General features: G+C 36.9%; 1 protein-coding gene across 1 annotated transcript; it reads right to left on the reverse strand.

Moving 5' to 3' along the window:
* Nucleotides 1-61,327: 61,327 nt before the first annotated feature.
* Nucleotides 61,328-120,748, reverse strand: LOC131431211 (uncharacterized). Its single transcript, XM_058596791.1, has 6 exons — nucleotides 120,488-120,748; nucleotides 72,751-73,018; nucleotides 62,210-63,272; nucleotides 62,101-62,152; nucleotides 61,652-61,837; nucleotides 61,328-61,466 (listed from the first exon to the last, which is right to left on the reverse strand). Exons 1-6 carry the CDS (start codon nucleotides 120,569-120,571, stop codon nucleotides 61,386-61,388), a joined length of 1,734 nt encoding a protein of 577 aa, XP_058452774.1. The 5' UTR covers nucleotides 120,572-120,748; the 3' UTR covers nucleotides 61,328-61,385.
* Nucleotides 120,749-121,896: the final 1,148 nt, after the last annotated feature.

The raw sequence follows: 121,896 nt of genomic DNA on the forward strand, positions 1-121,896 counted from the left end.
CCGATTCAATGTTTTCTTCAGTAACAGATGTTGTAGGACGGCCAGGGATCTCATCATGATCCAAGCTTGTACGACCACCTTTGAAGCGTTTATACCACTCGTATGCCTGTGTTTTTCCTAGACACGATCCACCAAAGGCCTTTTCTAACTTTTTCAACGTTTCGGAACACTTAAATCCATTTGCAACACAAAATTTGATGCACGCACGTTGTTCTAAATTTTCATCCATTATAAAAATCGCCACACGAAAATTTTTCAACTTCTTTGTATAGACGCCAAACAAAAACTAATCATACGATATGCGTCAAAATTTGACAGAATGTGTATAAAAGTGTTGCCAACGTTGAGAGAATAAAAGTTTACCGATTGGACAAGCGCAGGAATTTTAAACTACCATATATCTGAGTATAAGTTTTTGAAGAACTACATAGATGTATACAACAAGTTTTGCACTCAGCGCACACACATCTCTCGCTTATGAACCGAATAAACAGCACATAGTTCATTAATTAATTAATTAATTTTCATTAATTTTTTTAATGGAAACGCAATCAATTCATCAACCTGTTTTTGAGTAGAAGTAGAAGTAACATAACATAAATGAGAAGTGGAAGCCATCAAACACAAGCTCAATTTCACCATACTATTTGTTGTAATTTCAGTTACAAACATCAGTAAGTCACGTGCTCTGAATATCATATCTGTTTTATATACTGATATGATGTACATATCACAAACTAGATATGTTTAGTGAGCTGAGTTGTAATTCCATATGAAAAAGATCTGGTTTGAATATTATACAGTTCATTGATGCATAGTTGGAATCAACTAAGTGAAGTATTGTCATTGTACCAAAAAATGTTGGTCTGCGACAAAAAATGAACAATTTCACTTAAACAACATGCACAAATTTGTCTTCCCCATATTAGACAATTAAAAATACTTATGATTTTTAACCATGCATAGTTAGTGCCTGTTTTGCGAGCGCACAAAACGTGTTGTAAGCCCACTGCGCTCAACCACTGAAAATATTCCGTATTCCTAGGTGTCGGATTTGCACGATACGCTTTGTGCGATGATTCTTTCAATTCGTTGGGTTGAAATTTTGGTCGCCTTATTTTGGTACTGGATTTCCCAAAACACCAAACAACTTTTTATAAAACTTCAGTTTTGAGTTATTTGTGGTGATCACATACTAATGAAAATTTCAACACAAGTTGCTCAATATATTTCCGCTGGTATTCACGATTACGTTCTACCCATTCTTGTTCTGAGTGAATTTCGAAAAGGCGCCCACAGTAAAGTAAGACGCAAAAAAAAATTCAAGGTTCGATAGGAAACTCAATTCGAAAATCTCTTTCTTATACTCTAAAGGCATTTTTGTTCAGTAGCCATTTGCCTGCATGAGGATACAGTAAACAATGTCAGTGAAAATCGCCATGTAGTAAGATTTTTTCGAGTGAAAGGATCTTTGATGGGTAAAGAGTTATGTCTAGTCTTTAGGCCTACTGTAATGAATGAAAGAAAAATTAAACAATGGACAAAAACGGACGAACTAGTGCTCATGACAAGAATTCGGAGTGGCCCAGAACGCAAACCGAAGAATTTGTTTTCCTGATAGACAAGAAACTGCAAACTGATCGTCAAATGACGATCAGTGCCCAGGTTATCAAATTTCTTCACCTTGGGCGCACAAATCTCCACATAACCGTCACGGAAAACTTAAATTGTCACAGAGAGGCTAAGAAAAACGAAAAAATGAGGATGATTATGAGCAAAATTGAAATATATTTGTCGAAAAGTAAATGTGCTAAAAAAACCCCGTTTCATACGATTGTAATTTTGTTGAAGCCAAATTGCCCCTTTTCGAATATGTCTCATGTAATAAAGAGTATTAGTTTATAAATGTTGAACAGCAGTAATTCTAAATACTGTATTCAAACGCGAAGAGTAGAGCTGCATTTCCACTGTAATCATACGAAGCGCGCTTCAAATTATAAGATGCGAAAATTCCACCATCAGAGCTTAAATTTTGTGAGTGAAGTTATTTTCGCAAATTGTCAAAACAAACTTCTAATTTGAATAAGTTTCCCGTTCTGTAACTAAATCAAAATAAATTTTTTATAAGTATAACATTTAACATCAAATAAAAATGAAAAGAATTTTCGAAAGAAAGTTTTTACAAATTAAACAGTTAAAAATGAAAGAAAGCTAAAGCCCACTCAAATTTAGGTTAATCCAATGAAAGCTTATGGACCACATCTATTTTTACTAAATCAAACGATCACCCGGTCGAAGGTTAATATTCACTTCCTTTTTAATATTTATAACCACGCGTCTCCATCATTCGCTTCCATTTCAAACCCAAACTCGCAATTTAGCTTCAGCAGTGCACTGGAAAACGGATAAAGGCACATGGAAGTTTCGTTATGTAATCGACTCGCAGAAAGGAAAAGAAACCCCTTCAAACAATATGAAACTAACGAAGAAAAATGTATAATGAAAAAGACTATGCTTACCTTTCAGTTCTCGAGATTCCGATGCCAGAGGCTCTCACTATCGACTGCTCGCAACTGTAGATTGGTTCGACAGGTATGCGATTCAACACGCTCTTCTTCGCTGCTGTGTAGATTTTAATTTATCAAAGTTTCAGTTTGAGTTTGTGTTTTGTTCACTGGATTGCAGAATTTCTTGCTAGCGGTCGATAAGCCGATTTAATTATCTCAGATCTTTTTTTTATATAACTTCAAAGTTTATTTCCGGTATTCATGCTCTCGAAATAGTTAAGCTATCTCAACCCATCAGTCCCATTTATATCAGTTTATATCAGATAGCAAAATCTTCGAAGAACGGCAAAAACTAAAAAGTGCTTCTTAGGAACTTAAGCTCACCGACAAAAAAAAATAAAACCATGTTTACAATTTGAAAACTGAGAATCCTACGGCAACACAAATAATTCCATCGTACAACATTGCCCCGCACCGAGAGAACCGAAGCCGAACTGTTCAACTTTCGGAAATTATTCCGGAGATTATGCTAATTTCCTCCCACCGGACCGGACCTCGCACTGTTCGCAGGGTTCGAATCGAAAATAAACAAAAACCTAACCTAACCTCAAAAGTCCCCAAGCCGAGGGTTAATGCCATTGTCTGCAGCTGTCCGTTCACCGCAGCCCCGCACCGGCCACCGTCGGGTCACCTGTCGCTTTCCACTCAACACACAACACATCACGCAATGCGTAACCGTAACTGTGATGCGTCACTAATCACCGCTCATGGTCACTGTGAAAATTGAAATGTTGTCTGTCCGCACTGTCACCACCCGCTGCAACTGCATTGAACTTGACGAAAACTTTGAGTGCACCAACAGCAAGTACAGACATCCCTTGCGAACGACGTCACACGGACGACTTGCTAAGGATATATTTTTTCCGGGGTTTTTATACCGGGAGGCCATATTCCGATCCTTTTTCATCAGCCGGGATGAAAGCGGTGCATCTTGTTCGCGAGGTGCACCGCTCAGGTCGCGTGATCGCTCTGCCCTACACTCCCTCCCCCCATGTTTTTTCCACGACCCTGCGGGGGCGGATGACCGGAAGAAGACCGGAGAAAAAGGACGGGAGGTTCTGTTAGCCCAGTGCATTGCTTCAGGTTAACTTCCCCTCGATTCCGATGACGAACCGAGCCAGTCGTCGTCGTCTTCCCCTAAGGACGAAAACTTGCGATGAGTGCAAAGAGAAAATGACTCCCCCGAACGAAGAGCGGAGAGATTTTTCCTATCAGGATGCTGCGGCATCGGTGGGGAAGTTGATTTTGCTCTCCCCAAACAAGATGCTATGTTGCGAAAAAATAGTCGCATTATAAATCGGTTGACTGTTTCACTCTGGTGGTGTTTTCAGTACTTTATTTCATTCGTATTTGCTGAGGTTGCCAGTTTTTTTTTAGGGAAAAAATTTCATTTAGACTTTAAACAGATAAAGTTATTACATTACAATGGGCTGACAAATGCAATTTTCGAAGTAATTTACAGAGACTTGTATTATGCAGAAAAACAACACATCACCTTTGTTCCAATTTGAAAAAAAAAACTTACGTGAAATTAAATTTCTGGAAATTATATCTCCACAAAGTTCATCTTATAATGACTCCCTTCTGAAAACGCGGGTGGGTAAAATAAGAGACATAGCTGGAATGACAAGAATCGAACAGGTTTTAGTTTATAATCACTTTCACCACTTCGTTTGTTATAACTTCAAACGGCGCTAATACAACTAAATAATGTAAAATAATAGAAATAATTCTGTAAAACAATGTTGACTCTGGAAACAACATTCGCCAGACGAATTAAAAAAGTTGTTCGACAGCTTAACAACGAAAGGGCACTGGAATGAAAGGGATGCCGGCCGAACATCTTCAAGTCTCGATTTATTCGCGTGTCGCCTTCGGTTCATCAGCATTTAAACCAATTCAAATTGAACCGCCACTTCCGCCTAAAAGTTCAATTTGAACCGCTAACCGTAGCTGAAATATTCTCCTAATTAACGTATATTCTTTTGTCAAAATCTGTTGAGAAACATCGACACACGAGCTCTTCAAAAAAACATTCACAACATCACCCCCTTCTACTCTACTAATCGCAACCGACAGCAAATGATGGAATTGAATCAAGCTTTGCTCTAAAAACGCCCAGCATGTTCTGCAAGACATGAGAAAATGGCATTTTGCAGCACGACAAGGTGTCATTTTTTAACTCAAATGAGAACTTTTAACTCACGCGCCAAACTCCCCAAACGCGCTACGTTCCGACTATCATTCGATCTCTTCGATACCTCAAGCACTCGATGAGCTGCAATTCACTAGTTATGAAGATGTGAAGAAATGGCTCCACAACTGGACCGCTTCAAAAGAGTTCTTTCGACGTGGTATTCGTGAGTAATAAATCTGAATCGAGTATCTTGAACTCATTTTTTACAATCATCATATATTTCCATTAAAAAAATCTCACATTTTTAACTAGCACACCTTTCACCCTGTAAGTCGGATTCGGTGAAAATCGAATAGTAGGCCATGAGACTATAAGACTTGTCAAATAAATTGAAATACTTTGCTGTTTAACACTGTTGAGTGCATTTACTTGACATGCGAATGTGCTGTTGAACCGTATTACTGGTCTTAGATAACTGAATCTGGACCCGTAATATTGTGAGTCCTGGTAAAGGTCCGGTTTCAGTTCCTGGACTGATATAATGGCAAGTCCCGATCCTGGTCCAGTTGCAGGTTTTTAATCAGGAACTGGATCTTCCAGGTACAGACTCTGAATCGGTAAAATGATACGCCCAAGGTTCCAGGTTTTAGCTCCTGAATTCCGGAACGGAAGCTCAGGTTCAGAGTTCAGTTTCCTGATTTCAGACACAGACTTCAGGTTTAGAATCCAGTACCAAGATTCAGACCCGGAATCTAATTCCAGAACTCTGTTTCATAATTCAAGTCAAACTGATTCTAACTCCAGCTTGAGAAATCTGAACCAGATCGCTGCAACTGGGTTTGAATTTTGGTCTAAATCCAAAATTTAGTTCAAGAATTCAAGTTCAGACTTCAGTTCCATAATTCTGCTCTTTGATTTTAGAAATGGATTCCAAGTCTGATTTCTAGAATTGAATTCTTGATCTTAGGTTTAGAAAAAGGTTTATAAAAAAAAAACTCTTTGGGTTCAAACCCCAGTGCGGGCTTAAAAATTTGCATATGGAGATTCGGTACCCGACTAATCAGATGAGCTCGGGTCGGCTACGGGGTGGAGATTTTAAACTTTTAACGAGTCAGGCTAGTTCGCGACGAAATTTGGACAGATTAAATATGAAATAAAACCAATTCACTGTTAGTTCAATCCAAGATACATTTTTTAGTCATTTAATTGTGCATCATTATGTCGTTTTCGCTTGATGCCAAACCTAACCCAATTTCCACCCTAACTGTTGAAGCTAGTTTGGAACCTAATTTTCAAATTGTTGAACTGAAAATCGGGTCAGTTTCGAATCTGCCTGGTATAGGTTTGCTCAAACCCCCGTTGCTAAGTGCGAAACCAACACAGTTTCATGAAAAGTGTTTGTATGATGAAACTACCCTGGTTTTCTCAAGCGAAATCGACATTGGTCATCTTAAAACCAATTACAGTTACTTCATTAGGCTGCATAAAGAAACTCCGAACTTTTTGATTGACTCCTGCTATTAGAGTCTGTGAAGACTTCTCTGCAAACTGCAATTTAGCTACCTCTGACCACGATTTTCGAAATTTTTCTATAGTCGTTGCTTGTTGTTTATATGGAGAGAGCTCTCTCTTCACGAGAGCCCAATACCGCTCCATAGAACGCGACTCCGAGCAGTTTGGTGGATTCACCTCTTTCGGTACAACATGGACTCCATTTACTTTATACGATTCCAAAATATTCGCTAAATATGATTTCCAAAAACGTAGTGGCAGGATGCCAAATCTTACCAGAATATCAAGAGAGCGTCATGGCTGCGCAGGAATGGTAAAAATCGCTTCTTTGACTGTTCTTCACGGTGTATTTACTTGTTTACTGTTCCGGTAGTGATGAAGCTTGCTCGACCCAAGATACAAATTGACTGCCAAACCAAATATTTTTTTGGAAACTTGAACCAAATACAAAAAATAATACCCCTAGGTCCCATACTAACGAATAATTTATTTTTGGTTCACCAAATCAACTAGTTGGGCTAGTCCATTCCTTTATTTTGTATTGACAGCACAGAAATTTTCTGGCAACGCTATGACATCAAAGTAGGCCCGTAGTTGTTATTTGTCCGATTTTTTTATTGAAAATATGTTGAAAATAATAACAAATACTAGTTCTGATGCTGTGTTAGATTTGAAAAAAAAAATCATCTACCACATTAAATCACTGTTGCTCGATAAGCAAATACGAGAAGGTAAAAATAAAGCTTTTGCAGAAATTCATACACTCTCTTGGTTTTGGGAATTTGTATTAATGTGTTAGTTTCTTTTTTATTATTTCAAATAGAAACTGTCGTTTTGAATATCAAGTACAAATTCTGGACAGATTACTGCACGAAGCTTCTAAGAATGGACTAGTTTTATCGGCATGACTAGAAAAATGTTATGCGAAGTTAAGCCTAGAAATGGAAACATTGGAAAGTCTGTGATTCCAAGAAGAAGAAAGTGAGATAGCAACTAACGTTAGTTCAATTTTGATAATTACTACGAACTTTTAAAAGAAGCGTTCATCTTCAAGTGAAAGAAAAGAGCGATTGAATCTAATGTTTCAATAAGTCATCCAATTGCATCGTAGAAAAAAATAAATATTCGAAACATTCCGCGGTAGTTCTGTTACATGTTTCTCAATATTGAAATTAAGAATCTTGATAAAATTTAATTTCTTATAGAGCTCCAGCTTAAATATTCTCCGACGAAATTGTTCAGATCCACTCTACATTACCTTCGTTTAGTAGTCCGACAAACCTCTTCTGGAAATGGAATTCCTCGGCCTGTGCACTATTAAACGACATCGATGGTACAATCCATTGGAGCTAGTGCTAAATATACCTAGCGGGGACCGATATAAAATATCAACTAAGAATTTGGTAAATTTGTACTCGTCAATGAAACTTTGGAATATTTCGCATTGTATCCGCTTCGGTCTTGGCCCTGCTTTCCTTTTATGTCTGAAGCGGTACTTGCGATTATAACTTTAAAGTTCCTAAATCAATGTAGATATGTTTGGTCTACTAACTACTATCCAATCTAATCTACTCTGATTGTTTCTATCCTTGTCGATGTTACGTTACGTTTCCTTTTGCCCCATTGCATTGCTTTCCACTATACCGCAGAAACCTGTTAATATCACAAGCTAATAGATTATCAAGAATAAAGGTGTAATAATAAGATTGATATTAAAAATAATTACAATAATAATAACAATAATAATAATAATAAAAGTGACTGTAAAAATAGTATTGCACTCACCTTTTTCTTCCAGCATCACACACCTTACCAAAAGTTAGGTTATAACATAAAATACTCATCTTTCAACACTATCCTGGGACATTCTTGGGGTCTTCTTCCTCACATCTTCTTGGCCTTGAATCTTCGATGACAATCCTTTACTTGAATAGTCTCATTTAATTTAGTTTTTTTTATCATGAAAATAAAATAAAATAAAATCAGATGTGAGTGATTTCGTTAAATTATATAATGTAAGGGTGCGCATTTAACACTAGATTGCCCAGGAAAGTCACACTATGTACACAATGGATGGATTGCTTAAAATTCTGTGATCTTTATTTAACTCTTAATTTAACGCTATAAACACTAAGGCACTCTACACTAGCTTTTAATTATTCTGTCAGTGACTTTCTTTCTTTCAATCATTTTGACTGCTTTTGCGCAATTTAGGTCTAAATTAAGTTTTGGGCCTTCTAGTGTTGAGCACGCATCCAGGAAACAAAAACTACTACATGTATTTTGTGAAGAAATACTAGGTGTGATTGTATGAAATGGTCCACGTGAACCGTTCTCTTCCAAAAACACACATCTCACACTCTTAGTTAGAAGGTGACATCAGTGTCCAAGTTGGAGAAATCTAAGTACATTCAAACCTTTCCCGATTTGAGAGTGTATTTACACCTGATCAATCAGTTTCGCCGTCATTGCAATTTGTAAACATTACCGATACCGAACCGGATCGGAAAGGTTTGAAATTTTTTAAACGGTTCACAAGATATCAATTTACTCCTATTCCTGATAACACTAGTCCTCCTTTTTGAATTAAATTCACCAAGTTCAGGACGAATATGATATATTAACATTAATCCCAACTGGATCAAGATAATTCAAATTGGTGACCAATTCCAGGCATAAGAATGCTCGAAACCACCTAATGACCTATTGTCAATTTCAAGCACTATTAGTCCTGTCCACTCCGTGATCGATCCAGACTACATAATAATTTTCATTTTTTTTTCACATTTATAAGCGAACGATCGATCTCGGTATGGTCCGACTTTGTCAATACGCGAAGTGTAAATTGACTCCCACCCCCATCCACCAAGCGGGGGTACGCGCCCTCTAGCTCATCAACCAAAGCCCAGGGATTGAAGTCATCTACTAGCTTCCCGACACAAAATAAATCATGGTTCATTAGTTATATTTGGAATTGTGTAAGAAAAATTTAAATTTAATAAAATTTACTAACCTAATGCATCAATCCAAGCTGCAATACGCATTCAAACTTATCACACTTTTTCATTATAATAAACAGTAAATATGGTGAACTGATTTTTATACTTCAGCGTTGCTAGTTTTTTGGAAAATTCGTTATAGTACATTGTCACTCTGACAGTATACCTCGACAGTGTACCACATATTGTAAAACGTGTCCCCGAAAATTTGTCGAAGCATTCCGTATTATAATTTGTATTTACTTGAACTTCTTCTTTTCTTTCTGAAATGCTCCTCTACGCTATTTCGTTGTATGGCAGTATGAAAAGACATTCCGAGAAGCTACTTAAAGTCTTCTAGCACGTAAATTTCATCGTCCATTATCACGCAGGAAAACTTCGTCAAATATTCGTGATATAACTTGCGAGCCCGGGTTTTAACCGTCACATTCTGTTTATCACGAAAATTGGAATATGCACGAAAATTGGAAGCATGTTTATTTTTCTAGTCACAAAACGTGCCGAAAGATCTAACCTTTTCAGCAACATTTACTTCAGGTTCGCGTCCTTCTGGTGACTGTTCCTGAGATCCGTTTTTGATCCGCTTCCAGCTTTCCTGTATCGAAAGATATGAGACTTTTATGGACAGAACTTACACAAAAACCAAGTTTTTTCACACACAATTGCTTTTAGCACCTGCTCTCTTTCGACGCCATCTTCGATCGTAACGCTTGCAGTATCATCAAACATTGATTTTACACAATCAGTCTGCGGAATATTTCACGAGTTGAAGAAGTATTTCCAGAGATATTCGTATCTGGTTCGGATCGGATATGGGCTACGGGTTTGAACATTTTTAGGTTTTATAGAGAACGAGTCTGGTTCGGGTTCAAGAATTTGCAAACCCGATCACCATGTTTCATCACTAACATATGTGAGTTCTTAATATATCTAGGCTGATTCTATGGCAAAGTTGTTCTTCGGATTCTAAAAACACGATCATCTATGTATATTTATATTTATATACTAGATTTTTTTGTAATCCTTAGAATTTTTTGTGGTTGTTGAAAGTCAAAACTACGATTTTTCATGGCTATAAAACCTCCCAAAAGTAACAAAAAACGAAAAGAAAAACATTAGGGTCTGGTATTTTACATGTAGAAAGTGTGTGCAAAATTTGAAAAGAAAAATGGTGAAGTATTTTTCAAATGACACGACTTTGCTATCGATAAAAACGCGTTTAAAGATTAGTGTCTATATAATTGAAAGAAACAGTTAGTTTTTCAGGGAGCGCGTAGGGTCTACCACTTTCGAGAAATAATGTTTTCAATACAAAACAGATAACCCACGATGATTTTATATTAAATGACCCAATATATCCGTGGGATAAAAACTATGAACCACCCTGTACTGCATTCTAATCCTTGACAAATGCCACACCGCCTCGTGTTTCGCTCACGGCTTTGAATAGCGGCTTTTCTCTCCCGTCTCTCGGAACGCACAATATGCCATGCTGTTTGCAATAAATGGTTCATCCAGCAAAGGACACCATCCCATGCACCGGCTTCCAACAACGGCATGCGATTGCGCGCGTCTTACTGCCATACAGCGAATCCAACGAGTGGCTTCAATAAATGCATGCTTCCTTCGCTTGCTGTCGTAGCCCCGTAGCAGGTTGGTTCGAACCGTGAAGGGGAATCCATCAGTGTTTATTTTGAGCATAAATAGCGTACAAATGCAGTAAGCATTTCCCACTTGCTGCCGTGTTATCGACGGGAGAAGCAATGAGCTTTGTTTATTTTTAAGCATGGCCAATGTTTGTTTAGTTTTAGCTTCCATGCATTTCTGCTTATAGAAAATTTTGGATTTTGACTTAATATCAACCTTTCACACTACTATACACTAAAATAGAAAACGAATCAGAATTTTTTAGAAAACCAAGACTTAAGGCCTATAGACTTAGTAAACGATTGCAGTAAATTTATAGTCTAATATGCAGTCACTCAGTTCAGCAAAACGTATTGATTGTGGTAAGAATACTAAAAGCAGAAGTATTTTCAATCATACTAATCAATCATGCTAAATAGACTTGAGCTCAACGAGATGGAAGATAAAAGATGACATATTTCCTGCGCCCGAACAGGTTCCATTAAAGATCTTCATCATGCAATCCACGAAGACGTGAGCAAGTCAAACACAGAATTGGATTGCAGTCAATACCTTTACGATATTGAAAAAAAACAACTCCGTCGAAAGAAAATCGAAAATATCCTTCTTCCCAAAAGCGTTCCGGCACTCCTCTCGTGGGATAATCCAAGACCTCTTAGTGGGATTAAGTGATAAAGTAAACCCAAAACTCATCAAATTAAACCATAAATTTATTGGTTGGATGAATCGCCACCGGGAGAAGGTGTGATCTAGCTGGGAAAAGAATTCGATTTTCTTTCCATTTCGTGTTCCGCGTGGCTTTCGATGCCCAGCGGGTCGGATTCAATCGAGAACAAGTCGACCCGAAAGCTAATGCTGACCAAATAAGTGCTATCCTTTCTGGTTGGAAACAACCATCACACACACACACGACTTCCGCTAGCTTCGGTTGCAGCTGCCTATTGCCGAAGGTGATAATCATAATCCAGTTGAAATATGATTCCTAGCTCTTTGGCGAGGAACGTTCGATCCCTAGCACCGACGCTAGGTGAGCACATCTCGGTAATGGTAAAAGCTTGCCTTCTCAAGCACCACTCTTCGGCTTCGGCATCGCCACTCACGCAGCGGGAGAATAATTTCCCAAAGACCTTGCACCGACTAAAATCGACAAGCTATATCCGACGGGGAATGGGGAATAGAGCTTATATGTTTCGACCTCGTTCCGTTCGCAAGACCGGTTCCACATGGTTCTCCCGTATCGCAATTCGACATCAACACTGTGAACCGCCGGAAACAAACCCGATCCCATGGAGTAGATGGGACCGAAGCAACCGGACTTGGAGCAGAACGGGGCGAATGAAACAGTTAGTGTGAAATGGTATTATGTTCACACAATTTAGCTCGTAAAGTAGCTCTCTCTATAATCAACTGGATAGTGTGGTCGACACCAAAACCAGATGGAACGGGGTAAGCGGCGTTTGTAAGAACTTCCTTCCGGTCCGAGGATGAGTGCGTGTGTGTGAGTGTGTCTGTGCGAGATTGTATGCGAGTGAGAGCTAGCCAAAGTAAAGATACCGAATGAATCGGTGGTTGCGAGAATGTTTTCTCCAAATGACCGAAGGGTTAATGATACTAATTGATCTGTCATTCTACGTCCGTAATTTTTAGCAAATGTTGCTAATACTCATGATGGTTCTCATCGTAGAGATTCAAACTGTTTGTGTGCTGTGTTTTTAATATATACACCGGGTTTCTTATCTAACATTGGATTGTAATCGAAGAAGAATTATTTAGCTCATATCAGCAATGCCATAAAAAAAAATTATATATGATCTCTCAGAATATCGTAATATTTGGAAGAATCGTTCTCCATCGACAAATATTAGACCCGTATTTTTTATTGTGTCATTATGGTGACCATTTCCTTGTTAGGGTGGATAAAAAAGTCGATTATTTTCGATTTTCTCAAAAAAATATATAAACTTTCCTAGTTTCCATGTTTTTTTTTTTGATTTTCTTAAAAAATTGATGCTGTTGATTAGTTTAAAACTTTTGAACCACTCGATCGATTCCGCTAATTTGTGGATGTTTTTGGATATGTTAGGTAAAAATGTTTCAGCTATCAGAAAAAAAGGCGGGTGGGTAATGTCAGAGACATAACTGGATGTCGTGAATACGAAAACCACTGACATGCACCTTAACACTTCCGAATATCAATTAGTTTATCAATTGTATGAATTATGCAAGCATTCCCCTTTTCCACATTTTTCGCAAAAACAAAGAAGGGTTCACATGATCTAGATTACTGTTAATTTTGCACAGCGAAAAGTGCAAAAATCAAATCAAACAGTTCTAGATTTGCACTAAACTGAGGATATTTCCCTTCGATTTGCGAGCAAGAAATTCTGATAGTTCTTTAGAAAACTTTTAGAGCCATTAGAACGGCTGATTTTGTGTAATGCTCTCCACCGTTGCTTTTTCACCAATGCAAATGACTGGCAGCTGTGACGTAATCGCTCTTGTCGGAGGCGAAACTAGCTTTGCAAACGACACACAATACATCTGCCCGCAGTGGCGATAGAATCCAAACTGATCCAATTTTTGTTGTGAGGCTTGTTTTTACCTGATTTCGTTTGTAGCTTTTTCACTAATGGGCGGTCCTAACAACTATAAAAAAAGTCGCATACAGAATTTTAATGTCGATTATTTCATTTCGGATTTGCATAATTTATTGAAAGAAACTGTCAATATTCGGATTCGTTTTTAGCATTCAGAAGGGTCGAATTGCTTAATTCTCTACGACATTAAACTCTGGAACATTTTTCGCAAAAACAAAGAAGGCTTCACTTGATCTCGATTACTGTGAATTTCACACAGCGAAAAGTGCACAAATCTAACCAAACTGTTCTAGATTTGCACTAAACTGAGGATATTTCCTTTCGATTTGCAAACAACAAATCCTAATAGTTCCTTAGAAAACTTTTAGAGCCATTAGAACGGCTGATTTTGTGTAATGCTCGCCACCGTTGCTTTTTACCAATGCAAATTGGAGATGGGAAACTTATCGATATTTATCGATAATATCGATATAAGCGTGAAATCGACTATATCGATAATTTACAGCGTAGAAAAAAATATCGATATTCGATATTGCTTCCATGGCTGCATTTGGAATTATAATTTCATGTTTTTATTTCGCTTGCGTAGTTTATACTGAATGAGAGATTACTCCGAAATAAGTAAACCTAAACCCTACTGATCCTCTATAGGGTGTAAGGTACTTTAGGTTCTACTTAATTTCACAGAATAGTCATTGTTGAAAAACACAAAAGTAGTTTATTACGCTATCGCTAGATAAATCTTAGTTTATTTAGAAAAATGTATTGAATAAACTGCTATTTCTTTGTCGAATTTCCGATCAACGACAGTGGTAAAAAATGGGTTTGCGTTGTGCAGTAAGCAGAGTGCAACAAAAAAGCAACCAGCAATTTTAGTCGGAGTATAAGATAATGGTACAGTGAGTAATCCGAGAGCGTCTACAAGAAAAATCCTTCGCATTTTCGAGATATCTTGTTCCCTAAATATTTTTGAACCTTCTTAAAACGGGAGGAAATTGCAACGATTTAATTTTAAGGAGTCTCAAACTGATTTTGGGTCGAAACCTACCTACTAAAGCGCATCTCCCCAATTTTGGGTAACGAGCGATGACCTCAAAATTTAGGAAAATGTAAGTTTAGTACAAGTGTTATGCCATAACAAACCACACTACCCATTTTTGCCTATGAACAACTCAAAGTTTGAGTAGATAACGACCTTATTTTAGGTAGCTTATAAATGAGCTCGACAATGAGTGATTTCTCCTCAAAAAATAAATAGAAACGATTTTCAGTGTAGAGAAAGGCATTATCACAGCACTAGTTAAATTAAGAAGAGGAGTTTTTGCCTTTCTCATATATGAAGGCTATGCAATCACTTTGAAAATCGGCTCTTCACATACCATTCAACTGACAAAATTGTCGATAATATCGATATCGGACTGCGCAGTATCGATATTAACGATAACCGATTATTGTCGATATTTTTCATCTCTAATGCAAATGACTGGCAGCTGTGACGTAATCGCTCTTGTCGGAGGCGAAACTAGTTTTGCAAACGACACACAATACATCTGCTCGCAGTGGCGATAGAATCCAAACTGATTCAATTTTTGTTAAGAGTTTTCTTTTTACGTGATTTCGTTTGTAGCTTTTTCACTAATGGGCGGTCCTAACGGCTATGAAAATAGCCGCATACAGAATTTTAATGTCGATTATTTCATTTCGGATTTGCATAATTTATTAAAAGAAACTATCCGGATGCTGTACGGGATTCATTCCTACCTTTCAGAAAGACCAAATTGTGGAACTCACTACGATATTAAACATTGTTCGGAACATTTTCTCGAACGATTTGTTGTACATTAGCAGATATTTTGTTTGCTTCCTCAGAACGCGTTCTGATTGGCAGGTGTTGACATGGGTCAAATGAGACAGGTTTTTCAATAGTGTACTATTGAAACACTTCAATGCTTTTCCTTTACACGCTTAAGTTGAAAAATTTCGATTCTATTGGTAGTTAGATTATATGAATCCTTTCACAGATCACTGAGCTATGAGCTTTAAAAATACGAGAAAGGCAAACGCGCCTTTTGAATTATCCTCTTTGATACTCGATAAAACCAAACATTTCAGAAAAGTTTAATTTTGAATTATTTGAGATTATGTCACACAACTGAATATTTTATCATAAAATTGTGATCATATTTCCGATGGCATGTTGCAAAAATTATGTTAATTCGTTAGAAACAATAAGAGATATTTACGATAAAAAACTTATCACTCTCTCAGAGGGTAGGCACCTCATATTAAAGTAAGTTGTATTCACGACAAAAAATATAAAATAACGTAGTGCCCAATTTTCGCAAACCGTGAAAACCATTGAAAAGTTATACAATTGACTTTTTCGAACACAAAACTTCCACTTGACAATATTCGCATATTTTTCCTAAAAGCTATAGACATTTATTAACAACATGTTATGATTTGAAAAATAAATTTATTTCTTGGACAAAATCGAAAATAATCAATTTTTTAATTCACCCTAACAAGGAAATGGTCACCCTAATGACAAAACCAAAAAAACACGGCTCTAATATTTTTCGATGGAGAACGATTCTTCCAAATATTACGATATTCTGAGATATCGTAAATCAGTTTCTCATGGAATGGCTGATATTCTACTTCGTATCTATTTCTGTATTCAAATTAGAAATTGAGTCATTTAACATCTGGACTCAACAAACTGATTTATTTCGAGACCGTTGCATACCATGTTTTCACAAAAGAGTCGAAAAGTGACAGATCCTACAAAAGTGTTGTTCTAATCATTTTCGAAAAATCAGTAGTCAAATCTATATATATATATATAAATGCAGAGATCATTCTTTGTAATCGCATCACGTAAGAACGTATGAACGGATTGAGATGATTTTTTTTTTGTTTGATCAGTTTTTACCCCCACCGGGTTCGTACATCAAAAAAATTAGGAAAACTTACCGGAAAAGTGGGAAAAACCAATAAAGTTATTTTGTATGGACAATGGAATTTTCCACTGAAAAAGTCGTCAATGATTGCTAGATCATCGATAGGTGTTTGGCGCATAACGAGTTGCATAAGTGTTTGGCCGTCGAAGAAAGGAATACTCGATCGTTGAAAGAATCATTTGGCGCGCAACGAGTTGTTTTGTATGAATTCTTGTGGTTCGTCATTTCGAGCCACGTGCTTAATTGGGTATCAACACTATTGATTGCCATATGATTCAATGATGGAACGCATATGAGTGTTCTAGCTATACCGTAAACATGATCAAAAGTTCTGATACTGTTTACCAGAAGATGCATTGTGTGCAATGTAATCAGTTAGATGATTATTGTTGGCCATCGTAGGCGTGAGTTGAACAAATCACCTTATAAATAGAACGATTTTTGTACGAATCAATGATAAGATACTGCTGTTTAAATAATGAGATCAATCATAGAGGTTTGCTTTGAATTTAGCATGCTGAAGTTCGTTCGCGTCGGGTTAATTCTGGTGGATTTAAAACCATTAGTTGTGAGATTTTATGCATTGACTCGAACGATAAGCTGCATACTGGTACAATCACTCCTCATCTTCACTCCTCTATAACAGAAGAACTGCACATTATTTTCATATAAAACTTTCTGGTATAGATTCTCAGTGCCGAACTCCACCATTCATTAATTGTAGGTGGGGTACTAAACAAAATTATGTGGTGTTGACTAATGAGATGACTATTGATAAAACTATTAAACAAATGCAGTGTTCATGTAAAAGTTAATGGATATAATATTTAAAAGAATGGTAACTTGAGCTTTCGAATGTCCAAGAATTACTCATTTTATCATTCGTTTTTTTAACAATATCAAACTAACCATAGTACTCAAGGAGGAGTAAGGATTTGAAAATAAAGTGCGGAAAATTCGACGTAACAAGGTTAATTTAAGTAAGAAGAAGATTTCTCGCATCTAAACTTTTACCGTCTACCAGAGGAGTCGAACTTAGCGATGCGAAACATCCGAGTCTCTGATATGTTAAAAGTTTACTAAATAATTACTGACTAATCAGAAATCAGAAATTTAAAGTAAAAAGAAAATTTTATCGCTGAATAGGAAATTGAAAATTGTTCCTGTGATTGTCACGCTACGAACATTCATCAAACACGATTAAATAATATCACCAGACTAGCGAGAAGTGACGAAAAACAAGTCGCGAGGGCAGCTTTTGTAAATTTGTTCTAATCAATTTAAAGTAGTCATCTCAGTTATTTTTGCTTCACTTTTTATTCCACATGTCGAAACCATAGTCTGAGAGAGATCAACAATCGCTATTCGATGCACTGACTCAAAAGATGATTCGCGGTGCATTCGCTTTATTTTTGCGTAACAAAAGCTTTTAACATATTCACAATTTTTTTTATGAATTCATCGCAGCCAAGTAATCAGAAAAATAATGGAAAGATACATCAACAACATAACGTTTGACAATTCTACTGGCCGAAAACATATATTTAAAAAAAAACGGGCGAGACGAAGTTCGACGGGTCAGCTAGTTTTCAAATAAAAATACCGGAAAAGTTCATAAATTTTACGTTTTTTCGATTCATAACTGCATTAGCAGATTATGTTGAACGTACCGAAAGATCGAAACAATTAGACGTTATATTGACCGCAGGCAGTCATTTAAGGGTTTTACCAGTTTGTGTGAAATGCAAAGCAAAATCTTGACATATATTCCTTTTGAGGAATTGTACCATTCTGTTTCAACTGACTTTGCATCTTTCGCGTACTGAATCATTACATGGCTAGCTAGTACTACGATCCTATTGACACTAAGACTCCTCCTTGGCCGGGGCTTGAGCATACGACAACTAAAAGACCAGCGCCCTATGCATTGAACCACCAACCCGGGACTTGTGCAAAGTGCACATGACTTCTTTCGCATCGATGCATCAGTCAGGAAAGACAATGCACTTCGGTGCAAATTACAAGTTCAACGTAATCTGCTAACACACCGATAAATTGAAGACGAAACGTAAAAAATAAGAATTAGTCATGTGCGCTGTACACAAACTGGTAACTCACGAGATATCAAAACCACTGTGTAAATGAAAAAGTTCCTAGTCGAAACTGAAAAAAATCGATTGAAATCAAATAACAAAATGCATCATTTTTTATTTCAATTAAATTTTTTCCAAAATAAATCAGGGGTGGAAATAAGAAAATTTTTTGATTCACGGTGAATAAAAATAGTCAATATTACCTTCTCATATCACGTGTTTATTGTAGATATTTCAATGATAAATTTTGGTTTTACTTAGAATTTAAAAATGTCTTCCTTGTTATCAGTATCAATTTCTAATTCGGAATCCACATTTCAACAAAGTTATGCTCGTTTAAATGCTATTATGTGTTCATTAAACAGGTTTAAAGTTCAAATGACTGTCACATACGGTTCCGCTAATAGAATGGGATAAGTGATGTAAACGTCAAAACTGATTACCGCTCAATTTTCTCGGATATAGATTATCCTATATCAATAATTTTAGGCTCGTTAGATGAGTTCATTTCGTCCGTCGCATCGAAATTCCATACTTCGTTATGCATTTGAAATTTATTCACCAATACCGTCGTGGTGGAGTAATATAATCAATATAAGCAGCTAATAATATTGACATACATGCTGTAATTATTATAATAATTATAATAATAAGAAAACGTGCTTAATCCACCTAGCAGTGAGATGATACCTTTTTTTATCAAACCGCATGTGTTTTTGCATGAATATTTTTCGGTGGTTTAGTTCTCATTTCATTATTTTAATGACCGTCGTTCTAAGCGGCAATTTGAGATTTTAATCATTTAATTTTGCTCTGTAATGGCGAAACTGCAAATCGGATCGAATTTGAATCTAAAAGTGTGACAATCGGTTTACGGCAAAATAAGTTTACGATTATTTAAGGTACTTCCAGAGACGGTATTCAGGAACTAGTATAACCCAAACCGATTTGTATGGTCATATGACAAATAAATTACAATAGTTTTGAGTCCAACTTTAAAACTTTTCGGGATTGTCATCTTCTATATCCGTTTGAATTTAAAAAATTAATCATTCTGTAATTGTGGAGCAGGGAAAAGTCCAGTGTAGCTAGTTTAGTTAAAACTTTCTCTCCAACAGGCATAAAACTTCCTCATCTTTTGCAGCAACAGATTAGAATGAACCAAATAATACATAATACATAATAACTTAAAACTAAAACTTAGAAATTATACAATGTTGAGAGACAGATAACTGAGAAACAGCTTTTTAGAGCATTACGAGAATGCTGAAGGTCAAATACATTGGAGCAATTATTAAAGGTTTGTAATAACCGTACTTAGTTCTAGATGAAAGTATTCTAAGAAATGGTTGGAAACGAAGAGTACGGCGATGACTATCTAAGTGTAACAATTGTAGAAGATCTGAACAGTCTATACGAAATCAGTGATAAAAATGACCTTACAGACGTCACGTCGAACAGAGAGCAAATCTAGGTTAATCAGCTTGCAACGATCTTCGTAGCTCGGAAGGTCTACGAAAGACGACGAAGTTCAAAACGGACGAATTTGCGTTGGATTGATTCAAGGCGTTGAATGTCTCGAAGGTAAAAATGATGCATACTCTAGAGTTGAGCGTATCAAGCTACAGTTAATAATTTTGTCTTTGTCGATTTGACTTTTTTGAGAAAACGATTGAGCTTTGAGAAACGATTCGATACTGGAACGAGAATTCGAAAATCGGTGTAGTCGAAGTCAGATAAATTCACCTGAGGAGCTGTATAGTATATATTTGTTTCAAAATTTTTGAAAATCAGTGTATACATCTTTGAAAAATCGTAGTGCGAATTAAATCCGAATCGAAAACTGAATACCACTAAAACTGAACTATCCAAATCTGCAAGCCCGATAAACCTGATTAATTTATGTGAAAAATCATTTTTAAATTAATCACCTACCCTAATCCGGAAAATCTGACTGAAAGGCAAGATGTGTGATAGGATTCTAAAACTTTTCCTTTGAATCTTAGATGATTCTTAGATTTCCATATCATCCTGTAGTTCCGGAACCAGAAGTCGGATCCAAACATAATCCAGGAACCCTTGTTTGGGAGCATACGACTTTTCATATGAATCTGAGTTTGTAGAAAACAGTTGAGTCATTTCCGAGAAAATTGAGTGAAATTATTTGTCACACATGCATTTGCTGATCTCGACGAACTGATTCGAATGGTATATGGGTGTTATGTTCTTCCAGCATTTATTGCTGTAAGTAGTTTAAATCAATATAATTATGGAATTGATTTCAACTCAAAAATGCAGCCATCATATGGTTTACATATGTCAAATTCGAACGATTATGTTGCCAAAAACGAACCGTGCTAAAATCGGTCCGAGGCAAAATGTCATGAAAAAGGATGCTAAACACAGTCGTTTTGGTACTTAGAAACAATTGTATGTAACAGTATAAAAAAATCGTGTTTCACGTAGCTCCCAAGCATTGCTTTGTCATACAGCGCTCAAAACTCCTACTGCTGGAATAGGGTCGGTTACACAAAAATGTCGATATCTCCGTTAAAAATGGACGGATTTTAGCAATCTATGGCTTGTTGGATAGCTATTTTCGAGCGAAATTTAAGTCTAAAAACATATCCTGTTTTCAAGGTCAATTGTTACAGTCATTGTCAAAAAACTAAAAATTTTGACATAAAACTTCGTATAACTCAAAAAGTAAGCATCCGATCTCAAAACCATTCAATAGCGTTCTGGGTGACGGGGTGACCTTTCATTTGCGACTAGTTTGATCAAAATCGGTCCAGCCATCTCTGAGATCTCGACCTCTTAGTTGACAACACACATACAGACACTCACACATACACACACGGACATTTGCTCAGTTCGTCGAGCTAAATCGATTGGTATATGACATTCGGCCCTCCGGGCCTCGGAAAATTTTTCTAAAGTTTGAGCGAATTCTATACCTATTTTTTATATATATAAAAAAAGGTAAAAACACGTCCAATCACAAAGCGTGCTATGCAGATGATTAATATTACCCTATTTAGCTGGAATATCATACACAAAAGTAACAGGAATGCAGGATTTTGCTACGCCAGTTCAAACGCACCATTCAAACGCTGCGCCAAATGCTGCGCTGCTGTTAATTCTATAAATCAAATTCATTTCAAATAGCGTTTTATTGGGTTTAATATAAATAGTACACGAACATCATCCTCAGCATCAACCAGCTTAAGTAAAACAAAGTCTTTTGTCGCTATAATCACTATTTGGTGTGGTATATTTTTCTACTAAATTTGCATTGCGAATTGCTTTTGCGCAGTGAAGGAGTTAAACTGTTAAACTAACATTATCAATGTGATTACAATCCAAATTGATTATTTACATTAAACCTTCATCTAGCAGGTGTGTTCATTTTATTACAAGTGTGATCTAGTGTTCATTTTATTACAAATTAAACAATAGGTTGCAAAATCGAACACGGGTTTTATCAAACGAGAACATATGTTGAAACGTCATAAACCGTGCCGTAGCGAAACCGGTATTTTTCCCCTACTCTGGTAATAAGGACTGTTAAAGGAGCATTCCTGAAAGTTACAAATTGATCATTTTTCCCAATTTGAGCACCCTCATTGACAAAAATTATTGATGTACATGCTCCTTTAATATTTCTTTTCACCCGTCACTAAACTTCCCAAAAATACAAAATTGGCACTTCTTCTACGATTTTAAAATTCTCCTTGATACGCGTTACCCTTCGTTAAAAATTTCTGTAGGATTACTGTTGTCACTAATTTTCATACTCATCGGGATCAACGATATTAGACGTAAATCAATCGGCACTCATGTCTGATCTTGTTCATATATGATTTTTTCTTCCACAATGCTCATAGCTGATCGAATCGTCTAGTGATTTGATCTTACCGGAATCTGTGCTAATAGTAGCTCAAAATCACTACTGATTTTGTGTGACGGAAGATCAGTATTGATTTTGATCGAAATGATTCGAAGATCACTGATCAACTGTTCTTAAAAGGATTAAATCAGTAGTGATCTTTATTAGGAAAGATTACAGGCAATCATCTTCGCTAATGATAATGGTTTGATGATTTTTTGATTTTAATTTTTCAGCCCTGATTCAAGAGTATTTTCGAAGTTAACAGTTTCACTGCCTGTAAAGTTCAAGAATTCAACTTCCAGAGTTACAGGGTATAGTGGTTTAAACATTTTTTTCGCCATCACGAGCTACGATGCAAAAACGGGAAAGTTCTTCTAAATTTGGCTCTAAACTGTTTCAAATTATAAAGGATTTTCTTAAATACACAAAAAATTTGAGAAAATTGATGAAATTTTTATTAGAATCGGTAGAACGAATAATATAATTCTAGGCTGCCAATTGACGGACCCAAAACGTGAGATAAACTGTTCACTGAAGGCGGCTCTCAATTTGAGAATTGTTTCGCGTGCCGTGTGGGATTTGGCACCGTCCTGTTTAAACCACATGTCAGGCATTTTTCCAGTTTGGACAAAAAAATCGTCAATCTTCACACGGTATCGCTAGCAACAAGAATCGAATTTGACTGTATTGGTTCCTGATTCCCGGATGTACCGGAAACAGTGGTTAAAAACACAAAAAAAATTTTTGATGACACCGGATCGCGACAATTCATGCATTCTTTAAAACATTTTACTTCAAAAAAAAATTACAGAAACTTCAACAATCTCGATGTTTCGTGAATTTTTAAGACATCTGGTAATTTAAAAAACAATGCTTCTCAAATTTTCCACACCGAAGTCAGATACGATTTCCTACCGGAGCAGTTCAAATTTCACCCGGAGCATCGAACTGTTCATTAACCTGTTCGAGCTTCCAACATGATGTAATCACGAAAAAATACTAGATTGGCACAAATCATACATCGCTTTAATTTAGAACAACAATATGGACAATAGGAAAAAAATCAACCAAAACTCATCACATTCCCCAAAAACATTACTTATTGAATATGCCTTTGAAAAGACAAGTCGTATTACTCGAAAAACAAAACACTAAAAACATGACTTTTGCATCCCTTCCGTAAATGTTGCAGTCATATCTTTTTTTTTCTACGTAGAAAAAAACAGTCTTTTTACGAATCGCTTCAATCATGAATTTGTTTTCGACCAAATCCATAGGCTAGTCGTCTGAGCTAGTCGGAGGGAAACGGAGCATGTTTTATTGAGTTTTTTTCCTCTGTAGCAGCAACATAAAATACATGCTCCATCGTTTATGAGGGCGACTTGATATTACGAACATGCAAAGGCTTGTCATAATGCAAGGATCAAAACATGTTTTTGTCAGCGTTTTACATGAGAACTCTAGCTCCGGAACATGTGGAGAGCATAGAATCATGGTTCAATAGTGGGCGCACGAAGCTTGACTAGCAGCACATTAGCAAGCGAAACAGATAACGATAAAGTTTACATACAAAGCGATTCCGGCAGGTGGTTTCACTTTAAATTCCGTCTACTACGACAGTTCCTTCCTCCTTCCGATGAAATCACAACGAAGTAGTGGGCGGCTCCCCACAATGCAGCATCACTATTTCTGTGTTTCAATTGAAATTCCATATTGGAATGAACCTTTCAGATAATGCACATCGGATCTGGCCGTTGACACCTAACTAATGCACCGGATATGTTGATTTCACTAATCTGTTACAAGAAATATGTAAGTCAAACAAAATGATTTAATTTTCGAATGAAATCCGTCACTGGAATATTACACTATCTGGATCAAAAGCAAGGTTCCTCACTTGACAAAACCTGTCCGCTCAAGTCCGCTGGTAGGCATTTGTTCGCAAAGCACGGGAAAATCACCTGTAATGTATCTACTAGGCATATGAAAAACAAATAGACCTTCGTCGACAAACGTCCCTTTCGTTTCATTACAAACGTGAATGGAGATGAGTCTCACGTACCGAACGAGAATCCCGCATGATAATGTAACTGCCAAAATGTTTCCGGGAACTGATATTTCCGATACGGGGTACGGGTGGTTATCGTAGCTGCCTGAACATGTGTTCTTTGCGTAGAACTATAATGGAGTACGATGTGAACACCCGGTAGAGGATGGAATTCGTAAAATATTTTGACTTTAGTCAGTGTTATTTTTTATAGACTAACTCTGGTTTGAATTTCAGTTATCAAATCGCAATTTTTATGAAAAAAAAAACGAATTAAAACAACAAACTGTAACACTAATTCAAAGTTAATGCATCCGAAAAATCTTTATTCATACACGGAACCACCCGCGATCCCATTTCAACCAGAATATTAGTTGATTTTCTGAATTCGATTGGTTAAAATTTGGTACAACTAATCGATTGTTGTTTTAACTAAACTGTCATTTTTGTTTTTCGATCAGCAGAAACGATGGTTGAAACAACTAATGTAACTGTTTGAAATAAAATGCTGTCAATTAGTGAGGACACATACCTTTCAATTCAACAAATATTTTAGTTGAAATAACTGGTGTTGTTATTGAAACAAAATTCTGTTAGTTGAAAAATAAATCGATTTTATTTGTTTTAGACATTGCAAATAGTTGAATCAACTCGAACAATGTTATTGATTTGCGAAAATAATCAAAATATACTTACTGATACACGTCATGATCTATTCGAAATAAGTTCGGTATGTTGAGATTCATGAAATAAATATCGTTGTTAAAATATAAACTGTATTTTATATTGACATGTAATATCATTTGGGCTGGGAAAACCACCGATCACTGCTGATTTCAAGTGATCTTAACCAAGGAATAAATTATCATTACGAAATCAGAACTGATCCGATCTCTAAGTGATTTTGATTTATGTATGATCATGATCATGTCAAGTCGAGATCAGTAAAGATCTAAATTCTAAAAAAATACTTCTGATTCGATCGGAAATGAAACGTTTTTAATCAGCAAAAGTACCCGGAGGAGCGAGTAAATTATCGAAATTATTAAATTTACCTAAAATGAGTATTGAAAGATGATGCCTTCAAACGGTTGAACTAAAGTTATGCACTGATAATTTTAGTAAATTTATATGAGCTTGGGTGCATCAACCGCTGGGAATTGGAATTTTGCGACGGCAATTCAAACGCGCCATTCAATCGCAGCGCGTTCTGTGTGTTTGAAACCCTTCGCTCCTGTTACTTCATAAATTAAATTCATGTCCAAAAGCGTTTTATTGCTAATGCATGAACATCATCATCGGTATCAAACAGCTGTAAGTAAAACAGTCTGCTGGAAGTAAATCAATGATCGAGTTTGAAGCATAAAACTTTTGCGCATACCTGAAAGATTATGAGATGATCATTCATTAACATTTTCTAATTTGTCACCAAATCTTTTTCATCTTAAACAAGGTTAACTTTATCACAACACCGCTGTTAGATAAACACTTGTTATCATAAATTTCTCAAATCGAATGAACACAATTTCACCAAACGCTTTAACCATCGATGTTATTTCCATTTACATTTTGAAGCGACGCGAACAGATTTCAACTTAAAAAGTTGTTGATTTTGCATTGCGATTATTGTTTTGCTTTCAACTGTCTTCGGCATTTGACAGCATTCAAAACAACATTTTTTTCAACTACTTGAATATATACAAATCAAAAACCATATTGGTTGAATCAAATAGAAATTAGTTAAATCAACTATAGCAAAAATCAAAAACTGCAATATCGCAATTTTATGATCGAAGGGTTCTCCGTGTACGTAAAATTAATTTATTTTTCTGGCAAAACTACCATAGCACAGTGGTTCGAAACGGAAAATTGGCGCGACAAAAATATTTTCGCAATCAAATATTTTTTTTTTGTTGTTGGTATCTTCACAAAAGTTTGTATTCAACTGGCGTATCTTTTGATGTAAAAGATTGTTAGGGTGGTCCATATTTTTATTTAAATCTGGATTCTAACTATCTTAATTGAATTTAAAAAATTATTGCACTTCACAGCAGAGTTGTAGTCGAATTTTATTTTGAGAAACTTTGCTAAAAAAGCCATCTTCCTACCTCTTCATTGGATTGAGTTACATCAATTTCTTGGAGTAAAAGTAAGGTGGCTTTCAAAAAATCAACTTTTTTGTACTAACTTTTTTGTGAAAAGTTTTACGAGGACAAATTAAATCTTTTTTTTTTTAATTTTTTCGCTGGCTGCAAAAAAAGCCCATGATTTAAAACCCATTATTGAAATTTTCGCACCGTGAATAGTCAAAATGTAACAGTAGTAGTGGACAGTTAGAAATGGCGGATGGGCAATGCAAAAGACATGACTAGACTGCCGTCGATATGATTAGTACGCTTATTCGAGTTAAATAGTTCTACGATTCCGGTAAATTCATGCTTACCTAATAGTCAGTAGAATGGGTATCGTTCGATTATAAGGATATAATATGAAAAGAATATGAGCTGAAAATACTACTAGACATATCTAAGTGAGTATTCATTGCATAGACATATCTAGTATTCATTGCCTAGGTCACTCAATAAATAGGGGAGACCGGGGATGTGCAATTGAAACAGGTGGATGCATTTTCACCAACGGAAATTTGTGAGACTAGAAGAGAAATGACATATTTGACAGTACACGGAACGACCGAAATTAGCTCTGCGCCTAATTCGTATTACTGTTTTCGAATTAGTTGATTTTAACAACAAAATTTCCAAAATAACTATAAAATTAGTTAAAATTTAGAATTTACTGTGCTGAAAAAAACTCTTATTTTTAGAGAAAGTGTTTAGTTGGCGAATATTCTGGACACAAACCAGCAATATTTCAATCCAACACGAAATTCTCATTGACAACTAATTTCGTTATTAAAATCAGAAACTTTGATTCTATTTATCTATCACCGTCATTACTGAAGGACAGCAGTGTCAAAGCAAAACAATCCATTAAAAAGCTAAAAGGGACAGTCTTGTTGAAACTGCTCGCAAATTATTTAGATGTTTTTCGCATGTGTTACGATATATCCATATATAATTTTCTAAACCGATATGTAAAAATGACGTAAACTGTTAGTGGAAAGTGTATTTATTCAGAATTTGTGCGCATTTAAAGCGATTTTTTTTTTTTTTTTCAAATAAAATTTTTATTAGGCTCATTTGCTTTAGCTTAACGTGGCCGATTGTCTTGTTGTTAGGGAGAGAGAAAGGGATGCCGTATTACGGGGCGGCATACTCCCCAGTTAGTAAGGGGACATAGGGAGGGTGGGACCTACACAGTATTGAATTGAAATTTGAATACATCATTGGTTTGTGGCATACATCTTTTAGACACATTTTGCGTTCGATGAATCTTCATGTTTTTCAGCTTGTAGCAATGAAGAGATTATTCTGGATTGGGATGCTTCGTTGGTGTGTTCTGACGTTGATGTGACGTTTTTGGGTAGCTTCCAGCAACTCAGTCAGTTCAAGGCAGGTGCATGCTCCGAAGCATCGTTTACACAGGCCATACTTCCAGCAACGTAAAGAAGAGTGCGGTAGAGCTGTAGACGAGAAAGAGATAGGGAGAGCACTAAATTTGAGCATTGATAGTTTTCAAGAAGTTATAGATGAGAGTCATATAAGGAAGATTTCGAGTTGCCAAGACGTCGCGGACTGGTACGAAGGGTGGTATACCTCGGGCCCGAAGGGAACCTATGAGTTGGGACCTGGCATCACAATACTCGACACATGTCCAAACAACATGTTCGATGTCATGATAACCCTCACCGCAAACGCAGACACCACTCTCAGCGAGCCCCACACGACGGAGATGCGCGCTGAACATATAATGATTAGACATGAGCCTTGACATTACACGAATAAAGTCTCGGCTCACGTCCAACCCCCGGAACCAAGCTTTCGTCGATACCTGTGGGATTATTGAGTGTAACCATCGTCCCAGAGTTCCACTATTCCATGTATTCTGCCAGCTAGCTAGAGTTTTCTGACGACAGCAACTGAAAAATTCATTGAAGCAGATTGGTCTTTCATAGATATCACCTTCTAGTGCGCCCACCTTGGCTAACGAGTCCGCCCTCTCATTGCCCCGTATGGAACAATGTGAGGGGACCCAAACCAAGGTAATCTGGTATGATTTTGCAGATAAAGCACTCAATTGTTCCCGTATTTTCCCCAGGAAATACGGTGAGTGCTTTCCAGGCTTCACTGAACGGAGAGCCTCAATGGAACTGAGACTGTCCGATACAATGAAGTAGTGATCTGTGGGCAGAGTGTCAATGATCTCAAGGGTATACTGAATTGCAGCTAGTTCTGCGACGTAAACTGAAGCTGGATCACTGAGTTTATAGGAAGCGGTGAAATTTACATTGAATATACCGAAGCCAGTGGACCCGTCTAGATATGATCCGTCAGTGTAAAACATTTTATTACAGTCGACTTCTTTAAATTTATTATTAAAAATTTTTGGGATCTCTTGAGGGCGTACAGGATCCGGGATTCCACGAATTTCTTCTTTCATGGATGTGTCGAAGAACACAGTAGAATTAGAAGTATCCACAAAATGAACACGATTGGGAACAAACGAAGAAGGATTTATATTCTGAGCCATGTAGTCAAAATACAAGGACATAAAACGGGTTTGTGAATTAAGCTCGACGAGCTTTTCAAAGTTTTCTATCACCATCGGATTCAAAATGTCGCATCGGATTAGCAGTCGATATGAGAGATCCCAGAACCTGTTTTTCAACGGTAAGACGCCCGCCAGCACTTCAAGACTCATCGTATGGGTTGATTGCATGCAACCCAAGGCAATACGTAAACAACGATACTGAATTCTTTCCAGTTTAATGAAATGAATATTCGTAGCGGAGCGGAAACAGAAACATCCATATTCCATTACTGACAATATCGTCGTTTTGTACAACCTGATCAGGTCTCCTGGGTGAGAGCCCCACCAAGTTCCGGTTATTGTACGAAGGAAATTGATTCTCTGTAGGCATTTTCGTTTCAAATACCTAATGTGACATCCCCAGGTACCTTTGGAATCGAACCAGACCCCGAGATATTTAAATGTGAAAACCTGAGCTATGGTTTCACCCCCTAGTTGAAGCTGTAATTGCGCAGGTTCTCGCTTCCTTGAAAATACAACCAGCTCAGTTTTCTCCGTAGAGAACTCGATACCCATTTGAAAAGCCCATGTCGACAAGTTGTCGAGGGTATCTTGCAATGGTCCTTGGAGATCGGCAGCTTTGGGTCCTATAATAGACACAACACTGTCGTCGGCAAGTTGTCTTAGCGTGCAAGATGTGTTGATACATTCATCAATGTTATTTACGTAAAAGTTGTATAAAAGGGGGCTTAAGCATGAGCCCTGAGGAAGACCCATGTAACTGAATCGCTTTGTCGTCAAATCACCATGCTCAAAATGCATGTGTTTCTCGGACAATAGATTATATAAAAAGTTGTTCAAAACTGGTGAAAGACCATGCTGATGCAACTTCTCAGATAGAACGTTAATGGAAACTGAATCGAATGCCCCCTTGATGTCGAGGAAAACTGATGCCATTTGTTCTTTACGAGCAAATGCCATTTGAATTTCTGTTGAGAGCAACGCTAGACAATCGTTCGTTCCTTTGCCCCTGCGGAACCCAAATTGTGTACCTGAAAGCAATCCATTTGTTTCGACCCAATTGTCTAGACGGAAGAGAATCATTTTCTCCAACAATTTCCGAATACAGGACAGCATAGCAATCGGCCGATACGAATTGTGATCGGAGGCTGGTTTTCCAGGTTTTTGAATAGTAATAACTCTCACTTCTCTCCATTCGTGTGGGACAATATTACCCTCGAGGAACTTGTTGAATAAATTCAACAAGCGCCTTTTGGCAGAGTCGGGCAGATTTTTCAACAAGTTGAATTTAATTCTGTCTAACCCCGGGGCTCTATTGTTACACGACAAGAGCGCAAGTGAGAACTCTACCATCGAAAACGGTGTTTCGTTTGTATTCAATGTCGCGACGCGGGATATCTTCTGTTCCGGAACAGAATCAGGACATACTTTCTTAGCGAAATCAAATATCCAGCGGTTAGAATATTCCTCGCTTTCGTTCGCGTGATTTCGATTGCGCATGCGACGGGCCGTATTCCAAAGAGTGCTCATTGCTGTTTCTCTCGTTAATCCGTCAACAAACCTTCGCCAGTAACCGCGTTTCTTAGCTTTAATCAGACTTTTCATTTGAAATTCTAACGCCGCGTATTTCCGATAATTATCTGGAGTTCCGTTCCTTCTAAACGAGATGAAGGCTGAAGCTTTTTTCGTTTTCAGCTCTGAGCACTCTTTGTCCCACCATGGGTTGGGAGAACGCATACTAGTTTGCGCGCTAGGTACTCGTTTCGTCTGAGCTTGAATTGCGGTGTCAAGAATCAAGCCAGCCAAAAATGTATACTCTTCCTCCGGAGGAAGCTCCTGTGATGTTTCCAGTTTCTCAGACATCGAGCTCGCGTAACGTTTCCAATCAATGTTTCGTGTGAAATCGTACGAAACATTGATTGTTTCCGATGGTCTTCCACGGTTGGTGATAGAAACTATGATCGGCAAGTGATCGCTACCGTGAGGATCACAGATTACCTTCCACTTGCAATCTAACTGTAGCGAAGTCGAGCAAAGGGATAAATCCAGCGCACTTGGTTGTGCTGGTGGTCTAGGGTTCCGTGTCATTTCTCCCGTGTTTAGAATTGTCAAATTGAAGTTGTCACACAGATCTTGAATTAACGAAGAACGATTATCATCATATAAGCAGCCCCATCCTGTACCATGCGAGTTAAAGTCCCCTAAAACCAGCCGCGGTGAAGGAAGAAGTTCTATGATGTCTGCAAGCCGACGATGCCCTATCGAGACTCTGGGAGGAATGTAGATAGAAGCTATACATAGATCTTTGCCTTTAATATTAATTTGGCAAGCAACAACTTCAATTCCCGGTGTCGAGGGGAGGTTAATACGATAAAATGAATAGCACTTTTTAATCCCTAAAAGTACCCCTCCATAAGAGTCTTCTCGGTCCAGGCGGATTATGTTAAAATTATGGAAGTCGAGGTTGATGTTAGAAGTAAGCCAAGTTTCACTCAAGGAGAATACATCGCAATTATGAGTATGTATTAAGTGTTTGAAAGAATCAAGTTTTGGGATGATACTTCTGCAATTCCACTGAAGCACAATGATCATATCTTCGATTCTCAGTGGTAAATTATCCATCAAAAGATACGATCGCTGCAAGGAGGGGCCATTGTTCAGTCAACTGTTTTAAAAATGTCCTTACTGTTGGCAGTAGAGCAGTTAGGAAGCTTTTCAGAGGATCAGTACTATTGAAGGCTGTTAATATCCAGTCCACGATATCAGAAAATTTCAATAATCCAGCGTTTGTTGGATTTTCTGGTTGTGCTTTGGGGTCATTCGGGGTTTTTGATGCCCCAGGAAGTGCTGGGTACTCCTTATCATCCCTAAGTTTTTTGAACCCAGGAGGTGTTTGCTTCGGTTTTGAGTCAGCACTTTTTGTTTCCGTTTGGTTCTTTTGTGACGAAGAGGACAGTCTGAGGCCTTTACGAGGAAGCTTGGGAGAAGCCAGATTTTGTCTTTTCCTGCTTCCTTCAACCTGTGTGTAGGAAGGTCCTTCGCCTGGGTCGTCAGAGGTATCCTCTTCAACTGGCAAGATTGCAAACGGGTTCTCAGGGGTCGATGGAGTGGTTCTTTTTAAGATTTCCGCATAAGAACGTTTGGAACGTTCTTTCACGGATCGCTTCAATTTCTCCGCACGCTGTATGTACGTAGGGCACACCGAAAGATCATGAGGATTCTCCCCGCAGTAGCAACACTTTTCCACTGCTCTTCTGCAGAGATCGTCCTCATGGGCCTCTCCGCATTTGCCGCATCGCAGTTTGTTGCAACAATAGGTTGCCGTATGACCTAGCTGTTTGCAGCTTGTACAATGCATTACCCGCGGTACATACAGCCGAACAGGTAGACGAACTCCACTCACTACCAAATAATTTGGAAGTGCAGATCCGGCAAAAGTCACGCGAAATGAGTCCGATTGGTAAAATTTACCATCTATCGATTTGGAGTGCAATTGCTTGCACTCCAAAATTTTCACTGGTTGAAGGTCGGGGTTTTTGAAACGGCCTACCCCGTCCTTCATCAGATCTTCGATTGTCAGACTTTCGTCACGGACCACACCGTCGATCTCCACCACATGAGACGGGACGTACACGCGGTACTCCTTCGTGAACAACTCGCTGGTAGCAATCCCGTTTGCTTGCTTCAGGTCGGACACAACAACGCGTAACTTGTTTGGCGAAACCTTATCTATTGTTTTTATTGCCGAGTAATGTTTTTCCAGGTCCCGAGCAATATTTAAAACTCTGAGAGACTTTAATTTGGGCCGGAAGTATACCACCCACGGACCCCCCGAGCCATCGTCTTGGTAAACTTTTTGGCGAGCAGGCAATATCTTAAAGGGAGATGGAGGCATCGGAGAGGGAAATGGCATCGGAGAGGGAGATGGTATCGGAGGGGGAGATGGTATCGGAGGGGGAGATGGTATAGGAGGGGTAGATGGCATCTCGGAAGCAAACTCAGCCTCTAAATGTTCTTCGTTCATTCGTTCAGCTTCGCCCTCCTCCGAGACACCCCCACTGTCATCAATATTCATATTTAAAGTGCGGGAGTAAAGAAGTCTCCCGCACTTGAAATGAAAAAGAAAGAAATAAAATGAAAAGAAAATATATGAATAGTAAAAGTTGAAAGAAAAAGTTTGAGAAAATACTTAACAGTATGTCACGGTAAGCTGTTAGGTGAGTTGCTCCTTCACTCCTTCGTTGTGCTTCAGCGTGACCTTGACTCAGGATTTGGCTGCTGCGATGCGGGTAGCAAACAATAGAAATAACTGCTGCCCGAGGATAGCACAATAGCGTCTACTGTCGATACCGATACAAAACCGGTGCACAGACAGAACTCACTTGCGGGGATGCTACTTTTTATCACTTTTATTTAATGCCTATACTACAGCCTCTGCTGTGATAGGCACCTTCGTCTTACCGATGTCGATTGTTAAAAAACGCGTGTGCTCACTTCGAACATTCGGTTACGAATGATTTAAAGCGATTGTGCGTGATAATGTTTTTACGCGAAACAGTGAAGTGAGTTTCGAATGTTGCACTCTAATTGTACACGTCAAATGATGTTTTTTTGTATCTTCTCATTCCGGGCTACGCCGTCCGGTGTACTATTTGTATTCGGTTTTTGTTTTCCGAGTGCTCAAAGTTTTCAGTGAGAGAGTCTATTTCGCGAAGTCGAATGAAGAAAACAGCGATTTAGAAGTAAAATTTTCAAAAAGAAGTTTATGTTTCGCTTATGTCTTTTTCTCCAATACAATATCGTATTTATACCTGTAAATATAGAAAAGATAACCGCGACTGAAATTTTTTGCGGTAGTAGTGTGCCATCTAGTGGCTAGTAGTCATTACGGTGTTAACGAGCGCCATTTAGCTGCTAATTGCAGAAACCAATTCAACCATTTATGTTGGTTGAAAACAACGTTTTATTTCTCTAATTCAACTAAAAAATTAGTTGAATTGATATGAAGCGTGCCTTAGCTAAGAAATGACAGCAGGTTTAATTGGTGAATTCAACTAAAAAAATAGCCATTTCAACAAATATTTTATTATTATTAAGAAAATTAGAATTAAAAAATCTAAATTAGCAAAAGTAAGATTTTTTTAGTTGTCTCAAAAAATAACTAACTAAAATCAGAAAATCAACTAATTTTTTCGCTAATTTCGGTCTTTCCGTGTACTAACAGGTTTTTCGGAGAGCAAAAGTTACTTTTGCTGTGTGCAGAAAATTTGTAATCTAATCTTCATTTTTCTACTTTGCATCTATAATAAAACTTATTTTAACAAAGAAATGTGTATCTTATCAAAAATTAGTTGCTGATTTGTGAATATTAGTACGTATTCATATTTGGGAGGCCACTTAGGTATGGAAATACGCTCGGGTTTGAGTGATGTCTGATTTTTCGTTTTAATCGATTATTAGGTATTCGATTAATTAAAGAGGAGTCGATTAGTGTAATCGATTACTATTAGGCATTAATCGATTAATGCAATTAATCGATCAAATTATTCTAAACAGAATCAGAGCTGCCAAATGAAAATCTGTGTTGAATATCAAATCTTTACCATTAGTGTATCATGCAGTAAGAAAAATATGAGAAAATGTGGTTGAAATGTCTAGAAAATTCAATAATATTTATGATCAAACGAATGGAAAAATGTATGAACATTGTAACCGTGGGCAGAATGGATCAAAAATCATTATTTAAATTGAAATTCGTATTTCCTTGAATTATGATAGATGAAACTGCAACTCTCATCATAGCAACGTTTAGACTTAGGCTGCAGACAGAGTGAGCGCGAGAAGCTGAGCCGGGCTTGGTGCTGTCCAAAGCAGGAAACGTACTTACAGCAAAACAGCTACCCACGAGGTACCAAACCCCCCGGAAATTCTAATTTCCGATTCCGATGATGAATTATAAGAAAAAAAGCTTTTGATTCTCGTTTGTATTTGATTAGCAAAAACTAAGCATATATATAAAAATTACATATATATGAACAAGAAAAAATAATTGGCCCTCTACACCCGGATAATGGTCCGCTTAACACCGAGATTTTCAAAATTTCCGATGTAACACTTTGAATGGCTTCATGACAAGCACAAGAACAGGATGCAATATGCATTAAAATATTTGTATGCAATTTTGTAGTTGAAAAGTCTCTCTTTAGGTAAAACGTACATAATTAGAACTTAATTATTTTTTAGCACTGGACAATGTTTGTATTCGTTAGGCTAATGTTTTTGAATTGTAACTATGTAAACAAATATGTAAAATGTTAAAAAAGATGATGGGTTTTTACGCGCATTTGATGAATTTCAAATGGGCTTTTCCCACTCCACCAAAAACTCCATTGAGATCAATCCAGGTCAGATGGAAAGAAATAGATAAATAAATAAATAATCATTAAGCAAGAAAGATCTTGACACCACCCAAGCTTCTGGAAGTCTACGTATACTTTTCATTTTTTTACTAAACATGTGCGACATTTTAAAATCTGTTTAAATAGAATGACTACGTCTCCAGTTATTCATAGCTCACAATGATTTTAAAAGTTTACCTGAGAAAATTCATCAATGCGGTTCAGTGAAATTTGATCCATATATCCATCCATTTCATATATTAATTTTTAAAGATACTAAAGTGTCAATGAAACACACAAAAAAAATCTCAATCGTCTTGACCGGATGAATGGTTGGGAAGAAAATGTTCTTTCTTATCGAATGGTTTAAATTAGTAACGAGTATTTTGTCGTTGATTTCTACTTCCGCAAATTTAATCATTTATCTATTTCGAATATGTCGTTCGTTGGGAAACTCTAAGCAGATGATGACTTCACGTCATAACAACAATAAATAAAAACTTTTCTGTCTGGGTTAGTTAAATTTGTAAGTTATATTCCTTCTATTTTTAATTCGGCATACAAAAGAGCAAACTAAAAAAAAACATCACGACTAAAGACAATTATTTCTATTGCTCCTCAACTCCTCTACCTGAAAATAAGCAGATATTTCTAAATAGTAAGTAACAGATCGGCTGAAAAGTTCGTATCGTTTCTATGAGAGGGCGCCACTACTATTAAATCGATACCAATTTCAGTTAGTACCAACCTTCAAAAGATACGTGTATAAATTTGACAGCTGTCTGATTATTAGTTTGTGAGATATTGCATTTTGAGTGAAGCTACTTTTGTTATTGTGAAAAAAATGGAAAAAAAGGAATTTCGTGTGTTGATGAAACACTACTTTTTAATGAAAAAAAGTGCCGCCGATACCAAAAAATGGCTTGATGAGTGTTATCCAGACTCTGCACCGGGCGAAGCAACAATTCGTAAGTGGTTTGCAAAATTTCGTACTGGTCATATGAGCACCGAAGACAATGAACGCAGTGGACGTCCAAAAGAGGCTGTTACCGATGAAAATGTGAAAAATATCCACAAAATGATTTTCAATGACCGTAAAGTGAAGTTGATCGAGATAGCTGACACCCTAAAGATATCAAAGGAACGTGTTGGACATATTATTCACGAATATTTGGATATGAGAAAGCTTTGTGCAAAATGGGTGCCGCGTGAGCTCACAATCGATCAAAAACAACAACGAATTGATGATTCTGAGCAGTGTTTGGAGCTGTTATATCGAAATAAAACCGATTTTTTTCGTCGATATATAACAATGGATGAAACATGGCTCCATCACTTCACTCCGGAGTCCAATCGACAGTCAGCTGAGTGGACTGCACGCGATGAACCAAACCCAAAGACTCAACAATCGGCTGGTAAGGTTATGGCGTCTGTATTTTGGGATTCGCATGGTATAATTTTCATCGACTACCTTGAAAAGGGAAAAACCATCAACAGTGACTATTATATAGCGTTATTAGAGCGTTTGAAGGACGAAATTTAAAAAACGGCCTCATTTTAAGAAGAAAAAAGTTTTGTTTCATCAAGACAATGCACCGTGTCACAAGTCGATGAAAACCATGCTGAAATTGAACGAATTGGGCTTCGAATTGCTCCCTCATCCACAATTTTCTCCAGATTTGGTCCCCAGTGACTTTTTCCTGTTCTCAGACCTCAAGAGAATGCTCGCTGGTAAAAAATTTAGAAGCAATGAAGAGGTAATCGCTGAAACTGAGGCCTATTTAGAGGCAAAGGACAAATCGTACTACAAAAATGGTATCGAAAAGTTGGAAGATCGCTATAATCGCTGTATCGCCTCTGATGGCAATTATGCCTCTGATGGCAATTATGTTGAATAATAAAAACGAATTTTGGCAAAAAATGTGTGTTTCTATTAAACGATACGAGCTTTTCAGCCGAACTGTTAGATAGTTTTTTATTTCACTTATCTTTTCAAGAAATTTAGGAATCTTTATGCATCATCCAATTTAAACGTTTTGCAACTCCACGTGGCGACGTGGTGCTTTGCCAAACTGACAAGATATATTATGTCGTTTTCGTTTTTAAATTGCACTACACTGGTGTAGCGAAAGCTGCACTGAAACCGTTCGTTTTTACCAATTGCACTACACCAGTGCTACACTTTTTCTGCACCGATACCACTGGTGTAGCACTCATCAAAAGTTTGGTGTAGCTCTGTGCAATGGAATCGTTTATTGTAGTCAATGGTTACTGTTTATGTTTTCGTCATTTTTGTTCGTTTATTCATGCCTCAGTGTAGCACTGCACCGGTGTAGTGCAAATTAAAAACGAAATCGCCATTAGATGACAGATCTGTTGATGTATAGAACAAGGCAAATGCACGGAAGTCTGCTTAGATTGATTTTGATTAGGAACCAGCACTGAACATTGTTTGAATTGATTTGTATTTGTTTAATAGCCGACGAAATTACATCAATATCCCAAATGTATGCCATTATGTCTTTGTACATACTTGCGATACGGATTTCAATATTTAAAGGGGGGGGGGGTATCTGAATGATGACAAAAATCGTCATTTTTGTGATTTTTTTTCAGGATTATTGTTCAACAAAATAAATTCAAATGTTTTACATGACACAAAGCATCAATCGAACAACATTTTGTAATTTCTTCGTGGAAAAATATTGAGAAATAAGTCAGTGAAGAGGTATTTTTGAGGACACTTCTTGAAAAACATGATTTGCGGTGTCCACTGTATCTCAGCGCATACTAATCAGAAGTGAACAAATCAAAGTAGCATAGTTAGAGAAGAAGTTTTTCTAGACCCTAAAGTTTCTCTTTGTTTTATTTTTAATTTATTGAATTTTAGGTGGTTGCTCAAAGTGAAAATACGATTTTTCACGAAAAAATCCGCTGTTAAAAACTCCCCAAAGTAACAAGCAAAGAAAAGGAAAACGTTGGGGTCTGGTTTTTTATATGTGGAAAGTGTGTGCAAATTTTGAACAAAATTGGTGCAGTAGTTTTTGAATGACGATGGACACGGACTTTTAAAACCTACTTTCGAGAAAAACGCGTTTTAAGTTTTTTGTCGTTAAAATCAATGGAAACAATTTACTGCTCAAGGGAGCCCGTAGGATCTAACATTTTCAAAGAAAATCACATTTTTTCTATTACAATTTGTTATAATGAAACATTTCAAGAATGTTTTGTCTAGTTTTTAAATCAATCGAAGCAGAAATATTATTCCTATGTGCCGAGCTCTTACTCCTTCGCAGTATGAGATAAGCAAAAGTAAAGGCTCATAACTTCCAGAGTTTTGTTCCGATAGACTTGAAGATTTCACAGAATATTCTTAAAATGATTTACTATAAAAATACAAATACAAAGAAAATAATAAATGATTTCTCAAAAGTGTTAGACCCTACCCAGCTCTTACTCTTCTTTTCGCCAAGCTTGTGTTCAAGTTTTGTATGCACGCAGTTATTTTTATAGCGTTAACTTTCTCTAATATTCTGCGATTTCGGTTGAAGCGATGAAATTTATCTCATTAGTAATCGAGTTCATCTTATATATAATTAGAAATTAATATTGAGCACTCGAAATTTACCCTGAGGTAGTTGCAAATTTCTCAGGCGAAAACAACATGGAATTTCATCTGGACTCGCATGACACAAGATCAGAGCACACCAATTAAAGCTTCAAATCGTTTTATGGCACTTTTTGTCTTGCTGTCTAGCGACAACCTACCTCTAGCATGCTACACGTAAGACTGAAACGTTAGCTATAATTTCGCTATTGATATATCGCTTACCCGGGTAGGTGTACATAGCAAACAAAGGTCAAAATAATAACAAATTTTACCATCATATCTTGGCTTGATGTTTCTGTGTTGTCATAGCGATACTTGATATTTTTGTGATATTTCATCAAGGGATCAAGACATTGTACAATATCTGTTCAACATCGAAATTAAATATCATATCTTATTTCGTTATTGATGAACTATTTTAATTTCATTAAGTAAATTGATCCAGTAGTTTTATCTTCAAATAAAATACCATTGAATAAACTGCATCAGAATCAGATAAGAGAAATACTTAAGATATTACTCTATTCTAAATGCTAGAATATAAAATAATTGACAAATTCCTCTTCTATAAATATTGTGTTCTTGGTTTAATATTACAATGACAGAATTTTTTATTTTGTTGTTATTTTCTCATGCAGGCTTTGTTATAGTTTTTGATATTTTAACTCTTATTTCAAACTAAATAATGTTAATTTCTACCATTGAGATGTTGCCGATTTAATTCGGCTTTTCAATATGCTGAGCTCCAGAATCTGTTCTAAGTGTGTATAACATGGATTTAATCTGAGTTTGACTGACCCTCTCAACTTACCGAAAAACCTGTTCACTATTCGAAGCAGCAATCTCGTTAAATTTATAACATTTTGCGCTCACTCCCAACAATAGCTTCATCACTATACTAATTTTAATTAATTATAAGTATTCATATATTCAATATAATTAAAAAAAACATAGATAGTAAGCAACTTTCATCCTAATCAAAAATCCATCAAATAATACCAATTAATCAACTCTTACTTTCATGGACAACGAAACCAATAAAGATATCGATATCGACAGAAAAATATGAATTTTTTTCTCTAACTATTTAAGTGAAGCACACCTAATTCATAAAACGCAATTCAATAGATCACAACGTCTTTAGGGAAATGTGTGACTTTTAGGTAGCACAGAACACCCGCATTGGAATTTGAAAGTCAAACAATATGCACGTAACTGTTCAAAATCCGAAAACGTGACAAACCGTGGCCTAACTTCCTCCTGAGACTGAATACCATTTAGCGAAATTGAAACCACTCTATCTCGACCATTTAAATTTTCTACCCAACCACATCATTTTTTTTTTCGAACAACTTCAACTACCGTCGTACGTATCGATACGACCTGTTTACATTATCGAAAAATATTTCCCGTCCGTCAGGGGCGCACGTGAGCTGAATATCGGTTTTCTAGCCACTTTGCCCAATATCGAGCCATCTCGCGAATGGAAGCAAAATATACAAATCGTTTACAAGCGTATCGAGCTTACTAACAGCACTCTCCAGACTCTGGGATCTAACATCCTGGACCCGGATCCCATACGTCAGCCTGCGAAGCTACAGCAGCATGTGGAGATTTACGATGAATATTAATGAAATAATCACCCACATTATCGGTGCCGCGAATCGCGACGGTAAAAGCACCCGAACTGCACGATTCTCCTGCCATTACTGTACATCATTTGACTTTTTTTTCTCCACTACCACCGACGGGTAACCGTCGGATCCAGCCGATCATACCCGCTGACAAAAGAAATTTCCAACAAACTCCGACGGTAGCGTAACCACAGTCGAGAGTATCAACGCCTTCCGGAAAACATGTTTTCCACGTTTATCCACTACAAATCACCAGGGTTTTGGTGCAAAATCAACGCGTGCCACTCAAAAGTATGCCGGAAACTGTGGCTGTGCAAATCGGATGCAACCGGGAAAGGGACCAAAATTGATTTCTGATGTAAAGGATTTGCATTTTAATATACAGCCATGGAAGTGGTTTTCTGAACGGGAAAAATACTTTAAAAACGCAATTCTATCATTTAAAAAATACGCGCTTTAGAGTGACAATCAAATTTCTACTTCTAAGTACCTGAATTCCACACATTCGACTGACGAGTGATTTAAGGTCATTAATGATCATACTGTTTTAAAAGCATTTTTAAAGGAAATCTGTTAATAGATTTAGTATCGTTTTATAGAGTAGTTTCTTTGGTTGAGCGTCTTAGTCAAATGCATTACACGGCACGCTCACAGATCACAAATTGCAATTATTGTTTCTTGCACTGACTGTTTCAACTAAAAATTTATGATTTAACAGGTATAACGTTCCCCGAAAGGATGCTGAACGATTTGCAGGTGCCAGTATGCTGTTTTAATAAAACCTCCAACCTGCGAATCGATGTATGAACAGAAATGAATCCGACACCTCATAAGGAATGCCAAACAATCTGCTATAACTTTTAAGATCAATATCAAGTGTTTATTAATTTCAGGAAGAACGATGAACCCCTCTGGCTTTAGCTCCACGGATAAAAATATTTTGTATATTTACATCTATTTTCATGCACATATTTAGAGCAGCCAATTAAACATAAAATTACTTCACAATTCTGTACGTTTCAATACAATTTAATTACAAAACTAGGCGTTAATTGAAAGATACAATTCTATTCATTTAAAATTCAATGCAATTCAATTTATTTTTGCATCATATCACAAACATAACAAATTGTGCATGAGAAAATAGCAACCAAATACGAAATTCTGTCATTGTACTCTGACAAGAATCCTGCAATAATGCTTGTAAAAATTCAGTAGATAGTTTCCTATTTATTAGAGAATTAGTATCATCAATAAAATGCATTACACTAGGAACTTCCAAATCACAAATTGCAATTATTATTTCTTGCACTGACTGGTTCAACTAAAAATGTATGATTCAACTTTTATATCAGTCGTTTTTCGCTTAACAGACTTATATAGACAAATATCAGTTCTGCAATGGCTGAGAGGAAACATGTATTGAAGAAGCCAAATGAATAAGGAACTCATGGAAAGGTGATTTTTTGGAAAACAGATTTGTTCAGAGGCGAGACTCGAACCTGCGTTTTTATACAATTATTGTTTGGATTGAACGCTCCGGATATCCATTGAGCTTTCCAATTTCGAAAATAAAGTTTTTCTCTTTTATTGAAGCATCTCTCTTAAGGGGTAAGGTCAGCATTCTGTGAATCATATGGTGGAAAGCTGCCATTTTGTGTTGGTGGGAATGATTAGAAGTATTTGGTATGACCCGATCTGTGTTGGTTGGCTTCCTGTATATCTCGAAATTTAAGGTTTTTGCCTCTCTGACAATGAGGATATCTAAGAAAGGTAAACTGTTATCTTTTTCCTCCTCACAGGTGAATTTAATGTTTTTATGTAAGCTATTAATCATTTGTAAGAAAGTTGATAAATCATTGCGTTTGATGATACAGAATATATCATCAACGTATCTTCACCAGCGATTAGGTAATAATCCCAGGTTTTTCAAAAGTTCTTCAAGATTTGCCATAAACAATTCGCATAAAAACGGGGAGAGCGGATTACCCATTGGTGCCCCTTGTAACTGTTTATAAAATCCGCCTCTGAATTTGAAGTAACAGTAAACAGCCAACCAACACAGATCGGATCATACCAAATAACAGATCGGCTGAAAAGTTCGTATAGTTTCTATGAGAGGGCACCACTAGAACTAAATCCATACCATTTTCAGTTAGTACCAACCTTCAAAAGATACGTGTAAAAATTTGACAGCTGTCTGATTATTAGTTTGTGAGATATTGCATTTTGAGTGAAGCTACTTTTGTTATTGTGAAAAAAATGGAAAAAAAGGAATTTCGTGTGTTGATGAAACACTACTTTTTGATGAAAAAAGTGCCACCGATACCAAAAAATGGCTTGATGAGCGTTATCCAGACTCTGCACCGGGCGAAGCAACAATTCGTAAGTTGTTTGCAAAATTTCGTACTGGTCATATGAGCACCGAAGACAATGAACGCAGTGGACGTCCAAAAGAGGCTGTTACCGATGAAAACGTAAAAAAAAATCCACAAAATGATTTTCCATGACCATAAAGTGAAGTTGATCGAGATAGCTGACACCCTAAAGATATCAAAGGAACGTGTTGGACATATTATTCACGAATATTTGGATATGAGAAAGCTTTGTGAAAAATGGGTGCCGCGTGAGCTCACAATCGATCAAAAACAACAACGAATTGATGATTCTGAGCAGTGTTTGGAGCTGTTATATCGAAATAAAACCGAATTTTTTCGTCGATATATAACAATGGACGAAACATAGCTCCATCACTTCACTCCGGAGTCCAATCGACAGTCAGCTGAGTGGACTGCACGCGATGAACCGAACCCAAAGCGTGGAAAGACTCAACAATCGGCCGGTAAGGTTATGGCGTCTGTATTTTGGGATTCGTATGGTATAATTTTCATCGACTACTTTGAAAAGGGAAAAACCATTAACAGTGACTATTATATAGCGTTATTAGAGCGTTTGAAGGACGAAATTTCAAAAAACGGCCTCATTTGAAGAAGAAAAAAGTTTTGTTTCATCAAGACAATGCACCGTGTCACAAGTCGATGAAAACCATGCTGAAATTGAACGAATTGGGTTTCGAATTGCTCCCTCATCCACCGTATTCTCCAGATTTGGCCCTCAGTGACTTTTTCCTGTTCTCAGACCTCAAGAGAATGCTCGCTGGTTAGAAGCAATGAAGAGGTAATCGCTGAAACTGAGGCCTATTTTGAGGCAAAGGACAAATCGTACTACAAAAATGGTATCGAAAAGTTGGAAGATCGCTATAATCGCTGTATCGCCTCTGATGGCAATTATGTTGAATAATAAAAACGAATTTTGGCAAAAAAATGTGTGTTTCTATTAAACGATACGAACTTTTCAGCCGAACTGTTACTTCTGATCATTCCCACCAACACAAAATGGCAGCATGAACTGTCAATTGAAAAATTTACAAGGTTCCACAAAAGATCCTACGTATAATTTGGAAAAAAATGAGGGGTATACAAAATCTCGTGTTCTCATTGTTCTCATTGTTCTCACTACCAACGACATAAAAATTATAAGACAAATTTCCAACCCATGGAAATTAGACACAGCCGAAAGTTTAGAAATCTTCAAAAATAACTCCATTTCTTTATTAAATCGTGACCAAGGAAATGAGCCCTCCTGGCTCTTCAAGTTATTACCGACACATAAGATACAAATAGATTTAGAAAATACTTAATCTCTTAATCTCCCACTTCTTCAGTTAGTTACCCTCCGCTGACAATCAAACTACCATCCTACCCGTTTGTTACTACCTGTTTCTTCCCGTTTTTACCCGTTGACAATAAGACATTTCGAATAAAAGAAGCAGCATTACAGCATTCTTTCAAACAAACTTATAAAACCGATACACTGAAGAAGGATGTAAATAACATTCCGAAATACGCGTATCTGTATTGTAACGTTTGTTATGCTTCATAAAAGTATAGTGACTTTGTGAAAGTGTAATAACGTGACAGTGAAATAGTGGAATTAAATGGTACATAAATAGTGCAACAATTGAACTATGCGAAGTTTTACAGAAAATCTCAGAAAAACATTGCACACCCAAATCTTCGTTTACGAACACTTTTTTACGTTACCTCTTTTTACGTAACTCTTTTTACGAAATAAAAACCAAATAACGTAATCTTCTATTACGAACCAAATCATAAATAACGTAAATTTTTTTCACGAACCTATGTTACTTCGGTTAGGTTTTGGCATACAATGAAAACGATTCCCGGCTCATATATTCCATGGTAACTACTACAATATGGGTAGTTTTCGGAACGGGTTTAAAGAGTAAATTCTTGGAAATCCAAGATGGCGATTTCCGGTTTCTTGATGTTTCTTATGTCGTTTTTCATTGATTCCACTCGCTGGGTGCCAGTGTTTTGCCCTGACAGCCGATCAATGAAACGGTTTTGTAAAGTTTGGTTTGCACGCATGCTGCTCGGAAAAGAAATCGGGTGCAAAATAGTTGCCCGCGAATTGCCCCGAAAGTGCGTTTTTTTCGTGCGGTGCAAATCAATGAAACACAATGCACCTGTTCTCAATGAAAAACGATATTAAAAACCCATAAAGACTGTTCCAGAAAGTATGGACGCAACCAAAAAACCGCTGCTATTTCGCAATGGTTCAGAATCGGTCAATTTTTATTACTGCGTCCTGTTGTTTACACTCTTCTCTAACCACTTGTGCAGTTGTTTATTCGTTTTCATTAGTTTGTTTCGAAATGCGTGGAATTTCAGCAGAACAACGTCGAAAAATTGTGTACAAATGGTGCACAGAACACGGACTGTCACTGAGAAAGATAGCAAAAATGGAAGGAGTAAGTGAAAAAGCGTGCGAAATGCAATCAGGAAGTTCGGTGAGGATAACACCTTTGAGGATAAACCGAAAACGGGTCGAAAAAAAGGTCCTGCTAACCCTCAGTTGGATAAACGTATACTGAAGGCGTTCGAGCAAAAGAAGGAGGTTTCAGTTCGGGATGTGGCCAAAAAAGTGGACACTTCGAAGTCAAATGTTCTTCGTGCTAAAGAACGTTTGAATCTTCGAACCTATAAGAAGCAGAAACAACCAAAACGTAGTCCGAAACAAGAAGCATCGATCAGGTCGAGGATTCGAAAGCTGTACAATACGATTCTTGCTGGAAATTTGTACTGCATAATCATGGACGACGAAACCTACGTGAAACTCGATTACAAATCCTTGCCGGGACCACAATATTATACGGTGCGAGAAGGGCAAGTGTTAAACCAGTCCGAGACATCGATTGAAATCGAAAAATTTGGTAAGAAAACTATGGTCTGGTAAGCAATTTGTAGTTGCGGTAAGATTTCGAAACCCTTCATCACCATTGCTTCCAGAAACAGCGAAATGTACATCAAGGAATGTTTACAAAAACGACTTCTACCCATGATTCGAAGCCACAAGGATCCTGTTGTCTTCTGGCCAGATCTTGCTTCTTGGCACTACTCGAAATCAACGATAGAATGGTACACTACCAAAAATGTCACTTTCATCCCAAAAGACATGAATCCACCAAAATGCCCACAACTTCGACCAATTGAGGAATTTTTGGCATCAACGAAGGTACATCTTAGGAAACATGTCTCGGCAACCGAAACCATTCAACAGTTCGAAAAAGATTGGAAAAAAGTGTCAAAACTTGTCGCCAAGAAGTCTGAACGGAATTTAATGAGGAAGGTTCGCAAGAAGGTGCGCCAGCTAGTCTACAATGGCTAAATAGCAAATGTTGAGAATAATATTCTGTTGTTGTAGTCTAATATTATCAGTATATCGAATAAAATTTGAATATCTAACACTTGTGAATTATTTACAACGAAATCAAAGTGCATCCATACTTTCTGGGACAGTCTTTACCTTTATCGAACGGGGTTTTTTTGTACAGATGCCGGAAAAACGATGTTTGGTGTCGTTTCGAATTCCAAGTTAACATCCTTCGGTTTATAGATATGTCTTAAAAACCCTTAAAAAATGGAATTTTCGGGAAATATTCGAACAGAAACGATGTTTGAACTCGTTTCAAGATTCAAACTTTCGGTATAGTGTTTTAAAGGAATACCAAGTTCAAGGAACACGGTAATAACTTTCAAGGAACACTAATAAACTGAAGTCATCAAAAAACCCAAGTTCAAGGAACACGGTAATAACTTTCAAGGAACATTTATAAACTGAAGTCATCAAAAAACCCAAAACATTGTTTTTCGACACGTGTTTTTCAATTTTTTTTTTGTTATAAGGGTTTTTAACGAATATCAAGTATCCGGAAGTCGCCATCTTGGATTTTGAATCGACCTTAAACATCACTTTCGTGCACTTACTCTTCACATCCGTTCTGGAAATAGCCACATGATGGGGGTTTCCAAATTCATTATACAAAACTTTTTTGCGAAACAAATTGAAAATAACGTAAACTTTTTTTACAAACTACCTCGTTTCACGAACCCCCGTTTAGTTCGTAAATGAAGGTTTCGGTGTACTTGTTCTCATTTGTTCCGCGTGGTAGATCATGTGAGTCATCAATAAGTCAACCTATAGTATATAACCTATCGGGTATAGCGTGATGAGTTAGTCGATGCCTTTCACGAAGTCCACCTGGGTTCGATCCCCAATCCCGCACATAGGGTCAAAAAGCTTTTCTGGCCCGAAGAGATGATTAAGGATAAAACCTCTATAATTGAAACAAAAAAATTAAAGACACTACTAACTCGTACCAATTCTGAAAGCGAAGTAATAAATGTTGCGAAATCCACTTGATTATCGATTGTCGGAAGTGTACAATAATCATATACGAGGTCTGTTCAAAAAGTACCCGGAATTCTCATTTTTCTAAAAACATATTTATTTATTCGTCTACATCTATATGGTCCCCTTCAAAGTAATCCCCCCTAGATATAGTACAGTTATGCCAGCGTTTTTTCCAGTCTTCGAAACACCCCTGATAGACACTTTTTGTAATGCTCTGTAGCACTCTCAGCGATTCTGCCTTTATCTCTTCAATCGATGCAAAACGCTGTCCTTTTATGAGTCTCTTCAACTTTGGGAACAGGAAAAAATCACACGGAGCGATATCTGGTGGTTGACGTCGTTTAACAGCTCCTGAGCGATGGTAATGCGTTTGTTTTTTTGATCAAAATTCAGCAGTTTTGGAACGAATTTTGCTGCCACTCGTTTCAACATTAAAAAATATGATGGCATGAGCCAACTGATATGCCAACTTCATCAGCAACTTCTCTAATAGTGATTCGGCGATCATCCATAATCATTTTTTCCACTTTTCCCACATTTTCATCGATTATTGACGTGCTGGGTCGACCGGAGCGTTCGTCGTCTTCAACGTCTTCGCGGCCATCTTGGAAACGCTTATACCACTCGTAAACACTTGTTTTTTTCATAGCAGACTCACCGTAGGCTCTCTGTAACATTTCGCACACTTGGTTACACTTTATTTCATTTTTCACGCAAAATTTAATACAAATTCTTTGACTCTTCAATTCTTCCATTGTTCAAACTAACAAAAATCGCCGAGCTCAAAAAAACACGTCTACACCAGCCGCTACAAGACAGAATGAATACAGCTGAAAATTTCATCATACATTAGGGACATATGTACCAACACATTAAAAAAAAAATTTGACCACCGGACTCTCCAGACGCGCGCAATTAAAAAATTCCGGGAACTTTTTGAACAGACCTCGTAAATCTTATTCATTTTAACGAGCTCCAATTGTGTCTGTGATCAACAAAATCTCTGTTTATTATATCCGCAATAATAAACACTAGAATTTCCTCTCTCAGAATGAGCGGCTCATCAGACCCCTAAATCCGAGACTGATTACCGGTACACCGAAACCTCCATTTACGAAAAAAACGAGGGTTCGTAAATGGAGGTAGTTCGTAAAAAAAGTTTACGTTATTTAGGATTTGGTTCGTAAAAAACGTTTACGTTATTTGGAATTTACTTCGTAAAAAAAGTTTTGTGTAATGAATGTGGAAACCCCCAATCACATGGCCATTTTCGGAACGGATGTGATAAGTGGGTGCAAGAAAATGATGTTTGGGGTCAGTTCAAAGTCCAAGATGGCGACTTCCGGTTTATTGATATTGCTTAAACATCCTTACAATGTGGGTATTTTCGAAACGGAGTTGATGAGTAGATGACGGAAAACGATGTTTGAAGTAGTTCGGAAATCCAAGATGGCGACTTCCGGTTTGTCGATTTTCCTTAAAAACCTTTACAATGTGGGTATTTTCGGAAAAGGATTGATGAGTAGATGACGGAAAACGATGTTTGAAGTGGTTAGTTACGGTTTTAAATTTCGACATTCTTAAAATTAATACTGAGTCGAAAAGAAAGGAACCTCAGGAAGAAGAGATTGCCGTACTGAAGAGGTGTACATTGTTTCATCCGATTCGGAGAAAGTCGATCCTGCCAGTTTATCTGCTATTTATTTCTGGAATTGCTCATAAATGTTAGAAATTCAGTGTCATGTGGTTGTCTAACTGACTCTTACCACTTGAGCCAAAGAATATCTCTTTTTCTCAATGGCTTACAAAATGTTAAATCATATTCCGACGGGCCAGTTGACATGAGATTTTGACAAGTTTAAATAAAAACAAATGTGTCATGATGAGAGTAACAGTACTTTTTTCGACTTTATCACGCACACTAAAACAAATGAAATTAAGTTGTAACACTGAAAATAAAATAAATTGGAGAACACGGTCATTGATTTGAAACCAAATTTTAATGTTTGTGGTTGCTTCCAAATATTAGATTGAGACTTCCAGTTGTTCAATAAAATATTGAAAGCATACAATATAACTAAACATTTTAAAATTATTATAGCTGCTCAGACGTCTACTTGTTACGGTCATTTCGAAAATATAGTACAGAAGCATAACTTTTTTTTTAAACGATATATAATCATATCGTAATGATCGTCAAAGAATACCGATACAACTAAACTCACCATTTTGATTTTTGAAGCGCTTTCAAACATAATTTCCCGGTATATACTCATTAAACCCGTCCCGAAAATATCCATATTGTAAATGTTTTAAAGCAATATCAAAGAACCGGAAGTCGCCATCTTGAATTTCCGAACCACTTCAAACATCGTTTTCCGTCATCTACTCATCAATCCCGTTCCGAAAATACCCATATCGTAGTAATTTCCATGGAGCCGGAAATTGTTTCCATTGGATCCAAAAACCTCTTTTTACGAAGTTGGTTCGTAAAAAAAGTTTACGTTATTTGGAATTTGGTTCGTAAAAAAAGATTACATTATTTGGGATTTGGTTCTTAAAAAGAGTTACGTAAAAAGAGGTAACGTAAAAAAAGTGTTCGTAAACGGAGGTTTGGGTGTAATACAGTTAATACAAGGTTTCGAATATTTCGAATAATTTGGCCAAAGCGAGTAGTTCTTACTCTAACACGACATTTTAACTTCATCAGCTTCAACTATTGAAATCAATTTCTTTACAATTACTACTATCATCAATCACATTACCGGTCCGCTTCATTCGGTTTTACAAAACCGACGAGTCCTACATAAAGTTTTGAGGCAAACATCAGTGCTGAAGCAAATGCCACCATAATCCCCTCCAGAAACGCAAATCTGAACAATAATCCTACCAAACATCAGTTGTCTTCGGATATCATCACTGCCCGTAAGGCAGTCTCTGATTTATGATGATGTTAGCGAAACTAATGCGACAGTTTAAGTACAAAACATCAAACATTTGTAGGGTGTCTCGAAAGGGGAGTTAGTCGCTGATGGTCCATCAACAACACGGAACCAATGAATGAAGGAATGCGCTACAGAAGAGAAAAGCAATTGTAGATGAACAATTCCACTTGGACTTGGGATTTGGACTCAAACAACGTACACCCTAACCGATGGAGACTCTTCCGCTGCTGTGATTATCTCGGAAAAGGGACGTTCAAAACATAAAAATGCAAAAAAAAAAACAATTAATGAAGGATTACAGCAACAACGCAATGGTGTGGTGCTGGCTGTTTCCAATTGCTGAGGATTTTGCTGATTGTGAAAAATATTTTAATAAACTTCTACAAGTCCTTTTGTTAGCGTAAAGTTGAAATGCAAAGCAAATTGTTGAGTTGACAGAATGATTCTTACTGCTGACGATATGACGCCATCATTATTGCGATTGATTCGCATTGATTCGAGTTCAGATTTTTAGCTACTTGCGACTGTTTTTCGCTACGCTGGCAAATCGCTGGCTAAAACAAAAGTATTTGTTTCGTCCGTGCCTGTGCACAATATCGATACAACCGAAGGATGAACATAAATTTGAAGGCGACGTGCATCCTTTTCCAGCATTATCCTTCTCGCGGAAACGCATCACCAAACCACACGGTGACGGAACTCTGGCTGTGTTTTCTCCGGTGGGAGAGATAAATAAGAATTAGGGAAAATGCTGAACCGCAAAGCATTATCCCTGCACGGTCGGTTCCAGTTTGCTCGCATCTTCCCGTGCGATAAGTATCTATGATGCGGCAGGTATCCTGTTGCTCTTCCCGAGGCTAGCTGGTAATGCTGTGGGAACATGGGTGCAGCCTCGACGCCCTGCACGGATAGACACCGCATTATTTTATTGTATAGCTTATTGTGTGTCTTATTGATAAGTCTCCAATGTTGTCCTGTGAGTTCAATTTTTCCCTTTACTACTTACTACGACCGGTGGATTTCGACGCGCGAAAGAGGATTTCTACCGGTATCGGAACCTTTCTCTGTCACATCCCTCCGGTGGAATCCGGGGGGTTATGTTAGACTCGCATTTGACGAAGGTAACTACTTCTGGCGAAATGTGCTGGTGAGTATTTTCCGAGAGGCTGGTTTCTGTTTTATTTTATTAGCATGTCGTATGCGACATTTCGGCAGGTAAGTGTGCATCGCATAGCTCTTCTCTAATGATACTTCGGTCCATGGCAGCCTTTTTTACGGCTTTCGGCCGCATTGGGAGGGAATGAGTTATGGTTGCTTTGGTACTTAGCGAGGCGAACGTGTCACCATTTGTGGCTTGGAAGGAAATTGAATTCTTGATAAACTTTTCGACAGATGTACCATTGCAGGGTGGAAAGTTTGTTTCCAGTAAGGAAACCGAGATGAGCTTCGTAGAGCTTAGGATCAATTTCTGTTTGAGTTTCGGAAGTTTTAAATTATTTTGCAATCTGATTTTTATAGGTATCTGTTGCTTGGAAAACACTGTTGCATTAGGATTCCCCGAAATACTTTGCTTTATTTTAACACTTTAAAGCCGTATTTTTTAACATTGTTCCATCAACATATCACTTGATTGATTTCAACAAATCTATTGATACTTGGACCGACTCGAAAGGTGAGCATACTATCAAAATAAAGGTAAAAGAGTAACATTTTCAGTATTTGTATTTGACCACTGAATAGCCTATACAAGCACTAGAAGTGTTTTTTTTTCTGGATACAAGTTGTCGAAAGAGAAGATAACAACAAATTCACATGCTCATAATTTATACCTCCTCGTACGTTCTTCAAGTCGTTAAAGAAGTTCGAAATTTTTTTCACAATGTCATACAAGAGAAAGCATTTTTTTCTGTCCGAAAACATCTTTTTTGTTGTCATTCTTACTGAGGCCATGCAACCTCTGTAAAAGCCAACTGTTAAACCGGAGGGCGGAGTGTCAAATACCATCGCAAAATGTCGGTGTGCTTATGTTTACAAGAGAATGTGCGCATATGTATGCAAACGCAAAAGTGCAATCAGTTTTCTCATAGATGGATGGACTGATACGCACATCGATTTTTTTGTCGTGAATACAACTTACTTTACTATGGGGTGCCTTTTCAAAATTTACCCTCTGAGAGAGTGATAAGTTTCTGATCGTGAATATCTCTTGTTGAATCGAACTAATCAATATCATTTTTGCTACATGCCATCGGAAATATGAACAAAATTTTATGATAAAATTTTCAGTTGTGTGACATAATCTCAAATAATTCAAAATTAAACTTTTCTGAAATGTTTGGTATAAACGAATATCAAAGAGGATAATTCATAAGGCGCGTTTGCCTTTCTCGTATTTTTAAAGCTCATAGCTCAGTGATATGTGAAAGGATTTATATAATCTAACTACTAATAGAATCGAAATTTTTCCACTTAAACGTGTATAGCAAAAGCAATGAAGTATTTCAATAGTACACTATTGAAAAACCTGTCTCATTTGACCCATGTCAACACCAGCCAATCAGAACGCGTTCTGAGGAAGAGAACAAAATATCTGCTGCTGAAAACCAAATCGTTCGAGAAAAATGTTCCGAACAGTGCTTAATATCGTACTGAGTTCCACAATTTGGTCCTTCTGAAAGGCAGGAATGAATCCCGTACAGCATCCTGATAGCTTCTTTCAATGAAATGCAAATCCAAAATGAAATAATCGAAATTAAAATTCTATATGTTGCTATTTTTACAGCCGTTAGGATTGCCCATTAGTGAAAAAGCTACAGACGAAATCACGTAAAAAGAAATCCCTTAACAAAAATTGGATCAGTTTTGATTCTATCGCCACTGCGAGCAGATGTATTTTGTGTCGTTTGCAAAGCTAGTTTTGCTTTCGACAAGAGCGATTACGTCACAGCTGCCAGTCATTTGCATTGGTAAAAAAACAACGGTGGAGAGCATTACACAAAATCAGCCGTTCTAATGTCTCTAAAAGTTTTCTAAAGCACTATTAGGATTTGCTGTTCGCAAATCGAAAGTAAATATCCTCAGTTTAGTGCATATCTAGAACTGCTTGATTTGATTTGTGCACTTTTCGCTGTGTGAAATTCACAGTAATCGAGATCAAGTGAAACCTGCTTTGTTTTTGCGAAAAATGTGAAAAAGGGAAATGCTTGCATAATTCATACAATTGATTAACTAATTGATATTCGGAAGTGTTAGGGACCTTTCAGTTGTTTTCGTATTCACGACATCCAGTTATGTCTCTGACATTACCCACCCGCCTTTTTTCATTTTCATACAGGCTGACTTCAGGTTCCGGAGTTAAGTGGATAAGAATAAAAAATGAAAAAACTGATGATCTGGCATTGCTGATTCGTTAGACTGCTTCGAAAACCTGGTTGTTTTCAAAAGATCGTGCGAAGTTTTTTAGTATCGATAGCCATTTCATCAATACGATGTTGAACACTGTTGTTGCTCAACGGTACTTTTATCACAACATGAATCGCCGGTTTGTGCATAACTTGAGAAATCCGCGTAAAAAAACCTCGAAACATCGGAAATCGGCGAAACTTAGAAAATCCGCGTAAAAAATTGCGTAACTTCGGAAATTCGCGCAAAAAAGCCGCATAAAAAGAAACCGCATAAAAAAACGCAGAAAAAAGTGTCTTTGATTTTTGGATTGTATTTCATTTTTATTCGTAATAACGCTAGCAAAATCAAAGGTAGCTAGGATTCGATTGGACAACCATAACGCAACGCAACGATAACTAGTGAACCCAGTACTCTTGCTCCAAAAACACTTTCACCTTCGAACTAACTGGCAACTGCAGTCAATGTTCAGCAAGACGCATCTACAGCAGTTTACAACAACCCCAAGACTGCGAACGATAAGAAAAAAAACGTGTTTAATCCACCTAGCAGTGAGATGATACCTTTTTTTATCAATCCGCATGTGTTTTGTGCATGAATATTCTTAGGTGTTTCAGTTTTCATGACTTTATTCTAATGTCCGTCGTTTTAAGTGGCAAATTGAGATTTTCATCACTCATTACTCTGTAATGTCGAGACTGCAAATCGGATCGAATTTGAATCTAAAAGTGTAACAATTGATTAAACATTCCATGATATGTCAAAGTAACTTTCACTTTAGAGTTTAGGGTAATTTAAGATACTTCTAGAGCCGGTATTCAGGAACCAGCATAACCCAAACCGATTCGTATGGCCATATGACAAATAAATTGCAATATTTTTGAGTCCAACTTTAAAGCTTTTCGGGATTGCCGTCTTCTATATCGCTTTGAATTTTAAAAATTCATCATCCTACAATTCCAGAATCGGAAGTCAGAATTGGAACTTTTGTTTCTGAAATTCGATTTGGCTTTTTTGAGAAGACGATTGAGCTTTGAGAAACGATTCGATACTGGAACCGGAATTCGAAATTCGGTGTAGCCGAAGTCAGACAAATTCACCTGAGTAGCTGTATAGTTTACATTTGTTTCAAAATGTTTGAAAATCAGTGTAGACATCTTTGAGAAATCGTAGTGCGAATTAAATCCGAATCGAAAACTGATTACCACTAAAAATGAAATAAGTTTATTTGGTTATCGACTATCCAAATCTGCTAACCTGATAAACCAGATTAATTTATGTGAAATAGAAGTTGGATCTGACTGAAGTTGGATCTGACTGAAAAACAAGATGTTTTAAAGAATCTTAAAACTTTTCATTTGAATCTTAGATGACTCTTAGATTTCATTTGAATCTTAGATCGGTTCAGTAATCTACGAGAAAAATGAGTTACACAGTTTTAATTTCGTTTCACATATCATCCTGTAGTTCCGGAACCAGAGGTCGGAAGCAAACATAATCCAGGAACCTTGTTTGGGAGCATACGACTTTTCATATGAATCTGAGTTTGAAGAAATCTCCGAAAAAAATTGAGTGAAAATATTTGTCACACACGCATTTGCTGATCTCGACGAACTGATTCGAATGGTATATGGCTGTTATGTTCTTCCAGCATTTATTGCTGTAAATAGTTTAAATCAATATAATTATGGAATTGCTTTCAACTCGAAAATTCTGCCATCATCTGGTTTTCATATGTCATATTCGAACGATTATGTTGCCAAAAACGAACCGTGCTAAAATCGGTCCGAGGCAAAATGTCATAAAAAAGGATGCTGTACACAGTCTTTTTGGTACTTAGAAACAATTGTATGTAACAGTATAAAAAATCGTGTTTCATGTTGCTCCCAATCATTGCTTTTTCATACAGCGCTCAAAATTCCTTCTACAGGAATAAGGCTTACACAAAAATATCGATATCTCCGTTAAAAATGGACGGATTTTAACAATCTATGGCTTGTTGGATAGGTATTACCGAGCGAAATCTAAGTCTGGAAACATATTCTGTTTTCAAGGTCAAATGTGACAGATACTGTCAAAAAACTGAAAATTTTCGTATAACTCAAAAAGTAAACATCCGATCTCAAAACCATTCAATAGCGTTCTGGGTGACGGGGAGACCTTTCATTTGCGACTAGTTTGATCAAAATCGGTCCAGCCATCTCTGAAATCTCGACCTCTTAGTTGACAACACACATACAGACACACACACAGACATTTGCTCAGTTCGTCGAGCTGAATCGATTGGTATATGAAATTATATGGCCTCGGAAAATTTTTCGAAAGTTTGAGCGAATTCTATACCTATTTTTTATATATATAAAAAAAGGTAAAACTAATCGTTCCTTTTCACATCAACAGCACCGACGATGAGGCAATGGATGATACGACGAATTACGAACAAAGTGCCCCTCAATCCTCGTTGGATTAAAATGGATGCTGCTCTCAAACAAAAGAACGGCTCAATTGGTCTCGTAAAGTTTGTACGCAAATAAGCCCTAATAAGAAAAAAAGAATGAAAAAAGGGTGAATTACGGGATTATTTGGTTATTTCTAGATATTTTACTGAATTACTTAGTTTACTCTAGAGCGATCCCATGCAGAATCGGCTGGCTGCTGGCACGACCCCCTTCGATTTGCATGACTTTTCATGTGTGTTCGTTATAGCAAATGAAGTTTTTTTTAACAAGTCCAGAGATTTTTTTTACTCAAGACTAATTCATGAAAAGGGCATATATGTTTTTAGCCACATTATTTTCAAACAATTATAACTAGAGATTTATAGCTTCTACAAAAAAAATGTCTATGAAGAAGTTATAGGTAATCAATTGAACTTTCTAAAAAAAATATACACTGAAAAAAAATCTTCCAATTTCTCGTGAAATCGAAAAAAAAAATTATTTTTCAAAATTCTCAGTTATTTTACTGCACGATACTTTTAAATTTTATATCACAAAAAACTTCAAGTTACAAGGAAACTATTAAATGTTTTAGAAAGTGGGAGAGACAACAATTTTCGAAAAACGATGTTTTTTTTTATAGGAATAAATGTATCTGAGCAATGAAGTATTATTCTCCAAGCTAGATTCAATGAAAAAGCTCATAAGAAGCTACGTCCTAAATGCAGTCATTTTTTAGATATATGAGCAACCAAATCGAGAAAATTGATATTTCATGAGAATACGCCTTTTTTAAATTACACAGAAAGAAATCATGAAATTTACACGACATGTAAATCAGTATTGACATGGAATAGACATGGGTTGAATCGAATATTTCATTGAAACCCATCATCGATGCAAAAATAAATTGAATAGCATTGAATTTTAAACGAATAGAACTGTATCTTTCAATTAACGCTTAGTTTTGTGATTAAATTGTATTGAAACGTACAGAATTGGGAAGTAATTTTATGTTTAATTGCCTGCTCCAAATATGTGCATGAAAATAGATGTAAATTCACAAAATATTTTTATCTGTGTAGTCTGTGTTCTCCATCGTCAAATTAATTGTTTTTGTAATCGTCATAAAATTTTGAATAAATTATTCTTTGACTTTGACTAATTTCTCGGAGATTTATATAATCCCATGTAAAACTATCGTATATATATTTTGATGGAACTACAGAGTAGTGAGTTAAAAATTTAAATTCGAGAAAATTTTCAATTTATAGTAACTATGTAAAGAGAAGCGGAACCCTTGAAATAGATTATCAAATTATAGTATTTTTACCGTTAATAAGGCTATACAATCACAGTGAAAATCGAATTTTGAACCGAGGCCCAGATGTTCGAATGTCATATATAATTCTACTGAGTTCAATGAACTAAGAAAATATCTGTGTGCATGTATGTGTGACAAATATTGTTACTCACTTTTCTCAGTCTTATAGTCCCATATAATCAAATTCATTTCGATCCAACTTCCGGTTCCGGAATTACAGGGTGGTATGCACCAAAAATGTGAAAACCAATATCACTCACTTTTCTCTGAAATGGATGAGCCGATTTTCAAAAACTTTGATTCAAATGAAGGTGTTATGGTTCCATACAAAATTGTTGAATTTAAATTTGTATCTGACTTTCGGTTCCGGAGTGTCATGGTGATATACACCAAAAATGTGGAAATAATGTCACTCACTTTTGTCGGAATTAGCTGAACCGATTTTCACCATCTTAGAATCAACTGAAACGGCTTAAGATGCGTTAAGAATATTCGAATTTTCATTCGGATTAAACCCCTGGTTCCTGAGATAGGGTGCTTTGCAGTGGCGCTTTTACAGAGGGACAGCGGGGGCACGTTCCTCAGGGCCCAAGGTCTTAGGGGACTCTTGACGGGACTCAGAGAACAAACAAAAAGATCATTCAGTCTGTTTGGGACACTCGAATAAATCTTACCCTGGGGCCCATTAATAATTAAAGGTTGGGCTGAGAACTTAGTGTAAAAATGCCCATTTCAAAAATATTTTTTCATAAGCGACCTGACGTCTCAGGCGAAAACGAATTTTTCGACTTTATGGCCGCAAATGTAATTATACCATCAAATGTAATTAAATTCACTTCACTTAACTTTCTCACATATCATTGAACAGATTTTCACTACCTTAAACCAAAATGCAGCATATCAATGTAGTAGTATTATGCAATATAAATCTTCAAACCTCTTTTCTAAACTATTTTAATTTTTAGTATTTTTGGGAATACATAGCAAAAAATGAATAATATGAGAAAGGAATCCCTACACCACTAGGTGGATTAAAACAGGTTTTTCATGACGATACATTATGTGTTGTAGCGCATTTGAAATTGTAGAATTACTGGAAAGTTCTTCAAATCGTCAAAGTATAGATCAAATATCTGAAGATGTTCCAAAATAAATGGAGAGTTGGTAATATTCTTAAATGCAATGAATACAAGTGGATTTGATAACTGTCTACTAGACTCGTCATTTGGTTGCCATCCACAAGAGATCAAAAGTCTTTATGCTATATTTGAATCCATTTGATACAGATAATGCATTGAGGCGGGGCTGGTCAACTCAATTGCTTCGAAATTCGATTTTCTTTACATACAAAATGAGTTATCGGAGGCGATTAAATGTCAAACTTGCTTAAGTCCGGGAGGTATTTCCATATATAGATAAAATACATACAAACGCTAGTTTTTCGTGAAAATAAACCTAATTGAAAACTGAAAAATGTGCTTAAACTTGTTAGTTATATTATTCAATCTTTTCTTCTTTATTATCAGCGACTTTCCAACTTTCCGATTATACAGGAGGTTTGCCAAATATTTCCAGAGCTTAAGCTTAGAGCGGGAATTATCGAAGTAAGATTCTATGACCATTAACTCACAACCGATATAGTGGAATACTTTGAAAGATTTTCTATTTGCATCGTCTATTTAAATGACTATTTGAAATTTGTTAGCAAAGTCAGACCTAATAGTCCCAATGGAACAATAGAACTTTTCATTTAAATCTAAAATGGGTCACTGGGGACGGGTATAGCGTGATAGGTAAGTCGATATCTTTCACCTGGGTTCGATTCCCAACCCCGCACATAGGGCCAGAAAGTTTTTCTGGCCCTAAGAGGCGAATGACCTTACGGTTAAAACCTCTTTTGAAAAATAAGGGGTCCCTATTTCCCGTATTTTAGGTACTTTTAGTCATTAAAAGAACTGCTTACTCGAAGAACATTTTCAAGTATTTCGCATCTCTTTTATTTACTTATATAAAACACACTTGCAAATTTCTCAAAACACAGCTCGTAGCTAGAAGTCGAATCTGAATGAAATATATAAACTTTAGACAAGATAATAAAATCTTTCATTTGAATCTGAATTTGTAAAAATTGGCTTAACCCCGGTTTTCCATAATCTTTCCATTTATTTTGCACATATCAATTCATGTCTCTGGAACCAGTAGTCAGATCCGAATAAAATTCAAGAATTCAAAGTAAATTTTTGTCATATACCCACAGACTTTCTTCGATCTCAACGATTGATTAATTCGTAATTTAATAGTATAGTCATATCCGAGGAAATTTAGCGAAAAAGAAAAATCTTCAAAAGATGCACACTCATTCCTTTTCAATCCATCTAGTGGTGTAATGATGTGTTTCTCGTATGACTCGTATTCTTTTATATATTACTGTGGCATTTTCTAAATGCTTTTGGTCCTACTCCAGTCATTAGGGTCTGTGAAGACATCTCTGCAAAACGATTTAGCTGCCTTCGTCTAAGATTTTCGAAATTTCTTAGTTGTAGCTTGTTGTTTAATTTGAGAGAGTTCTCTCTTTACGAGAGCTCATTACCGTTCGATAGGTTACAACTCCGGGCAGTTAGTTGGATTCACCTCGTCAGAATGGTAACAATTGTTTCTTTAGGCATTTTTCGCGATATATTGCCTTGTTTGCCGATCCGGTAGTGATGAAGCTTTGGGTTGCTCGACCACATCTGCATATTGTCTGCCAAACCAAGTGTTTCGGAGAAATTTGGTCTTTTTCTTCTGCAATGTTAAGTTTTAAAATTATTGTATCTTGTTTCGTTTCTGATGAGATATTAAAATTTTATTAAATACAATTGATCCAGTAGTTCTATTTTCAAATAAAATACAATTGAAAAAACTGCATCAGAATCAGATAGGAGATATGCCTATGATATTATTCTATTCTGAATTCTGGAATATCAAATAACTCCAATAATTCGTCTTTTATAAATATTATGTTCTTGGTTAGATATTATAATGATAGAATTTTATGTTTTGTTTCTATTTTCTCATGCAGACTTTGTTATGATTTTTGATATTTAAACTCTACCAGTGAGATGTTTGGTGTTAATAATAAAATTTGTTATTGGTTCGCAAACCATTTCTACCTGGGAAAACGAAGATAAAACATCGCTATCATCAAGTTCCTACACTTCACTGCACCTTCGATGAACGCGAAAGGGCAAATCATGAATCTATCTATTTTCTCACCCGAGAAATCCTTCACCACCTCGAAACGATCGGTACTGTTGTAAGTGTGCCAACAAGCTAACCTTTGCCGAAACCTGATTTATGTTGATTAAATATGTATCCTTCCCGGAACCCTTTCTTACCGATTCTATCTAGGTATTCTATATTTGCACAGGTCGGACTTTCAGCGGTCGTTTTATTGGTTTGTCTGGTTAAATTGAGAAAATTCCTTTACTATTAATAGATAGAAACATTTCTCGGAGGATATTTCAATCACCGAAGGGAGGTTCAATGTTGAAGCTCAAAAATGGTTTTCATCGTGGAGTTTCCTGCAGGTTTAAAGAGTTACAAAATCCTTTACGAATAAAAAGAGTTTTGTGCTTATTTTATATTCTAATTTCAAAAAAATATTCACAAATAATGAGAAATAAAAGCATGGCTACAAAAACAAAACTTACGAAAATCAAATGACTCTTTAAACGTTTAAAAATAAATCCTTCAATGTCCAGATTTTTGCCGAATCAGTTGTCCAATTGCCACAATCGCATCTGCCAGTACCATATCGCTGTTTTGATGTTGCTGTGTAAAAAAAAATATCACCATCAATAGAAAAATATCCCAGTGGAACTGAAATAAATCAACGAAAATTGGCCTACGCCTATCAATCTTTACTACATTTTACAAGAACACACAAACAGTTCTTTACACCATTTCTGGACAATTGACTGCTGGAAATGCTCATCCCGGTGGAAAGCAACACTAACCTCAATTCGGCTGCCTCTCGGTGGACCAGCACCGCCCGGTAGATCCCGGTCCGGTTGACGGTCATTAATCTTTCCTCCGCTGCGGTTTTTCTGTTCCAGATTGAACAACAACTTGGTCCGGTCCGGCAGACGTGGAGCCACGTGTGTCCGAAGGCTGTCATCGCTGTCCACTAATTGATAGATGGCCTAGATAGTTGTCGAAAGGTGCGAAAGATTGCGATACATTGTGTATGTGTGGAGGAATGTCAATAACGTCAGGAGAATAAAAAAAATGAAGTGATGAGAAATGAATTAAAGGTGCGAATCGGGAACTTCCGGGCGACCATTCAACAAATCAAATCTAATGGGAATGTACCGACCTCAAGTTGAAGAGGTGAAAGTTTCCGATTCAATTAGGCTCAAAAGATGAAGTGCTTTGCGAAAGGGATGAAGCTTAAAGGTGAACATACCTTCACCAGGTCCTTGGGGAACGAATTTCCGACGGATGCGGGTTTTTGTTTGCTGTAAGATATGGGTTAGAATAGGTTTAGTAAATTTGCAGTGAATCCGATAACATACCTGCGATCAACGACAATTTTCTTATGAACTTCCAATGGCTCAACCTTCGACAAACTGCCATTTTCCAACTTTTTCAACACAATTTTCAAATCAATGTAAACCTCACTTTGCTCCTCTGCTTCGCCGGACGTCGAAACAGGTTTTTCGGAATATTCTTCGATAGCATAATTTTTATCATCATCTTCCTCTTCTTCGTCGATTACTCTTTGGTTGCTTGGTCTTTCGTTTTCATCTTTGTCGTCATCCCTTCTTTCATCATTATCTGGTAAATCAGTTTGTTCTTCGCCCTCCCCCATTGTTACTGTTGACACATCTCCGGAACTCTCATCAACATCGGTTACCATATCCGTTCCATTTTTGTATTTGGCACATATCGAAGTACAGTCACAGTTCGGCCCAATATCACTTGTGTCCCGTTTGTAGTCTTCATGATGTTGATGATAAACAGTGGTTTGCTTCGGTGCAGACGCAAGCTTATCAGTACTGCCATCCGGCCACATTTTCCTTCCTGTTCCCAATTGTTTCGTACTTCTTGGTTTCCGGGAAACAGTCTTATCTCTACTCCGGGTAACAATTTCCTGCAAATTCCCTCGCTCATTATAAGCCTTTGGTGCATCTGCCACAAAAGAACCATATGAGTAACCGTAATCCTCGGACCGATGGAGAACATCATTCCCATCTTCCCGTTTCAGGTCATCATCATTGTTACTGCTAAAAGGATCCGCTATAGGCCTAAATCCTTGAATTTCCCCACCCACCCGAAGCTTATTATCATCTGGTTCAATGCCGTCTTTATCATAAATGACTGAGTTTTCCTCGATAGAGAGAATTTTTCGTTCAGGTCTCCCCATTTCCGCCGAGACCGACCAGGAATCTTTGTCATCTCTGTTTCTACCGATGACTCCTGATGACAGGCTTGACATCCCGGCACCATTCACATCATCCCTATCAGCTATAGCTGAAGTAACAGTGCCTGTCAAGTCTTGATTTGCAATTTTATACCCGTAATCAACCTGCCTGTCGACATCATCGTTGTTTCGCCGGCTTCTCCTTCGGTCACCACCTGAATGAATAGAAACCGAAAAGAGTCCAGTTGAAAACGAGCTAACCATCTGAATGGAGATTGCCTAGTCGCTTGCCTGGCTGATTAATATTCTCACCGTACCGAACCGTACTCGGGCCCCCAGAAAAACCATCATTCCTCCCGTTCGAAATCCCACAAAGCCACGAATCGACCGGCAGTTATCATTATTACCAAAGTTGTTGTGTTTGCTGTTTGATGATGTCGATTTCAATTGGCTTGTCTATATAGATACACACAATTCCATGGTGGCCAACCCACCTTCCCAACGCAACAAATCACCCGTTGGAAAAGCACTGGGAACAGTCCGCTCGAACTGTTCGCAGTCGTAAGCATAGCTATTCACGCACCGTAACTGTTTTTATGTTGCTTTGATCATAATGATGGTAATGATATGTACATTGAGGTCAATTCTGACAAATATAAAGCACAGACTGTTTGAAACTGGCCAGGCAGTTGCGAGAGTGCCTGTGAAAACTTTAAATAAACAAGTTATTGATATTTTTTACAACTGGCTGGAGTCATATCAGTTGACGTGTCGATTGTTTTCTATCTGAGTTATGCTATAGTTTTTTTTTCTATAGCCTCAGGAAACATTTTATAGAGTATGTCCTATATATCACTTTTCCTATGAACAGTTAATAGTCGATTAAATCAGAATGATACAAAACTTATTCGGAGTACTGATTTTTTTTTAACTTATGAAACTTTTTCAAAACTGATTTATAATTCATACCAAGATCTAAAAAAATTCGCCTGGAACACAAAGGTGCCGCGATGAAAATCCCTGAAGCATCGATGACTTTAAAACATTCAAGGAAATAGAACACAGAATAAAACATCACTCCACATTACAGAAGGACGAAATGTTTCGATAATATACATATTTATATCATTCTTCAATGTACAAAACGAGAAAACAATCACCCGTTCAAAGCGGAGAAGTACCCATTACCGAGTGGTATAAAAATAACGGAAATTGCATCCTGGAGAGATGGAACCTGGACTGATGCCAATCAATAGTTAATTAGAGAAATGAATTAAATCAATGCCATCAACGCAGCTCGACAAGAACGTATAACTCACTGTCCATGAATGCAAAAACTGTATGAAGCGCTTGTTGGAGTTATCATTACAATTGTACTGGATTGTGGTTAGTGCACATACGCGTATGTATGTCTAACAATCTGTTTCAAGTTTTTGCCTTTAACTTGAAGCGTTTGTGTGCTCAAAACCAAACATTTGCAAAAAAAAACTATACTTTAACGAATTCCACGCAGATTTCACATAACACATGGGCTGAAAAGTCCCGGGCCTAACACATAGATGGCGCTAGTTTTATTGCAGTCACTTTTTTCAGTTGATACTAACCTTTAAAAGACAGCTGTTAAAATTTTATGACATTCTATTCAATAGTTTTTGCATTATTGTGCTAAGAGTGACGCTACTTTTGATATTTTCAGAGCAATGGATCTAAAACAATTTCGTGTTTTAATTTTACACTGCTTCTTGATGGGAAAAATACCGTTCAAGCAAAGCAAGTCCTCGCAAGTTCCTATTTCATGCCTCCCCGTGTGTCTCTGATGACATTTGGTTAATAGAACAGCGTCGACTGGATGCTATCGCCTTCTGCGTTAGTAGCAGAATGAGAGGGTGCGAAATGGCTTATAAGTTAAAGCCCATCCTAAAGTGCAATGTTTATCGTAGTATATTACAACATATAATTCTGTTGTTTATTACATTATATTTCCTGCAGTACTGCGCCGATTTCATATATTATCGTCTTATATTATTTTATGTTATGCTATATTATATTGTATGGCAATATACTGCATTTCATTATATCATATTATATTGTATTGTATTATATTATATTATGTTATATTATATTATATTGTATTATGCATTAGGGTATCTTACAAGTTAATGACTGGATGATGGAGTGGATTGCCAACCTGAGTCACGTGGGGGAAGCTGTTGTGTTTCTCCCAGAAGGTCTGAAATGAGTAAGACGCACCCTTGTAACAAACAAACCATCAAGCGGGTTTAAGCTGGTATAGCGAAATTTTCTATCATATGACTGCATGTTCTTGCTGGAAGGCACCGACTCCTCAAAATCCATTTTGGCCTTCTTAACAACAGTTATATGAAAGCTATCTGATAATCAAATTCGGATCTACTGTAAGTCTACCCGCATACACTGGTAATCACTTGAACTGATGGTGGCTTCACACATACATACATACACTTACGACATGTGACAATGGATGAAACAAGGATTTCTCACTTCACATACCTCATGGAATCAAAACGAGCGTCGTCTGAGTGGATGACCTCGGTATTTTGGGATGTGTGTGGTGTAATATTTATCGACTATCTTGAGAAAGGAAATACCATTAACAGCGAATATTATATAGCGTTATTATAGCGTTTGAAGGATGAAATTGCAAAAAAAACGATCGGATGCGGCACAGAAAAAAATTGTTTCATCAAGACAACGCACCGTGTCACAAGCCAATCAAAACAATGACAAAACTACATGAATTGAGCTTAGAATTGCTTCCACACCCACCTTATTCGACAGATTTGGCTCCCAGCGACTACTGGCTCTTCACAGACAAGAAAAAAATGCTCACCGGTAAGAAAATTCGCACGAATAAAGAGGTTATCGCTGAAACTTTTGAGGTAAAAGATAAATCGTACTACAAAAGTGGTATTGAAAAGTTAGAGTGGTGCTGGAACGATTGCATTGCTCTTAATGAAGATTAAGTTGATGATCAAGTTAATATTGAACCAAAAAAATCATGTTCTTTTTGTTAGGCTCGGGATTTTTCAGTTCATGTGTTTTATAAATAACAATAACAAAAATATATGGGACATAATGCATTAAATTATCTGAAAACCACGAAAATCAAAAGTTTTTTTTTTAAATCATTAGTATGATAAGTTACAAAACAACCAAATAAAATTTTCAAGTTATTGCATAAGTATGGAGCGCTCGTTTATTTTTTTGAAAATAGCAGAAATCAGCTATGTACGAAATTTCCGTTTTGTGTCAGGTAGAATTTTTTTTTGTCGTGCACACGACTTACTTTACTATGAGGCGCTTTTTCAAAGTTTACCCTCTGAGAGTGTGATAAGTTTTTGATCGTGAATATCTCCTGTTGTATCTAATAAATCAACATAATTCTTGCTACATGCCATCGGAAATATGATCACAATTTTATGATAAAATTTTCAGTTGTGTGACATAATCTCAAATAGTTCAAAATTACCTTTTCTTAAATGTTTGTTATAAACGAGTATCAAAGAGGATAATTCATAAGGCGCGTTTGCCTTTCTCGTGTTTTGAAAGCTCAGTGATTTGTAGAAGGTTTTATATAATCTAACTACCAATAGAATCGAAAATTTTCAACTTGAACGTGTATTGCAACAACATTGAAGTTTTTCAATAGTACACTATTGAAAAACCTGTTTGATTTAACTCATGACAGCACCAGCCAATCAGAACGCGAGATGTCTGCATCTATACAAGAGCATCCATATAAAAGTTGAGTGGTTCATTTTTCCTACCATTAGCTGAGCAACTGTTCCCGAAACAAGACACTCACGAGTGCAACATCGAGGACCTGTCGTCTCACTGTTTCCCGTTCTGCGAACAGGAAAAGGAATTTTGGCAAAGGGGCTGTCCGTACACCGCTGCCAGTAGCAGGTATAAAACGAAATGTGATGTGAGAAATAGCGTCATTTAAGTTAAAGCAGCTACTATGAACGTACGAGACACCGTCAGCACGATGGCACCGAAAACCGGTAGAAAGGCAGCCAAAAAGTCCAGCAAGGCCCATTCAAAGCACTTTTTAGTGCTAAAGATAATCATAAACAACTAGTTGAGTTTTGTCGCTTTCCTACCATTTTCTGAGCAACTGTTGCCGAAACAAGACACACACGAGAACTATCTCAGATCTAGTTGATTGTTACAATTCAAGGCACTTTTGTCGTGAATACGACTTACTTTAGCATGGGGCGCCTTTTAAAAATTTACCCTCTGAGAGAGTGATAAGTTTTTGATCGTGAATATCTCCTGTTGTACCTAACGAATCAACATAATTTTTGCTACATGCCATCGGAAATATGATCACAATTTTATGATAACATTTTCAGTTGTGTGACATAATCTCAAATAATTCAAAAACACTATTGAAAAACCTGTCTCATTTGACCCATGTCAACACCAGCCAATCAGAACGCGTTCTGAGGAAGAGAACAAAATATCTGCTGCTGTACAAAGCTGTTATTTTTATAGCCGTTAGGACCGCCCATTAGTGAAAAAGCAAGCTACAAACGAAATCACGTAAAAATAAACACTTCTCACAAAAATTGGATCAGTTTGGATTCTATCGTCACTTTGTGTGTCGTTTGCAAAGCTAGTTTCGCTTCCGACAAGAACGATTACTTCACAGCTGCCAGTCGTTTGCATTGGTGAAAAAACAACGAAAAGCGGACCACGGTGGAAAGCATCACACAAAATCAGCCATTCTAATAGGTCTACAAGTTTTCTAAGGAACTATTAGGATTTCTTCTTGGCAAATCGAAGGTAAATATCCTCAGTTTAGTGCCAATCTAGAATAGTTTGATTAGATTTGTGCACTTTTCGCTGTGTGAAATTGACAGTAATCGAGATCAAGTGAAACCTTCTTTGTTTTTGCGAAAAATGTAAAAAAGGGGAATGCTTGCATAATTCATACAGTTGATCAACTAATTGATATTAGGAAGTGTTATGCAACATGTCAATTGTTTTCGTATTTACAACATCCAGTTATGTCTCTGACATTACCCACCCGCCTTTTTGCGATTTGAGAATGCGTCCCAAATATGGAACATCATGCAATCGGTGAAAAATATACATTACAACGCTTTGTAGAATTTTTTAAATTGTGTGCCCCATATTTGGGACTCACTGCAATTGAGGGTTAAAATAAGCCATCTCCGATAAAATCAAGTGGAAAGAAAAATCTTCGAAACGTGCACACAAACTTACATTTTCCGATCTCGTCGAGTTGAGTGGGATGGTATAACAGTTCGGCTGAAAAGTTCGTATCGTTTAATAGAAACACACATTTTTTTGCCAAAATTCGTTTTTATTATTCAACATAATTGCCATCAGAGGCGATACAGCGATTATAGCGATCTTCCAACTTTTCGATACCATTTTTGTAGTACGATTTGTCCTTTGCCTCAAAATAGGCCTCAGTTTCAGCGATTACCTCTTCATTGCCTCTAAATTTTTTACCAGCGAGCATTCTCTTGAGGTCTGAGAACAAGAAAAAGTCACTGGGGGCCAAATCTGGAGAATACGGTGGATGAGGGAGCAATTCGAAGTCCAATTCGTTCAATTTCAGCATGGTTTTCATCGACTTGGTTTTGATCGATTGTGAGCTCACGCGGCACCCATTTTGCACAAAGCTTTCTCATATCCAAATATTCGTAAATAATATGTCCAACACGTTCCTTTTATATCTTTAGGGTGTCAGCTATCTCTATCAACTTCACTTTACGGTCATTGAAAATCATTGTGTGGATTTTTTTCACGTTTTCATCGGTAGCAGCCTCTTTTGGACGTCCACTGCGTTCATCGTCTTCGGTGCTCATATGACCAGTACGAAATTTTGCAAACCACTTACGAATTGTTGCTTCGCCCGGTGCAGAGTCTGGATAACACTCATCAAGCCATTTTTTGGTATCGGCGGCACTTTTTTTCATCAAAAAGTAGTGTTTCATCAACACATGAAATTCCTTTTTTTCCATTTTTTTCACAATAACAAAAGTAGCTTCACTCAAAATGCAATATCTCACAAACTAATAATCAGACAGCTGTCAAATTTATACACGTATCTTTTGAAGGTTGGTACTAGCTGAAAATGGTATGGATTTAATTCTAGTGGCGCCCTCTCATAGAAACGATACGAACTTTTCAGCCGATCTGTTATGTATAACACTAGAAGAACTTCGATCAAAAGTCAGTTTTTCTAGCAATTCTATTACTTTTCCTATAAAGAAATTCAAACCATGAGGTTAAAATCCGGTTACACCGAAACCTCCATTTACGAACTGAACGGAGGTTCGTAAAAAGAGGTAGTTCTTAGAAAAAAAATTACGTTATTTGGAATTCACTTCGCAAAAACAGTTTTGTATAATGAATGTGAAAACCGCGCATCATATGGCTATTTTCGGAACGGATGTGAAGAGTAAGTGCAAGAAATTGATGTTTAGGCTCGTTTCAAAATCCAAGATGGCGGCTTCCGGTTTATTGAGAATGCTTAAAACTCCTAAAATTCAAGATGGCGACTTCCGGTTTCTTGATATTCCTTGAAAACCCCTTGTTTTCGAAACGAGATTGATAAGTAGATGTTAGAAAACGATGTTTGAGGTGGTTCTGAAATTCAAGATGGTGACTTCCGTTATATTAATATTCTTTGAAAACCCTCACAATATGGATATTTTTGGAACAAGATTGAAAAGTAAATGTCAGAAAACGATATTTGAGATGTTCAGAACCATCAAAAACAGTTACTTGACACATATTGTAGTAGTTTCCAAGGAATACAAATAAGTCGGAAATCGCTTTCGATGTATGCCAAAACCTCTTTTTACGAAGCAGGTTCTCAAAAAAAAAGGTTACGTTATTTGGTATTTGGTTCATAAAAAAAGATTACGTTATTTGGGATTTGGTTTGAAAAAACAGTTACGTAAAAAAAGGTAACGTGTAAAAAGGCGGGTGGGTAATGTCAGAGACATAACTGAATGTCGTGAATACGAAAACAACTGACATGTTCCATAACACTTCCTAATATCAATTAGTTGATCAATTGTATGAACTATGCAGCATTCCCCTTTTTTACATTTTTCGCAAAATCAAAGAAGGCTTCACTTGATCTCGATTACTGTCAATTTCACACAGCAAAGAGTGCACAAATCTAATCAAACTGTTCAAGATTGGCACTAAAATGAGGATATTTACCATCGATTTGCCAAGAAGAAATCCTAATAATTCTTTAGAAAACTTTTAGACCCATTAGAACGGCTGATTTTGTGTGATGCTCTCTACCGTGGTCCGCTTTTCGTTGTTTTCACCAATGCAAACGACTGGCAGTTGTGACGTAATCGCTCTTGTCGGTTAGGTACAACAAGAGATATTCACGTTCAAAAACTTATCACTCTCTCAGAGGGTAAATTTTGAAAAGGCGCCCCATGGTAAAGTAAGTCGTATTCACGACAAAAGTGCCTTGAATTGTCACAATCAACAAGATCTGAGATGGTTCTCGTGTGTGTCTTGTTTCGGCAATAGTTGCTCTGAAAATGGTAGGAATGCGACAAAATTCAACTAGTTCTTTATGATTATCTTTAGCACTGAAAAGTGCTTTGAATGGGCCTTGCTGGACTTTTTGATTGCCTTTCTACCGGTTTTCGGGGCCATCGTGCTGGCGGTGTCTCGTACGTTCAGAGTAGTTGCTTTATCTTAAATGACGCTATTTCTCACATCACATTTCATTTTATACCTGCTACTGGCAGAGGTGTACGGACAGCCCCTATGCCAAAATTCCTTTTCCTGTTCGCAGAACGGGAAACAGTGAGACGACAGGTCCTCGATGTTGCTCTCGTGTGTCTTGTTTCGGGAACAGTTGCTCAGCAAATAGTAGGAAAAATGAACCACTCAACTTTTATATGGATGCTCTTGTATAGATGCAGACATCTCGCGTTCTGATTGGCTAGTGCTGTAATGGGTTAAATCAAACAGGTTTTTCAATAGTGTACTATTGAAAAACTTCAATGTTGTTGCAATACACGTTCAAGTTGAAAATTTTAGATTCTATTGGTAGTTAGATTATATAAAACCTTCTACAAATCACTGAGCTATGAGCTTTCAAAATACGAGAAAGGTAAACGCACCTTATGAATTATCTTCTTTGATACTCGTTTATACCAAACATTTCAGAAAAGTTTAGTTTTGAACTATTTGAGATTATGTCACACAACATATCATTTTATCATAAAATTGTAATCATATTTCCGATAGCATGTAGCAAAAATTATGTTGAGAGATATTCACGATCAAAAACTTACCACTCTCTCAGAGAGTAAATTTTGAAAAAGCGCCCCATAGTAAAGTAAGTCGTATTCACGACAAAAGTGTTCGTAAACGGAGGTTTGGTTGTATCGATTTTGGGTCAACAAAAAGGGTTGGAACTTTTTTTATTTTTCTTTATTAAAAATTAGGCGCAATACGACTTTAAGGCAAATATTTGATTTAGCAATATTGCTAAGCCTATTGATGAAATGGCTTTCGTTAAAATTTTGTTCAAAGTGAAATGTTTTTCAGAAAATGTCTCCGATCCAATCGATAATAAGCACATTTTTCTGGCAGGCTTTAAAGTAAAAAGATGGATAGAATATACATCATTTTGAATTTTGATGAAACATTAATTTTTCCAAAACATAGTAGTATTAATCCTCCAGGAATACGTAATTTTCATCAGAGAACCTACCGAGATACTTTCAATCACACAGTGAATAGTGATGTGTGGTAATGTGTTATATTATTAAATGGGACATAACACATGGATCAATAAGTCCCGAGACTGAAGCAGAGATGGCGCTCGTAGTAAACCAGTAACCACGTCTTTCTAGAGTACTACCCTTTGCTTGAAACGGGTCAAAATTTTAAGTCGATCCGACCAGAAACAGCTGAGTTATCGAGGTTGGAGTAAAGTCGTTTTGTAGTTTGTTTAAAAAATGGAAAAAACCGTTTCGTGTTTTGATAAAACATTGTTTTTAAAGGGTAAAAACACCGTGCAAGCGAAACAATGGATTGAAAAATGTTATCCGGACTCTTGTCCATCAAAAGCAACGATTTGTCGGTGGTTCGCCGAGCTTAAACGTGGTCGTACCGACACAAATGACGCGGAACGCTCGGGTAGACCTGTGGAAGCCGTTACACCGGAAAATGTGAGTGAAGTGACAAAAATTATAATGAAAGATCGTAAAGTGAAGCTCCGTGAGATTGCTGAGATGACACAGATATCATATGGAAGTGTATTTACTATCCTTCATGAAAAATTGAGCATGAAAAAGGTTTTTTCCAAGTGGGTGCCGCGATTGCTGCAACGCACTTTGCCACAAGTCGATGAAAACAATGGCGAAATTGAACGAATTGGGCTTTGATCTGCTTTCCCACCCCCCCTACTCGCCAGATTTAGCCCACAGTGACTACTGGCTCTTTTCTGATCTTAAAAAATGCTCCAGGGAAAAAAAATTTGGCTCAAATGAGGAGGTCATCGCTGAAACTGGGGAAACGAAAATCTATGAACATCAACCGTAAGGAAAGTGTTACATACTTTGAATTACGTAACTCAATTCCAACGAAATACAATTCACAATCGATTTTAATAATGACTAAACTTACCCGAACTCCCAGATAGTAGCTGGCGGTGAAGATGAGGATTTCGTTTCAGTGGATCAATCGTATCATTAAAACTCACATCCAGCATTGGCCGAATACCAAAATGTTCATGTTCTTCGCCCAGTTCAACTTGACTCGCCATAGCATCTTTCTTGTTCGTGTCTCCTTGGAAACTCGGAGCCAAATTATGTGCTGTTTCCTTAAGCAAACCGTTTGTAAACTCATTTCCATTCTTCTTCCAATGAGGCGGTTCCTGCGATGCTTTCGTTTCCTGTGCAACATAACAAATCTCATCAAAAATTAATAGTCTTTAAAGTGTAACATAATTTAAGACCTTGACTAGAATTAGACGGTGGAACAAAGACTCTTGTGCGGAAATATAATTTTAATAAAAAATTAACATCATGAATAAGCGACAAGTGTTCCCGTTCACAAGGAAATAACAAATTTCAATTTCTAAGCAATTTTTGTTATAAATGTGATTTTTTTATCAACTGAAGCATAACAAAACCCTGTGCAGTGAAACAAAATTTTGATTTTGATAATAGTTGGTCTGTGGTCTAGTAATCGGGACGACAAGTGAGGCTAATGAAAGCCACTGAGTTGTCATAGAGTAAAGTACAGCCTTTTGGTTTGGTTAAAGTGGCACATCGCATTAAAGAAGCGCCGGCATCCAACAAACATGCACTTCTGGTCCAGCTTGAAACATATTGCCACATTACGGTTTAGGTAAGCACATGCAAAGGCACTTTTCCCGGAGACGCTGTAGCAGCCCGATACTGCAGCACGGCAGAAAACGAAAGCTTTTAAGTGAAAATGACACTAATATTAAATATAAAATGAACAAAATATCCAACTCGTCGCTCTTAGTACGAACAACAGGATCCTTCATCAAGAAGGTGATGCAAAAAAAAACAGAATTCTTCAATTTTATGTGATACAAAGAAATTTTTGAAATTTTACTCAATAGATTCATCAGTTAAAGTGCCAGAAATTAATGTAATCCGTCAAGTTTGTTTCACCTTCTAACGTTTTCGGATGTTTCCCTCCTAATTACCTAAAACAAAGCAATTGGAAAGAATAATCCTATTTTGTCGCTTCAATCCACTCCACTCGTCTCTTCACCTGCCGAAATTGATTTGACTTAGTTACACCGTTTACATTCCCACGGGGCTGACACTTATCACGTCCGCTTTGACATAACAGAAGCCCGGTGAGTGTCACCTTTGCTGATGCAATTAAGCGATCGAGGACGAGCAAAGCGAAGGAACGGAACAGTGAACCGAACGAGGAAAAGGTCTTCCACGTTCCATATTCTTAAAGGTCTATCTCGTCGCACCGTGAATGAAGAAAATGGACCATGCAGTGAATAAATTAATGGGAATGATAAATTGCTTCCAGTGCTTCGGATGGTAAATGCCATTTGGCGGGATAAGCTCACGGCGAAACGACGGTGTTCGCCGGAGAGCCGTCGGGATTCGGTTCAGATAATTATTTAGATTACATTGTAATCCTCCAATCAGTGTAAACCGGGTACATATGGAACAGGAAAAATGCTTCTGCCAGAAACAAATTTCTGATCACTTCTGGGAATATCGAGATTACATCCCATTTTCATGTGACGGTAATAAAGGATCTATTATTAACATAAATTGAAAACCAATAGTGAAGTGGGTGCATCGACAGTAGCAGACAATTTTCTCCACATACTCCGGTTCCATTAATAAAAATAACAATGATATTGTTACCATATATTCCACCTAGAGCATGATCGAAAAAGAAACCAGCCCCCACAGCTTTGGCACCGAAGGTAAAAAAATAATACCAAAACTCAGCAATGGTTTTCCAGATACTGGTTCAGCTTAGCAGTAATTTTCTGTGAATCCCAGAAAAAATAGCGATACCTTCGAGATACAACAATAGCCGTACTGTCGACGCCAAAAAAAAAACATCCCAGGATCGAAGAGCAAGGTAGAAAACAGGACAAATTGAATAAAATCAGATCGTAATCATATCTCACCCGTGCTCCAACTTTCCACTTCCGATTGCATCTCCATGATGTGGAGGGAAACCCAAATAATCCACCAATTTGTAGCCCAACAAGAAATAAACAGGATAAAACGAAGATGTTGTTTGGCTGTACCGGAGAAAGTGGCGGAAATTACCACAGGATATTCAATAGAGGGGACCGTCCATAAGCAGTAATAAACTCGTTCTAATGTTGTTTTTTCCAACGAACGAAATTCGAAGCGGGATGTTAATTACAATTTTGGTTCCAACATGTACCCTGAAGTAAGGACGCTCGTTTTCCTGAATCCGTACACCTATCCCCTTCATTTAGAGCATTTTTTTTTTCAAACCCTGAGTCTGTTGCTATTACTGATGCCTGACTACTACTGCTGATGATTACAACCTCGAATCGTTGATATCGATACAATAATGTCTACAGGACATCTGCAGGTGGAGCTCGCATCAGAATACTAGAATGAGACTTCGACTGCTATACGGAATCTTTTCAAATACTAATCTAATTCGGGAAGCTTTTCATCATTCAGAGAAAGATTTCATAGAATAGGTTTTTTTTTTGAATGCAAGCTTCGAAGCTCGTAGCTTAGATGCGAAAGTTTAAACTGCACGTTTATGATTTATTTTCGCTGAGAAATTAGTAGCAAGTTGAACAAAGCAAGAAATTTATATATTCACAATAGGAAATAACAACAGATCAGTTATGATAAAAAATTAACTGTAAAATATGTTGTTTATATTTTGCAAGACAACATTTCTCTGAAATACAGTATGCATGATGGGCCTAATTATCATAGATCATGCAGACCGCCATGATTTTGGATTTTTTAAGATTCATATCACTTTTTAAGACTCATATCATTTCAACGAGCGACGCTTGACTAGCGATCAGTACCCAACGAGAAACGTTAAATGATAAGTTGGAATAGAAAAGAGTGCAAAAAGTTTTCTGGTTTCTTTTTCGCCTAAAATTTTAACAGCTGGTTGAATTTGAGGGCATAAGTCATGGACGAAGTGGCATAAAATCAACACCATTTTTTATTGATGTTGAAAAAAAAACCTACTTAATCCACCTAGCAGTGAGATGAAACCTATTTTTTTCTTCCGCATGTGTTTTTTGGATGAATATTTTCCAGTGTTTTAGTTCTCATGACACTATTTTAATTACCGTCGTTTCAAGCGGCAATTTAAAGTTCTATTAACTCATTACTCTGTAATGTCGAAACTGCGTAACGGATCGAATTTGAATCTAAACGTGTAAAAATCGATTGAACATTCCATGAGATATCGAAATAAGTTCCACTTTAGAGTTTACGGTTATTTATGGTACTACCAGAACCAGTATTCAGGAACCAGCATAATCGAAAACGATTCGTATGGCCATAAAATAATATAACGAATGAATTGCAATAGTTTTGAGTCCAACTTTGAAGTCTTTTTTGAATTGTCATCTTCTATTACGGCATGAATTTTAAGAACTCATCACCCTGTAATTCCAGAATCGTATAAAATTCATTAATTTTGTATGGGACCATATATCCTTTAATTTGAATTTTTGTTTTCGAAATTCGATTTTGCCTTTATTGAGAAAACGATTGAGCTTTGAGAAACGATTCGATACTGGAACCGAATTCTAAAATCGGTGTAGCCGAAGTCAGTTAAATCCACCTCAGGAGCTATATACTTTACATTCGATTCAAACTGTTTGAAAATCAGTGTAGACATCTTTGAGAAATCGTAGTGCAAATTAAATTTTTGGGTACCTTCCGAATCTATAACTAAATACCGCTAAAACAGAAACAAGTTTATTTGGTTATCAATTATCCAAATCTACAAACCCGATAAACCTTATGAATTTATGTGAAATGGACATTTTTATACTAATCACCCTGTATCATTTATACCGGAAGTTGGATCTGACTAAAAAGCGAGATGTTTTATAGGATCTTAAGACCTTTGATTTTAATCTTTTATGGTTCCTAGATTTCATTTGAATCTTAGATCGGTTTAGCCATCTACGAGGAAAATGAGTAACACTATTTGAATTTCGTTTTACATATCATCCTGTAGTTCTGGAACCAGAAGTCAGATCCAAACGTAATTCAGGAACCTTGTTTGGGAGCATACGACTTTTAATATGAATCTGAGTTTGTAGACCACGGTTGAGCCATCTCAGAGAAAATCGAGTGAAATTATTTATCACACACGCATTTGCTGATCTCGACGAACTGAGTCGAATGGTATATGGCTGTTATGTTCTTCCAGCATTTATTGCTGTAAGTAGTTTAAATCAATATAATTATGGAATTGCTTTCAACTCGAAAATGCTGCCATCATCTATTTTACATGTGTCATATTTGAACAATTATGTTGCTAAAAACGAACCGTGCTAAAATCGGTCCGAGGCAAAATTTCGTGAAAAAGTATGCTGTACACAGTCTTTTTGGTACTTAGAAACTATTGTATAAAGATTCGTGTTCCACGTTGCTCCCATTACTTTGTCATTCAGCGCTCAAAACTCTTACTACTGGAATAAGGCGAAAAGTCGCTTACACAATAATATCGATATCTCCGTTAAAAATGGACGGATTTTGACAATCTATGGCTTGTTGGATAGCTATTACCGTGCGGAATGTAAGTCTAAAATAATATTCTGTTTTCAAGCTCAATTGTGACAGATATTGAAAATTTTGACTTAAAACTTCGTATAACTCAAAAAGTAAACATTCGATCTCAAAACCATTCAATAGCGTTCAGAGTAACGGGGAGAGCTTTTATTTGCGACTGATCAAAATCGGTCCAGCCATCTATGAGATCTCGACCTATTTGTTGGCAACACACATACAGACCCACACACATACACACACAAGGACATTTGCTCAGTTCATCGAGCTGAATCGATTGGTATATGACATTCGGCCCTCCGGGCCTCGGAAAACTTTTCTAAAGTTAGAGCGAATTATATACCTATTTTTTATATTTATAATAAAAGGTAACAAGTTTGGTGAACACAATCACAACGGGACCCATCCTTAAAAATTTATCTGGTGACTAGCCAAGTCATTTCGCCGAAAGAGTTAGTTCGCCGAAAGGGTCATTTTGCCGAAAGGGTCATTTCGCCGAAAGGGTACGTTATTTCTCCTGTATAACAGTTGTGCCGCAGCCACATAACCGAAGCCAAGACGCTAGCTGAATCGGCCCCCGACCCGCCGTTGAAAGCGGCGGCCTCTTGCATACAAACCTGTAACCGCCTCGTTTGCCAGGTCTACTCAAAGCTAGGTTTCTTTGCTTTAGTTAGGTCCGAACGAGCGGGAGCGAGGTCGGACAGCACATGAACCAAAACGATGTGGCGTAGCCGCATTAGATATTTTTTCATTTTCAGTTATTAAACGAAAAATACCACATACATTTGCCTGGTAGATACACCTATGCATCTGATTTGATGCTTAGTAGCTAATAGTCAACAAGTTTTCTTGGGAACTCCATTCTAAGGTTCACGAATCAATATTTGTTCAAGAGTACAAGAATCAATCTTTATTCAAGAAGTACAATTGTAGGTCAACAAAACGGGCGTTAACGCCCTTTCATTTGTCTTCATTTTAAATCAATTCTAATTACGATTTTAAGACGATTTCAGGATTCGGTGAAATGACCCTTTCGGCGAAAATGCTTTCGGCGAAATGACTCTGATCCGTAAACATTAGACATTGAGCATGTTCCACCCAAAATTCTAATTGAAAATACCCAATGGGAAAAATGTTTGTAGCCATATGAAAGTGATAAAATTTGAGTCTGTACATCCATTATCTGCCAAAATAAAATAATCCAATGGGTCAATGTCCGCAGGAATCGAAGTAATTTGGTCAATGTCCGGAGAATTTGAAGTAATTTGGTTTCCTTCTCGCTTTACAAATTTCGTAAGGACGCACTCAGTTTAATATAGCCAAGAAAAACGTAGTCCTACGTCATAAAAGCCTTATCCTTTGGGCCGAAAGAAGAGATGGTGTCAAATCTGGACTCAATGACGAATTAAGTACAGTGTCCTATTCACTACATGAAAATTTCCCTTTGGCATCGAAGGCATCCAATATTATGTTAACTGTGTATAATTTCGAACAAGACCATCGCTCGCCGAGGGCCACTTGTTCCGATGAGCAACATGTGTGCGACCCACCCGGTTCTCATGACCCGGCGGAGTTTCTTGCGGATCCACAGGAACAAAAGGATGCCGCTCCCATCGATAGGTGCCAACGTCGCCTGTAGAAGTTCGAACCCACCATTCATTGCCGACCTGGAAGCAGGATCAATTAGAATGGATTACCGTTACTCCAATGCGACATTACCACAGTGAAAGAAATTATCCTAGTTTTAATCATAATAGTAAATTAAAATTAAAAAATTCCCTCGACACCTTAGAGCTTAGAGCTTAAACTCGAATCAGAAAAATCACACACACAAAGCCCACAATAAATCCAAAACACGAGAATTGTGGAATCGAATCTAATATTGAACCGTAGAGACTTAAAATGTACGAAACTGTTGGAACTCTCTTCATAAAGACGCAATCAATAAAATAGATGAAGATTCGATCTGTGATCCAATTGGTTCTCCACTCCTGTTATAATTTTCGAATTTTCAAATAGTTCACATTCTATTGTTGCAAATTATCTGTTAGATCTTTCTCGGGTAACAGGTAATTTTTCCCCGTTTGTGTCATAAGTGATATGGATTATTCTTCAGACAACCACATACATCAATCCGTTACTCCGAAACTAGCTATCGAATCTGGATAAAATTCAATAAGGGACTCAATAAGGGAATCTCTGGGAAATAAATATGAGCGACCAAGGTTTTCGAAATTAATATTTGTCCATTAACTTATAGAATATACAAACTAGAAAAGATTATTAGTTTTATTTTTTCGAAATTGTACTTCAAAATAACGTTTTCAAAAGAAACTAGCGGTGTGAATCAAGGAATTAAACTACAAAGAAGATGTTGTCTTTTCACAGTGACTGTACACTAGGGTGAGACAAAATATTGAATTCAGCTCCACCAAACTTTTTGTGTTCCTTTTGGGTCCCATAACCACCATGCAAAATTTTAGCTCAATCGATGAAACTATATTTTCGCGGACGAGGCTGAAAGTTTGTATGGGATTTAATATGGAAAAATGCACTTTTTACAAAAAAAATCGGCTAGAGGTCAACCTATGAACTCCAAAAATCAGTGCATGTGTCATTTTTGTAGGAAATTTAACGAGGAAGAAAAACTGAGAAGACTGCAAAACAATCCGACATTTGTAGAAAAAGTTATTAATGGAAAACCGACACAAGGTCCGTACGATGGCTTAATCCCTAATATAACAGATCGGCTGAAAAGTTTGTATCGTTTCTATGAGAGGGCGCCACTAGAATTAAATCCATACCATTTTCAGTTAGTACCAACCTTCAAAAGATACGTGCATAAATTTGACAGCTGTCTGATTATTAGTTTGTGAGATATTGCATTTTGAGTGAAGCTACTTTTGTTATTGTGAAAAAAATGGAAAAAAAGAAATTTCGTGTGTTGATGAAACACTACTTTTTGATGAAAAAAAGTGCCGCCGATACCAAAAAATGACTTGATGAGTGTTATCCAGACTCTGCACCGGGCGAAGCAACAATTCGTAAGTGGTTTGCAAAATTTCGTACTGGTCATATGAGCACCGAAGACGATGAACGCAGTGGACGTCCAAAAGAAGCTGATACCGATGAAAACGTGGAAAAAATCCACAAAATGATTTTCAATGACCGTAAAGTGAAGTTGATCGAGATAGCTGACACCCTAAAGATATCAAAGGAACGTGTTGGACATATTATTCACGAATATTTGGATATGAGAAAGCTTTGTGCAAAATGGGTGCCGCGTGAGCTCACAATCGATCAAAAACAACAACGAATTGATGATTCTGAGCAGTGTTTGGAGCTGTTATATCGAAATAAAACCGATTTTTTTCGTCGATATATAACAATGGACGAAACATGGCTCCATCACTTCACCCCGGAGTCCAATCGACAGTCAGCTGAGTGGACTGCACGCGATGAACCGAACCCAAAGCGTGGAAAGACTCAACAATCGGCCGGTAAGGTTATGGCGTCTGTATTTCGGGATTCGCATGGTATAATTTTCATCGACTACCTTGAAAAGGGAAAAACCATCAACAGTGACTATTATATAGCAATATTAGAGCGTTTGAAGGACGAAATTTCAAAAAAACGGCCTCATTTGAAGAAGAAAAAAGTTTTGTTTCATCAAGACAATGCACCGTGTCACAAGTCGATGAAAACCATGCTGAAATTGAGCGAATTGGGCTTCGAATTGCTCCCTCATCCACCGTATTCGCCAGATTTGGCCCCCAGTGACTTTTTCCTGTTCTCAGACCTGAAGAGAAAGCTCGCTGGTAAAAAATTTAGAAGCAATGAAGAGGTAATCGCTCAAACTGAGGCCTATTTTGAGGCAAAGGACAAATCGTACTACAAAAATGGTATCGAAAAGTTTGAAGATCGCTATAATCGCTATATCGCCTCTGATGGCAATTATGTTGAATAATAAAAACGAATTTTGGCAAAAAAATGCGTGTTTCTATTAAACGATACGAACTTTTCAACCGAACTGTTATCTAGCATCACTGCTGCTAATTGTTCGGACCTTGTGCTGGTTTTCCTTTAATAACTTTTTCTTCAAATGTTGGATTGGTTTGCAGTCTTGGCAGTTTTTCTTCCTCATTAAATTTCCTACAAAAATGACACATGCACTGATTTTTAGAGTTCATAGGATGATCTCTATCAGTGAATTTCTCCATACTAAATCCCATACAAACTTAAAACTTCGAGCGCGAAAATATAGTTTCACCGATCGAGTTAAAATTTGGCATAGTTCTTATGGGACCCAAAAGGAACAAAAAAAGTTTGGTGGGGCGATAAAATGAGCGTTTTCAACTTTTTTCCATACAACCTTGTCCCACTCTACTGTACACTGATGACTGTAGTTTGAAAACCACTCTTAAGCTTGTTAACGAATTGGATCCGTACCTCATTGACAAAATCGGAAATTTAAAACTCACGACCATATTTGCATTTCCCTATCATATCAGGATCAGAGTAACTTATGAGGTGAAGCAGTAGCTAAAATATTCTAATTCAGAAATGAACCAAATCTTTTTACTTTGATTGTTAATAATAAAAAATAACATGTATAAAAATAGTAAGCATTGTAATATTTACTTAAAGATATGATCTATATTCGAATTTTCCTTTTAATAAAATTAACTTTGTTGATGAATTATTCTCAAAAATTGAGTTTCATTGAATCCTGAGATGACTATGATTTCCACTTGTCGATTCTTGATAGATTGGAACCGAAAATATATTTCATTTTGAACAAGAAGTTTTGCCTTTCTCTATAGAAAGGTATTAGAATTGCTAGAAAAACCGTCTTTCGAACGGAGCCTCGGAGACCCATAGTGTTATATACCATTCGACTCAGTTCGACGAGATCGGAAAATGTGTGTGTGTGTGTGTGCACTTTTCGAAGATATTTTTACCGCTCAATTTTCTCAGAGACGACTGAACCGATTTTAACAAATTTAGGCTCGTTTGAAAGCTACTGTCCGGCCATTGATCAAGTTCGAAGATCAAATGGCTGTGGCTTTTGGTTTCGGAGATATGATGGTATAAGTGACGTAACTGACAAAACACGTTGATTTTTACCGCTCTTATATATAATCCTCGAAGCAATCCATTTTTCCAACTCTTCGAAGGATTGAAAATGTTGATCTTCCAGGCCGTGTGCCATCGAACGGAATAGGTGGAAGTCAGAAGGGGCGACATCTGGGAAATACGGCGGGTGGGGCAAGACTTCCCATTTCAGCGTTTCCAGGTACTTTTTGCCCACTTTTGTGACGTGAGGCCGAGCATTGTCGTGTTGAAGGATGACTTTGTCATGGTCGCTTTTCTTTTAGCGCGCGACTAAGGCGCATCAGTTGCGTTCGGTAGCGATCTTCTGTGATGGTTTCACCCGGTTTTAAGAGCTCGTAGTAAATCACACCGAGCTGATCCCACCAGAATACAAATCAACACCTTAGCGCCGTGAATATTCGGTTTTGCCTTCGACGAAGTAGCATGCCCGGGCTTTCCCCATGATTTTCTGCGTTTAGGATTATCGTATCGAACCACCGGTTACGATTCGATGTAAAAACCCCTTACGATTTTGTCTTTGAAGCAGTTGCTCACATGCAAATAGACGGCGCTCGATGTCCCTCGGTTTCAACTCGTACGGCACCCAGTTTCCTTCTTTCTGAATTATACCCAGGACCTTGAGACGTTTTGAAATGGCTTGCTGACTCCCAACGATTCGGCAAACTCTTCTTGGGTTTGGCACGAATCTTCATCAAGCAATGCTTCTAGTTGTTCATCGTTGAAGGTTTTTTTACTTCCACCACCATGTTTGTCTTCGACATCGAAATCACAATTTTTAAAACGTTGAAACCACTCCCGACACGTTCTTTTACTCAGAGCAGCATTACCGTAAATTTCTGAGAGCATTCGATGCGCTTCAGCTGATTTTTTTTTTTCGAAATGTAACAGAAAAGTAAAACTTCCCGCAAATAACGAGAATTGGCACATAAACAGACATTTTCGAGCGTGGATAATACGAAAACAAGAACAACTATCACTGAAACGGCGATGACAATTCGTTAGGCACTGTACACACTCACTTTAAAGGCATTATCATGTATGTATTTTACCCAGCCTCAGCCGGTACAGCCACCTATCGGAAAACGGCGAAAGCAAAGTTGTACACCTGATATCATTTTATAAAAGTGCTGAATAATATTCAAACAAGATCTGTTTTGAATGGATTTACAACTGATTTGTACGATGTTCACTAAAAATATTTAGTTTTTGAAGTGTATAGCACTTTTCTCATGACTTTTGAAGGAATTATAGATACTTTTTTGTCATGCGAATGGATGTCAATAATCTTAATTTTTACGATTTATATTTACGAGACGGGTTTGACAAGTAAGGTATTGAAATCTATATCATATTAATTCCCAACTTAAACTTAGAAATCCTAGATGGCTAAAAACGATATGTTGGGAATTTTTCAATTTATTTCTAGAAAGTTGTTTCTAATGCTCCTGAGCACCTCTACCTGGAAATAAGCGGATATTTATATATATAAGCATAGAAGATAGTTTTTGATTTCACTTATCTTTTCATAAAATATCATTTCATTATGCCGAGCTCGAGAAACGGTTTTATGTGTGTAAATTTATTTTCTCTGAGACGGATCCGACTTTCGATTCCGGATTTCCAGATTGAAGAGTGATTAAAATCTCATACCGTCATTTCGAGCGACGATCAAATACGTGAAAATTTTTTCTAAATTTGGCACAAACTGTTTAAAATTACAATTTGTTTTAGTTGTTAGTCAAATGAACCGATTTGAACTATACCGATTTTTAGTTCCCGACAATAATGGTCGATTTCTCGAAGGCGGCTCAACTGATTTTAGTAAACTTAGGTTCAAATAAAAAGTTTACCGTGTCATAAGCTGCTATCGAATTATATCCGAATCCGACTTTTGCATTTCAAATCAATTCCGACCCTCTCATTCTGCTACTAACGCATATTACCCAGTCGATGCCATTCTATAGACAAAGTGTCATCAGTGTGAGCACTTGATGAGTTGTAGGTTTAATTCAGTCCTGGAAGGTTTTTTTTAGTGTCAGTAGGATCGTATTACCATAAATCAAATAAACATAGATTTCCCAGTGTAATAGTAATGTAGTTAAGCAACCCGTGACACCAAAAGCGCCGTCTGGTGGAGAATGGGTGCGTAAATGCTCCTAAAATGCATGCATAAAGTTACCTGCGCATTCAACACAACCACAGTAGCTAATGGAAAAAAGTACACCCGTTTCTCACTAGAGGTGCTGTTAAGGTACGATTACATTAGCCAGTTTATCTGCACAAACTTGTGCAGTTTGACTGTATCATAGTGTAATCGGTTCGCAGTTGTCTGCAAGCAGTCAAAATCGGCTTGACTGTCCATCTGTATGCAGTCAAAGTGTACAGATTATCTGTGACAATGTAATCACAGTGTGATCATAGTCGACAGACAAACAGTTGATGACTGTACAGACAAATTTGACTGTTTCTGAAACTGTTGTACAGAAGTTGTCTGCCACAGATTCTATGACAACCAAAAACTTGTTTATTTCATCCAAACACAAAGCAAAACGTTCCAGCACCAGTGTGAGAAGTGAGTACACGTGGTTTTCCCCAAGAGGGTTGGTTTCGTGATCAATTATTTTCTAATGTGTAGAAACCAGATAGTAATAAAAAACCTGTTTTTATCCACCTAGTGGTGTATTGATGGCTTTCTCGTATTACTCATATTTTCACTTTCTAATATATGTGGTATTCTTCGAAATTATATTTTATTGCTTCTTGGAAGAAAACAAAAAAAATCAATTAGCACAACCAACAAAATGAAACAGTTTTGCTATTGCAGGTACTTCTGCAACCGGTGTAAATGAGGTCGGTTCGAATGACCATATGTTAACATGACTTACAAACTGTATTGATTTTTGTCAATTTTATAAGATTTTATATGATTCGGCCATCGTACTTTAAACGAGGGTTTAAATTTTAAATACTTCTAATTTTAGAAATGGCAAAAATGAAATTTTAAACACGTGCATCCGCGCAGAGTTCGAAAGCTCAGGAGTTTTGGCCTTTTATTTGAATCTAAATTTGTGAATATCGGTCAAGTGGAAATGTGAGTGAGTTCCATTTTTGAGTATATGATCACTATTTCAGGAACAGGAAGTCGGGAATAGCCCAAGGCTCTTTGTATATGATGCTGTGGCTCTTTAGTTTTATACACAAATATTGTTTATTTTACAAAAAAGTACTTAAAATCGACTAACGAGTATTAGACCCCAATTCTATCTCTTAACCTTCGTGTACTAACTTCTCACCGAACCGCGTTGTCAATGTCGTCATTTCCGGTCGAAATAATGAAGCTTATCGCATATTTCGTAGAATTCTCAATCGAAATTACTACTGAATTTTTCGAGCTCCTCCTTCACGATAAAGTGCAATGGATCTCCAGAAGCATAGTACTGGAACGTTTTGCTTTGTACTTGGATGAAATAATTATGAAAAATTAAATAATGAATTAATGAGAAAAGTATTAACTACTCCAAATTAAAAAATGCTAAACGGTAACAGAAAATGTACTTATTTGAATTTTTTTCTAGTTTTATTAAATATTGAGCGAATTTCCAATAGCTTATCGTTCGTTCATTAGTTCGATAATTGAATTGATTACAGAGCGTTTGGTAATAAAATTGTGGATCTGTTAAAATCTGAACTCTGCCCCAAAGCGAATTCATACCGTTATACCATATTTGAAAGAGCTTGGACTGGAGACAACCTTCCCAAAATTTCAATTGTCATATTTACGGAGGTAGGATGATTCTATGGATTTTCATTGCATTTGATTTTTGAATCTACCGCTCCATTTACAATTTATTGAAAATGTATTTGTTGCGTGAAAAATACTCAACAATTGCGAAACATATTTTTTCACGCTTTCGATCTCGGTGCCACTCTGGATTTTTTAGTAATAGAAGATATACCCGTATGATGTGAGCGTTAAGACACAAACGTGTAGATAATGAACATATGATAAAGAATCTCAATTTTTGTTGTTGTTATGACATCTGCTAAACATATCAAATATACATCATAGTCATAGAACAAACAGCATCGTATATTTTCATCATTTAAAAATTGTCGAATTTTATATTACAAAGAGATGATTTGGGGAAAGCATTAGAATTATGTTTGCCCGGGTTGGCGGTTCAATGCATAGGGCGCTGGTCTTACAAACCAGTTGTCGTATGTTGGAGCCCCGATCTGGAATGTAATACCAAGGCTTTTATTAGAATTATGTTTGCATTTGAAGAAAAATACTGCACAGTCAAATCAAAATCAGTTTCAAAGTTCAGGAAGGATACAATCAAAGCACTTGACTGGAAGCTTTTCCCTCACCATCGTATTCATTTATTTCCGAATACTATTTGTATCAAATGACACTAAATCAGTGAACACCAAGATACAGATAGGAAATAAGAAACAGAACAACCAAAGTACTGTAACAAAGATGGAATATTTTATTATAGAATCACTTGAAATGTAAATCATTCAGAGATAAGAATAAGTAAGAAAAACAAATATGAATTTAAATGAAATGACTACCATTTGTTTTTATCGAATAGCCACGCATTGACTTTGCACCTTTTCAATTCCTACGAAGAAGTCGAAAATGGGATGTCTGATTCTCGAGGTATCCACAAATTGCCAGAAAGATGGTCACTATTTCGACTATTTTTTTTCTCATTCAAAATTAACGTTTCATTTTAACAAAAACACTTTGTGCAGAAAAACTGCAATAAACAGCCCACTCTCTATATTTAAGTCTGTAACCAGTTTGATTTGTCTGATCAATGTAATCACAATACAGACATGCTCAAAAAGTCTGTCACAGTCAAACAAAACAACTGCCAAAGTATTGACTGTCGGCAGTCAAACATGACTGTTGCAGTCATTTAACTGTGAATAGTGTAATCACATTGCCAGACCAAATATAAACTGCAGAAAAATTACTTTTCTGTGGCAGATAAACTGTGCCAGATAAACTGGCTAGTCTGATCGTAGCTTTAGTGTCACCGTACATTGGGAAATCTATGTTTATTTGATTTATGGTATTACTAAAGGTACGATTACATTAGCCAGTTTATCTGCACAAACATGTGCAGTTTGACTGTAATATAGTGTAATCGGTTCGCAGTTGTCTGCAAGCAGTCAAAATCGGCTTGACTGTCCATCTGTATGCAGTCAAAGTGTACAGATTATCTGTGACAATGTAATCACAGTGTGATCATAGTCGACAGACAAACAGTTGATGACTGTACAGACAAATTTGACTGTTTCTGAAACTGTTGTGCAGAAGTTGTCTGTCACAGATTCTATGACAACCAAAAACTTGTTTATTTCATCCAAGCACAAAGCAAAACGTTCCAGTACCAGTGTGAGAAGTGAGTACACGTGGTTTTCCCCAAGAGGGTTGGTTTCGTGATCAATTTTTTTCGAATGTGTAGAAACCAGATAGTAATAAAAACCTGTTTTAATCCACCTAGTGGTGCATTGATGGCTTTCTCGTATTACTTACATTCTCACATTCTCATATATGTGGTATTCTTCGAAAAAAATTTTATTGCTTCTTGAAGGAAAACAAAAAATTTGATTACGCGTCAATTAGCACAACCAACAAAATGAAACAGTTTTGCTATTGCAGGTACTTCTGCAACCGATGTAAATATAGTCGGTTCGTATGACCATCTGTTAACATGACTTACAAACTGTATTGATTTTAGTCAATTCTATAAGATTTTATATGATTCGGCAATCGTACTTTAAACGACAGTTTAAATTTTAAATACTTATAATTTTAGAAATGGCAAAACTGAAACTTTAAACACTTGCATCCGCGCAAAGCTCAGAAGCTCAGGAGTTTTGGCCTTTTATTTTAACCTAAATTTGTGAATATCGGTCAAGCGACCTCTACGAAAAGTGAGTGTGTTCCATTTTTTGAGTATATGACCACTATTTCAGGAACAGGAAGCCGGGAATCAGGATAGCCCAAGGCTCTTTGGATATGATGCTGCGGCTCTTTAGTTCTATACACAAATATTATTTATTTAAAAAAAATACTTAAAATCGATCGAAATCGATTAACGAGTATTAGACCCTACTTCTATCTCTCAACCACGAGTACTAACTTCTCACCGAACCGCGTCGTCAATGTCGTCATTTTCGGTCGAAATAATGAAGCTTATCGCGTATTCCGTATAATTTCCGAATTTTCCGAATTTCCCTTCACGATTGAGTGCAATGGATCTCCAGAAGCATAGTACTGGAACGTTTTGCTTTGTACTTGGATAAAATAATTATGAAAAAATGAAATGATGATGAAATAATTATGAAATGAAATAATGAAAAAAGTATTAACTACTCCAAATTAAAAAATGCTGACCGGTAACAGAAAATGTACTTATTTGAAATTTTGTTCTGGATTTTGTAAATATTCACCGAATTTCCAATAGCTTATCGTTCGTTCATTAGCTCGATAATTGAATTGATTACAAAGCGTTTGGTAATAAAATTGTGGATCTGTCAAAATCTTAACTCTGCCCCGAAGCGAATTCACTCCGTTATACCATATTTGAAAGAGCTTGGATTGGAGACAACCTTCCCAAAATTTCAACTCTTTATTTACGGAGGTAGGATGATTCTATGGATTTTCATTGCATTTGATTTTTGAATCTACCACTCCATTTACAATTTATTGAAAATGTATTTGTTGCGTGAAAAGTACTTAACAATTGCGAAACATATTTTTTCACGCTTTCGATCTCGGTGCCACTCTGGATTTTTTTAGTAATAGCAGATATACCCGTATGATGTGAGCGTTAAGACACAAACGTGTAGATAATGAACATATGATGTGAAAGAATCTCAATTTTTTTTTGTTGTTATGACATCTGCTAAACATATCAAATATACATCATAGTCAGAGAACAAACAACATCGTATAATTTCATCATTTAAAAATTGTCGAATTTTGTATTAGAAAGATATGATTTGGGGAAAGCATTAGAATGATGTTTGCATTTGAAGAAAAATACTGCAGAGTCAAATCAAAATCAGTTTCAAAGTTCAGGAAGGATACAATCAAAGCACTTTACTGGGAGCTTCTCCCTCACCGTCGTATTCATTTATTTCCGAATACTATTTGTATCAAATGACACTAAATCAGTGGAAACCAAGATATAGATAGGAAATAAGAAACAGAACAACCAAAGTACTGTAACAAAGAAATGTAAATCATTCATAGATAAAAAAGGAAGGGAAACAAAAATGAATTTAAATGAAATGACTGCCAATTGTTTTTATCGAATAGCCACGCATTGACTTTGCACCTTTTCAATTCCTACGAAGAAGTCGAAAATGGGATGTCTGATTCTCGAGGTATCCACAAATTGCCAGAAAGATGGTCACTAGTTCGACTATTTTCTTTCATTCAAAATAAACGTTTCATTTTAACAAAAACACGCTCACTTCATATTTGGTTAATAAATGATTTTTAGACACATCGAAGAGCTTCGGTTTCATTCATATTCCTTCTTTAATTGCTTCGAAACACAACACATCAAGTAGCAACGCAACGAACTTCCATTTGTGAGACCAGATCGATATTTTATCATAATGCAATATTCCGTGAAAAGTTCTCTGCCCCACAAACTTTTTTCCAATGTGGTCACTTTGTGCAGAAAAACTGCAATAAACAGCCCACTCCCTATATTAAAGTCTGTAACCAGTTTTATTTGTCTGTTCAATGTAATCACAATACAGACATGCTCAAAAAGTCTGTCACAGTTAAACATAACAACTGTCAAAATATTGACTGTCGGCAATCAAACTTAACTGTTGCAGGCATTTAACTGTGAATAGTGTGATCACATTGCCAGACCAAATATAAACTGCCGAAAAATTACTTGTCTGTGGCAGATAAACTGTGACAGATAAACTGGCTAGTCTGATCGTAGCATAACCATGCAATGATTCTGTACGCTATGAATCGGCTGCAAAATCAGAAACAGAAAGGCCATATTCCACAAATAAAATGTAATTTCAAGGCTTTATTTTGTAGGTTTAATTCAATACTCATTGATGATAAAATTAGCGTCTTTGAAATCCCGAATCTTGACAAGTTGACTATCAGTTGAGTTAAATTCAAACTCGAAAAACCAAATCATTATTGTCTTCAAATGACCCAAAATCAGGCCCGTACCCAGGATTTGGTTTCGGGAGGGGCCCAGAATGAAAAAAAATAATGTTACTGAAGGTTGCTTAGATAGATAAATTCCGGCGCGCCATTTACTGGCGTTTTTACACAGACACCCTAAACTTTTACACTGAAACTATCATTATTAGATATTTATATAAAATTTGTGACTATAACCGAGAGAAAGTTATTATATTACATTTCTTAACGTTTAATGTCATGCCATTTCAATCCCACATGTTTAAGACCTTCTAAGGCTGTGAACCATTTCGCGGTTAATTTTAACTTTTGATTAAAATCTGACATTTTGTGTCTAGTAGTTAAGTTTAATATAAAACTGCGGCCCATTTCAAAGTTTGACGGATGGAAAGTTATTTGGGTTTATTTTGCACTGTAAATAATTTTGACTAAAGAATTTATATTAGATTTTTTTCAGTGTCGGAAAATAACCATCGATCTGTCAAAAACAACCATGCTTTCGAGCAGATTTATTTTTGACAACATCAAAATAACCACTCGAGTGTCAGATTTCAATCGAAAGTTAAAATTAATCACGAAATGGTTCACAGTCTAAATGTCCATTTCTAGAGCACAAAAATCCACAAGACTTGTGATGAATTTTGAGAAGTGGTCCAAGATAGATCCCTTACTTCGATTCGTGGAGAACGGAAAGCATCTTCTAAATTTGTAGGTTATATTGGTTGATGGCCATACAAACTTACTTTAGCTATACAGGTTTCGGTATCAGGTTCCGGAAGTAGCGGTCTAAAATTCCAAAACGAAAATTAACATCGTTTTCTCAGAGATGACTTTTGGTTTGGGAATAGATAACAGTTCTAGTAGGACAGAACAGAACCGGAATTTTCATTTTAAAATTCCCGCGCTTGTCCAATCGGTAAAGTTTTATTCTCTTTACATTGGCAACACTTTTATACACATTCTGTCAAATTTTGACGCATATCGTACGATTAGTTTTTGTTTGGCGTCTATACAAAGAAGTTGAAAAATTTTCGGGTGGCGATTTTTATAATGGATGAAAATTTAGAACAACGGCTCGCCTTCGAAGCGCCATTCGGTCGATTGTTGTGCGGTTTCGACGTCATATTCATAGCTCTACACCTCATCACCAGTTATGATGCATTCGATGAATGGGGGGTCACTATCTGCGTTAGAAATCATCCCTTTGGCCACATCAACACGACGCTGTTTTTGAATGAAATTCAGCTTTTTCGGCACCAGCCGAGAAGCGACGCGTTTCAAACCCAAAACATCAGTTAAAATGTGTTCGGCTGATCCATAAGAGATGTCCAACAACACAACAATCTCTCTAATCGGTACAGAACGATTTTGCAACACGATTTGCTTCGCCGATTCAATGTTTTCTTCAGTAACAAATGTTGTTGGGCGGCCAGGGATCTCATCATGATCCAAGCTTGTACGACCACCTTTGAAGCGTTTATACCACTCGTATGCCTGTGTTTTTCCTAGACACGATTCACCAAAGGCCTTTTCTAACATTTTTAACGTTTCGGAACACTTAAATCCATTTGCAACACCAAATTTGATGCACGCACGTTGTTCTAAATTTTCATCCATTATAAAAATCGCCACACGAAAAATTTTCAACTTCTTTGTACAAACGCCAAACAAAAACCAATCGTACGATATGCGTCAAAATTTGACAGAATGTGTATAAAAGTGTTGTCAACGTTGAGAGAATAAAAGTTTACCGATTGGAAAAGCGCGGGAATTTTAAAATGAAAATTCCGGTTCTTTTTTGATCATAAGGTACTATGACAATCCCAGAAAACAGGCATCATGATCTTTCCGACCCATTGAGCCTCCCTTTCAGGCACTCAAGCCGGACTTCAGTCCATTAGCGTTTAATCATTTATTTCTCTGTCGTATAATAATGGATCCAGCCAAACTTGTTCTCGAACTGCACTTGCACTCGTCTTTTTAGTCCTAAATAAGTATGTGCGAGATCCAGCGACAGGATATCTTTCTAATTCGCAGATTTTTTTTTCAACCTTATGGAAGAGACGAATCTTCGGGGTAGAAAAAGTTTCTGATCCTATGTTCGGGGTTGGGAATCGAACCTAGGCGGGCTGCGTGAAAGACATCGACCTACCCGTCCCCTTGCAGAACCTTGCTCAACTATGGTAAGCTCGCGCACTTTTATATTCCAGTCATCCAGAATAATTAAGTGTCTTTTTATTATTGTCGTTTATTTTGCCCCGTATTTAATTTTCATTTTATTTAGTTTTGACACTGTTCACTTCGAATTAAACATTTTTTTTATTTCTGTTTCTGATTTCGGGAAGGGCCAGGGCCCCTCGGGCCCCCCTTCTGGGTACGTGCCTGCCCAAAATGTTCAGAAAGTTGAAACATTATGTGCAAATACGAAATAAACCATATAGTGAAGACGACATATTGGGATGAGTAACCACATCGTCATTCACGTAGCCAACCTACGTTAAATGCCGCATATTTTGCCCGGAGAGGCGAATTGATTCCGAGAAGCGAATTGGCCCGAGAGGCGAATTGATTCGGCCATAAGATTTAAACCTCTATAATTGAACGAAAAGAGGTGCAATCTGATTTTAATGCAATCGATCAGTGTTCTAATATGTGCATGAAAAAATGCTGTTTTTGTATGATTTATTTTAAAATTGCCTAAAAAACAGTTACACTATTTTCTTGTCTAATCTTGACTATTTTGAAAATTACGATAAGTCGAATATGCCCAAACCTCAAGTTAGGAGACACTTAGTTGTTAGAAAAAAAATCAAACACAATCAAGCTCAATGCACCCATCAATACATCCACTGACTCGCAGCGCGCATTTATTTGTTTTGCTCTGATCCCTAGATTACCAATGTTTACATATTGGTCTGAAGCGAAAGAAAATTTTACTCCCCCACACAAACAGGAAAAAAAATGGTGTAAGGTTATAAGGCCCATATGTGCAACCAAAACATCTTGAGACTGGATCCAGTCGAGATTTGTTTGGCGAAGTACCAGAACCAAGTCCTGGGTGAATTCGCTTGTGGAGAAGAATATCTTGAAGTCATGTTATTATGATTATTATCCCTCTTGTTGTCGTATCTCTCCGTCCCGTTATGTAATAAGGGTAATCATCCCCGTCGTAGGGGAAAGGGAAATCAAATTCAGACCACATCCGGCAGAGAGGTAATACCAACTCGATATTGTATGATGATAGGATAGGGTGGTTCAATTTAAACGAAAAAATATAAATTCTTGTTTGTTGCGTGCGTTCTTCGGATGTGCTTCAACGGAGGACCCTTTGGAGCGTACGACCAAGTATTGGACGACCACGAAAGATGCATTGTGCATTGGAAATATTTTCGGTTCAAGCCAGAACTTTTCAAATAAAGCTGACTCATTTATTTTAGTCGCGGATGGCGAATCGCAAATGAAGCAGCTGGTCTCAGAGAATATTAATTTGGATTTTTCAACTAATTTGAATATATTTTCTCGGCCAGTCAACCGGCACTCGACAGTAAATTTAGCGATTTGTTTTCGCTGGTTTCAACTATAATTGAAAGCAAATGGATTTGAAGTAGGAAATTCCGACAGTACCGCTGGAGACGACACCCACGACGCACATCCAGGAATAGCACCACTTGAGGCAGTTTAGATTTTTTTTCTCAGCAACAGTAAACTAGAACTGTTTACCCTGGTATTGAACCGAGCCAAACATCGCAGCATCATCAGTCAACTGAACTCAACGCAAATGTCGGGGGCAGCCGTGCAGGAGCATTTCACTGCCCGCAGACACAATTACCATCAATCATTGTTCCATTAGGCACTGCCGAACGAACATAACGAGGGTATGCTCATTGAAAAATCACACAGTCAATAGGGGTACGAACGTTCGGGGCTAACGCCGAGTCGTATCGTGAGAGGGGAAAAGAGTAAATAATCACTTCCTGCCGATTTTTCGCGGGTGAAATTGCAGCAAACCCGCGGGCGAGAAACGGCTCAAACTCCAGAATAGCTGAATAGCTAGCCGTGCTACAGTAACGGGAAGCAGAACTCGTTAGAACGATCCACAATTCATCTTTGTAAAATTTGTATTGGAATCGGTTTCGAAGCTATTCGCGATTCTGATAAATTGGTTGGAATGAAATTTGCTACCACTTAGTTTGTATTTAATTGCTTCGGAAATTGTGATGAAACTGGGAAATATTTCGTAACGGTTTTGACCAAATTTATGACCTGTGCTCACCACATATTTATATATAATTGATGAGTTCCTAAGTTAAGTACCAAAATTAAAAACACCTTTCCAGATTCGCGTAACTATTCCAGCATGAAAAACTTCAAACAAAAACCAAACTCGGGCCTGTCAAAGGCGGAAGAAAATATTTCTCAACGTTCGAAGGCTCAGATGTTTCGTTATTCCCTAAAGCTGGATATCAATTTCTTTTCTTGTTCACTTTGAAAACTTCCGAAGGGTGGTCTCACAACCGCATCTCAGAATCCAGCATCTCAATAATAACATTGTACACAATATGTTATTGCTATTAATTCGCTTCAAACGTCCCAACCATGGTTTCAGCTTATTCTAACGGACGGAGAATTATGCATAATTTTCCCATATCTTTAGAGCCATTCAAAAATATATCCGGGAAAGCAAACCGGCAACAGTAGAACCAAGCTCCAATTCATTTTCTATACCAAAACGATCACCTCAAGTGAACTGACTGAACGAGGCGAACGGCTCAAGTTGTTTCATAACTGCCCCTTTTGCTAACAAGCGAAAAAATATCCACCAAAATCCACATCCTTGTGGACAGGCTCAACCAGTAAGGTACTAATTGTAAAATTACACACCGAACAGGGGGGTCGAGCAAGGCGCGTCAAAAAAAATAAACAATAAACAGTGGTGGGTGGTTTCCGAAGTGGCAGATTTTCCGGCAGCTTATTTTCCTTCTCTCCGACTATGACTGCTTCCTGGCAAATATAAACCGAAGTAATAGCAGGTGCCAGAGCTAAGCACAAGCAAGATTGAAATTTTTATGGAACACACCAGACGGTCCCCGAGGAGGGATCTATTCTTAGTGGGAGAAATATAAATCAGGGAATGCGCTGGATTGTTTTATGAGATTTTCGTTTCATGTTGCGAGACCCTGGAGGGGTGTGAGTGGACCAATGGTTGTCTAGTATGGATAGACACGGATCGGTGCTGAAATCCGTTTTCGTTTCTGTTTCTAAAATATGATCAAAAGTCAAAATTGAACATATTTGTAAGAAGTAAGAATAATTCCTGCATCTTAGATAATTTTCCATTTATTCGTAAGCACCGAAAATAATCTGATTGTTATGGGCACAAATCTCCAAATAACTAGGAAAACGTGCCACTTGAGCCAGTTAGTCCTGAAACACAAATCCTGAAGGCACAAATCTCCAAATATCAAGGGGAACGTGCCATTTGAGCCAATTTGTTCTGATAGGGTGAAGCCAGAGAGAAAGCGACATTCAACTCAAAGCGAAGCATTACGAAACTTGACAGATCGCAAGGAGTCGCGCGACAGAGCTCCGTTTACATAAGTTCAGCAGAAAAATGACAGACTGTCGCTTTCTCTCTGGCTTCACCCAAAGAGCGAAACTTGACAGATCGCACGAAGTCGCGCTGCAGAGCTCCGTTCACTATAGTTCAGCAGAAAAATGACAAGTATGTCAGAGTGAACTCGATGCGTTGCGAAGCGACTACTGACCGAACGCATCGCACTCTGAATTCATCCTAACACCTGTGGAGAACAATCCACTCTCAATCGCCAATCTAAATTGTCTTCTACCATCGCTGGATACTGATATGTGAAATTTTATTCTTGTTTCCTTTGCCACTTGTGTATTTTTGTGTTTTAAATAACCTGAGCTCTTGGAATTTCAAGCTTGAATATCTCGAGAGAATGCTACTTCAAGAAGTGAGTCGTTGTACGAAATCTATTTTTTCATCTGTTGATAATTATTCTTGTATTTAAATGACTATTTTCCATTAGAAACTTGAAATATACGCAAATTTATTCATTTTTCGAAAGGCATTAATCGTTTTTATTTCACGCGTTGTTTTCTACTATAAAAGTTTATTAATCAGCACACCGTCAGGCTCTTTCCATTGCCTTTCAAATAAATGAATTTTAAAACGCTATTTGGTGATCAATGGCTCCTTTGCAGTTTTCAAAGAAGCTCAAGTATGTCGAAATCGGTTGAACCCTCTTTGAGAAAATAGCTGCTGATCGAAAAAAGTGCGGTTTTGCTTATTTCTATAGAGAGTTACTAGAATTGCTGAAAAACCCCGGCTTTCGAACGGAGCCTCGAAAACCCATAGTGTTGTATACCATTCGACTCAGCTCGACAAGATCGGAAAATGTCTGTGTGTATGTGTGTATCTATCTGTGTGCACTTTTCAAAGATATTTTTACAACTCAATCTTCTCAGAGTCGGCCGATTTTAGCAAGCTCGTTTGAAAGCTACTATGAGGTTATTGATCAAATGACTGTGACATCTGGTTCCGGATATATGATGGTATAAGTGACTTAATCGATAAAACGTGTTGTTTTTGCCTTTCTCCATTGAGAAGTATTAGAATTACTGGAAAACCGCCTTTCGAACGGAGCCTCGGAGACCCATAGTGTTATGTACTATTCGACTCAGCTTGACGAGATCGGAAAATGTATGTGTATGAACTTTTTAAAGATATAGTTTTCGCTCAACTTTCTCAGAAATGGCTAAACCGATTTCAACTAACTTAGGTTCGTTTGAAAGTTACTATTAAATTGTGAATCGCGTTTAAAGATCAAATGACTGGCACATCTGGTTCCGGAGATATAATGATATAAGTGACGTAAGCGACAAAACACATTGCTTTTTACCGCTCCATTTTCTCAGAGTTGACCTAACCGATTTTAACAAATCTAGGCTCATAAAAAAGCTAATATTTTATTATGGCAAAGCAAAGTCCTGGCATTACATTTCTTTTGTGGAATTTGGCCTTTCTGTTTCAACAGACTTCGCAGCCGATTCTTAGTGTACAGAATCATTGCATGGCTAGTACTATGGATCCTACTGACACTAAGAATCCTTCCAGGTCGGGGCTCGAACATACGATAACTGGCTTGTAAGACCAGCGCCCTATGCATTGAACCACCAACCCGGGCCAGATTATGATTTTATTATGGACCAAGTTCAAATGGCCGAGATCAAATGGCTGTCACTTCTGGTTCCGAACATATAAGGGTATAAGTGACGTAAACAAATAACCGCACATTTTCATCGGCTAAATTTTCTCGAAGATGACTCAACAAATTTCGGTAAACATAAGCCTATTTGAGGGCCAACAATGTCAATCAAATTTAGAAGGATAATGTCGAACAATTCCGTTTCGAGAGGTGCAATGTTATATGTGGCGAAACCGATAAATTCCAGTGTTTTTCAGTGCAACAGAATTTCTCAGAGATAAAAGGATCGATATTACAAATATTTTTATGAGACTATTTAAATGACAAAAGAAAGGCATTATCACACCACTAGGTGGATTAAAAAGAGTTTTTAATAGTACTCCTTCTTCGGTTATATCTTCGAAATCTTCAGAACTATTTACACTTGATCCGTAACCACCGTGTAGCTTCCAAACAAGTCCAAGATCATCTTCATATTTTTTTTATATCATTTATTTTACCCGACTTTAACCATTTTGGTCGTTCACCGATCATCTTCATAGATTGTGTCACCATTGAGCTACTCGCTTCGTCAGTTACGTTACAAATACGGTTATTTCTTCAGAACGAAGCTTCTAAACAAGTTTGCTCAAATCGTCAACTATAAAGTTGTGAGTTACGTCAATCATTTAAAATTACTGGTTTTCAGTAACTTTCAAACTTGTCGAAGATTTTTGAAAGGCATCTCCGAGAAAATTAAGGGGAGAGTAAGGCATAATTTGAATCAAAAAACACTTTTTTGCTCATTTTCACGGAGAAACAGCTTAAGTAAATTTATTCAAACTTTGTTTACATTATAAGTCATCATTTGAAGAGAATTTAGTTAAATTTCCGTATAATAATATTGAAAAATATGGCGGTAACAGAGCAAAACCTCTTTTGAGAATCACGTTGCGCGGTGAACACGATTACTCGGCGTAAAATTATCTGAAATTAGAAATGTTCTTAAATTTACTTAAAGTACGAGTCATTTCTTCCCCCTCCGTCGTTTTAAAGTTATTTTTTTTTATTTTTTAACAATTCGTGGCATATTTAAGGAAAAAACGCGAAAAACTACCTTTCAAAGTTTCCTAAGAGAAAATTTCTGAATTTCAAAGTCATCATCTGAAAAAAAAACAAGCGAAATTTAGTTGATTATCAATTAATTCACTTATACTATTTAAGCTCAGTAACAGAAAGTGTCCTTCTTTTCGCTTTTCGAACTTGATCAATGGCCTCATAGTACCTTACAAACGAGCCTAAGGTAGCAGTCAAAATGAATGTGGTTTGCGGAGCATTTCTATGGGACGCACTGTTACCGCGTCACATTCACTCTGACGTATTTGCTTTGAGTAAATGTAACAAGCTCGTACGAGTGGGAACGCTTCCACAAATCGCATTTACTCTGACCGTATCCTAAGGTTGATGTCAGAGAGAGCGCGGAACGCGGACCGAAGCGAAGCGACATTCACTGTGACACATTGTCTTTGATTGAATATAACAAACTCGCACGCGCGTTTCGACGCATCGCGTGACGCTTGCACTGAGGCTGCTGTCAAAATGCACGCGTTACGCAAAGCTTCAAGATGCTCATACGAACAAGTTACATTAGATCAGAGTAAACCTGGCAAAGTGAATGCGATGCGTTAACAGTGTAACGCATTGGATCGCCCCACGTTTCGCGCTTACTCTGACAGCAGCATAAAGGTGCTGCCAGAGTGTAAACGTCAAGCGAAGCATCATGCCGCGAATGTGAGCTAGTTACGGTAAAAGTGCATCGCATCAAAACGCTGTACATCACTTTGCAAATAGCGTTCTCTTTGACAGCAATCTAAGGATACAGCCAGAGTGAGCGCGAAACGCAGTGCTATGCAAAGCGATTCATTGCGAAGCACTGCTAGTGCATTGCATTCACTCTGACAGGATTGCTTTGATCAAACGTAAGGTTGCTACCACCACCAAAGCAAAACTGTTAGAGTAAGGTTGCTGTCAGAGTGAAAGCGTCACGCGAAGCGTCGAGGCGCGCGTGCGAGCAAGTTGCATTTGATCAAAGCAACCTGTCACAGTGAATTCGATGCGAAAACAGTACATCGCATTGTACTAACAGTATTGCGTCGCCTTTGTTCCGCGCTCATTCAGGCTCACCTAACAATCTCGAAAGCGTGCCTTCTGAAGCTTTCCGTGACGTTTGCACTTCATTTTCCTCAGGAAAATTGAAAGGATATAAAAGCTGCAAAGTTCCGATGAAGTCACTTCTACGAATATATTGACGGAACCCGAAGCCACAGCCATGTTTTCCAACATTTTTTATATTCTTGCTACAGAGAAAGGCAACAATGAGATGCGTCTTTTTTCAATCCTTTTTGCCTTTCTCTATAGAAAGGTATTAGAATTGCTGAAAAAACCGACTTTCGAACGAAGCCTCGGAGACCCGTAGTGTTATCTACTATTCGACTCAGTTCGACGAGATCGGAAAATGTCTCTGTGTGTGTGTGTACTTTTCGAAGATATTTGAACGCGCTAAATTTTCTCAGAGATGGCTGAACCGATTTCAATAAACTTGGACTCGTTTGAAAGCTATCAATTGATCAAGTTCAAAGATCAAATGGCTGTGACTTTTGGTTCCGGAGATATGATTGTATAAGTGACGTAACTGACAAAACGCGGATCACCTCTAATTTCGTAAAGCGCTATTGTTCTAAAGTTTAAACACCTCGAAAAAAGTCCTCATGCAAAATTTGAGAAAAATCGGACATGGGTAAGGGGTGCTGCTCAGCGGTTAAAGTTTGAAAATTTTCGATCTTGAAAAAGCACCATAGGGGGGAGTATATAAAATTTCCGCGATCGATTTTTTTTATGCCAAATACTTAAAATTGCATGAAACGTCGAGATTTAGTGTTATTTCAAAAATAATTTTTTTTCGACAAAATCGACTTTCTGAGACTTAGAAAAATTTTGATATTTTTTGTAAGTCCCAAAAAGTCGATTTAAAAAAAAAAAATTTCCGAGATGACACTACATCTCGACGTTTCATGCAATTCTAAGACGACATCGAACATTTTTTTTCGATTTCGAAAATTTCATGTACCTATGCATAGTGCATAGTTCCATCTATATGGAAATAGGTTGATCCTGAGTTTACCACGCATTCTGTTGTTATTTGCTCCAATGTAATCTCCAAAGTAATCAAAATGTTATATTCTCATCAACCAATTTTTTCATCGTTTGGCTTTGAACAGAAATTACTTACAATTCTTTTTTTTAATAGTTGCGTCAAGACATATTTACAGTGAACAATACGGAGCTAACGAGACCAATAATTTACCAAAAACCAACCGAATATTGATTATTTATTTAATTTTAGATTCGATTGTTTTCATTGAAAAACATATTAAATAGTAGTTGGGGTTCTTAAAACTTCCTTTTTCTACATTTCTTGTAATACGATGTTTCTGCTACTTAATAGCGAAGCATAAAATTGTCACTGCTTCGGTGCGAAAAGCAGATCGGTACATTAACTACAAACGTTGTTCACAGATTTGCATTTCTCTGAATAAGACTGGATATAGTTTTTATTCAATTAACCACTCGTGATAAATAACCTTGCAACTATACCTGCTAGCAAGTAATCGATTTGTAAAATATTCGTTCTAAACTTGACTGATTTCGATGAGAAGGTTTCACAGTATTTGTATTTCAGCGAACATTTTCGCAATTTATCAAACTACCAATAGATACAAAAATTTCCAAGGCAAAAAAAACAATTTCTCTACAAATAATATAAAATTTTCGTCTGAACTAGATTACGGTAGTTATTTAGCTTACTTAGCAAATTAAAGGTTTCGTTTCGTACCTTTAAAAATTTGACAAAATATAAAAAAAAACCCTAAATCGGCGGTCAATGGTTAAAACCGAGGCGAAATAAATTTATATACTACTAAAATAAACCTTAGGTATACATATCAGTTAAAATTGTAAAGAGAATTTCGACGATCAGACCTGGGACTGGCAAATCATCCTTCTGGTAACCACAAAATAGAATTATCAGTACCGGCGCCGGCTAGCTCCAAAAGTAGATCGGGTAGAGAATAGTAAGGGTTGTTAGTCCCACACTTGTTGTTAATAGAGGCCGTATATACAGCTGCACACTCCACAAGTGCCACCAGAGTGATTGTAGAATTCGCGTGCGAAACTGAAACTGAACTCACAAATATTAAACGTAGGCTAAACGAAAGTTGTTAAATGTGAAAGGAACAGGGACTTTCAACACAAATTTCAATTGGAAATGGCTTTTACAGTGAAACGAATGAACATGATCTATGAAAACCGGTTGATTCAGACGTCAATAGACAAAGATTAACAAAACTCAGGCGCGTTTTGATTATCTACTATACGACAAAAATAGATGATTTGTTTTGGGTAGCCGGTTGCCGATATTGATTTATTTAGAATTAATTTAACTATGACACATAACCTAACTAACAATCTACTACCTGCTATCAGTAGTGAGACGAAAAAACAAATAGTGTATTTTCTTGTTTTCTTGTTTTCTTGTTGTATACTGTTTTTTGGTAAAATATGTTTTTGGTTCTTGGAATAAACGTAGCCTTTTTTGTGCAAAATGAACTTTTCCATTTTTTTGTCTTGTGTCATTTACAGATTAGATAAAGTCGGTACTTAGGTAGAGTAAGTTTAGTTATTCAAGTTAAATTGATTATAACTCCTATTTTTGATTATTTTAAAACAAATCCTTGTTTACATGTGGATTGCAATTGCATTGTTTCTGCATTGTTACATTCTGCATTGTATAATTGGAAAATTTCAAAAAATGATAATTTATCTGGTACAGACCACAGAAACCACCCGGATAGTATTGTTTCCCGGGTGACGTTTCGAAATTCAAATCGTTGCGTAACCCCTCCGGCTAACTTCGGTTTTCGCAACCGATTTCAGCACCGTCTGTTACTTGCTAGAAGGCAAAGTTTTCAATCTTCTCGACCAGCAAACATCTCCAATGAGGCCGCTCACAGATGACTTATCATCCATCACAGTATCATTTTTTGGCAGGCCGGATGGTGGCATGTGTTGCATAATTAAAAATGTGCTCAACCCTTACCAATTCACGACCATCAGTGCAAATATTACATGCAGTACTGCTCCTGGCGATAACAATGTAACTCTGAAGAGAGAGAGAGAGAGAGAGAGAGAGAGAGATAGCGAAAAAAAACTAGTAGTAGGCGTTGTTCCGCGCAGCAGGACTCGCCGCAACTCATGCCCTTTGCGGCAGTGCTTCCTTCATTCAGCCATTCAAGCAAACTGTTGCTGCAGCTATCCCCTTGTTTTGTTCGGCCCAGTCATTTCACTGTTCACACGCGACGACGATGATTCGATGCATCCATGTAAAGTAGGTGCCTACATACGAGCTGAACCGGCAGGAGGAAGGCTAATCAGCATAATGTTTCCACCCATCAGAGCAGTGCCACAGCCTTTCCTGCCACTGACTGGCTGCTATGAACGTTTAAATGTACTCTCTATACGTCGTCGTTCATTACACATACACAGCCATACACATACTCGGGGGCCTATTCTGGGGGCTCTGTTTCCTGTTTATACGTACTACGGCCCGCAACGGAGGAAAACGACGATACGTGTGTGATTCTGTCCAACTTCCCCCAAATGGCATGGATGACGTGCACCGAAAGAAAAAAGGGAAGATAATTGAAGATTCCACAGTAAACTACTCCAAAACTGCAGAGGTAATTGATATCTACTAAGATACTAGGATGGTTAATGTACAAAATTGAATTAATACGTTTCTTTCGACGAGAGGGAATATTGAATCATACGAATGATGAAACGTGTTCCGGAAGCTGACAGCAGAGGTTTCTCCGATGTTATGCTGAAGATTACTATCAGAAACGTTGGGTGATTATGCATTATCCATTTATGCATTGTCGAACCGGCATTCTCGTACAGGTGCTCTTACAAAAAGATGTTCGTTTCGAATTTCATAGTGAAGCCTCTTAGGATCGAATCAATGAACTGGCAATAGCTTGCACGAAGCGTAGAAGCAGGTGTAAGTACCACTAGTAAGTACTAGAGTAACCGTGTTCATGAGCAGAAAGATTTGAATTGGAAAAACTTTTTTTAATCCACCTAGTAGTGTAATAATGCCTCTCTCATACTACTTATATTTTCAAAAATATCACTAGAAGATTCTGTCACGATTTTTTTCCCAATTTTGATAAAAATAAGAAACTTTTTTTAGGTATGAACTAACATAAACTTTTCAATTTTGCATGATTAAACAAACTTTACTCTATAGTTCTGGAACCGGAAGTCGAACCCGGATGAAATTAATCAGCAACCTATGAGACTATAGAACCTTTTTTTAGCCTATTTGTGTAAATCGATCAAATCATTCCTGAAAAAAATGAGTGAGTCTCGTTTTAGAGTTTTTGAGCACTATTTTCGGTACTTCTGGAACTTGGAACTGGGAACCGGTATAGCCGAAGTCGGTTTATTTTGTAAGTAACTAATATAGCCTACAAATTAAATCAGTTCTAGACAAATCTAGAATTTAAACCTTTTTTGCATCGTCGCTCTAAATGATAGTCTGTAATTTCAGACCCTCTTTTATCCTATGAAAGTGTGATGAAATTCAATAGCAACCTATGGGACTATGATATTCTTTATTTGTGAAAATCGGTCGAGCATACATACACAGACATTTTTCAGCACGATGAACTGTGTCGAATGGTATAGAACACTTGGCTCCCAGGACCAATTTTCACTAGTTAATTTTTATAGTGATTGCATAAACTTTATACATGAGAAAAACAATAAATGAACTTTTATAGAAAAGCATCGTTATCATGATTTGGTAATAATATTAATAAGTAAGTACAAATTGAATAAAAGATTTATAAATTTACATATTTTTCACCTGAAAAATACACATTTAAATGTCGCAACAAAATTGAACAAAGCACGTACCGACGCGTACCAGTTTTGCATCGTCATTTTGAACGACGATTTTAATATTATGACACTCATCGCCCTATATTTCCGGAACCGGAAGTCGGTTCTGGATGAAATTGGACAGTATATTTAAATACAATGAGAGCTTTAATTTGAATCATTATTAGTGAAAATCGGTTTAACCGTTGCTAGGAAATTGAAAAAAGTTCGGTTTTTGAAATTTTTCTTCACTATTATCGGTTATTTCGCAAGCAGAAACTGGGAACTAGTAGTCCCAACGTAGTTTTATATATTCACCAACTAACAAGATGAATTTAGCACTAAGTTTTATACAAATGTTCACCTCGTTTCGCCATCGCTTGTGAAAAACTACTCATGAAATTGAAAATTTTCACATATCGCACTTTTATACCGGAACCGGAAGTCGGATGTGGATCAACTTGTTCGGGGACTTGTTAAATATTTTTATGATCTATTATTAGCTTTTTGGTTTGTGAAAATCGGTTAAAAAATTTCCGAGAAAATTGAGTGCACATCTTTTGAAAAATTTGCTCATATTTCCTTTTAATTCCGGAACCAGAAGTCAGATCCAAATGAAATTCAGGAACTTTGTATAGGACTATAAGACCTTGCATTTGAATCTGTGTGACTATTTTTCCCCCTTTTTTGGTGCATATCACCCTGTAATTCCGGAACCGAAAGTCAGATCAGGAGAAAATTAATAGCAGTAAATGGGACCTTTCATTTGAATTGGAGTTTGTAAAAATCGGTTCAACCATCTCTGAGAAAATTGATTGACATTATTTGTCACATACTAACATACATACATACACACACAGACTCGGTTCTCACAGCGATTGTATAACCTTTTTATATGTGAAAGGCAAAAATGCTTACTTTTCCGAAAAATAATACCTTCGAAGTTTATCTCACAGTCTACTTGACTGGTTTTCCAAGAAAGACTCCCTAGAAACGCCACTTTTCTGGCATTCGCACAACATGTCCATCTGCATTATACAGAACTAGCTCTGTGTGTTCGGTGAGCTATATGATTATCTGTGAAGGCAAACCGTAGAAACCTCCATTCGTTACAATGCTAAAAATTAAAGAATGAACCGTTTGCCTAGATATTTGTCACTTTTTGCCACCAGTTACTATAGGGTGCAGAAATGACTTATGACGCTTCAAAAGAAATTACGAGCACGCAAAGTCAGCTCTTACGGCTTTGAATTATTGAGTTATTTGGACCACTCACGAAACACTGATTCATCAACATATTATGTCTCATAAATTTTGAAGAGTTATTAATGAACCTCATTCACATTATTTTCTACAAATGCTGAAAAACGGAAACAGCGTTCATCGCAGAAAAATCAACGTCCGGCTAAATGCATGTGCACAATGATGTCAGATATTCAAGCTATATTCCTGTCCGAATTCTACTGGACGCTGGAAACATACTTGGAGCCCAAACGCAGAAAACTTACAAGGAAAAAAAATATTTTAATCCACCTGGTTCCTTCCAAAAAACCAGTAAAACCTCTTCCACTGCTCAGCAATCAACGCCTGTAGCAATCAATTTTCTCCGCCTGATGTATCCTCAGTGTCTTGTTTAGTGAATTTCCAACGTTTTGCTACCCAAGTAGCATGTTAAGTTGCTGTCCTGTATATTTCTACCGATTGTGCAATTTATCAAGTTAGTTTATATCACTATTCTAGTAACTGTTATTTTATGGATAAAGCTGTGTTGTGCAACATACTTTCAAGTTCATCCGCTACTAGCAAAGTCTTGGCATTACATTCCTTTTGTGGAATTTGGCCTTTCTGTTTCAACAGACTTCGCAGCCGATTCATATAGCGTACAGAATCATTGCATGGCTAGTACTATGGATCCTACTGCTCGAACATACGACAACTGGCTTGTAGGACCAGCGTCCTATGCTTTGAACCGCCAAATCGGGACTTATCCGTTATTACGAACATTCATTCACAACGATTGTGCAACTGATACAAAAACTCATGCGTCGATCCCATCAAAAAGGCAGTAATGAAATCAGCGAAAAAACAATTGCGAAACTCGTGCAATCTACTACGTAATGTAAACAAGAAATGGAATGACGTTTACAAAAACATAACAAACATAATTTCTAATAAATAAATTTCACATTTGATTTTCAATACAACTACTCTCAACACAAACATGGATCTTGTAAAATAAACTGCACGTGAAAAATGATAATGCTACATATTGTAGAATTAATCTTTTGTGTTTGTGTAAATGAAAAATCGACAACGAACTTCATTTTTATGGTGAAACATGTATTCGTACGCCCAAAATTTTCAAGCGCCTTTAAATTAACGTGTATTGATGATTGTACACAAATTTCTTTGAAAATAAAAGTCTATTATTTTTAATGAGAACCATCGGAATGGTGTTTAAAATATGTGTATTCGAACATTCTTTAAAATTCTCAGACGATTTTGATCAAACTAATGTGTAATTAAACCTGAAAAATCTCGAAATGATTTTTCTTGAATATTTTTCAATATGACATCGATTGTAACCGTGAGTTGTGAGGAAAATGTTTCACGAAACGCAATGACATATATTATCTAGATAACAGGAAACATCAACATGTTAATATTTCGGAAAGAAATGCTCTACGTTATGTTTTTATTAGTTTGAATCTTCTGGTAGAATTAAACAGCAATACTGTATAGTCATTCATCTTTGAAGGCCCGACTTTTGTGATACGCACTGTAGGTATCATTTTGGTAAGCCCATGTGCTGGAGTTGCAAAAACAAGTTGCTCAAGCGGTAATATATAACTATGATGAACTTAACTTTTCGTTCAATATCTTTAAAATGTGATGTCAGGGTTGCTAATTTTTTTCGCGAGATGAAAACCGAATACAAATTATCTGATTGATTTTTGTTTTCATTGCGTATGTAATGCTGTATTTCTGCTACTTTAATGATAATATTCTCATGTCTGCAAGTTTTGCGATCATTTCAAACATATAAATCTTGCAAAACTTTTATGAATTTTATATCATGGTTTTTCTAAAACTAAAGAAAACTGCACACAGTGGCCTAAACAATTATGAGGCAGCCAAAACTATGCGGACTAAAAAATATTTTTTACAGCAAGGTTCTCAATTCGGCTTATCATTTTTTACCATGGGCTAATTTTTCGTCCACAAGAGATTTATAGCAATTTCGACGTATATTGTGTGCGATAAAATTCTGACAGCCGTTCGGAAATTTTTTGATAAGTTGCACAATTGTTATAATTACTCCCGTTTTACATGACGATTCTGCTAGTGCTAGTGAAACATGAACAAGCTAGTGATTAGCTGCACAATTGTTTTAGATGTATTTGAAGTTGTTCTACAGTGATTTTTTCGGTAGTGTTGTGAAACTTAACAATGATAAGTGGCACAACCGATTGTTATATATTTAATAATCTTTCTGAACATGTCTAACATAAATAGAACATCTTGAAATGTCAATAAGTTACATTTACTACATGGGAAGTTGTGGATAAAAAATTAATTTTTTATTGCGTATTCTTGAAATACTTTCGATAATAACTGTAAGAAATTTTATCCGCATCGAAGCGCTAGATTTCAAATGCCAGCAGTTCGAAGCGCGTGCGTCCATCCATAGGCATTTATTTTTATCGATGTAGCATCTAACACATGGGCTGAAAAGTTCCGGGCCTTTTTTGGTTCAAAATTTACTTTATTCATCAAAGTAATCTCCATCAAGAACAACACAATCATTCCAGCTCCGCTCTAACTTTTCAATACCCCTTTTGTAGAACGATTTTTCTTTTGCCTCAAAATAGTTTCAGCGATAACCTCTTCATTCGTGCGAAATTTCTTCCCGGCGAGCATTTTATTTAGGTTTGCGAACAGCCAGTAGCCGCTGGGATTCAAATCTGGTGAATACGGCGGATGTGGGAGCAATTCGAAGTTCAATTCATGTAGTTTTGCCATTGTTTTGATTGATTTGTGACACGGTGCGCTATTTTGATGCATTGAACCACCAACACGGGCTTCGTTCCTCAAGATAGTCAATAAATAACCCAAAATACCGAGGCCATAACCTTTCCAGCCGATCGTTGTTCTTTTAACTAGTTGCCGTCCACTCAGATGACGATCGTTCTGATTCAGGACTGAAGTGATGGATCCATGTTTCATCCAGTGTCACATATCGACGCAAAAATTCCAGTTTGTTACGTTGAAACATGTCCAAACAAAGCTCAGAATCATCAACACTTTCTCGTTTTTGGTCAACAATGAGCAAACACGGCATCCACTTTGAACAGAGTTTTCTCACAGTCAAATGCTCATGCGATATAAAGCCAACACGTTTTTAAATATTTTTACGATGTCAGTTAATTCACGCAACTTGACTTTCCGATCATTCAAACGATTCTGCGGATTTTTCAATGTTTTCTGCTGTAACCGTCTCATTTGGACGTTCACAGCGTTCTGCATCATTGGTGTCTCTACGACCACGTTTGAAAATAGCAAACCAACGTTTTATGGTTGTTTCTGATGGAGCGGAGTCTCCATAACACTTTTTAAGCCATTGCTTCGCTTGAACGGTATTTTCCCATCAAGAAGCAGTGTAAAATAAAACCAGAAATTGTTTTTGATCAATTATTCTGTAAATAACAAAACTCTCTCAGCACAATAATTCACAAACTAATGGCCCGAGACTTTTCAGCCCATGTGTTATTAAATATTGATATTAGAAGGTTGGCTCGTTTTTGATTAAAAATCAATCGTAAATTTTTCATGGTAATAGGTGCATAAAAAAATTCGTGTCGTTTTGTTCTATTCTTGGTTTTTATTTCAGTGATTTACCCTTCCTAATATATGTTGGAAAGCTACGGTCATAAAGTTTTAGAATCATTATGTGCAGTGTTGGGAAAATCATGATCAGAAAAAGTTCATTTCACTTTCACCCGGAAAAAAATCAAGAGATTTTCTACAAAAAAGCCCAGTAACTGATAAAATCACTTCCGATATTTTCATCCATGAAACAAACATCCACAAAACTCTGAACCTCGAAGTTCACAAGTGATTTTTTGTGTCAACGAAATTTCATGACGAATTTCACCCTAAAAATATCTCTAAAGAGATAGTCTAAAAGGAGAAGAGTCCCCGATGATACTTCGATGCTTAGTTTCCACTACGCTTCAGTTCGACACCGAAGTGATTCGTGCAGGATTTAATTACTATATTTTCATCAATAAAAAAATCTCTACTGAATAAATTCGCAACTTAGAAATAATAACTGCAATATTTTCGATGCACGTAGGTGGTTAATATGAACAACAATATTTTTTCCACATTCCAAATACATAGTAATTTTATCGAAGAAAGGTTGTTTTAATTCCAGCTGGCTGATTACACTGCACTATTTAGATTAAACTCAAGATAACGCTATTTAGCATGAATTGGATTCATAGAAATAACAGGAGCACAGCGTTGTCAGCAAGTCTCAAGCACACAGCAGACACAGTGTTTGAATTTGACATGCGCTCCTGTTACTTCTGCGTACGTTATTCAAGCTAAATTATATGGCATGGCTAATGTCTTTAAATCAGCTGTATAAAATGCTTTGTGATTCTTTTTATTGTCATTACAACTTGCACTTGCTGCTTTGATTAATGATATTGTGCCGAATAAATTTCAAAAACATCACCACTATTGATTCACTTATCAACCACTCTACGCTTACTGAAGATTTTCAGAAAGCTTTAGTTTTTGTTCATCGGCGAATTTATTCATCATGTATTCTGGTTTGAGATACAATGGCTATGAACATTCATTTTACCAAAAATCTTCTGTTCGAGAACCATATGAGATATATTCAATTTTTTCCCAACACTGATTATGTGTCATCTAGCTGAAGCGTTTTTCATTTACGAGTTTAGTGGCGAAAAAAAAGTATTTTTGTGGGAAGTCATTTCAATATGAAGAAAACAGCCGTCGAGAGTCGTTGTATTTTTGTGGAGGCTTGCGGATCGGACTTGCCTTGCACGGTATAGAAGTGGAAATTTGGATTAGGAAAACGAAGAGCGAGCGGCTCCAAAATTTAAAGCTGAAGAATTGCAAACGCAAGAAAAACTTGCAAACTCACTCGAAGCTACTCAATCAGCCATAAGTCAACGTTTAAAAACAACGAGAATGATCCGAAAGGTAGACAATTTGGTGCCATATGAAGTGTATCCAAGGGATGATGCGTCTTACTTTGTCGCCTTTTTCAAAACTTACCATGTTAAATAGTGATAAGTTTGGAAGCGAATATTTCGAGTTGTGAAAGAAAAAACAATTAGAAAATAATTGTGCCGTTTTTTCCGTGTGCAGTTCGCAGAACTGGATAAATGCGTTCCGATAAAATGCATTCAACATTGGTAGAAGAGTGTCAGTTTTGTTTAGTTTTTTTCCCAGTTGTAACTGTCCACAATAATCCAACCACACGTTTTTCCTTCAGTGCATCACCTACAGCAGAAAATCATCGCCGTTCGTACAATGCTCATCACAACTGGCATATCACTTTCTCTTTATTGTTCCGTGTAACGTTTTATTTCCAACTCTGACCAAAATTTCTCATTTCGCATCCCCCTGAAGCCTGTAGTGCAGACAATGCCTCCACCACATGCCAGTTTTCCGTCATCAAAGGTAACATTTTCCGTTTCACGTCACTCATCTTGGCCATATTTCTGCACACCTACCACGGCAGTTGAAGGTACATTTTGTTTCGAGCTTTAAAATTGTCTCCGGTCGGATTCTCGATAGCTGTTGCATTAACCAACTCGGAATTCAGTCGGCACTTTTTTTTCGACAAATCTTAAGAAAAAGGAACGGGGAAAGCAAAAGGACACCGCATAAAAAAAAACGAAGTAAAGGAAGAAACTCACCGTTGTTAATGAAAGAGTAGCCCACGGTCAGCTTTCATCAGTAAAGGACCCAAGGAATTTGCTTTTGTTCAACCTACCAACCGGAACCGTTGATTTTACGAATGCACCGAATCTGGGGAGGAGTTTGTTTTGTTGTTCATTTTGGCCGCGTGAACAGAAATTACGAATTGTTTTCATATTTATTTTTGTGCTTTGGCTGACTCGTGTTTTTTTTTTTGTTTGTTTTGTTTTTATTTCTCCTTAGCCGGAATAACTATCCGCGTGCACCAGTGACAGTTTCTGAGTGATTAAATGCCCGGATTGAAACGAAAGGAACCGGCAAAGTTTTTCTTTTATGTCCAGGCTCTCTACCTCATCCATCACCCATTCCTAAATTGGTGGGTTGGATGATGAATTCGAGAACAGCAGTGACTCGACACGGTTGAGAATAAAAAAAGAAAACATTTTTTCCTCCCCTTGGATGCAGCCACAGTTTCGCAGGTTTCCATTATTTTACATTGCGAAGATTGTGCTTTCAAAATGATTGTCTCTAATCAAATAAGTTGTTTGGCAGGAAAATGGACTGTAATGGAGCCGAGTCAATATTAGCCTTAGTACGGTAAAAGATAAGTTTGAGCTCGAAAGAATGACCCTCGCTGGTTTTCATGTCGAGGAACATAATTTTCGTTGCGTAGGAATGAAATTATTCAAGAAGAGCACAGTTCCAGAGGGTCAGTACGAGGTCCATTAGAACTTGAACTGTGCCCATTCAAAATTAGCAAAAGTTTATTGAAATCGGTCGAAACATGTCTGCGGAAATTGTACAGAAAGAAAAAACTTCAAAATGATGCACACACATATTCCGATCTGTCGAGCTGAATCAAAACGAATATAGGAAGTCCAGCAATTCTATATCCCTGCATAGCAATATTCAGATGAGCAAACCTAATAAAACGAAGACCAGAGCTGCGAAGATAAGACAAATATCATTAATCCTAGAACACTGTCGTGAGGTAGATTTCTACCCTAGCGCTACTTCAAACCTTACGGTTTACTTTAACAATAATCAACCTTTTCAATAATTTAATCTGATGTTTAGTCTTTCATTTACACTGGTGCATAATTTTTATTCCACTTAACCAACTGAGCTATGACCTTATAAAGCTGACCTGGAGAAGAAATGTACGCTTACATCAGTGTTTTGTTGAAAACAAAAAATACGGAAATTTGATTAAAATTTTGATGTGGAACACATATTTATTTTCTATATAGGGGTGCAAATCAGAAACTCAAGAAAAACTACACGTAGAAATGTGGTCAGGTTTTAAACACTTACAGCTCAGTCTATTTTGTATCAATTATTAATATTATTTCATCATTTGATAGGAAATATTTCTACGTTTCGATTTAAATGTATCAAGACACGTATTTCCAATAATAAATGATTGAAATTCTGATTAGTATCGAGCAGTGTCCTATTTGGCTGCTTAAAATCTTTGGTATACCGAATTTCCCTGCCATAGACGACGGTTTTGAAGGAGTAAGCGATGTATCAAAGAGAGAGCATCGCTCTGATTGGTCAATCGATGCAAAAGCGAAGCTGTTGGAAGCACATGAATCTATAAATAGAAGCGAAATTAAAGCTAAAGTTTCAGTCCTACTCGTAGCATGCTAGAGGTAGGTTGTTGCTAGACAGTAAGACAAAAACGTGCCATAAAACGATTTGAAGCTTTAAGGGCTGAGGCCAGTTGTTAGCGTAAAACCGTGTGGCTCGCTGTGCGTATTACTTTTCTCTCCATGCTCTCTCGTAAATGTATAAAATGGCTCTCGATGTGGCCGGGTGGCCAAAAAGTTCGGTTACAAGTTTGACTATATGACATAAAATCCACTAAAACTACCGCTTGTTTTGCCAGCCTTGCTGAGCCTATTTCATTTCTCTCTCATGTTTCGTTACGTTACCAGGATACAAGAGCAGAAAAAAATGGTGCCGCCATAGAAATGGACTTACCATAACAAAAATAACATTCACTTAACTTTTATCGCGACAACATATATGTTTTTATGCACTAATCGCATCTAAACTAAATCATCTAGACATTGTCAGGATAGATTTTTGATCCATGCTTTTGAAGGCGAGATATTCAATGAACAAGTGGCAAGTTGCCGTTTTCAGCTATGCAATTCTTCCTTCGGAAAAAAAGACTTCCTTTACGCTAAAGTCAAACAGTCATTCTGAAAATTTCACAGAATAATCTAAACTAATTTTCTAAGAGATTGTCAGTTGGGTTTTTTGATATTCGTCACCGTTTCTGAGAAAATCATATTTGAAGCGTGAAAATAGCCCTTTACAACGCCCTAAAACACACTGGCCTCAGCCCTTGATTGGTATGCTCTGATCTTGTGTCATGCAAACTCGGAATTGCATGTTATGTCGTTTCCCCATGAAAAATTGACAACTACCCCCGGATAAATTTCGAGTACCTAAGATTAATTTCTAATTTATATTAGATGAACTTGATTGATAATGAGAAATAGTTTATCGCTTCAACCGAAATCGCAGAATGGTAGAGAAACTCAACGCTAAAAAAACTGCTTGCATAAAAAACTTGAACACAAGCTTGGCGAAGAGAAGCTTAATTATCGAAATCGCAAGTATGAAAAAAGATATAATTGCATACATTTGGGATAATGGTGTAATTTCGTCGGTTATAAAACAAATTCAAATCAAGACAAGTTATGTTCGGTGTTGGTTCGGATTGATTGAACTTTTTGATTGTAGATCATTAAAAGTTTTGGTTGCTTGTTCCACATCAACGGCTCGAACAACCCCATGGGGCTGATCCTTGTAGTTTTTTTGTGAGCAAAATATCTAAACATTGGAAGCGAGAAATATGTAAAGAGCATTGCTGAACAATAGCGATGTGTATCTTATATATAGAAGTAACCATTGTATAAAAACCTGTTTTAATCCACCTAGTGGTGTAATGATGCCTTTCCCATGTCAATCATACTTTCATATATAATACTGTGTTATTCGTCATAATAATTTTCTTCGATACTCAAATGAATAGCCGGAATCGGTTAGTATGGCCGTCCACTGTTAATAGCTACCGATCAAAGTAGTTTTGAGCAAGCAGATTTTTTTTACGTATTTTGTTTCATGGTCCCATAGCCTGCTATTGAATTTCATCCCGATCTGACTTTTGGTTCCGGAGATATAGGATGATATGGACCAAAAAGTGGAGAAAATATGCACTCACTTTTTTCAGAGATAGCTGAACCGGTTTTCGCAAACTAAAATTCAAGTAAAAGGTCTTATAGTCCCATAGATTGCTATGGAATTTCATTTGGACCCGACTTCCGGTTCCGGAGTTACATGGTGATATGTGAAAATTAGAGAAAAAGTGTGCACTCAATTTTCTTTGAAACGGCTCAACCGATTTCCACAAACTAAGATTTAAATGAAAGGTCTTATAGTTTTCTAAAAATTCAAAGAACATTTTATCCGGATCCGACTTCCGGTTCCGGAACTAAAGCGTGATAAGTGTAAAACTACCAATTTGATTAGTATTTTTTCACGAAACCAGGTACAAATCCCATAAATTAAAGCTCATATTATCTTTGAAGCTACTGTGAAATTTCATCCGGATCTGACCTCCGGTTCCGCAGTTACATGGTGATGAGTGTCAAAGTTTTCAAATCGCCATATAGAATGACAATAAATTACTACATCGGTACGTGGTGGTATGGTGGAAGAAGAAGACACAAAACAAACGATGTGTGCTGTGTTCTATTTCTACACGCTACCAAGAAAACGAAACGGTTACGGATGTCTGCTACTAGTGTATAATATTGGTAAAAGACGGTGTTGCAATTGATCAAAATTTAAGCTATTTTATGATAAGTGTGACCGAAAGAATAGAAGTGTCAATAAATTGAAATTTATTTGAAAAAAAAAATGCAATTTTCACAGCTTATAGTGCTGGTGGTGTAGTGATGTCAATAATAATAATAATAATAATAATAATAATAATAATAATAATAATAATAATAATAATAATAATAATAATAATAATAGTAATAATAATAATAATAATGATAATAATAATAATAATAATAATAATAATAATAATATTAATAGTAATAATAATAATAATAATAATAATAACAATAATAATAATAATAATAATAATAATAATCCTACTACATGTTTTATGCTGCTGATTCATGCTGTTTAGCTTGACTTACATATGCAGAAGTAACAGAAACGCAGGTCCGTTTCGTTTGTTAGATTTCGTTTAATTGGTTTAATCGAAATAGAGCATGAGATAGTAACTATAGGTTTAACTACGTTCAAAACTGCTCCAATTTGGAGGTCATATTCGTTGCTGGCAAACGAACCAACTTCGGCTATTCCGGTCATCTGAATCCGGTTCCGGAAGAATTAGAAATGGTGATTAAAAACATTCCTATTTCTATTCAATGAACAGTTGTTTCTGCGAATTCCACAGCAATATTTGTGATGTTATGAGTAATATGAGAAAGGCATCATTACACCAGTAGGTGAAATAAAACAGGTTTTTACACTAAAAATTAATACAGAATTTTGAATCTTCAACGCATCGAATTTCGAATTATGGCAGTAGAAAACATCAGAAAAAACAGTTACAACACGTAGCGAATGTGAATGTAAGGACATGCAAACAACAATTTTTTCAAAGTACGTCACAACAATTTAACGAAATGTTGATAATTAAAAAATAAGAAATATGTCTAAACCAAAAAAAAAACATTAAATTAACATGATAAAAAAAAAGTGCATATTTCGTTTTTGTTGAACTTGAAAATGTCCTAAAAAGGAAATTAAAAAAATTTTGAGATTTTGAAAATGTATCATTTGATAATTATTTGCTTGTCATGTTAAAATGTAGAGCCGTACTGAGTAAGTTTTACATTTGCTTGTTATCTAACGAGGTACACTATTTAAAAAAATAATATGCGAATACAACTGTGTGATGAAAACCGCTAAAAAGCTACCACAGAGACGGGACTTGAACCCGTAGCTAGCTCCTATCCAGGGAAATCGTTTTGCAAATTAAGCTACCCTGCAAGTGAAACACAGATTTCAATCTGTGTTACGATATGCAATATACGTCATTTTTTCAATCTGTTTTTCTGTGTTCTGCTGATCAAATTTATTTGCTTTTGTTTTTAATTCAATATTTTCAGAAAAAATGCGTACTGTAAAATGTACTGTTTTTCCAAGTCGATGTCCTGTACTTTTTTGATTTTTACGCCGAATGTACTGTTTTTAGTCAAAAAAAAATATACGAGCGTTAGTTATGGTATAAGTTTTAACACACTTTATCATATAGTTCCAGAACCGTAAGTTGGATCCGAATGAATTTTAGGTATTCCGTATGGTACCAAAACACCTTTCATTTGAATTTAAGTTTGTGAAAATCTGTCCGAACATCGCCGAGAAAAATGAGTGAGATCCATTTGGAAAAATATGATCTCTATTTCCGGTTCCTGCGGAATCGGAATCCGGAAACCAGGATAGCCAAAAACAATAAATATTATAGAGTAATGGCATATACGAGTGAAGCGTTTTCTATATTTTTGGTTTCACTAACACTCCAAATATCAAGCCCGAAAAAAAGTTGGAACGGTAACTTTGAGCTGTCATAGGTCAGCTGTTTTTCAACAGATCTCAATATTTTGTACAGTTCGTCGATTATTTTAAGTATATTATTATTGACAACCGGTTAGGAAAAATTAAAGAAAATGTGATTTTCCCCGTTCCAGGTTTTTTTCAGGCGCAAAAAATGCCCTATCTGCTATCTAATTTTGTTTCCTTTGGCATCAACGTCGCGACTGGATATTGAGGGCTCCGACTTTATCGAGTCATAACTTTGTTGATAGTCAACCGATTTTCAAAATTTATTCACCATTGGAAAGGTACTAGTTTCAGAAAGAAAAGGCACTAAAACATACGTAAAATAGAGTTGTCTACCTAAAGTGATTGCATAACCTTTCTATATGAGAAAGGCAACAAGTTTTGAAAATTTCTGTATTTATGCCGTTTGTTTTTAGATTCTCCTTAAGAGCATTGAGTCTAATTTGTTATAAATAATCGTGAGTATTAATAACAATATATAAGTGTATAAAAAGTGTATGTCACCGCTTTTATTTCTAAGCATTTTGTAAAAATAACTAAAATTTGAAATTTTTTAGTGTTTGTCATTTATTTCTAGATGTTTTTGAATATAAAAAAACTGCTAGTTTAGCCCTATTTGTAACTGGTTTTATTAGCAATCAAATAATGTATAAAAACATATAGGTCATCGCTTTGAATTCAGAGATATTTACGACCATTGTAAAAAATCCCATCTTTTTTATGGTCTTCTGTTTACAGTTTTCTCTATAACTTTAGGTAGACAACTCTATTTTACTTATGTTTTAGTGCATTTTATTTCTGAAACTTGTGCCATTCCAATGGTGAACAAATTTCGAAGATCGGTTGACTAACAACAAAGTTATGACGCGAGAAAGTTGAAGTTTTCAAAATTCTATTCACAATGCTGGTGCCGCATAAATGCAGATAGGGCATATTTTGTGCGTGAAAAAAAACTTGGAACGGGAAAAATCACATTTTCATTGATTTTTCCTAACCGATTGTCAATAATGACATACTTAAAATAATCTGCGAACTGTACAAAATTCGGGACTGTAAAATTTATTGAGATCCGATGAAAAACAGCTGTGCTATGACAGCTCAAAGTTACCGTTCCAACTTTTTTGAGGCTAATAAGAGAGATAAAACACATTCGTTATACTGGAATATGTTATAATTTTTATACCATGCAACACCAATGTTTAATAGCTTGCAACACATGATTTCGCATTCTCTGCAGCGAAAACATTCGATCTTATGTATAAGTAATATACAGTAGCTAAACTTAATGACATTAATAAATAATTGTATCTGTTGCTGACAAATACATTGCAATAAATACACTTTTTTACTGGTTAGGAAAACATTTACCATTCAACAGAAAAACAATTTTAAAACCTTTGCAATGCCAATAAAATTTCCTAAATCGATTGTGAAGTACTGGAGTTTAAGTAAAATTAAGTTAAAAAGAGAATTTTGACATATTTAGGGACTTGTTGAAAAGACTTATATTTCATAGAAAAATTTACCAAACTCAAACAGTATTATAGGAATGAAGGTGTACCGTTTATTTGTAATTCCACTGAAATTTAATAATTTTAGACAGATTTGAATTCTAGGGTAGAAATTCACCTCAAAAAGCGTTTACGTATAGAAAAAGTCACGAAAGCATTCTAGGGTTCACATCAAGCGTTGTTGAGCTTGACATAAAGTAAAAGATCTTGAAGCATGACTAATGAGGTGCAAAAGTTCCAGCTGAATAAAGCTGGAAAATCGAACATGAAAACATTACCCCCAGTGTACAGAGAAATTTGTGTCATAAAAGATCATGATCTTCCTCCAAACACTAGCGAGGATTATGTTTTAAAAGTATAACATGACTGCAAGGATTCTAGTATATTCAGAACCGAGCAATTGCATAGAAGATTCGCAAAACTATTAAAAGTTATCCGGCATTCAACTTCCCAACTCATAGATTAGCTGTTTATTTGCAGTGACTTTCTAGGAAACATTTTATAAGCAGACTACAAAGAAAAAAGCCCAAACGGAAAACACAAAAATAATAGAAAGACTCGAGCTTCATTTATCCCCACCTCAATTCGGAAGCATAAACAATAAAACCCTGTTTTCGTCACTCTTCGACCTCTCCGACTGCAGGCAATCAATTACAGGTCCTATTAGTTCCCGCAATAAAAAGTGGCTTAAAATTTAATCATGTGGCAAACATGTTAACATTTGGAAATCTAACAGCAACGGTACGACCGAACGGTCCGGTCCGGAAATCGAAGAAAAAACAAAGACAGTTGCTTCTCTTCGGTAAGTCTCTTGTCTGAAACCACAAAATGAAGGTCGATGGTGTGGGAAAAATAAAATCCCCAACCGCCACCGGTTCCGTTCAATAGTCGAAGCCACAGCACCGCATCTCCGTATGGGAACTGCATATAAAGGCCAAAACGAGCTGCATTTTATGGCATGGTATCGGAAAGTTTTAGCAGAACCTGAACGACTCTGGAAGGAACATACGGGATGAATGCAATGATCCAAGGTAAACAGAAATTTGTTCGGTGTAAGCTTACCTTACCTGGAACGGGATGCCAATGGTGCATGTATCGCAAACGTTTCGATGCTAGGAAAAATGAAAACTTCAAAAATATTACGTCAAACTGGATTTGATGATGCCAATCGAATTTCGTTTGATTTGTTATATGAACGTAATTTTTTTTAATTTACAATGTTTCTGGCGGCACTGCTATTTACAGCATGCCATTTTCTAGAATAATCAATTTGCGGAAAACAGCATGGAGCATCGCACGACTCGATGCAGAGCCAGCACGAAACGAATTTTACCGAACGAGTCAAGTTACTGAACGTTGCAAATGGTGTACATCGTAAAATGTCTGACTACCATATAAGTTATCCAACAGTAAAGCTCTATCTGTGCTTACCTTGTTGTGGCCTCTGCCGGTGCAGCACCAATAAAACAGAATAAAAAATATCCATTGAATTTTTAAAAATATTTCTGAATTCATCGCAATCGTGCTGCTTTAGTAACGTTCGAATCAAATCGGATTGGATTTTTGATATTCTTAGGCACTGTACACTTCACTCAAAGTGAACTTACTAATAGTTTTTGTTTTAAGTTCAACATTCGTTGTTTTCCAATTTTAACTTCAATTTTAGTTGTAAATACTTTCAACATATTCTCATTCAGTGCACAAATAAGACGCGACGAGCAACTGACAGGTAACTACGTAACTGGCCTACTGATCACCTACTGGAAGAATCTGGAGCCCGTTTTCCAGTTTTCTCCCTACTTGGCAATTCACGTCAAATATTAGCCCTGTTGTAATCTTTTGATTTGTTAACCTGGTAATTCGATCAAAAAATTGTTTCATTCCGCCATAAATCAAATAAACATAGATTTTTCACAGTACGGTGACACGTCGTCGGTGACACTAACAGCACCTCTAGTGACAAACGGGTGTACTTTTTTCCATTAGCTACTGTCATAAATCAAATAAACATAGATTTCCCAGTGTAATACTAATGTAGTTGAGCAACCCGTGACAGCAAAAGCACCGTCTGGTGGAGAATGGGTGCGTAAATGCTTCTAAAATGCATGCATAAAGTTGCCTGCGCATTTAACAAAACCACAGTAGCTAATGGAAAAAAGTACACCCGTTTCTCACTAGAGGTGCTGTTAGTGTCACCGTACAGTCGGAAATCTATGTTTATTTGATTTATGCTACTGTGGTTGTGTTAAATGCGCAGGCAACTTTTTGCATGCATTTTAGAAGCATTTACGCACCCATTCTCCACCAGACGGTGCTTTTGGTGTCACGGGTTGCTCAACTACATTACTATTATACTGGGAAATCTATGTTTATTTGATTTATGATTCCGCCTAGTTGTGTAATGATATTCCACTGTTCTTTACCTCGACGTTTGGTGAAAACAAGTTAATACATCTTTATTGTCGTTTTCATTAGAAAAAACTGAAACTGATCACGAGTAGTTTCCACAAACAAACACTTTCAACGATACTATGCTGGATTTGCACTAGAGAAACCAAAACAAACAATTTCCTTAACTCGACCCGTATTCGATCGAAGACAAAAATCTTTTACTCGTACCCGATAAAAATTGAAAATCTTCTTCCGCGTCCAACACAAAACCAAAAAAATTTGAATATTCTGATTCGAATACTCGAAACCAGACCAAACTTTTGAGTTCGAACCTGACTTATACCCGAAACCAGACCAAACAAGACATAACTAAAGAGATCTAGAGATAGCTGTGATTAAAAGTTCAAAGAAGCTGTTCGTTTTAAGCACCATCATTTACAAAAACAGTT

This window comes from Malaya genurostris, chromosome 2 (genome assembly GCF_030247185.1).
Source record: "Malaya genurostris strain Urasoe2022 chromosome 2, Malgen_1.1, whole genome shotgun sequence".
Lineage (NCBI taxonomy): Eukaryota > Metazoa > Arthropoda > Insecta > Diptera > Culicidae > Malaya > Malaya genurostris.

Coding starts and splice junctions, on each gene's coding strand:
- LOC131431211 (XM_058596791.1), bottom strand. CDS start 120,571: ATGAATTCAGAAATATTTTTAAAAATTCAATGGATATTTTTTATTCTG. Junction 62,153..62,209: donor AAAATTGTCGTTGATCGCAG/GTATGTTATCGG, acceptor CATATCTTACAG/CAAACAAAAACCCGCATCCG. Junction 61,838..62,100: donor TCCCCAAGGACCTGGTGAAG/GTATGTTCACCT, acceptor ACAACTATCTAG/GCCATCTATCAATTAGTGGA.